General features: G+C 43.6%; 3 protein-coding genes across 3 annotated transcripts; all 3 read left to right on the top strand.

The window, feature by feature from the left end:
- Positions 1 to 40,042: 40,042 nt before the first annotated feature.
- LOC134397837 (prostatic acid phosphatase-like) lies at positions 40,043 to 67,189 on the top strand. Its single transcript, XM_063124819.1, has 9 exons — positions 40,043 to 40,159; positions 41,538 to 41,633; positions 42,979 to 43,065; positions 43,532 to 43,684; positions 48,405 to 48,503; positions 63,494 to 63,576; positions 64,617 to 64,724; positions 65,682 to 65,847; positions 66,967 to 67,189. Exons 1-6 carry the CDS (start codon positions 40,043 to 40,045, stop codon positions 63,503 to 63,505), a joined length of 564 nt encoding a protein of 187 aa, XP_062980889.1. The 3' UTR covers positions 63,506 to 63,576; positions 64,617 to 64,724; positions 65,682 to 65,847; positions 66,967 to 67,189.
- A 12,968-nt stretch (positions 67,190 to 80,157) lies between these two features.
- LOC134397773 (prostatic acid phosphatase-like) lies at positions 80,158 to 111,516 on the top strand. Its single transcript, XM_063124729.1, has 11 exons — positions 80,158 to 80,347; positions 84,222 to 84,317; positions 86,322 to 86,408; positions 86,852 to 87,004; positions 97,197 to 97,295; positions 99,369 to 99,473; positions 102,585 to 102,717; positions 103,951 to 104,033; positions 108,085 to 108,195; positions 109,107 to 109,272; positions 110,953 to 111,516. Exons 1-11 carry the CDS (start codon positions 80,231 to 80,233, stop codon positions 111,216 to 111,218), a joined length of 1,416 nt encoding a protein of 471 aa, XP_062980799.1. The 5' UTR covers positions 80,158 to 80,230; the 3' UTR covers positions 111,219 to 111,516.
- Positions 111,517 to 120,060: 8,544 nt separating this feature from the next.
- On the top strand, positions 120,061 to 143,090 carry LOC134413420 (prostatic acid phosphatase-like). Its single transcript, XM_063147596.1, has 11 exons — positions 120,061 to 120,183; positions 125,915 to 126,010; positions 127,525 to 127,611; positions 128,914 to 129,066; positions 131,032 to 131,130; positions 134,204 to 134,308; positions 135,346 to 135,478; positions 137,555 to 137,637; positions 139,498 to 139,604; positions 141,548 to 141,727; positions 143,024 to 143,090. Exons 1-10 carry the CDS (start codon positions 120,061 to 120,063, stop codon positions 141,720 to 141,722), a joined length of 1,161 nt encoding a protein of 386 aa, XP_063003666.1. The 3' UTR covers positions 141,723 to 141,727; positions 143,024 to 143,090.
- The last annotated feature ends 1,089 nt before the right edge of the window (positions 143,091 to 144,179 follow it).

Here is a 144,179-nt window from a genome sequence, read left to right as displayed (position 1 = left end):
AGTTGGTAATGATCCTGCTGAAATAAAAATAGAAATGCAAATGAAAATCCTCACTTTCCTCTCCTGTTGTTGCATTTAACAGTTCAGGAGAGGCAAATGGTTATTGCTGGTGCTGGAATGTCGATGTTTGACATTCAAAGATTTGAATTGATTCCCAAGCACTAGCGATGAAGGACAAATGCAATGAAAAACCTCCAAACAAGAAAAGCTAGTTTTAACTACAGCATTGCTCATATCATTCTCAACCTCTCCAGCATTTGACTCTTTTATTTTGCACTGAATTTCTGAGACCTACAATGGTTTCCTACGCCTTTTGTTTTCGATGAGCAAATGTTCAGTAGTTATTTGATCTTCTTTATATCGCCATGGAAATCTAAACTGTCCTTGATCTTCCTACCTCTTAGAGGCAAACTGTTGCAATCAAGCTGTGTTTGGGGGATGTGAGCATACAGTCCTGTTCTAACTGAATTTTATAAGATATGAGCTACTGATATTTCCCAGGGACAGCGGTACAGAAATCTTGGTTGCACATGGACTTCCACAGAACTGGGTCTATCATAAATCAAGAAGGAATTTCAAGCAGGGATTCTCAAGTGTCTCCTTCACACCTTCTTAGATAGCGACTTAAACTTTTTTAAAAAAACACACCAAAGGTATGTAGGATTGTGATTTATTATGGAAGATTTTTAAATGAATAATAGAAGTCAATATCTGAGGAGGAGGTTCCCTTTCCGATATAATCTGACATGTATAGACACCACACACACACACACACACACACACACACACACACACACACACACACACACACACACACAGAGAGAGAGAGAGAGAGAGAGAGAGAGAGAGAGAGAGAGAGAGAGAGAGAGAGAGAGAGAGAGAGAGAGAGAGAGAGAGAGAGAGAGAGAGAGAGAGAAATTCATGAGGGGGTCAAGAAACGCCATGGGCTAGGCCAGGTCTCTATTGCTGCTGAGAATTCTGTGCCTCTCCCAGCATAAAGAAAGGCAAAATGAGTGGGGTAATGATGTCAGTAGGTGTCACCATGCCCAATGACATCATCTAGCCTTCAGAAGACATGATGGAGGTAATTGAGCCCTTCGCCCCAATTAGGTTCTGTACCCCTCCTCTAGTGAAGTGACCCTATTGGATAAACCCCAATGATCTTAGCAATCCTTTGCATTAGATCTTCACATGTTATAAAATCAAAACAAAACATGATTCTCCTAATTTTGTATTGTTCTTAAGTACTCAGTTCCATTACTTCTTGTCTTTGATGTTCACCTTCGGGGGGTTTGATCACCCTGCTGCAACGTAAGCCCTATAGCAGCCTCTTATGATGTCAGAGGTAAATTATTATGTGGAGTTAAGATTCAGCAGTAGGAATTCTTGAGGGAAAGTAGTATATTTATGTCAAATAAATATAGTCACAGGAAAAAGGCACTGAAATACTTTTTAGGAATATGTTCATCACTAAAGGAGCCATTCTCTTACCACTTGCTCTTCTTAGGAGGCTCAGGAGAATTTGCTGAGTCCCTCACATTCACCATTCATTTTTCAAGTTTTATGTTTATCCACCATCTAGGCTGTGTTAACGTCTCTTCTCTCTCCCCACTTCGTACCCTCCAAACTGAAACCCAACTTCACTCTGAGGAGGCAGATGCTCCTGGCTTAGCGGCCATTGCACAGAGGCCTAGATTAGAGAAAGAGAGAAATGCCATGGTATTTGTGATGCTCTTGAGAACGCCAACAACAGATTGTTGTGAAATATCTTGCAACGACGAATGAAGCCAAACGCATTTGTGGAAAACTCTGAATTCTGTAAGATTGAACTGCAATTTTGAGCATAATGACAGAACCCAGCCTTGGCATGTTTTCCAGCATGGATAGGGTGACCATATGAAAAGGAGGACAGGGCTCCTGCATCTTTAACAGTTGCATAGAAAAGGGAATTTCAGCAGGTGTCATTTGCATATATGGAGAACCTGGTGAAATTTCCTCTTCATCACAACAGTTAAAGCTGCAGGTGCCTTGCCCTCTTTTAAATCTGGTCACTCTAGTATAGCTCCTGCACTTTAACTGTTGTGATGAAGAGGGAATTTCACCAGGTTCTCCATATATACAAATGACACCTGCAGAAATTCCCTTTTCTATGCAACTGTTAAAGATACAGGAGCCCTGTCCTCCTTTCCATATGGTCACCCTAGTTTAAATATTCAGCAAACTTTAGGAATATTCAGAATGCTTTCTGTCTCATATTTGCACGCAATTATTTTAAACATGCATTACCTGCCTTTCAAATAGGCATGGGGAAGAGAAAGGACTGTCACAGTGTGTAGCTAAGACATCTTTTCTCTGCAAACCCTCAAAAATGCAAAATTCATTCTGGCATACAATTCAAGAATCCCTGTGAGGAACAGGGCCAGCCCTCCCTTTAGAGAGAGGACTTTTCTACACAAGGCATTTGTTGTATGCCCATCATTCCCTACTCATGGTTGTTTATAGGTCCTTTAGATGATGTCATGACCCTCCAGTTTTGCTTCTGTGTCTAAAGAGCAGTTTCGACGAGTTTTTCTTAGAGCAGGTAAAGTGCAGTATTTGATTGTAAAACTGAAAGAAAACACTTTTTATTTATGTATTTGCACTATTCCTCTATATCACAGTGCCACCTACAGGTTATGTAGCAGAAAATCAGGCAAGGAAATTCTCATGTAGTACTTGGATCTCAATTCTGTGATGAAAGCACAAATAGATACAGTGAATTAACAGCAGATTAACAGCCTTCTGTAGAAAAAATGAGATGGCCAATTCAGATGGTGAGGAGTGAGGAAAAGGCAGTGCTGTGTGTGCCACCTGTCCTTTCCTGCACTTCCTAATCCAGCCTGCTGTCCTCAGGTGATATATGGGACATTGTCCTGTCATTAACATTGAAATAAGATTTAGCTTTTAAATGTGGACTGCAGATGAGGGACCATCTTGTCCTTCACCTCAGGCAACAGAATATCTTGCGCCTTAGAATCATAGACTCACAAAGCTGGAAGTGATCTTGAAAGCCATCAACTCCAACCCCCTGTCTTGCAACAACAACAAAGATGGCTGCCTACTCTCTACTTAAATACCTCCAGTGAAGGAGAACCCACCACCTGTGTTTGACCCAGACTGCCTTAAAAACAGCCAGCCTATTCTCCACACAGATCCATTACTTACAAGGTATCGCCCTTTGCAGATATTTCCTTAGTGGTTATGAAGGTCTCCTACTGAGGGCCATCATCAGCCTAATTCTAACAGAGGAGACTGGCCAGGGTAGGCCTGGGCTATTCAGGGAATCTCCACTTTTAGTTCTCTTTTACAAGCACAGAGGAAAAGACCTTCTGGGAACTCCAGCTCACCCTTCCAGATCATAACAATGTAATTCTTGAGATTAGGAATGTAGGAAGCTGCCTTATACTGAGTCAGAACATTTGTCCACCTAGGCTAGGATTGTCGACACTGACTTGCAGCAGCTTTCCAGGGTTCCAGGCAAGAGTTTTTCCTGCCCTACTTGGAGATACCAGGGATTTAACCTGAGACCTTCTGCATGCAAAAATCTACCAATGAGCTATCATTCCTCCCTTGCTGAAGTATTTTGTATACTTGGTGGCAAGTATTCTATAATATTCATAATATTCAATATTATTCAATATATTCAATATTTAATAGTCTAACCTTTGAAATGCTCCAAATAGAAGGATGTTAAAACTTCAACATTTTGAAGCAGGCTTTAAAACAAAGAACCTCAAAATATTATATCTTGAATCCAGAGAGATACATGCAGAAGAATCAACCCTGCTCACACAATTCTGTAAACATCCTTAGAATATGAGTAGTGGGAAGCAGATTAATTGCATGTGAATGAGATTCTCTTGATTTCCATCACGTAAGCAAATTGTGTGAGAAGAACTCTCTCTGTGGATGCAGCCACTGATTAATGGAAGCCTTCCATGCTCCTGAAAAGGACCAAGAACCCTGGGGGTGGGCAATGCCATTTTGCAAGAGCTTCCAGTGAGTTCAGAGGCAGGAGATGGCAGTAACTGAGCACTTCCCTTTGATGTCATCCATTTTCATTTGTGATGTTTTCCAGCTGCTCACATACAAGAGGATAAGCTATGCTTTAGAAGCCCAGGAGGGCTAGCTTAAAAGAGATGAACTACATAACTAAGTGAGATGGAAATATATGTGTGACTGCAGCAATGCAATCTGGGATCAATTTTTTTTAAAAAAAACCCCACTCCCTTCACTAACAGAGCAATCCTATGTCTACTTAGATAAAGCTATCAATGGATACTCAGGATGGCTGTATATTACTTACTATGTCTCTGTATACCAGTTGTTGGGGAACATGAGTGGGAGGGTGCTAATGTACTCATGTCCTGCTGTGGGTTTCCCATCTGGTTGGCTTCAGTGTGAACAGAACACTGGACTAGATAGGCCTTTGGTTTGATCCAGCAGGACACTTCTTTTGGTTTTATGTAAGTCTCATTGAGTTCACTGGACTTATTCTCAGATAAGTGGATATAGGGTTACAGCCTAAGCTGCTGCAGAAAGAACACTATTTATCTTAACTTCAGTTCTCCAATTGCTATATGGGGATGATGATAGTGTTCTACCTTGCATGGTTATTGGAAGGACTACTGAAACAATGTGAATGAGGTAGGGCTGTAGACCGCTTCTGTTCTGGATCCAAATTCTTAACCGAAGTAGGGTGATTTGGACCAAATCAGTCTAGTTCTGAATCAGATCTGGATCTGAAGCACTCCAAAGCAGCACTCCAAAGTATTGCAGCCAAAGATAGATTTAACTTTTTTCTTCCCTTTCTGAGAAGAGCCTCAGGTCATTCAGTGAAGCTGAATAGTGGGAGATTCAGGACAAGCAAAGGGAAAGTACTAGGTGAGAGAGGTTATCTTGCATGCATCCTACACTATATAATAGGGATAGTGACCTCCTAATTGTCATCTTAAACATCTTCTGATTAGGATCTCTAATCCCCTATGTGGCTTGATTGAGGTTTTTTTTACCTTTTGTTATAGGTTTTGAGAAAAGTAAACTTTATGTATGGCTAGCACAAAAAACACTGCACCTGTCTGTCTGACATTTGGCAGGTTCAGTCACTTCCACAGGTATGGCCACATCCCCAAATTGCTTCCCCGTTATGTGGAAGCACATATCTTTGACAGATTTTATTTTAATAAGGAAATTTTACTCATGGCTAGCACAAAAGCCACTGGACCTAACTTTCTGAAATTTGGCAGGTCCAATCACCTCCATAGTGTCTGCCAGGTCTCCAAATTTCACATATTTATCATAAAAATTTTAAAAGGCATGGCCATTTCTGTTTTCCAATGCAAGTCAGTGGAAAAAATGTAAAATCTGAATAATTTGGATTTCCAAATTTTGCTTCAGTTCTGTTGTCCAATGCCATTATGATCAGATCTAAATCAATCTAAAATCTAGGGCCATAGCTAGATGGGGCTTTATCCCTGGGTGATCCCCAGGATCGTCCCTGTGCATCCACATGACACACAGGGGATCCCAGGATCAGGGGGGATGAACCTTCCCTTGCCCCAGGATATCACCCTCCTCTTTGGCTCCAGTTTTTCTATGGTCCTGGGCTGAGCCCGAGACCACGGAATGTGTCGCCGGGTGCCACGGGTTGACCCAGCTCTGCACGATTTCTCGCGAGGAGCTGGAAGCGCTGCACCAATTGGGAGTAGGGTGAGGGGAGCAGGGAAAGTAATTTAAATTTTTAAAAGTACTTACCTTTTGCACATGAGTGTTAGTGCACTGCTGGCCCTTTAATCCCCCCCAAAATAGCGGGCACAACACTTCTCCTTCTGAGGTCATCACGTGTTGCATGTAAACAGAGGAGGGATCTCGCGTTAAACACAATGCGAGATCTTCCCTCCTCCATTATGGGATAACAGGTAGGTCTAGCTAAGGCCTAGCAGGGCTGAATCCAAAGCTCTGAAGCGAGTTGGAGGAGGGTCCATGCACAGCCCTAGAATGAAGCACTTTGAACAGTTTATTACTATAGCATTTTGAGTTCAAAAGTCCTTGGAATTGCTTTTTAAAAATGTGTGTCAGGCCCTAAAACATGAGTTCACTATATTATGCATGAATTATGACAATTTCCCATCCAAGACAATATTTGTGCCATTCCTTAAAGACCCTTCAGGTAACAAGGATCCAATCACGCATTCATAGATACACACAGAGAGATTTTCTTCCCTTCACCTATTTTATAACCCTATAACAGGGGTGCACAACCTTTTCAGCATGCGATGCTGACTTGGGAGTTGGAGGCTGCCCATGTGAGCATGAGCATGAGCATGAGCATGTGCACACACACACACACACACACACACACACACACACACACACACACATCCAGATCTCAGGGCCTATAATACCACAGAAGGTTATAAATGGCATTGCTGTAATGTACACCTCACTACAGTGGCAAAGTTAGATCTATACTTTTTTCCCATGCCTTAATAAAAGTTCAGAAACAGATCAAACAAAGCTAAGCCTCCCAGCACATCATGAAATATTGCTTGCAGGAAATTAAAATTTCTATGCGATCGTCTGTACCTCCTTATGTGGAGATACTGCATTCTTCTCCAGGTGATAAGAAAAAGAAAAGGTCTGGAAACTAATTACTTTAGTGCACTATTTGGGGGAAGGATGAAGGGAATACAATGAAACCTGTCTACAGCAACCATTCAAGAGACAGACAGGCATTGGTTGCTTTAAAAAGATTAGTCAAAGGGCCAAGCTATATAGCCCATTGTCAGAAGATGATTGCGGGGGAGGTGGGGGGGTTGGTACAAAAGGCCATCAGAAAAATATCCGTTATTATTCCTATACATTCCCGCCCCCCCAGAACTCCTAAATGAGGCAGGTTCAGCTAGCTGAGATATATTTCAACTTTGAATATATATATATATATATATATATATATATATATATATATATATATATATATATATGTATGTATATATATACACACACACACACACACACACATTTTGAACCTATAATTGAATTAAAAATTCCATTAACCATTTTGTGGTTAAGCAGCATGGTTTAGCGTGTTGTCTGAATGGGGCCATTGTAAGTTTGTGCAAGCAACATAAGTGGTTGGCTTGCTGGAGTTGCTCCTGTGGACCAGGGTGTAGACTTCTTTTTAAAAATACATCCTCACTGGGTTGGAATGAGGGGGAGGGGTGCCTTTAATTAAAAACAAAACAAAAACCCTAAAGGGAAAGAAAGCTGTAACCCCTTTCGTAGGGTGACCATATGAAAAGGAGGACAGGGCTCCTATATCTTTAACAGTTGTACTGAAAAAGGGAATTTCAGCAGGTGTCATTTATATTTATGGAGAACCTGGTGAAATTCCCTCTTCATCACAACAGTTAAGGCTGCAGGAGCCGTGCCCTCTTTTGTAGCTGGTCTTTCTAGTATAGCTCCTGCAGCTTTAACTGTTGTGATGAAGAGGGAATTTCACCAGGTGCTGCATGCAGACAAGTGACAACAGCTGAAATTCCCTTTTCTATGCAACTGTTAAAGATACAGGAGCCCTGTCCTCCTTTTCATATGGTCACCCTACCTTTCGGTCATTCAACAGCATGTTCCATGAACACGGGGGTGGGTTGGAGGACAGATTCTCCTCATGAGCTTCCAGAATTCCTTACAACAAGTTCGACACACATCAAAATATTGCAGTATGGAGTACTTCTGTTTCAACGTTCCCCAATCTCTGCCAGTTCTCCATTCCCTTGACTCCCACCCCAACACTCAGACAGCATTTTGTCACTATTGGACATGCTGAGTCTTCACTGGGCTGTCTTATGAACCCACTTAGGGTTTTCCCCCCAATATTTTTCTATACTTTTGAAAACTGTGGGATTCTTCCAAACCTGCTTACATCTCCTTCATGTGTATGTGAGTGGGGTGGGGGGTGGCATTCGCACATGTGATCAGGAACTCTGCAAAGCCTGCTCCCACACTGAAGGCACTTTTGGATGACTAGATATTGTGGAAATGTTTGTACTCGATCTCTAGATGCTATTATATTGTTGCTAAGAACTTTATAGTTGCCATTGTGATGAAAGGCAAAAAGTAACTCAGAGAGTCAACCGAGAAACATTCCAGGAAATTTGTGTCATTCCCTCTGGTAAGGAGGGGGAAACATTCTTCAGATCTTTGCGGTGGCTGGGGATTATGCCTTTTTTTCCCTTTTTTTTTACACAAAGAAGCAACCACGGGGAGCAACTAGAGCCGACAGACAATCATTTATTTCAAAATAAAACTGTGCTGGAGACATTTTTCAAATCTATTTATAAACAAAGGACTTTCCATAAATTATTCCTAAGTTGGAAACAGTGCACCCCAATTCTCCAAGCTGGGCGCTCCAAAGATGCCTGTGTTACTTAAGAATTTCCTTGGATTGGGGTCACACAGCAGGCCCACGGTGTGCATTTTCACATATGGTGTATTTACATGTATATAGAGGTTGGACATAACCACATTAATACTCCAAGAAATACTTTCCCCCTGTTAGGGTCCTAGGGGAGCTCCTGCTTCCTAAAGATCCCTTCACAGCTCTTGCTGAGCTCTCTGAGTCCCAGCCTAGGGATGTATGGATTTTGTAAAATCCCTTCTGTCTGCATTTTGCAAATTGTCAGGCACCTTTCATAGAATCATAGAATAGTAGAGTTGGAAGGGGCCTAAAAGGCCATCGAGTCCAACCCCCTGTCAATGCAGGAATCCACCCTAAACCATCATCCACTCATTGGCAGCATCAGATTGTTTTCAATTTGCTGAATTTGTGCAAATTTGCACTTGCACCAATGAGCAAATTCCCCAAATGTGCAAATTCCTCCAAATGCATTTTCATGCTATAGCCAGGGTGTGTGTGCACATTTTCAGCCACTGTCTTTTTTATTTTACATATTTTTCTACAACTAAGGTTGCATAAAATTCCAGAAAGAAAGAAAGCCATCAAAATCCAAACTCATTTGATTCCGCTGCAGATTTCTCCAGCATTCCTATCCCAGCCTGATTTTGTCTGAGGGTATGTCTAGGCCTACCGGCTTTCCAGGACTCAGAGGAGAGGATCCCAGGCTTTCCGGCTTCCAGGATCCTCTCCCAGCGTCCAAATGGCAGTGCAAAATCCCAGAAGTAAGGAGGGATGTTGTGGGAGCCATTTTTTTGTTTGTGGAACAGAGATGGGAGTGCAGTTGTGCTCCACCACAAAGTAAGTTAAAAAAACACACCTTGCAACTGCTCCCCACCCCCACCCCAATGGGCACAGACTGCCCCTGCACAGCTCCATGCCCGTTTCCAGAGCCCCACTACTCACAGGGAAGAAGGGATGTTCCCGGGAGTGGTGGCCACACTGCCTTCATGCCTCAGGATGGTCCTGGGACCATGGAAATATTGGGAAATCCATGGTCCCAGATATCCCGGGGAAAGATCCTGGTCATCCCGGGTTGCCCCCCAGGATCTCCCATACATCATATGAACACAGGGATGACCTAGAGATGTCCCTGAGATATCTGGCAGGTGTAGACATGCCCTGAGTCTCTCCCAGTTGCAACTCCCCAAAACTGCTTGCATTTTCTCAGACTTTCACTTAGCACAGTCGTTAGGAGACAGTAGGGATGTTACAGGAATCCAAGAGGTGGGGGTGCAGTCCGATTGGCATTTGCCATTTAAATTCTCCCATGATGCCCCTGTAACCTGATTTACCATCACACAGGAGCATTTTTGAATTGACTCTCATTTTTATAAGATATTGTCTGGCTAATAATAATAATAATAATAATAATAATAATAATAATAATAAATATTTCTTACCCACCTCCCCATTCTGATTGAGGTGGAGAACAACAGTAAATATAAAATACATAAAACTGAATTAAAACATAATGTACATTGTTAAAAATATCCTAAAAACATTCTAAAACATCTTATAATTCCACTGGATAGGCCTGTCAGAAGAGGCCAGTCTTTATAGCTTTCTTGAATGCTAAGACTGTCAAGTTGATGAGACTCCTCCGGCAGGCCATTCCGCAGTTTGGGAGCAGCAGAAGAGAAAGTCCTCTGGGTAATACTTGTCAGCCTAACTTTGACTGACTGAAGTAGATTCTTCCCAGAGGACCTGAGTGTGCAGGGCAGATTGTACGGGAGAAGGCGATCCCACAGGTAGCCTGGACCCAAACCATGTAGGGCTTTAAAGGTGATAACCAACTCTTCGCCCGGAAACTAATTGGCAGCCAGTGAAGAGATTTTAAAACTGGTGTAATGTGGTCACTCTTAAGTGTACCAGTGACCAACCTGGCTGCCATATTTTGAACTAGTTGAAGTTTCTGGACTAGGTACAAAGGTAGCCCTATTAGAGGCAAACAGCTCAATAAAGTTTCTCTGAAGCTCACTAGTGTTATGCTTCTAATAGCTAAAACTAGGGGGTAAGCCCCATGGAACAGAGTGGGACTTACTTTTAAGGACAATCATGCATAGAATTGCACTGTAAGTGGCTGGGGGGTTTTAATCTGAGGAAGGGAGTATTAAGGCACAATGCTATGAATTGTTAGACAGACGAGCTATCTGGGGAATGCTGAGAGTTGTAGGGGTTTCGTCTGTCTAACCATGGATAGCATTGTGCCCTAAATTATTTAGCATTCCTTGCAGTGCAGTGCAATTCAATCTTAATTCCTTAAAACAAGTATCATCCTACAACCTGAAACACACACACATACATATATGCAGTCCCATCTTGAAAATTACATCATAAAGACTCCTGAAGTTTATTTGCCCATATCACACACGTCACACTTCCCTGCAATTCAACATGTTGTCCTTGATGCAAATGTTTCTTTTTCAGCTCATACTCCATGTTTTTCCACATCTGAAAAACAGAAAGTTGCAGGCACTGATTATTTCCCTTGATATAACAGCTGCCTTCTAGCAAAGGCAAGATCAGACAATAAGACATTTTTATGCCCCTGTGAACAAAACTGCCGGTAGGGCAGAGGTCAGATATATGAAGGCAAGAGAGAAACAGAGAATAAAGAAAAAACAAGTAAAGTGGGAGAGAAAATAAGCCTGATCTTGCCAACACTCATTCTGAACTGAGGGAACACAGTTTGATTTTTCAGAGATTGGTGAAGAATGAATTCAGAAATCTCTCCAACATCAATAAGAAATGAATAATGAATATTGCTATCATATCCTCCTGCTTAACGCAACAAGCTCTTTTAACTAGTAACATGTACTCACTATTCCACCTGAACACAGCCTGCTTAACAAATGCTGAAGTCAAGATCAATTCCCATTTCATGGTTCCTTTACTGCATAGCTAGAATTCTTTTTTTTCCAAATTGGCTTTCTTTTCCCTGCTTCAGTGTACTGTATAGTATTGATGAACAGCTCAATTCAGAATGGATTTGATATTTTTACCACCTTTCTTTGCAAACATTGGGGAGAAAAAACTCATCTGCTTTCGAAGTGTTCTGTCCCAGCTTGAAGTATCAGTGCATGCCTACTGATGACAGTGCACACAAGTACATTCTCAAAATGTCTCCTGGGAACTCTACTTTGGTTTCATTTGTCCTACATCCACCCCTGGCAGAGAGCCATTTCGAAATTCAACCACCCATCCTCCTTCCAAACCAAAACTAACCATGAACCAGAGAGGTTTTAAATCTGGATGAGAGACAATAACATACTTTTTTTTTTTTTTGCAATAAACAATTAAGAGAATTGATTCAAAGAGAAAATATACCCACCAAACAAAAGACTGCTTCTTTGAATAGTCTTCATATACTTCACCAAAAATAAGAGGTAAACATTAAAAAAAAAATCTCTTCTGCACATGCACTTACAAAGTGGGGCCCTTTCTACACCTAAGGATTATCCCAGGAAAATGGAGGGATCATCCCTGCCTGCTTCCGGGATCCTGTGTGTGTCATTTGCATACACAGGGATGATCTCGGGACGATCCCTGGAAAAAAGGCAGGTGTAGAAACGGCCAAAGGAACTGACCCTGGCTGGGTACATGGTCTGCTGAATACTTACCACACATGCACAGAATGTGTTTTAACATTCTAAGCTGGTAAAGAACTTCTCTGGGAAATGGTGCCCCCACTACAGATTGAGTCAAGTTGCTGGACAGATTTGCCCACTGGGCTAGTGTCATCAGTAATCTCCAGTCAAAGTCCCAGATATAAAGTGGCTGCAGCAGGTGAAGTCTTTGGGCCAATGCCTAAGAATATAGTTGCCACTGACTCTACCTTTATTGTAGACAGAGGATTTGGGCTCAGCAGGCAGACATTTGTTGATCCGTTGCCTCAAACAGGACTTCCAGCTGGTTTTCAATAAAGCATATGCCAGAAAATGCAGCATTAACGTTACATAGAGCCTTTCCTCTGATTTTGTTTTGAGTTCCATACTTTACTATGCATTAAAATATTTCTATACATTTGAACTAGAACATTTTTTTTAAAAAAAATAACATCAGAATAGCTTTTCCGAACAATTTCATAAATTCCCAAAATTCTTCTAATTTGTATTTATTTACTGTATTTCTATACTGCCTAATAGCCACAGGTCTCTGCGCAGTTCAGATAAGCCACTGCTGTCATTTTTCGGAGAATTTTCACTTGCGCTTATCCTTCATAAGGCTGTAGCAGGGGAAAGAAAACCAATTTGGGGGAGGAAAGACCCACAGTCAGATCTCCTCCATCTTTGTAGCTTTGTCTACAGACATGGAGGAGGTGATCCACACCTCCCTAAGGTGCCCCAGACACTGTCCAGGGCCCATAGGGTTGCTCTCCCCGAGGCCCTTTCCCCCCTCTTCTCCTCTTCCCTCCCCATCCCTTTTTCTTTGTCTGCCATGTCTTTATAAGCCTGCAGGCAGGGACTATCACCTTTTACAAATTACATGTAAGATGCTCCAGGAGCCTTTTTGGCTGAGGAACAGGATTAAAATACTTGAAATAAAGGAATACATTGATTAGTGGAGATGCACAAGTTATTCATGTCTCTGCACAGCATTGCTAAACAAAATGTAATCTCTGTAGCAATGACACATGGGTGTGACTCATTGTCAAATCCATGTCCTAAACATCCTTTCTGGGTGTGAGATCAGGTGTCATCATTTTACAGACTGTACTTTTTCCAGATAATGTATCTGTTGGATGGTATGCTGACGACAACAATGGTGCCCTTCATTTGAAGAAATGCAGAAATGATCACAGAAGTAGAATAACCATCCTACACTTATGGATTGGTCTGCTTTTTCAATAAAATAAAATAAAATAAGAAATTCACAGGCTGTTTTATTTTAATCTTGTTGTTCATTATTTTAGATTGTATTTTAAATCTGCTACAAGCCACCTTGATGAGACCCATTGATTGGCCAGTACCATGTAAATATTAAAAATAAATATTAAAATGGGCTATCTCTAAGAAGAAACTGGGAGAAGAAACTTTTGCTCTATAGCTAGAGAGGTAAATCTTTTAATCTAAGAAGAATTAACATCTGATATTAATTTTAATTAAGTTATAGTTTTATGAACACTTCCCTGGCTACAGCATAGAGCTGTGATTTTATCAAAAAGTTCTGTTTAAAATAGGTCCTTACTGAGCGAGTTGAATTCCTTGCAAAATAATGATAAACCCTGTTAAGAACATAAGAAGAACGCTGTTGCATCAGACCAAAGGCCTATGTAGTCCAACATTCCATTTCTTCAGTGGCCAATCAGATGACTCGGGAAGTCCACAGGCAGGACAGGAGAGCAGTGCCACCCTCCCATGTGTGTTCCCTAGCAACTGGTATTCAGAGGCATACCGGAGGCAATGTATAACCATCATGCCTAAAAGTGTGTGTGTTGGATTTGGCCGCATCCCGAACTGAATCAAGCTGATTCGGACAGATTAAGAAGATGACCAAACCAAAGTGAGGCTGTTTCGAAGCTGACCAAATCCACACCTGAACACTCTTGAAGTTTCGGAATTCAGAGGGATAGAGAGGCCATAGCTAGACAGGGCAATATCCCGGGGCAATCCCCAGGATCGTCCTTGTGCGTCCACATAATGCACAGAGGATCCCAGGAGCAGGGAGGGATGATCCCTCCCTTTCCCTGGGATCTCGCCCTACCCTTTGAGCCCACTTTTTCCATGGTCTTGGGCTGATCTCGAGACTGCGGAACGTGTGGGTGGACATTGCAGTTTGTCCCAGCTCCTCGTGGTTACTCATGAGGAGCCGGGACCCACGCATGGGGCACAGAGCTCCTCAGGAGCTCTGCGCCCATCAGGGTGGGGTGGGGGAGCAGGGAAAATTGTTTAAAAATAAAAACACCTTACCTTTTTGCACACGAGTGCTCGTGCACTCATCTCCTTTAAGGAAAAAGAAAACCAAATGGCGGGCACAATGTCCTCTCTCTCTGAGATTGTCACACGTCGCGTGTAAACAGAGGGGGAGATCTCATGATAAAAAATATTGCAGGACCCTCACCCCTCCATGGCACTAGACCCGGTAGGTCTAGCTGAGGCCAGAGACATTTCTCCCCAAGTTCTCCATATAAGGAAAACACCGGGGTAGAGAGAGACGCCCATCTACAGCAGACTGAACAGGCACACAGGTTGCCTGGTCACTTTCCAGTATGGTGAGATTAGTGCCAGGCCGAAAATTTCTCCCACAATATTTTCGACCATTCCCATTCAACATGATAGAAAAGAAATTGCTTTTGAAATGGAAATTAAAGAAGAAGAAATTTCAGAGAAATCCTCATGGTAGTTTCAGGGTTCTTGTGCATCCTTTACTTAGGAGGTAACGGAGTGAGTATAAGTGCCCTGCCTTTCATTGTACCATCATCTCTTTGCACCTGCATTAGAAAAGAGATCTATCCGGACAATCACCCCTCAGAAATTTAACATTTGGAAAGTCCTGGGGAAAGTGCTGAACCCTAAAGAATGACAACTAGAGCCAAGCCAAAATTTCTCAAATGACATTTTTTCTCAGAAAAGTCCTGAGATTTTTCTTTTTCTTAACCCCCTAGAAAAAAAGGTCACTTTGCAGAATTTCCCTAAATTTTCTTCCCCATATTTGGCAGGTTTTGACTTCCCTCTCATCTACCACCCTCCAAGCCCCGGAACAATGCTAGGTAAAGGGCATTGTGGGAAATACAAGATGGGCTCAGGCTGCCAACACACTTGCTGCTGTTGTCACTTTCAGTGGCAGTGCAAGAAGCAAAAAACCTTAGGGGAAAAAGACAGAAGCTGTGCTATCACCCTTGCCAGTGGTGAATCCTACCTGTGAGAAATGGTTGGAGAATTTCTTCTCCCGCTGGAGAAATTCGGTGAAATTTTCCTCCCAATTTCTCTGTCCAGAAATAGGGTGGGGAATTTTGAGAGGTCATATACAACTCTAGGTGAGATGTGCTCACATTGCATGAAGGGTCTGTGCTTGCATTCAAATAATCAGCAAGCCTGTTTTACCAGGGTTCCCATTTGCAGAAGGTTCTATTTATGTTCTAAGTGAATACAAGTAGTAGCCTCCTCCAGACTTGCTGCTCAACACAGCAAGGTCAGGAACAGGGAGAGTGAAGCCAACACAAAGTGGGGGCTTTGGGGATAGGCCTTGGCCCTTGACTCCACCACCATTTTAGCCCTCATGTGTTTAACCTGAACAGTTGGAAAAGGTTCCACTGGGGACCCTAAATCTGTGAAGTTCACTGCCTGTAACCTGCCAGATCTATATGGCAAGTTGCCTTGTTACTGGGAAGCAGAAAAGCCCAGCTTTGACATGCAGTCTACACAGACGTCTGTGTGACTCTACTTTATTGCATTTCAGATTGTTATGAATACCCAGTAGGCTTTCATTCAGAACTGTGTTGTCTTCCTACACAGGGCTGGTGTCAATCACTGTCTAGAAAAGCTGTGCGCCTGCTTCATGAACATATGGCTGTGTTTCAGGGTGAAATGACTCAAAACGCTAGATTAGGATATCAAGAGACAAGTACAAAGCAGCTGTGTAATATACTCGGGCCAAGTTTCACTTCAACTCTCCAAGGCTTTATTTAAAAGTCTTTGACAAATTATTTGGAATTGAAGGAAGGAAGGAAGGAAGGAAGGAAGGAAGGAAGGAAGAAAGAGAAACAGAAACATTAAGGACATTTTTGCTCTCACTCTGTTCTTCACAATTGTAATAGGGAATGGGTGATCTGAAGTCTAAGGCCCTTTCTACACCTAAGGATTATCCCAGGAAAATGGAAGGGTTGTCCCTGAGTGCTCCTGGGATCCCCTGTGTGTCATCTGGATGCACAGGGATGATCCCAGGATGATCCCGGGGAAAAGGGCAGGTGCAGAAATGGCCTAAGAGCGGCCCAAGCTCAGTGGAAGAACTGAGTAAGGACTTGCAGATTTATTAGACCTGCAAGGACTTAATGGCCCTCATATTCTTAAAGCAGAATTAGAAATTAAGAGGCGAGTACAAGTACCTAGTGTGGGTATTTGCAAAGGAGTATTGGTGGGCAGGTGTGTGTGTGTTGGACCATTCCAGTCCCAAACCAGACTGATTCAGTCCAAATCACCCCACTTTGGTTCGGGATATGGATTCAGACCTGGTGCACAGCCCAAGTTAAAAGCCTCATGTAGAAAAGCACTTCCTGACAGCCCTTCTCCCTACCCCCCCCCTCTCTGAATCTCTCTTCCCTTCCTACCAGGCTGCCTGAAATAATGATTACTTCCAGAGAACTTTGCAATTAGGCCTAGAGAAACACACACACCCCTCCACATGGGCCAACAGTTGCCCAGACCTGTTCAATGACTAAAGAAATCCTGCCTGCTTCTGCCTTCAGTGCTGTCTTTCCTTACTGAGCCAATTCCATTTTGGAACGCAAGACGACTGCCATGCCAGATCCATCACTACACTCTGCAAAATAGCTATAAAAGATGCTCAAACAACTTATCACATAAAACATGTTTACTTCTTACATTTATCAGACATTTCTTGTTTAACTGTCATGATTTTCAAACTGTCTGGCAGCTGTTGTCATAACTACTACAAAACGGATCTCATTTGCTAGGAAAATTTCAGATCAGCAAGAACGGGTAATAACTGTTCCACAGCAAGTATTTTTGTGTGTTTTCCCTTGTCAACAACATCCCTCGTTGCCAGAGAGTTTTAAAACAGGTTGGACTTGTTGGGGATTATATAGGCATAATAAAAATTCTGTCTTTAGGCTGAGAGATGGAATACATAGCCTTCTGAAAATGACTGCAGATATACATTTCTAGTATCTTGTAAAGATTACACCAAATCTGCCTTGTTAAAATAATAATAATAATAGCCTGCAAAAATATTTACTAGCCTGCTGGGAGCTGGCAGAGGAGGGATGGAGAGCTTCATAACAACAACAACAACAATATTTCTTACCCGCCTCTCCATTTTGATCAAGGCGGGGAACAACAGTAAATATAAAATACATAAAACTGAATTAAAACATAATATACATTGATAAAACATCCTAAAAACATTCTAAAAACATTTTAAAATTCCACTGGATAGGCCTGCTGGAAGAGATCAGTCTTTATAGCTTTCTTGAATGCTAATAGACTATTAAGTTGGCGAATCTCTCCTGGCAGGCCATTCCACAGTCTGGGAGCGGCAGATGAGAAGGTCCTCTGGGTAATACTTGTCAGCCTAACTTTGACTGACTGAAGTAGATTCTTCCCAAAGGACCTGAGTGTGTGGGGCGGATTGTACGGGAGAAGGCGATCCCGCAGGTAGCCTGGGCCTAAACCATGTAGGGCTTTAAAGGTGATAACCAACACTTTATACTTTGCCCAGAAACTAATTGGCAGCCAGTGAAGAGATTTTAAAACTGGTGTAATATGGTTACCCCTAGGTGTACCAGTGACCAGCCTGGCTGCCATATTTTGAACTAGTTGAAGTTTCCGGACTAGGCACAAAGGTAGCTCTATGTAGAGCACATTGCAAAAGTTGAGCCTTGAAGTTACCAGTGCGTCTTTAGGTCTTCCGACTCTAGGAAGGGGTGCAGCTGGCGTATAGGCTGATAGTAGGCACTTCTGGCCATCATATCTAACTGGGCTGTCATTTGGAGCGACGGTTTCAGAAGCACCCCCAAGCTGCGAACACAGTCTTTCATGGGGAGTGTAATCCCATCCAGAACTGGTTGACACACCTCCAAACCCAGGTTATGGCCTTTGACAGCAAGCACCTCTATCTTGTCTGGATTCAGCTTCAGTTTGTTTTTCCTCAACCAGCCCATTACCGCCTCTAAGCATTCATTCAGAGGAGACACACTATTCTTAGCTGACGTTGTTGTCGAAGGCATAGAGAAATACATTTGGGTGTCATCAGCATACTGATAGCACCCCACTCCATGCCTCCAGATGATCTCTCCCAGTGGTTTCATGTAAATGTTAAATAGCATTGGGGAAAGGATGGCACCTTGTGGTACACCACACAGCAGCTCCTTCTTTGAGGAGCAGCTATCCCCAAGCATCACTATCTGGAACCTGCCTGAGAGGTAGGACCGGAACCACTGAAGCACAGTGTCCCTGATTCCCAGAACCCTCAGGCAATCCAGTAGGATACCATGGTCGATGGTATCGAAAGCCGCTGAGAGGTCCAAAAGTACCAGCATGGACACACTCCCCCTGTCAATACTCAGGCAAAGATTATCTGCTAACATGACCATAGCGATCTCAACTCCGTATCCTGTTCTGAAGCCAGATTGAAAGCATTCAAAGAAGGACAGGGATCAAGAGGGCAAGTTGTCCTCTTCACGTCCTCGATACTCACCAACTGAAACTGATCCAGTGTAATCCTACTCGCGGAGTTGCTGGACACTCCATTGTCAACTTCTGCTATAACTTCTGCTAAGTCAGCTGTTATCTGAGAGATTTTATCTGTGAAATGATCATTAAAGGCATCATAGCGAACTGCCGTAAGCTCTAAAGTCAGGTTCAGGAAGGAAGGTGTCTGCGTAAGACCCCTCACCACCTTGAACAGTTCTGCTGGACATGAATTCGCAGATGCAATGCATGCAGAGAAGAAAGCTTTCATACCTTTTGCAGCTGCCCACTGCATTTCTATGCTGACCGTTGAGAAGGGGTGTTCCCTCTTGTAGCAGCCCCCTTAATTTCTCTGCCACATGCAGAGGAGGGATGACACACTCTATCCCTCCTTTACCAGCCTTCTCACTTGCTTGCATGCCACTCCATGCACTTGCCTGTATGCACTTGCCTGGCTACCAGCCCAGTAATTAAATACAAGGCTGCATTAAATTAAAGGGTGATTTGAAGACCTATGATGCAGTTATACCGCTCAAGCCAAACAGGGGCCAGATCTACACCAAGCAGGATATAACACCATGAAAGCTGTTTGAAAAGGGTATGTGGAATGTGTTATGGGCCCCAACAGTTGTCAGTGCACTTCAATACCATTATAACCTTTGTAAACCGCCTTGACCTTTGTAAACTGCCCAGAGAGCTTCAGCTATGGGGCAGTATATAAATGTAATAAATAAATAATAAAGCAGTAGTGTAGATCCTGCCAGGGTTGGTCCTGTGACCTGTTTGGATAGCAGACTGCCTGGGAACCATTGATTGGACTCAGAGCAGAATAATCTTACTTAGGTAGGGTGACCATATGAAAAGGAGGAAAGGGCTCCTGTGTCTTTAACAGTTAAAGCTGCAGGAGTCCTGCTCTTTTTAAATCTGGTCACTCTAGTATAGCTCCTGCACCTTTAACTGTTGTGATGAAGAGGGAATTTCACCAGGTTCTCCATATATACAAATGACCCCTGCTGAAACTCCCTTTTCTATGCAACTGTTAAAGATACAGGAGCCCTGTCCTCCTTTTCATATGGTCACCCTAACTTAGGTCCCACTGAAATCAACTATGCCAAGTTATGTATCATGTAATTTTTGTGAGTTGCCCAGAGAGCTTTAGCTATTGGGCATTATAGGAATGAATGAATGAATGAATGAATGAATGAAGAGCAGGGATGGCCAACTTCTGAATTTTTGGAGGCCACTTAAGACATCAGTTTAAACTCTAAACTTCAGAAATGTTAGGGCACAATCCTATTCATGGCTGGCTGGAGAATGCTAGAATTTGCAGGACCTTTTCCTGTCTAAACATGCATAAGATTGTGTCATAACTATGTTTCAAAGAACTGACCTCTTCACAATGATTGCACCATTTAATAGAAACGGCTTTGCAATATTGTAACAATATCATGAGGCATCACATACAACTTTCAAAAGAGAGTCCTGGCGTTAAAACCCCTGGCCTACCATCTAAAGTAGTTCACACAATAGCGAGCCCAGGTTCCCAGCTTTCAAATTAAAGAGAGAGAGGACACCTATTTTTGCGGTGCTGTTCTACATAAATTAGCTTCCTTTGACAGTGTGTACATGTGTGTATGCGTGTGTGAATGCACAAATGTCATGTGTGAATTCGCTGTTGAGAGCCCACTACAGCCTGGTAACCCCAGGGCCCATAATGGAATTAATTTGGCCCTGTATACAAATGAATGAACAAATTAACAAATGCTTTCGGCTTTTGACTTCCTTGGGCCTGCCTGGACCTTCCTGTTCTTAGTGGTCTTTTTCCCCCTTCCAAAAATGCTTTTTTATATATAAAGACTAAATGTAATTCCGAAAAACTTCTCAACTGGCTTTGTTGCCAAGGTTTTTTTCCCTATTTTTATATAGATCATATGCTGTCTCGCATAAAAAAAGGGAATTCCTTCCTAAAGGGCTAAAGTTTCTACTTTTGTTCAATGTAAACTGCAAGGTGTCTGCGTCGAACAAAAAGGGCAGAGTTCCCACCCAGTATAGAATTTAAAAGCGCAATTTAAAAATTGTGGTCAGAGAATTTATTTATTGGCGGATGGACCATTTTACCTACTGTCTTCCTGGGGACGAGAAGTTCTCCCATAGTTTCTCAGGGACAGAGCTTACCATCATCAGTGGCAATAGCATAGCTTCTTTCCTTTCTTTTCCTTTGTGTGTGTTGTCACTGCAAATGACAGCAGCAGCAACTGTAATAGCATTTCAGCCACCGTTTTTCATCCTCTACAATGCCCTGGACATAGCATCATTCTTGGGCATGGAGCCGGGGGGCAGGCGGAAAGAAAGAGGAATGGCCGCTGTCACTAAAAAATGGTGGAGAATATATGGAAAAAAAGAATCTGCAAAGCAGCCTTCATTTCCTAGGGCAGTGAGGGGGGGGGGGGAAACAACTCTGAAATGTTCTCAGAAACATGTCTTCTGAGAAATTCTGGATTAGCTCTACCCTGATCTGTGAAGCATGTTATCCCATATTCGTCAAGGAACCATCATCACTTTAAGTGTTAAAGTTGAACACATCACAAAATTGGCTCAGAGGTCACCAGCACCGGAATGAGATGTATTCTGACTGTTCCCATTTGCCAGGGACAGTTCCTACTTGTTGATATGACCCTGATGAAAAATCACTGCTTATTTTAATTTTTTTTTTGTCTCTTGATCACAAATATAGAAAATAAAGTTATATTTTCCCAACAGAATTTGGACACTTGATGCAGGCACTCAGCACAACAAAAATCCATGTGCAAATGCAGAATAAGAAGCAAGCCAGTGTACATGATTCCTTAGAGACCATTAAAAAAACGCTTCCATAATTATCTTTCAGGGTAAATTACAATGCATGCAATTCAACCAAAATTAAATATTTTAAAACCCCATGGAAATCACTGGGAATGCTACAGCACTACCCCTATAGGCTCGTCTGCTCTGAAGTAAGTCCCACGGGGTTCAGTGGGATTGTTCTGATAAAGTCTTGGGCACAATGGCATCCTAAATGTTTCCAGTGTCAGTCAGATCACACTCTGCATGTTGATGGTATTACAATCCAGCAGTGAAATTCCAGCTAACTAGAAAAAAATGGTCTGGTCTGCTCCTCTGCTTTTATATATATTTATTTTTATTTTGTTCATTTGATTCATATCTCACTCTTCCTCCAAAGCACTCAAAGCAGCATGCACAATCTCTCCCCCCTGCTGCATGTTATCCTTACAACAACCCTATGAGACAGACTAGGCTTAAAGATACCGACTGGTCCATAGTCAACTAGTGAGCTTCATAGTTGAGGGGGGATTTGAACCTGCGTCTCCCCAGTCCTAGTCCAATATTCTAACCACTGCATCATGAGCTGCAGAAACCATCAGGTAAAATACATGGAGATAATATTTATTAGGGGTATGCAAAGTGGGTGTTCTCTGCCTCGAAATTCAAGCCAGAGTTCTGTTGAGGCGATTCTCTATCCTGATTTCAGAGTGACTCCCTTCATTCTGCCCTGTCGGATTACCCATTGGGAGAACCTCCCATACTCCTCTAGTCAATGGAAATTAATCAAATGCTTACAGCTCCCTCATTTTTAAAGATAAAGAGATGAAACTTGGCAAGGTGATAGCTGCTTTTAAGGAGGGCTTTAGCCATGCCAAGTTTGGAACAGATATGTTCATGCTTTGATTTTTAGGAATTTTTAAAAAGCATATTAACAAAAATACTTACATCTGTGTAATTTTTAAAGATAAAGAGATGAAACTTGGTAAAGTGATAGCTCTTAAGGAGGGCTTTAGGCATGCCAAGTTTGTAACAGTTCCATTCATGCCTTGACTTTTTAGGATTTTTAAAATGTTTTCCCCTCAAACCATTAACCCCCTTAAACACACACACACTTCCACCCTTGCACATTTATGGAGGGAGCTTTTATTCTTTACTTTGCTGATGCAGAACACCATTGCTGCTGGTGGAAGTTTCTACTCCAGCCTTCTCCAACCTGGTTCCCTCCATATCTATTGGATGGAGCCCTCCACCCCTGCACTGAAAGCCAAGCCAGCCAACAGGAGTAATAGTTTAACTGAAATAAGAGCCTGTGAAAATGTGGATGATTGACTTCTATGAGTCTGAGCAGAAACACGTTCCCTCTCCCCCACACACACACACATACACAGCCAGACCAGCAGCCAGTTAGTATTTCCCACTCACCCGACATTGTGATTGGACGAGAACACAGACAGTGCTGTGGCAATTTCTAATTGGTTAGCCACAGATGTCAATATCAAAGCTACCCCTCACCCAACTCAGCATCTTCCAAATATGGAGATACTCAATTGACACACACACATACAGCATTGATGACTGAAAAACAGTTGGATAATTTCAGAGACGTTAGAAACTCCAATTGGGCACATCTCTGCTCTAATATTAATTGATGGGTTTGGAAGTGGCCAATCTCCACTCTGGAAGATCGAATGTTCCGCAGATGTTCATGGTTACCAGATAATTCCGGGGCAGAGAGCACACCCCTAATATTTATCATAGCTAATAACAGCTGGTGCAGCCTTGATGGCACAACTACAAAGATTGGCAACCAAACCTTGGCAACAGGGCAGACTGATTGGCCTGGTTTGCACATAACACTAAGGCATGGTGTGATTTGTTGAAATCTGGCTTGTAGTTGTATCTGTCTGAACCCATCCCTGTAAACAAACCATGGTTTGTTATTGGTGTGCAACATCTGACTTTTTAAACCATGCCTTGCAATGATGTCCAAACTCAGAACCATGGCTTATCCCTAACCTGTATGTGCAGCTGTTTGGAAAGAGCAGCCAAACCACTCTGAAGACTGTTAAAATGGATGGGAGGGAAAGCAAGCCACGGTTTGTTTGCTTGTCTCCAGTATCATGGACAATGCAACAAACCATGATTAACATCAACCTGGGTCCTCCAACTTGGTCCCCATGGTCACCTGATTTGGTGCCCACCAAACTTCCTGACTCTTACTTTAATTCTTAATTATTATTATTATTTAAGTGGGAGGCTGCCATGCTGCAAAGCTCTGCCCTCTAGCACAATCTTTATTTTGGTTTAAAAGAGTGTTTTAGTGTTTTGGAATTCCAACCCAACCTCTGGGATAAGCTACTTTTCTTTTAGTCTCATTGGTTTGCTTCTAGGAGATGGATGTTTTGTGATTGACCATGCCCACTATGGCAGCTAGTTTATGAATGGGCAACTCCCCTCCATGGCAGCTATTTTGTAATAGCAACCATGACATTCTCTCAAAATTCCAAAGTGCCCACATATCCAAAAAAGTTGAGGACCTCTCACATAAGCCATGGCTCAGCATTACGTGTGAATGTAGCTACTGTGAAATGATCCATTACTTGCCCGCCCTCCTCCCCCAATGCTGACTATAGCCAACGTGGCTGAGAAGAGAGAATGTAAAAGCATACCTTTGAGGTACAGTATATGGATGTGTTCACTTTGCCTTGCCCTGCGAGAATATTTACTGCTTTGAAAGGAGATGATCAAAGGACGTGCCAGAGTGAGAGCCATTTACATCTATTGCACAAGTAAACAATACACAAAACGAAGCCTCAGCAAAGAAACACAAGATAAATGTTCCTTTCTCTCCCTCTCAGGACCTCAACACATTCTGGGGATGTGCCAGGCTTTCACCTGATAATTTCCACCTTTGTGCTGAATTGCAGTTCCGAGACCATTAGTCCCTTCAGCTGCGTCAGTAAAAATTTTAACCCATTTCGTCAAACCCTCCCTTCTTGCTTCCCCTGTTGGAGCCGGCTTTTCCATCAAACAGCAACCCAATTGCACCCAGTCAGATATGATAGATGAAGTCAAATTTCTTAGCTTTTGCATTGGTGCATATTAGTAGAGATTCATGGAACCACCTTTTCATCCATCATTTTTTTAAAAAAATATCTACCATACACAGAGATTTACATGACTCGCTAGTTACCAACTTGATCACAAGGAGCATTCCCAAGTATAAAGACGACAAAGGGCATGTCTACACCAGCCCTATATCCCTGTGCATCCACATGACACGTATGAGAATGCACATAATTTTTTGTGCAGTCTTCAACAAAATTGCAAACTGATACAAAAATGAACTCAAAAGTTGAAAAAGTGAAAAACTGCAAAAGTGAAATTGACAGCGTTATCCATTTCTATTCCTATTTAAACGTAAAAGCCAAGTCAATAGAAAGTCATTCAAAAAAGTTTGATACATGTGAAGGGGGCCATGGAGAAACTCAGGTGGGATGTCACATGTGTTCTTTCCTTCTCAAGTATCAATAGCAACACTGTTCCCTTGGGCCAATAGTTGAATGCCTTGCTCTCTCTTGAATCCTCTTTTTGCATGTGACTACTCATTTGACTATGGGTCAGATTTGATGTTCTGTAGCAAATCTGTATCTGAGAACAAAAATTCATCAATTGGTCTGACATATAACTATCCTAGTATTAGCAATAATATAATCAATTCAGTTCATCAGTTAAAGATTTAGGGTGTAATCCTATGCATGTTTAGACAGAAAAAAAGTCCTACAACTCTAGGACTTGGGAGTTGTAAGACTTTTTTTCTGTCTAAAATATGCATAGGATTACTGCCTTAAAAATTATATTGTGTTAAATTATGTTTTATTATGTAATTGCATTTTATGGGTTTATATTTTGTTTTGTTAGCCACCCAGAGAGTGGGAGGTATAGAAATGTAATAAATACATACATGAATAAAATTATCTCACTGAAATCCTCTGCTTTTAATGGTGCTTTCATGTGCACTTAGTATGATCCAAGCTGTGTTTCAAGAGTAGAACCATCTGATACAAGAGACCTGTCTATAGTATTTGAATTGGGATGAGTCCTGCACATATTGCAAGCATGTTACTGTATTGAGGGATGGTTATGCATGTGTGGATTGTCCTTAGCATCCATCCCACATGGTTGTTAAAGTATGTTTTAGATTGATGACACCTTGCTAATTCCTTTTTCCTGTGACTATTTCCTCCTCTCTAGCTGAGGGTGAGTGAAGAATACAGCTGTGCAGAAACAGCCTCTCAAAATTCTCCACCCTATTTGTGGGCAGAGAAATTTCAGCGGATTTCTCCAGGGAAAGGAGGGATTCTAAACAGTTTTTCACGGGTAGGGCATCTCTATTGGCTAGCACAGCTTCTGCCTGCCTGCCTGCCTGCCTCTGTGTGTGTGTGTGTGTGTGTGTGTGTTGCCACTGCAAATAGCAACAGTGGCAACTGTGTGTTGGCATGCTGGTTCCACATTTACGTCTAATCAGTGTTGCGTCTAATTCCAGAGAAGATGGGGAGCTGCTGCCGTGTCTAAATCTCTCTTCCCGTTCCCTGAAAGTTTGCTTCCCTCATGAAAAAGGCTTCCGTTGTTCTGCTTCACTCTCAGGGCATTTTATCATTTATTTTTGTGATGTGTTTGAGCTTACTTAATCACTGAAGGCAGCTGTGTGTGTTTTCTTTCTATCCCACATCTCTCCATTGCTCTGCAACCTCCCAGGTTGCCTTCACTTCCTGATCTGAATTACCTCACGATGCCTTCCCCTGGGCTTTAATTGAAGTGTGGAAGTCGAGGAGATTACAGGCCGCATGAGAGATGCCACCTCCTAAATAAGGAACTCTGCCTGAATCCAACCCATGTGAATTTCTCCAAAATTTTCTTCAAGATTTGAAGAAAGCAATTTCTTTTCTATCAAACTGAATAAAAGTGGGGGTGGGAGAAATTTTCGGCACAGCACTAGGGAAGACAAAAGCTGTCTATCCTTCTTCTGTCTTAGGATTTGAACAATGATTTTCTTGGCATAGGGAAGCTCATCAGTAGGAAGTTTGAGAAGCTGTGCTTTAAAGTTCCTTGAAAGGGAATAACATTAAGATGCCCAAATGCACTGCCTGTTGATTCAAACCAATATCGTCACCCCCACACAGAATGGAATACAACAGTAATATGAGCTTAGACAGTATCTACAGGAGAGATATGCAAACTTCCTGAGCTTCAATTGGGTGGCACAGCATCTAATTGTGTCCATGCAGCAGATGAAAGGAAACGACCAGAGGCATCAACTTAAATGGGTTATTAAATTGGCTGCAACTTTACTGATTTTAAATAGGATTGGTGGAGGCAGAGACTCTGAGTTGGGACCCAGGAATCCGAACTGTCCTATGCCCCACCCCACCCTCAAACTATTCTAGGAGCCCTAGGATTGCTCTCTTTAATGCCCCTCCAAAGAAAAGGTAGTGATTGAAGAAGGCTTGTTTTATATATATTATATATTATTATTATTATTATTATTATTATTATTATTAATTTATTTATATAGCACCATCAATGTACATGGTGCTGTACAGAGTAAAACAGTAAATAGCAAGACCCTGCCGCATAGGCTTACATTCTAATTAAATCATGGTAAAACAATAAGGAGGGGAAGAAAATGCAAACAGGCACAGGGTAGGGTAAAATTAACAGTATAAAGTCCAAACAACATCAAGTTTTACTATGTGCTGTTCCATAAAAACCCTGTATTTCAGCCTGAACTACCAAGGGCACTATCCTCTGCATGTTTAGACAGAAAGAAAATCCTAAAACTCCCAGCATTCCCTAGCCAGCATGCATAGGCCCGTGCCCTAAGAAACACGTTTAAAAACAAAAGCATACAAAATTTCAATTTCTTTGTTTTTAATAAGAGCATCTTGCAAAACAAAACAAAATCAAAGAAACAAACTAAAAACACCCCAAAGGCATTTTATTCAAAATTAGGCCAAAGGATTTAAATAGCACCCCATTCCATTTTGGGGAAGGATGGAATCAGAGTTCTTCAGAAAGAAGCCTCATTGAGTCCAGCAGGACTTATTCCCCATAAAACATGCTGAAGAATCAGCTAAATGGTTTAGATAGGGTGACCATATGGAAAGGAGGACCGGGCTCCTGTATCTTTAACAGTTGCATAGAAAAGGGAATTTAAGCAGGTGACATTTGTGTGTATGGAGAACCTGGTGAAATTCCCTCTTCATCCCAATAGTTAAAGCTGCAGGAGCTATACTAGAGTGACCAGATTTAAAAGAGGGCAGGGCACCTGCAGCTTTAACTGTGGTGATGAAGAGGAAATTTCACCAGGTTCTCTATATATACAAATGACACCTGCTGAAATTCCCTTTTTCAGAACAACTGTTAAAGATACAGGAACCCCGTCCTCTTTTTCATATGGCCACCCTAGTTTAGAGAAAAAAGTGGGGGAGGGGCCATTTCACAAAAGTGTTTCTTCTTCTTGAATTACTGGGTCAATTTCATGAATTTTGGAGTTAATATCACCTGTTTCTCCCTAGTTCAAATCTCTTGTTAGAGCTTCAGGCCTCTTCACAACCCTGCAACCTTTCTACATGACTAATTTTCCTTGTTCCACTAGCCTTCTATTGATCATCTAGCTTCACCATCCATACTAACAGGTTAGCTTTGATTTTCAGGTCAATGTTGAGTTTGGAAATTTAGGCTGGGTGCTGCAGGTAGAAGCCGCTCATAATAACCAAACTGATTTCCACAGGTGGTATAGGAATCAGTCTGCCAACTTTTCTCTGGCAAAGGTTTAATACCAGTACAGCAGTTTTCAAAAAATACCCAAGTGACAAAAAATTCATCATTGTATTCCCCTGCCTCAAAACAGGATAAAAATTGGGGACTTTTTTTTTTAAAAAAAATACAATAAATTATATACCTTTATAGCAAGGGTGTTCTAGTGGTGGGTGGAGCCAACAGCAAAGAGGTGGGGCCTCCAGCAAAAGGGGCAGGACCAAAATTAGGATGGCCATATGGAAAGGAGGACAGGGCTCCTGTATCTTTAACAGTTGCATAGAAAAGGGGATTTTAGCAGGTGTCATTTCTATGCATGCAGCACCTGGTGAAATACCCTCTTCATCACAACAGATAAAGCTGCAGGAGTCCTGCCTTCTTGAGCAGATACAAAAGAGATCAGAGCTCCTGCAGCTTTAGCTGTTGTGACTAGGGCAAGTGGGTGTGCCCATCTGGGGAACTCCAGAGGACAGGGTTGGGACCCCAAGTGGGCTAGATTTGGACCATGGGCCTGAGGTTCAACACATTTGTTTTATAGGCTCAATATGGGGGCAAGGAACTGGCAGGTCATCAAGGTATTAGAATCCAGCTCCTGTATCGCACTTGAATCATCTGCTGAGTCATCATGCACTTTGCGTTCACATACACCTGGGTCATCGTGTACTTTGTGTTTAAGCCTTCTGCCTGAGCTCTGAAACAGGCTTAGTTCTCAAATTATGCATATTTATAGCTACGAACCAAATTTAAATCCCATGGGATATCTCCCTGGTAACAACCAGATCTTGTTACTGGAAAATTCTGGTCTGTTGGCCAACAAGTAATTGTGTTGCTCACTGCTCTTCCACATATATGGAGGAAGAGAAAGAGCATGGAAAACAAATCTATATTTTGAAACTTGTGCGTGGTTAACTTGTACTTACTATTCTCATGCAGCTTGACATGACATAAATAAGGTGCAAGTTACTTTTTAAATAAGCATTGTGTTATGGACCATTGACTAAACTAGTGAAGTGCCTGATATTTAAGAAGTAATAGAAAGTGCACCCTACTAAGTGCTAAAGGAACTCTATTTTGCTGTAAATCAACATACTAATGGTGACATCAACCAGTTACTATGCATTTTGTTATTTTAATGAAATATCTGAAGTGCAAATAGGATTCTTGATTTAAACCAATGATTTAAAGTAGTCTTTTCCCCCCAGGTGATTCAACTCTTGATATAAACATTGCTTTAGATGGCTTTGAGTTAAATCAATCCACCCTGCCACATAAAGATTCAGCCATCAAAAGAAAAAAGAGTCAGAAATATTGCATAGATACTGCTGTGATGTTTCCAAAACCTTGACATACCTGAATGTTCCTCAGAAGAAGATCATATCATAACCTTTTGAGACAAAAGAAAGATACGCTGATGTTGTATCTCATTCTTCCTCTTACCTAATGTATCCTTAATAGCAGCCTTATAGGCCTTAACAGATACAAGTGCTTCACAGGTAGCAGATATTTTAAAGGTAAATATATTTTACACTCATAATTTTGTTCTACACACTATCCTGCCTGGTAGGTTTGTTCTCAGTCAGTCAAAGAGAGGAATTTACCTCAGAAACTGCAATGAACTTACAGAACAGACCTCTTATCAGAAGGTTGTTGTATAGAGGAAGCCAATGTTATGAGGTAGAGTTTAATTACCCAATTAGATAAAGGGAGGCCAGGGAAATTTCAAAACTATACACCTGTGATACAAGATGGATAAGCAACAATTCAGAAATTATTTCTAAATATTTATTTATTTCATTTCATTTCTATACCACCCAAAAGCCAAAGCTCTCTGGGCTGTCCAGATAGGGTGTAGCTTTAGAATGGTTTTGACAACTGTTCGGGCCCAAGACACATTCCATATACCATTTTCAATGCATTTTTAAGGTGTTATGCATGGTGTACATCTGGCCTTAGGGCCACCTATAGCCTGATTGTCATTTTGAGAGGAATGGTCCACATGAAACTTCGGGGGGTAAGCATGCCCTTTCTTTGGATACCCTCAAATTAAATAAAATATCCCTGGTCCTGTTCATTGGTATCATGACAGGCATGCTCCCCTCCAATGAGGCAGCTATCCCTGCAAATTTCATCCAATTCTATGAAGAAATTTAAAAGTTATCAGAAGTTCTCTTTCAGAATATCAAAACCTTCCCCCCTTGAAATTTGGCATGCAAATCTAATCCTCTTCTGACAAATAGGAAAAGAAATGTAGACAGTTTTTGATTTCTCAGGATAGTCCATGGGAGGCACAAAGCCTCAAATTTCCTAATCTCAGCTCAATTTTTTTATCTGAGTTGAAATGGATGGCCTCCAAATTGGTCCAGGCAGAACTGGTCCATCTTCCTAAGCCCTAAATCAGGTTCTGAGTCAAATTTTGAAGTTGGTGCACACCTCTCTATATAAATATACAACATAACTTTTTTAAACTATCCCCCCTTCCTTCTTATCCCCACTATGTCTTTTACTTAATGCCTTTCTTCTATGATCACTTCACTCAAGAGAAGGCAACATCTATACATTGAGAATACCTTCATCCCACTCAACACTTAAAGTTGTAACATGCCATACATACTACAAGTGTACTCTGCACCATGTCTCACAGAGATAATATTAGGGACCTTGGGCAGCCCAAATGTTATAAATAAAAACCCTGACCAGTAACTATTTTCCAGTATGTGGCAAAATCTTTAAAGTTGTATCTCCATCATTGCCTCAACAATAAATAAAAGCAGAAGGAAGACATTTTAAGCTAATTGGTAAATTACTCCCATAGGAGTCTTGCATGTAAATCAAAAGCAGAAAAGACTCTTGAGCTCAGTTGGGAGGAGATAAGGAATATAATATCCATGAAAGCTATGTTTCATAGAAAAAATAGCCACTAGAGGTCATTCTCCTCCTTCATATGATCCATAGCAATTATTAATGTGAGAAACGATATACGATTCTTTGTAATGGACAAAGCAATGGAAAAACAACCTTGTTTCTCTGACAAGATCAAACGCTACAAGCATGGGTTTAGAGACTTCAGTGGACCTGTTCAGACAACATTCTAAGCCATGATGGTTACACATTTTGAACTAAACATTATAGCTTAGTGTGTCATGTGAACCATGACTTAGTATGTTGTGTGAACCATTGTGGCTACATAACCACTGTTTAAACACACTCACTAGCTACTTGCTGCCATGGCATAGCTTGTTTTCTGAACAGGCCCTATAAGGGTTACGATAATAAGTATGAACTGAATGTGTCTGTAGACTACTAGTGAAAGGAGATTGGACAGCACAAGGTTTAATTCAGTATGTCTTAAACTCTTCATGATTACTAGCCTTAAAGAAGCAGATGTTGCCCTTGTGCCTGTTTACAATCAAGACTTCACCACTGAACTACATGATAATAACCTGCATTCATGTCTATCATCACTTCATTTTCCATAGCTTGGTTTTTCATGGCTTGATACATAACTGACTCAACTGAAAAGCATGAAATTTGGTGTGAGATGAGGTGAATGAGATGCTACAAACGTTCTGTCTATGCTGAACAATCTGTGATAGTTCCATGCACTCCTGAGCTCTGTACACATCTCTTGCCAGAAATTAAAGACTGCAAGAAATTATAACGGAAGGATGACAGAAACAGGATGCTATCTATTTGCATAAGCAAGAAATTATAACGGAAGGACGACAGAAACAGGATGCTATCTATTTGCAAAAGCCAGTAATTCCATTGAATGGATATTGAATGGATATAAAAAGCAACTCCATATGTATGTATCTATGATAAGATTATAGGGCAGGATCTACACTACTGCTTTAAAGTGCTTTAAGGCGCTTTATAACAGTTTTGACAACAGTTGGGACCCAGGACACACTCCATATACTGTTTTCAAAACTGTTATAAAGCGCTTTAAAGCAGTAGTGTAGATTCTGGTGGGGAAAAGTTAATCTTATTTTTCATGGTGGAAAAAAAAGGAAGTAGGCTTCATAGTGGTGGGGGGGAGGAAGTGATGGGGGGGAAAAGGAAGTGAGATGGGGAAGAAAAGAAGTGGGCCCCATAGTGGGAAAAAGGGATGTGGGAAGATTTAATTTTGAATTAGGCCAGACTCAGGCATAATACACACATGCAGCACTATGGTGAGATGTACTGTATTTCTATAAGTTATCATAATTATGTCTAAATTATAAATATAAATTAACTTATGCAATTTTATGCATAATAAGTATCACTTTTGTCTTCTTGCATGGTGATTCATATCAGGTTGCATGTGTGGTGGAATAACTTTTGTAAATGTGTATACAAACACACACGTAATATGTAAAGACTGCGCAGGGAGGAAGCGAAACTATCACCATTTCCCCTAATATAACCATTCTTATGGCGATAGAAGTAGAAGAATATTCAACAGTGGTACCGCCAAGCTGAAGTCAGAAGTGGTACCGTCTATTCTGCCATTTCTACCACCTCATTCTATCACGTGCTATAGGTCACTATTATGCTCACAAAAAAGAAGTTGGGTTTTTTAAAAAAACCTGGCTGTAAAATAACTGGGATCCTGCCTCACTTCAGGAGGAAATAGATGTTGCATCCTCCTTCTTGAAGATTATATGCTAAAAAGCACCCATTTGGTCAAGGATTACCCCACAAACATATCAGAACCTCTGACAATGTTGGCAATTCAAGAGTATGGCAGCTATCTGAGGATACACAACTTTGAGAGCTCTGCTGTTGTAATTTACTATGGGCATGTCTAGATGATGCCTTATCCCAGGGATCACCCCAGGATCATCCTTGTGCATCCACATGTCACACAGGGGATCCTGGGGCAGGGAGGAATGATCCCTCCATTTTCCCAGGATTACCGGGACAGCTTTTAGCCCAATTTTTCCCGTGGTCTCGGGATTGTCCCAAGACCATGGGAGGTGTGGGCAGCAATCCCAGTTTCATCCCAGCTCCTCGCGAGTAAATGTGAGGAGCCGGGAACTGGGCACGGGGCACAGACCTCTTCAGGAGCTCCGTGCCCATCAGGGGTGGGGTGGGGTGAGCAGGATCTTTCTTTAAAAAACAACAACCCTAACCTTATCGTTGGAGCACTCATGTGCTCATCTTCAATAAAAAAAAGGCAGGTGCAACATCCTCCTTCCTCCCTGGATGTCGCGTGCCACGTGTGGACTGAGGGGGAGGATCTCGCAATCTCCCTTCCCCTGGTGTAGGCATGCCCTTTGTTTCCTTGATCTCAAATGCATTTGAAGCCTCTAACGGCAATTTGAGATGGACCAGCTCGTCTTTGATCCCCTCTAGGGATCTCCTGAAGAAAAGGAACATGGCAGCAAAAGGAAGGAGTTCATCAGCAGAAAGCTGCCAGTTGTCAACATATTAAAGAAAGATCCAAGCAACTTGTTAATCTAAATGAACTCTCCAGAGGCACATTAGAAGTTCAACAGCTGTCCTCTTCCAAAGCAGTCTTTGAAGAGTTGATGCTGCTTTTTATTAAAAACCTTGGCTCATTTATCTTAGATGTAAAATGGAGTTTCAGGAACTGAAAATCACCAAGGATTTTGGGGGATATTGGAAACATTTAAAAGAGTAACAGGCATGCTAAAAGAGATGGGTTAAGTTGCAATGCTGTGCACATTTACCTGGAAGTAAGTTTTACTGAACTCACGGGGAAATACTTCTGTATAGACATGTATGAGATTGCACTGTTAATTTCAGTTATGTTTTTAAAGTGTAAAGGAATGAATGCAAATCTCCTTGCAGTTAGTGCTTTCTCTCTGTCACATACGCAGGCACTAGCTGTATATGGGAAGGGTGTGGATCCCAACTCAGCTTGGCACTGTAAAGGAATTCATAGGGAGCAACATGGTATGTTCCGGCAACTGTCAATTATAAGGCAAAAAGGCCCTGAGGTGAGCCAGGAACACTCCGCATCTAGCTGGAGACGTAGCAGAGAATCCAATATTAAATTTGGAGCCACGACTGCATGTATTTTGGCCCAAGAATATAGTCCTGTCTGCTGATTTTCAAATGACTGAGTTCAAAAAGCTGGATTTCTCTTTTCTGGCAACGAGATTTTCAGATTGTCAGAGGTGGATACTGTGGTTTCTTCTCCTCCAGGAATTTATCCAACCCCCTTTTAATCCATCCAAATTGGTGGCCATCACTACATCTTGTGGTAGTGAATTCCATAGTTTAACTATGTGCTGTGTGAACAAGTACTTTCTTTTATCTGTCCTCCTGAATCTCCCACTAATCAACTTCATGGGTTGACCCCGGGTTCTAGTATTACGGGAGAGGGAGAAAAATGTCTCCCTACCCACATTCTCCATACCTTGCATAATGGTGTACACCTCTGTCATGTCTCCCCTCAGCCTCCTTTCCTCCAAGCTAATCCCAGCTGTTGTAACTTTCCCTTGATCATTTTAGTTGCCTTTTACTGCACTTTTTCCACCTCTACAATATCTTTTTCAGTAGGATACTGGCAGTTTTATACTCAATTCCTTTTCTAATAATGCCTAACGTGGCGTTTGCCTCCTTTACAGCAGCCAAACACTGGGTTGACGTTTTCATTGAGCTGTCCACCACAACCCCTAAACAACTTGTGACCAAAATACCTGAGACAGACTCTTCCTCATCAACTTCCTGGCCACTGAGGTCATAAGATGGGATGTTCCTGGTGGTTCCGCATGAACCTAAGGCCAGGTTGGTGTCCATCCAGAGTAGAGGCTTCAGTGTGGTGGCTCCCTTTCTGTGGGACAACCTGCCTCTGCTCTGGAGGTCAAGCAGCCACCAGCATTGTGATGCTTTTGGTGCTTATTGAAGCCATCTTTATGTCAAGAAGCCTTCCTTGATTGACCAGCCATGGTTTTTATCGGTATTCCATAATTTTGAAAAACATTATGTTTTTTTATTCTTGTTATCTTTTACTTTTATTGTTCACAGGGCTAGAATCTGTTTAGATGTGGAGAGGTATGTAAATCTTTTAAATGAAAAAATAATCCGACATTTATAATTTGCTGTAATATTTAGGGTGGCCAACTGTCAGGATTTCCCCGGATTTGTCCTGGATTTTGTTCTTTCCATGGTGTCAGGGGGGATTTTCTATAATTTTCAATAATGTCCTGGAATGACACACCTTCCTCTTTAAGGCTGCCATTAGCATGGCAGGAGGGAATGACATGCTTTCTTGAGGCACATCATTCCCCCACCCCGAGCTCCAATTGAGGTCTTAAAGGGGAAAGTGGGTCATTCGTGGACATTATAGAAAAGGCCCCAATTGGAGTGGATGGTGGTGGTGCAGAATGAAATCCTTTCCCCTCCTCCGCTCCAATCGGGTTCTTTAAGGTGGCGGGGGAATAACATACTTTCTGCAGGACTCAGAAAGCTGCTTCCCCCCACACACACTAGGTGTCCTCTTTTTTGGTTTCCCAAATATGGTCACCCTATAATATTTCCTTGCAAACTCTGCCTAATAGTAGAACAAGGCCTGCAACTCTCTCTCTCTCTGACTGAAGCTGAATGTATCTAAAGAAGCCCTCCAGATGTTTTTGACTTCAACTCCCATCAGCAAGTGCATTGATCATGAATTCTGGGAGTTAGCATCCAAGACATCTGGATGGGCCCCATGTTGGAGAAGACTGCTTTAGATACACTCAAGACCTTACTGGGCTAACAACTAGGGGTGTGATCCGCTCCGATTAGGAGCGTAGAAGCAGTAGCGGATTGGCCTGCTCTGCCTTACCCAGAGGCGGAGTAGGAGCGGACCGCGGACCCCCTAGAAGCAAGGCGAAGAGAAGCGCCCATTTTTCGGAGCTCCTAGTTCAGGCGGAGCGCTCCGGTCGCCATCTTGAAAACATTTCGCCATAGGATTGCATTGCGGCAAATAATCGCGCATAACTAGGTTGTTTTTGAAGCTATCGTTCTAGAAATTCTTGTGCTCAGAGAGTCGTGGATGGGGGTCATTTTGAGACCACTCTCACCTCTCTGCGTTGTCTGGGTCGCGTGCTATATTTTTTTTAAAATCGGGTCAACCGCGCGGCTCAAACGGCGTTTTCGGCTTTTCGCCCATAGGATTGCATTGAGGGAAAGAATCGGGGATAACTGGGGGAGGGTTTAAGCTATCATTCTGAAAATTCTTGTGCACAGAGAGTCGTGGATGGGGGTCATTTTGAGACTACTCTCAACTTTCTGCATCGTACGGGTCGCGCGCTAGAAGTTTTTAAAAAATAGGCGGGAAAAATACCTTTTTCAAAGGGCTGAGGGGCAGAGTCAGCTCCCGGTCATGATGATCCCAAAGTTGGAGGAGGGCATAGGCAAAACAGGTAACTTGGGATTCTGGGAAACTTCTCTTTCTTCATCTGAACGGGCTTTTCCCCGTGTTTTTTAACGCAGTAGCCCCACCAAATGCACAAACTCAACCTGAAATCATATACTAAGCCAAGAATAAGAGATAGAAACACAGCACTGCTCCCCACCCTAACCTTGGTGAACAACTGAATCGATGTGGTGCAAGGGGATGAGCTCCCCTAGGGCATCTCGTCGTGGACGTGCCCCCACTCTCTCCTGCACTGGAAGGCCATTAGAGCCTTCCAAAGAGAGTAAAACGGTGGAGCAATGCCTATCATGAGTTGAAGTGAATGGTCACTTTTCAGTGGTGGAGCAATGCCTGTTATGAGTTGAAGTGAGCGTTTTACTTCTTCTCAGAGCTGTTGGTGGCTGTCTTGAACTGGCAGCTACTTCCCCCTCCCCCGGGCACGTCCCCCTATTGCTGGTAAAAGACAGATATAGCCTTTTTAAAAAAATTCTTCTTGCTGTTTATTGAGCAACACTGCTGCTTTTAATTCCACCCCTCCTTTGTTTATTTATTGATTTATTCCATTTTATATGCATTACTGGCTTATCCTTGGCTCACTTCCTTATGCCCCCAGAAATGCCAGCTGCCTGCCTGCCTGCCTTCCCTCCCTCCTCCCCTGCCCACCTCGCAGGGATGTTGTGTGTGGGGTGCCCGATTTTCAAAAATTCGCCAAAAATCAGGGGATGATGGGATTGCTTTGAAACTTGGCGTGCGTGTGTATATCCCCATGAGGTGTCATGGTGCCAAACATGAGGTTTCTAACTTGAACAGAAAAAAAGTTGTATAATTTTTTAGCTTTCAATGCAAGCCTATGGGGGGGGGAAACGGAGCTCCGGATCCGGATCCGGAGCTCCGAGCGGAGCGGAGCGGAAGTGGGCGGAGCGGGGGCGGAGCGGCCCGATCCGGAAAATGGCGGATCTGCAAGTGAAGCGGAGCGGGGGGTCCGTGCACACCCCTACTAACAACAGTGCTGCCTTGGCAAGAGAGAAACTGTTGCTATTATGAATTGGAGTGAGAAATAATATGCTAGATAAAAAATGGAAATGAAGCAATCTGGCTCAGCGATCTGTCACTGAAAATGGTGACCTGGAGGGGATCTACACTAGTACATGAAACATTGTTTTTACAGTCATTGAACGTTTTGTTTTTGAACAATTTAAAACGTAGCAGTTTTTAAAATGTTTACTTACTTTTCTCTTTCCATGGGAATGCATTCGTTTTGGCCACACTAAGAAAAGAAATCTATTTGTTCTCCTCCCCCCCCCCCCGCCCTGGCCAATTTCCCCTCCCACTTCCTCGTCTCTCCGAGAATCCTCCACCGGCAAACAAACCAGCAAGCAGCCTCCCAAAAGTGAAACTAAAAAATGTCTGCAAAAAAGAGGCTTGAAAGAAAAAAACGGCTCCAACTTTGGGCATGGAAATTACATAAACATGCCCCCAGGAATGCGATTGGCTCATTAAGAACTACAGGAAACCCATTTAATACAATGACATCATACTAAATAGAACGACTTATTTCAAAGAAGTTCAAAATAAAAACCGGAGAACAGACAATAATGTTTTACTCTGTACAGCACCATGTACATTGATGGCGCTATATAAATAAATAAATAATAATAATAATAATAATAACAAACTGAATGTCATGTGGCGAAATACTACCAAACACACACTTAAAAACGGTAAGACACGTTCTAACTTGACTAGTGTAGATCCCCTCCAGATGAAGATAGGCCAAAATTAACTTGAATATTCAGCACAATAGTGTGTTACCATGCAGAACATGGAAGAAAGAGAATGTATAGTATGTATGAGGAGAGAGGGTGAAACAGGGGTCTGTTAGTCCCAGATGGCTTGGAACATCATGTCATTAAAATTGCAACAATCATATTTGTTCCATGCTATCAGGAGGCTTCAAGTTTTTATGCATTGTATGATGCCTCTAGGCCTTTAGCCTGTAGAGATAAAGTTACATTATCAAGCTGTTTGGATATTGTTCATTTTCACTAGTTGACTTATCCCAATTGATTTATTGCTTTTCGGTGTACATTGTTGTAGGTAGCCAAGAGCCATCATTGTCTAGGACTTATTCCCTCTTGTGGGCTACACTGTTGTGGTTGATAGCCCCTGAGAAAAACAATGAACCTGTTATGACTGCATTGTAGAATAAATGTAGCATCATTCCCCTTATGAGGTCTTGATTTCTGTTTCCCTATGCTTTCACCCAGAAAGGCTGGAAAAGTGCTGAAACATAAGGGAAAGGTAGAGATGGCTAACAGGTAATATTATGAAGATAGCCATTGCAAATTTCACCCATGTTCATGGCACCCCCAGGAAGGGGCAAAGAGGGGCAATTAATTGATATTGGTGCTGTTCAATTCCTATGATCAGCTACTACTCTGCGTAGGTTTCTATGGCTGTTTCTACACCTGCCCCTTTCCCCGGGATCATCCCGGAATCATCCCTGTGCATCCAAATGACACACAGGGGATCCCAGGAGCAGACAGGGATGATCCCTCCATTTTCCTTGGGATAATACTTAGGTGTAGAAAGGGCCTAAATGTCATGGAATGTGATGCTAAGCAACAAGGAGCACAGACAAGGAAATTGCAAAGGGATGTTGTACTGGTGCACACAATCACATGATTACAATCACAAACTGCTGTGGGGCTTTGCCACCACCACCAAAACCCTTAGAAAAAAACCAGTATATGCCCATGATTCCACCATTCCCCAAATGCTGGGTTTTCCCTACTCCAACCCCACCACCACCACTCCCCTCTCCTGTGACAATGCTTGGAAAGAATGGGAGAGGCCCTGAAGGATTATGACATCATCTGAAGCATCCACAAACCACCATGCAGGTCACACATGCACGCACAACCTACTGTAAGTGAGGAATGGGAAGTAAACAATAAAAGCCTCATCTAGAAATGGTCATAATCTTGAACCAAATTGTTCTAGAAAAAAAGTCACCGTATTTCGCATTTTCTGTGCCCCACACCACAACTGTATTGTGAGATGCTGGATTAAGAAATAGATCTGTTGACACCTAACTGCCACTTCCTATATGAAGGATAGTACCCGCCCCTTGAGTTCTTTATAAAGCACAGGCACCCATGACAAAGTGTGTGTATCTCTGCAGCCAGGATGGGAGAAACAAGTCTCACAAGAAGCTCCAAGGCGCTGTACTTCTCCCTGCTTAGCCTCCTCTTCTTTCTCCTCCTCCAATCTGCCTCAGGACGGGAGCTGAAGTTTGTGATTCTAGTAAGTAAAGGGAAGGGAAGGGTTTCAAGTTAATGTGTTTGGAGGGTTAGTCGGGTCTTCAAGATGAAGACCTTTACGTAGAGCTCTCCAAAGGTTTCAGATATAATCTAGTCATACAAGTTGAGAGTTTGCAACAGTTTTCCTTCTTCCTGGAAGGTTAAAGAAGCTCTTCAGTTTGTCCAGTCTTGTATTTTCACTGTGAGGCTTTGTACTCTGCTTTATAAATTAGGAAGTAGATACCATCAAAATCCAGGTGCCCTTTGAACTACTGTGTTTTTACAAGATCTAGAGTTATAATTGAGCTTGCTTAGGCAACCATCTTTCCTTGTGGGAATCTACACTAATGTTATTCTAACATTATGAATGGGTTACTGTGATGCACAGCGTCACATGACCCCGCGTATCTAGCGTTATTCATGAGTTGTACTTACCGGTTTTATTTCGTTGTCCCCTTTCGTTGTTGCTCAGTAGTAGCGCTTGTATTGATTGCATGTTCCCTGTTCTATCAACAGGGGCTACACTCCCCCTGAAAGACTGTGTTCGCAGTTTGGGGGTGCTCCTGGATCCGTCGCTCCAAATGACAGCCCAGATAAACGCGACAGCCAGGAGTGCTTCAGCTGATACGTCAGCTGTGCCCCTTCTTAGAGTCAGAAGACCTAAAGATGGTTGTGCACATGCTGGTAACCTCAAGGCTTGACTTCTGCAATGCGCTGTTTATAGGGCTACCATTGTACCTAGTTCAGAAACTTCAACTAGTTCAAAATATGGCAGCCAGGTTGGTTACCAGTACATCTAGGGGTGAGCATATTACCCCAACATTAAAATCACTCCACTGGCTGCCAATTAGTTTCCGGGCAAAGTACAAAATGTTGGTCATTACCTTTAAAGCCCTAAATGGTTTGGGTCCAGGTTACCTGCAGGATTGCATTCTCCCATACAGTCCTCCACACACACTCAGGTCCTCTGGGGAGAATTTACTTCAGTCAGCCAAAACTAGGCTGACATCAGTTTCCCAGAGGACCTTTTCTTCTGTCATCCCTGGATTATGGAACATTTTGCCGAAGGAGATTCGTAATATTAAATCTCTCTATGATTTTAAGGCAGCTTTGAATACTAGTCTTTTCCGGCAGGCCTACCCAGTTTAATGTAAAATCAAGAATTTTTAAAATGTGTTGATTCCTGTACTAATGTTGTTCCCCACCTTGATCCAAAGGGAGAGGCGGGTAAGAAAGAAATATATTATTATTATTATTATTATTATTATTATTATTATTATTATTATTATTATTTGAAAGGGACACTTCTCAGGTATACTGTACTATACATTGGATCTGGATTTAGTTATACATGGAATAATACAGTCTTCACATTTTACTAGATTAGTCGACATGGCGACCGAAGTCCTATGGGAAACTATCCCACCAGCCTAAACACTGAAAGCACCTGGCCACAAGGATTCGGACAACTCACTAAGGTTTGTTGGCTTTCATAGAAGTGAAATTATTAGCCAAATAAAAGTAGTAAAGGCGTTAGCCATAACTAACATGTAAATATTGGTAACTAACAATGGGATGTTCATTTCTACACTGAATCTTTATAGCTTGCTACTTGGTATATGAAAATCACCTGTAAATGTCAGAACTTGGATGAAGCTGACATGCAGTCATTTACTCTTCAACTGCCTGGATACCCAAGTCACATATAGTTCATCTGCACACATTTGGTTAGATCCAGGAGCCGTCTTCTGCACAAGGAAGGAACCTTGTGTGAGATGAAAGGCTCTGTTTGCAGATGGTCCCTCTACCAGATACACCACAGCTCAAACCATTCATCAGGGTCTCCTATAGTATTTTCTGAGACCTGAAGGAGATGCTGTGCGAAGGGGGCAAGGAAGTCCCCTTCCATCAGAGTAATTGATCCAGCATAAATCTGTATCCCATCCTTTATTTCAGGTGTATGGGTGGATTACTTCTTTATTTATATAGTTTCCTTGATATTTTGTTTAGAGCGAATGGGGTAGGATTCTGAATGAATTGCTCATTTGTTTTCGAAATGAAAATTACTCACCCAATTTATTTATTTTTTCCAACATTTCCCATGTATACATGTTGGGGGATTTAAAGGGAGGAAGTGTAAAGTGTGAATGTATACAGTTGATAGTTAAAAAATTCTCAGAATTTATCAATCCCCAAGACTTACTGTTTTTATGTTTCTCCAAGTTACATTCCAAAAGTTCAATATAATTCCCCACCCCCAAATTAAAACATTTGATTTCTGAAATGTTCAATTTGTGCAATAATAATAATAATAATAATAATAATAATAATAATAAAAAAATCCAGTTTAATTTTGTAGGACTTTTGTCGCAAATTATTGGAGAAGTTTTCAGAGATTTTAGAACATCGGCTAACAAGAGGTGTGTGCAGAGGCACCACAAGTAAGGTATAGGGCTTCTGCTGAGTGAAAAACAACACCTTCAGACTGATAGAATCCCTTTGGTTTGGTATTATAGGTTTAAAACTGAAGCTTAAAATCTGAATAGACAAATATGCTGCTGGACATATAAGGGATAAGAAAGACATCTTAATCCTGAACATTTGGTTTCTATTCAAAATGGAAACAGAGGACTACTTCCCAACTAGTGCTTAAGAATATCTGACATGGTGGACCCAGCTCCAAGGAAAGTTGATCATCATTGGGCTCCGTCCATATTGATCACAGTTCTTTGCTATTGTACTGTGGCTCTCCACAAGGGCCAGAAAACCTACATGACAGGATTTCTGTTTCTAGGCTAAATCATTCTCATGTTGCTCCCACAGATTGGAATGCGGCAGCAGTATGAGCTTGGACAGTACATCAAGAAGAGATACTCAAATTTCCTGAGTGCTGCATACAAACGAGAGGAGGTGGATACTGGAACTTAAGAGAAAGAGATTCTTCCAATAATTAATAGAGATATGGATCATAACATCCAATTCTGAGAATTCCCATACCTGAGAATGCTTGGACATGATTGAACAAACATTCCAGTGTCTAATCATATGCCACCTCAAGTAGCTGTTGCCATTTATGGGATTCGCATATTGGAAAATATGGGGTGTCAGGAACTTGGGCAACCTCTGGCAATGAGCTATGGATTTCTGAGAATATCGGAAGGGAAATATTCCTGGGGGTTAGGGATGGATAAAGCATAGTTCCTGGGGATTCTTCTTCCTCATCATTGTTAGAGAACTCTGCACACAATTCCTCAAAGACTTCCAGGAGTGAGTCTTGGGGTCCTCATGGTTCCAAGCACTCTCCGGCTTCTCATGAAGGTTTCCATTCTAAGTCCAGAGCCTGGGTCATGACACACTCACCGTTTATTCCTTTCAGATTTTCATCCAGAGCACAGAAACCGATCGAACCATTATGAGTGCCCAAGCAAATCTTGCTGGCATGTACCCCCCGGCTGGTGATCAAATCTGGAATCCTGAACTCCTTTGGCAGCCTATCCCAGTACATGTCGTACAAAAGGCATCCAATCCGGTGAGTACCAGGAATATGAACAACGCTGTTTGGCTTCTGCTGCTCTTCAGAAACTTAATATTCTTCTGACAACAAAGAGCTCCATCAGACGTACTTTTTTTTCCTGGTATGCACCCGTGATTTTGACCCCTGTTTCTTTAGCATGACAAGTGCTGGCCCCTTTCACGATTGTAGCTATACCAAGGGACTCTGTTTTCACTTGTTTGCTCTCCCATTATTGCGCCCATCCCACCCTGCCCCTTCTCCTTCCCCCTCCACTTCATTGGTTCTTGTCAAGTGATGGGCATGGGAACTGCTCCCCCCTCACTCTTTTTACCAATTCAACGTTTAATCGGCTGGGCACTGTTTCTGCAGGCAACAAGGCAAGGAGGGTGGGGTTGGAATAGCAAAAGCCCATTTGACTGGCTGAGTTCATTCGACATGGTGTGCTGGAGGAGGAGAACTGCTCCACCCTCCTCTTTCGTCAGCAAGCACATGTTCAAAGCACACACACCCAACAAAAGAAAAAAAACACAAGGACGGCAATACATGGGAGTGGAAGGGCGCTTAATCCCACACAGAGGAAATAAACCAGTCTTTACCCACTCTAAAATAAGACAGAAAAGGGAGGGGAAGAGGTGAGATGAGAGCAGGACAGTGATGACATCATGTGGGTTCCACATTGCAAAACCACAAACCAGGCATGACGAGACTGAAATAAAACGCCGGTGTGATGGAGCTCCAAGTGTGCACGCATTTCTGTTGGGGGGAAAAAAGTGTTTCATAGAATCATAGAATAGCAGAGTTGGAAGGGGCCTACAAGGCCATCGAGTCCAACCCCCTGCTCAATGCAGGAATCCACCCTAAAGCATCCCTGACAGATGGTTGTCCAGCTGCCTCTTGAAGGCCTCTAGTGTGGGAGAGCCCACAACCTCCCTAGGTAACTGATTCCACCGTCGCACTGCTCTAACAGTTAGGAAGTTTTTCCTGATGTCCAGCCGGAATCTGGCTTCCTTTAACTTGAGCCTGTTATTCCATGTCCTGCACTCTGGGAGGATCGAGAAGAGATCCTGGCCCTCCTCTGTGTGACAACCTTTTAAGTATTCGAAGAGTGCTATCATGTCTCCCCTCAATCTTCTCTTCTCCAGGCTAAACGTGCCCAGTTCTTTCAGTCTCTCTTCATAGGGCTTTGTTTCTAGACCTCTGATCATCCTGGTTGCCCTCTTCTGAACACACTCCAGCTTGTCTGTGTCCTTCTTGAATTGTGGAGCCCAGAACTGGACACAATACTCTAATGAGGCCTAACCAGGACTGAATAGAGAGGAACCAGTACCTCACGTGATTTGGAAGCTATACTTCTATTAATGCAGCCCACAATAGCATTGGCCTTTCTTGCAGCCATATCACACTGTTGGCTCATATTCAGCTTGTGATCTACAACAATTCCAAGATCTTTCTCGTTTGTAGTATTGCTGAATACTAAGCAAATGTTTTTTTAAAATCAGCAGACACTTTCCACAGTAGATAAGAGCAAACATTCAGTTCTAGCTCTTTTATTAATAGCCTTTTCTTCCCATCTGCTGTGCAACAACATTAGAACATAGGTTGGGAGCCAGGCTCCTTGTGCCGACAGAAGGGGATGAATTGACCTTGTTCCAGCACAGTGAACTGTCTCTGTTCCCTCTGCTGAGACAGCAAGTAGCCAGCTGTTGATCTTGTTGGCGCCTTTTTTGCAGCTGCATGAGGGCCAGCCCTACCCTTAGGCAAGGTGTGATTGCTTGCCTTATGCAGCAGGGGAACCATTAAAGGGCTGCAAATTGTGACATTTTTACATCTAGTATAACCTGCAACACTGCACAAGTGAATATAGGGGCATGGTGAATGTATCCCATCTATTCTCATATCAAAGGCCACTGAAGGAGCTGTATTGCTGACGACTTTATTTGATCTGTAGGGACAGGTAGATCGGTCTCTTCCTGGTACATGTCAATTTCGCGTATTTTCATTCATGAGTCCTTTTCCACATTAGTATGCGATTTTATTTAAAAAAAAATAACAACATAAAAATGTATTATTTAAATATGTATTTAGATACAGCTTTTGAATATCTTTCCACTCAAAATATTCATTTGGACATTTCTTGAAGTATTTTATCCTAAAAATGTGTGTGTCATAATGCATTTTGGTATTTATATATTTATTGGACTAAGAACTTTACCACAAAATTCAGAAAAGTACAAAATCCAAAGGTTGATCCATACATTAGTCTGGGAGGTGTGAACCAGGGCAGTGTGCATCAGAGTTTGCAAAGATCAAATTCCTCAAGCATTCTTCAAGTTTGTGTTTTTATTTACCATGCCATAGCCTCCACGAATTGAAATGCTAAGGCTGTGTTTGTTTATTTGGTTAAAAACATATTAGAAAACCCAAATTATCACGGTTCAAACTATCCCAGGATCTGCAGTGTATGAAATTGTGGACTATGCAGCACATGAGGCATTAGTGCCTGTGTACATGCATTTATATGCATGTGCACTAGAAGCAAAGAGTATGCACCACCACCCTCCACATACAAGTTTTAACTTCTAGAGATCCTAGAAAAATCACTAGGAACACTAATGTTCCAGGAATTCTGCCCTGCAAAGTTTGCTTCAAGCAGCTCAAAAGTTGCAGGATAGAAACAGTAAGCATAACTTTATGGGATCAGTGAGGCCCAAGCCACTCCCCCTTAAGGAGCAGGTTCGTAGCTTGGGAGTTCTCCTAGAACCAGCTCTGTCACTTGAGGCCCAGGTGGCCTCGATGGCACAGAGTGCCTTTTACCAGCTTCAGTTGATGGCCCAGCTACACCCCAATCTGGATAGGGATAACCTGGCTTCAGTTGTCTATGCTGTGGTAACCTCCAAATTAGATTACTACAATACACTCTACGTGGGGCTGCCTTTGAAGACGCTTCAGAAGCTGCAGCTTGTGCAAAATGCAGCGGCCAGATTGATAACAGGGACCAGAAAGTTCGAGCATATAAGACCCACTCTGGCCCACCTGCATTGGCAGCCTGTATGTTTCCAAGCCCAATTCAAAGTGCTGGTTTTAACCTATAAAGCCTTACATGGCTTGGGACTGCAATACCTAATGGAACATCTTTCCTGACATGAACCTACCCAAACACTACGTTCAACATCTAAGGTCCTCCTCTGGGTGCCTACTCCCAGGGAAGCTTGGAGGGTGGCAACGAGAGGGCCTTCTCTGTGGTGGCCCCCCAACTGTGGAACAATCTCCCTGATGAGGCCCACCTGGTGCTGACATTGTCATCTTTTCAACGCCAGGTCAAGACTTTTCTTTTCTTCCAGGCATTTAGCAATATGTAATGACCCTGGGTCTGTTCTTCGGCTCATCATTTGTAAAGTTGTTATAGTGGTTTTAAATGTATGTGAAATATGAAACATGAAATGCATGTTTTGCGGTTTTTAATTTTTGTATATTGTTTTTAAGTGTTTTTATCTTATGTGAACCATCCAGAGAGCTTCGGCTATGGGGCGGCATACAAATGCAATAAATAAATAAATAAATGTAACACCAATGTTGGAACAAGTCTTTCCATCAACTAGGAAAATAGCTCAATTTACTTAGTACATGATTTGGGACATGCTGGGGAGTTGAATGACTTTTTTCTGTCTAAACACGCATAGTATTTAGACAGCACCCTAATAGTACTACCTTACGCATGTCTGTTTGGAAGCCAACAGAGACAGGTGAATCTGTTCAATTTTGTCTTGTTCCGATTCTCTGTTTTACATTGGTAGGCTCTTCTCTTTTCTTTCTTTCCTTTTTTTGTTTTTTTGTTTTTTGTTTTGTAAAATGTATTGCAAACTTAGAAATGCACAGAACACATTTCCAACTGCAAACTGCATTCGGGTTTTCATTCCGCTCAGGGTATAGGGTTGCAGCTTTATAACCTGCCTTTCATCCACCGCAAGGTGACACAGGCCTTAGCTAGACCTACCTGTTAGTCCGCGACGGAGGGATGAAAATCTCGCGATGGTTTTATCGTGAGATATCCCCCCTCCGTTTACACATGGCATGTGACATCCTAAGAGGGAGAGGTGTCGCGCCCACCATTTTTATTTTTAAAGGGACAGCAGCGCATGAATGCTCATGCGCAAAAGGTAGCTGTTTTTTTAAAAAAGATTTACTTTCCCTGCTCCCCCCACCCTGCCGTGAGGAGCTGGGACAAACCGCGGCGCCCAGCTACATGTTCCGCGGTCTCAGGCTCAGCCCAAGACTGCAGAAAAGCTGGGCCTAAAGGGGAGGGTGAGATCCCGGGGCAAGGGAGGGATCATCCCTTCCTGATATTTATTTATTTATTTATTTAATTACATTTATATACCGCCCCACAGCCGAAGCTCTCTGGGCGGTTCACAAAACGCACAGGGATGATCCCGGGGATTGCCCTGGGATTTCGCCCCATCTAGCTATGGCCACACATTGGGTTCCCTAGAGGTCTCCTCTCTTAGCATTAACGGGACCTGAGCCTACTTAAGATCAGCAAGGTCACTGAATCTTGTGACTCTAAACCAATGCACTGGCCCCTACAGATTAAAGCAGATCTGGTATTAAAGCAGATGCAGCATCATTGTGAACAATATCAACCCTACCTCCAGATAATTGCTACATAAAACTGGAACTGTGAAACGTGAAGCGAGACAGCACCCTCTTACAATCACTCTTACTATTTTTGTTTCAGAGATTACATTTTCCGATTTTGGACTGTCCACGCTTTAGGGAACTTTTGACTGAAACACTTACAACAAGTGAATACAAGGCTAAAATGCAACCATACCAGGTAATAAAAAATAAGCAAGGGTGTTGGTGAGACAGAAATCTTAAAATATTTACTTTCAAGATGAATGTCACAGTGCGGGATAGTCTATCAGGACTGGCCCTCCCATTAGGCAGAGTGAGGCAGCGGCCTAATGCAGCAGCTTTTGGTATTATAAAAGGACAGGAAATTGTTAGCTATTGAGAGAGTGATCCTATGGCCCCTAGACAGTCTCAGGGGCTATAGGTAGTTTGGGTTCCTGAATCTGAGGTCGGGCACGGGTCTCCCACCTCGGAACCAGGATGATGTGCTCCCCACCCCAGCTGCCTCTCTCTAAGGGCCCAAAAGCAACCTCGGAGGGAAGCTAAAGAGGGTGTTGGTGAGCAGGGACGGGAATTGATGCAGAGGCTTGCATATGAGGAATCCACTGAGCTCCATCCCTCCCCATCCCTGACACCTCAGCCAGACAGGCGAGAAAGTCCATCTACCTAAACTGCATAGTGGGCAGGTCATATAGGCCAGACCACGTAGGATCACACCCTTAATTTATCATTGTTGTATTTCTACTTCCAGGGATGGAGGGAGGTACTTGTGGGATTTTCTGCCTCAGGTGCAGAGGTGGGTGCATATTGGGGGGTGGGGAATGGGGCAGCAACCCCCTGCCTGTCTCCCATCCACTTGCAGCACAGAAAACACCTTCCCCCCCCCCCACCAGGTACACCTGCTCCAAAGCACAATGTGCAGTTGCTGAGTGCCCCGCATGAACTTCTTCTGAAGTTCATGCATGAGCTCCACCAGCAATCTCAGTAAAATATTGAGCAGGAGCCCTGCCCTGCCCACCCACCCCCACCAGCCACCACTGCTCAGGTGTTAAAATACCTTGACTGGCTGAACTTGACTGGACCTTGACTTGATTTGGGTGGCCACCATTTGCTGGTGCCCACCCACTCTGCCTAAGGCAACACAGTGTCTTTGGCTAGCCAGGTGGTCTATCTATTGTTCCTCATTATTCAATTTGCTTTTATTTAGGCTTCTCACATTTGTTCCATCCTGTAGACTGGTTCCGCATTCTCAAAGCTCCTAGGCTCAAAGCTCCTAGGCGGAGGTCTCTGGGCTTGAGCTTTTACTGCTAGTGAAGTTCATTGCACTGAACAAGGCATCCATTTGCCAGGTTTGGATGGAGCATCACTTTAGCCATGGTGGCAACCCAAGCCTCTGTTTGTGCCACTAGAGCAGCTGCATAGGATTGGGCTGCATGAAACATGTTTTTCAGATGGAGACCAAGACCAGGGGGGCTGTGTACATGTGGGGAAAGCTCTGTGGTGGCTGTGGATCTGTGCCCCTTCAGTTAGACAATGCAGGCACAGCTTCACAGCCACCGCGGGGCTTCCCTCGTGATGCTCTGATTTGAAAAAGTCAGGGATTTATACCGACTTTTTCAAAGGGAGTGATGTCAACATGGCACTTTCACCATGTAATATCGCTCCACAGTCAATCCAGAGCCAACCCAGGGGTGGAGCCTGGTGCAACCAGCAATTGGTCGCCATCCACCAGGAAGAGGGCGGGGGCAGCTCGGGGACCTGGATGGCTGTGCAGAAATCCCATGCTCCCTCCTCAGAGTTGGGATTACCCAACTCCCCCTCAGGAGAGGGAAAGCCTCGGTTGTGGAGGGAGGCAGTGCCAACCCAGCTCCATGAAGACAGCCCCTGGTCAACACTATAAGAATATGGTATTATGCAGCAACATTATTTCTGTACTACGAACAGATATATAGCATAATTGAATGGAATTGCTTTAAAAAATAGTGGCATTGCATGTCAGAAAAATACTAGCATTGCAGAATAATTAAAACACACACCCCATACAATGGATTTGCAGTAGAGACAGAAAACAACAAGTAATGTAACTATAAAAGGAATGATGTGCATAGAACAATCTATTTTATTTTATTGTGCAATGCAAGGCCAGTTTTCGCAGTTTGGTTAATTTGATCAAAAGATTGAAAGGGCAAAACCTCAAAAATACCATTTTAAGTTCCTTCTTATAAAAATGCCTCGTAGCAAATAGAAATCTACTTATGTATGCATCATTCTGAGTTTGTGTCCTATCATACCATCATGCTGGAAAATTGGATTTCTGAATGTCCTGCCTTTGATACATTTCACCTCTAACTCAGCTAAAGCACAATCCCATTTATCTAACACCAGACATTTGGATAACCAAAGTACAATGAGATCATGGAATGATTTTCACCAATAGTTGTAAACAAGGCCTGCAAAGCTTGTGAATGTGGCACTACACTAGGCAACTAAATATGGACCTCCTGGACCCAGAGGTATGTGAGAACTACTACCCCATTGCTAATATCCCCATTTTTGGGGCAAGGTGCTTGAGCGTGTGGTGGCTGGGCTACTTCAGACGTTCTTGGAAGAAACTGATTATCTAGACCAATTTCAGTCTGGTTTCAGGCCAGGGCGCAACACTGAAACAGCCTTGCTTGCTCTGACCGATGACCTACTCCGGGTGAAAGATGGTGGGGAGTGCTACCCTGTTGATCTTCCTGGCTCTCTCAGCGGCTTTTGATACCATTGATCATGCTACCTTGCTGGATTGGCACTGTGAGTTGGGAGTAGGAGGCCCTGTGTTGCAGTGGTTCTACTCCTGCTTGCAGGGTCGATTCCAGAGAGTGGTATAGGGGGATTCCTGTTCCACCCCATGGCTATTAAGTTGTGGGGTGCCACAGGGCTCTATTCTATTCCCCCATGCTGTTCAACATCTATATGAAGCTGCTGGATGATGTCATTAGGGGTTTGGGGGTTGGGTGCCATCAGTATGCTGATGATACTCAGCTCTACTTCTCCTTGTTGTCAGAGTCAGCTGGGGTGGTGAAGGTGCTGGGTCAGTGCCTGGAGGCTGTAATGGGCTGGATGAGGGCCAATAAACTGAAGCTGTATCCTGATAAAGACAGAAGCTCTGTGGATTGGTGGTTCCTGAGTCCGGGAACTGGGTAAGCGACCTGTTCTGGATGGGGTTGCACTCCTTCTGAAGGACCAGGTGCATAGCTTGGACAGTTGCATACATGGACAGAAGGGCTACCGTATTTCTTCAATTCTAAGACGCACTTTTTTCCCTAAATAAAGAGCTCTAAAAATGGACTGCGTCTTCGAATCGATGGCAACTTAGAATCGAAGCAATACGGTAAGAGGAAAAGAGGAAGCTCCTGCAGCAGCCTCGAGCCATGCGAGTGAGGAGCTGGTTGGGTAAGCGCCTGGTTTTTTGTTAGGCAAATTTATTCGTAAGTCCCATCGATTTCCATGGGACTTACTCGTGTGTCATCATCCCCTGGTGCACAGACAAGTAAAGAGCGGGACTGGAGAGTTAAGTTTACTCTTTGTTTCAACGCCCCCCCTTCTTCCCGCGCAAACGGCAGTTTCTTCTCTCACAGAGGGAAAAAAGAAAAGGACACAACCATTAGAAGAAAGCGCGGGGGGGGGAGGAGGTTGGCTGGGCGGTGAGGGAAGTATTTCTTTGATTCTAAGATGACCTTTTTTCTCAAATAAACATCTCTAAAAATGGGGTGCGTCTTAGAATCGATGGCATCTTAGAATCGAAGAAATACGGTAATTTATATCTTGGCAAATGAACATATGGCTATCTGAACCAGGCCACGCTGGGCTTTAATGTGATCTGAATAACCTACCTGTACTGCAGCCTATGAAAACTAACTGGCAATTGATTACATTTCTTTGAACTATCCATACTTAACCATGTGCAGGATCACAACCCGTATGAGCATGTATCTTGGTGTACTGACTTGCATTTGGAGGGGAAAAACATTTCTTTTTTTCTTTCAGGATTTTTTTAAAAAGCTATTTATTTATTTATTTATTTATTTATTACATTTTTATACCGCCCAATAGCCGAAGCTCTCTGGGCGGTTCACAAAAATTAAAATCATCATAAAACAACCAACAAGTTAAAAATACAAATACAAAATACAATATAAAAAGCACAACCAGGATAAAACCATGCAGCAAAATTGATATAAGGTTAAAATACAGAGTTAAAACAGTATAATTTAAATTTAAGTTAAAATTAAGTGTTAAAATACTGAGTGAATAAAAAGGTCTTCAGCTGGCGACGAAAGGAGTACAGTGTAGGCGCCAGGCGGACCTCTCTGGGGAGCTCATTCCACAACCGGGGTGCCACAGCGGAGAAAGCCCTCCTCCTAGTAGCCACCTGCCTCACTTCCTTTGGCAGGGGCTCACGGAGAAGGGCCCCTGTAGATGATCTTAAGGTCCGGGTAGGTACATATGGGAGGAGGCGTTCCTTCAAATAACCTGGCCCCAAACCGTTTAGGGCTTTAAATGTCAATACCAGCACTTTGAATCGGGCCCGGACCTGGACTGGCAGCCAATGAAGTTGTAAAAGGACTGGCGTAATGTGATCTCGCCAGCCAGTCCCTGTTAGTAAACGGGCTGCCCTGTTTTGTACCAGCTGAAGCTTCCGGACCGTTTTCAAAGGCAGCCCCACGTATAACGCATTGCAGTAATCCAAACGAGAGGTTATCAGAGCATGGATAACTGTAGCTAGGCTATCACTGTCCAGATAAGGGCGCAGTTGGTATATCAGCCTAAGCTGATAAAAGGTGCTCTTTGCCACTGAGTTCACCTGTGCCTCAAGTGACAGTTCTGGATCGAAGAGCACCCCCAAACTACGGACCCGATCCTTTAGGGAGAGTGCAACCCCGTCCAGGACAGGGCAAACATCACCTCGCCGGACAAATGAACCACCCGCTAACAGTACCTCCGTCTTGTCTGGATTGAGTCTCAGTTTGTTAGCCCTCATCCAGTCCATTACCGTGCCCAGGCACTGGTTCAGAACAGTCACTGCCTCACCTGGGTTTGATGAAAAGGAAAGGTAGAGCTGGGTGTCATCCGCATATTGATGACACCTCAGTCCACATCTCCGGATAACCTCCCCCAGCGGCTTCATGTATATGTTAAACAGCATAGGGGATAAAATAGAGCCCTGCGGAACCCCATGGCTTAGGAGCCACGGCACAGAGCAATAATCCCCCAGCACCACCTTCTGGAATCGGCCATCCAAGTAGGAGCGGAACCACTGCAACGCAGTACCTCCAACTCCCAGTTCAGACAACCTATCCAGAAGGATACCATGGTCGATGGTATCGAAGGCCGCTGAGAGGTCCAGGAGAACCAACAGGGTCGCACTCCCCCTGTCTCTCTCCCGACAGAGGTCATCCCACAGGGCGACCAAGGCAGTTTCTGTTCCAAAACCAGGCCTGAAACCCGATTGAAATGGATCTAGATAATCCGTTTCATTCAAGAGTGCCTGGAGTTGTCCTGCAACCACCCGCTCAAGCACCTTGCCCAGGAAAGGGATATTAGCCACCGGCCTGTAGTTGTTTACATCTTCCGGGTCCAGATTAGGCTTCTTCAGGAGTGGTCTAATTACTGCCTCTTTTAAAGAGGCCGGCACCACTCCCTCTCTCAAGGAGGCATTTACAACCTCCTGGACCCAGCCGGCGATCCCCTCCTTATTTGATGTAATGAGCCACGAGGGGCAAGGGTCAAGCACACAGGTGGTCGACCGGACTTGGCCAAGCACCTTGTCCACATCCTCGGGCCTCAATAACTGAAACTCATCCAATAAAACTGAGCCGGACGGCGCTCTGAACGCCTCTACTAGTGGTGCTGCATTAAGTGTGGTGTCCAATTCATGACGAATCTGAGCGACTTTATCTTCAAAGTGCCGTGCAAACTCGTCACAGCGTGCTACCGAGGGTTCAACTATCTCACGCCCTGGCCCAGAGTGTAACAGGCCACGAACCACTCGGAAAAGCTCCGCCGGACGACACCGAGAAGACGCAATGCTGGTGGAAAAGAACTGCCTCTTTGCCACCCTCACCGCCACAGAGTAGGCTCGATAGTGAGCTCTAGCCCGTGTTCGATCAGACCCAGCACGAGTTTTCCTCCACCTGCGTTCTAGCCGTCTCCCCTCTTGCTTCATCGCCCTCAGCTCAGATGTATACCAAGGAGCTGACCGGGCTCTGCTCAGAGGGAGAGGACGCTTGGGCGCGATCGTGTCAACCGCCCGAGTCATCTCTGCATTCCACAGAGCGACCTGGGCTTCGACAGGAGCACCGGCCATATCAGCAGGAAAATCCCCCAGAGCCCTCTGGAATCCATCGGAGTCCATTAGCCTCCGGGGGCGGACCATTTTAATAGGCCCCCCACCCTTGCAGAGGGGAAAGGCCGCCGAGAGTCTAAACCTCAGTAGGAAGTGATCCGACCATGACAAGGGGGTAGATGTTAGTTCCCCCACTTCCAGATCACCATCCTCCTGTCCAGTCGAGAAAACCAGATCAAGTGTGTGTCCCTTTGCATGTGTTGGGCCGATGACATGTTGAGACAGCCCCATGGTTGTCATGGCAGCCATGAAGTCCTGAGCCGCTCCGGATACAGCAGCCTCGGCATGGAAGTTGAGATCCCCCAGAACCACCATCCTGGGGGTCCTCAACACCAGGTCCGAGACAACCTCCGTCAGCTCAGGCAGGGAGACTGTTGGGCAGCGGGGTGGACGGTACACCAGCAGAATCCCTAATCTGTCTCGAGTACCCAACACACAGTACAAACACTCCAGACCAGCACTCGACTGAACAGGAAGCCTAGAGAGGGAGATTGTATTCCTATAGACCACGGCAACCCCCCCTCCCTGGCCCTCGAGTCTGTGCTGGTGCTGCACCGAGTACCCAGGAGGGCAGAGCTGGGTGAGAGCAACCCCACCCAGTTCACCCACCCAGGTCTCAGTGATGCATACCAGGTCAGCCCCCTCATCCACAATCAAATCATGGATGAGGGAGATTTTATTCTGGACTGACCTGGCGTTCAGCAGCAGCACCACCAGACCCGAGAGCAAGCTGATATGGCCACCAGGAACTATCCGGTTGGGGTAGGAACCAGAAGAGGGAATAGCTGTAAGGAATCTATCCCCTCTTCTCCTCATCTGGCCTGTTCCTCCCCTAGCACCATACCTCCCCCTACCCGTGACCACAGTTATGTGGGCATCCCCGTATCCCCCAGAGCTCCCCAGGCACATATTAAAAAGTAATTAAAATGTATTTGACAATTTGCTGCTGGTTGGCTGGTTGGAGATCTTGCAGGTACAGTAGTATGGTCTCTCCTATGTGCGCCGCAAAGTGCGGCACCAAGTGCGCACTCGGCGCCGCACTCTGCGCGTCGCCGAGGCGCAGCCTCTGGCAGGCTTCAGATGTACCTGTTAGGGAGAGGTGGAGCACTCAGTCAGCTGACGCCCAGCAGGTGAGGGGAGAGACTGCAGAGGGAAGCCCCAGCAGTCCCTGTTCTTCTTTCCCCCCCACCAGCCAAACACACCCCACCTTCCCAGCCTCTGGCAGGCTGCAGATGTACCTCAGAAGGGGCAGTTGGAGATCCGACCCTCTTCTCTTGCCTCTTCACAGGCAGTTCAGAAAGAACCATACTGGCTGCCCTCTGGGGTTGTGGACTCTCCTTTCCCTGAAGTCATGCCCAAGGTAGTGTTGCAGCAGGAGAGGGAACGTGCAGCTGAGGAGGATGCAGGCCCCTCAGGAGAGCTCCGTGAAGCCATCCTCTTCCACCTTCTCTAGCCTCCGATAGTACAGATTCTCCCTCTCTGCTAGCTTTTTATACACAGTATGACGTTGACGCTCTGAAGTATTTTCAAGTCTGGCGTATACAGGATACTTTACTCTGTGAGGTATTTGTCTTTGAGTTTTTAGATCATTAATATTGTAAAGATTTACTTGAGTTGTCCCCATCGAAAGAACAATGATTTAATGGTAGCTAAAATGTAAATTTGGGGGAGTTTCCCTTTCAAGCAAAGTGCTGAAGAAAAAAATATGGACATTTTTTACTACATATAAGATCATGAATTTGACTTGGCTTAGAGAAAAAATGGTAAAGGGAATATTATGGCAATTATTTGACTTATTTGCCAGAGCTGGTAACCAGGATGCCGGCTGGTGGTTAAAGAGGGCTTCCAGACAGGAGACGGTTCCAATGTAGCACCTATGGTTTAGCATTATGTGACACGTCTTGGTTCAAACACGCCTAGTCTCCTCTCGTGCCTTGATTCGTAACTTGACTGCCTCGGTTTATGGCAAATCTTGGTTTGAAATCTTGGTTTGTAGGAAAGCACAAACCATCATTTGCTTGTTCAGATGAAATGGCAAAGCGTGTCTTGCTATTAAACCAGTTTGTGAAGTTACTAATCACAGCATCCAAGGAGAGGGAGAACAGGGAGGGGAAGGGCAAAATGCACGATGACCCTGAGGATCCTGAGAGCTCATTCCCGTAACTAACCATGCCTTCACATTACAAGTCAGCAGCCCCAGTCTGTAGAAGCTGGCTCTGAACTGAACGGCAAGCTGCTCAGACTGAGAAGCTAGGCCAGGAGCAGCAGTTATATACAGCCAGAGAGAGCCTTATTGGCACCTCAGATCACTGGATTCTGCTGGGCTTGGAAGCTTCTGTATCCCCTTTGGCCTTCTGCTGTAGGAGCATTATGCTTGCCGATCCCTCTGCCTGCCAGCTTTCAGGCCTCACTGCGAACGTCGACAGAGGCTTACTAGTAAGGCTGTGCACCACCTTGGGGCTAAACCCCAAATCCAAACTGAAGCGGGCTGGAGCAAAGAGCCATTTGCAACAGTAGATCTAGTAAAAGTACAGAGCCCCCACCGTTGTTTAACACGGCGGCTCTAATCAAGGATGTGCGGCTAAGTCCCATGCATGGTGGGGGTAGCGGTTCTGGGTTGAAAGGGGAGGGGAGGCCAATGGACTCCTGGTCGGCCTGATGCCCAGGAACTCACAACAGCTGACCAGCTTCAGGGTAATCTGAACCTCGCTTTGGAAGCAAATCTGAAGCAGGTCAACCCAGCCCTGAAGCGCTCTGAGCTGAATCGGGGTCAATTCAGAGCTCCCAAATCAGCCTCAGAAGAACTACTTGCTAGTTTTATTCTAAGAACGGGAAATATATCAACAATGTCACTTGGGTCGGCTTTTGCCTATTTTGTGACATGATTATTTGTGTAAGGAAACAATCTGTACTAGGATGTTCTACTCAGGGGGGTTGTTGAGATTCTGCCAGAGCCAGAAAGCAAATCCACAGGATTGGAGGGAAGTCCTTGAAATAGGGTGACCACTTATGAATTACCCAGAATAGCAAATGCATCACCCAAAAAAGGGTGACGCTGGTTTGCATAAAATTTGCAAATGCTAATGTATGTGTACATATTGAAATTTAGAAATTATAATACAGAAATACATATCATATAGAAACACAGTCCGTCTCACTAGAGTGTGGAAGAATGTGACCAGGGGGGAATCCGCACGTCGTACCGAGATCACCTCTAAGCGACCCCAGTGCAGCGTGAAAGCGATAGCGTAACTTGCCTTTGGAAGAGCCGACGAAGAGACGTCCTTCCCGCCGCCCCCCGCCGCCACCCACAGACCTCCTCGCCGGCTGGGATGGAGAGCTCGGGGAAGAAGGCGGGGTGGAGAGCTTCTTCCGCTCTCAACCCCGCCTTCTTCAGCTGAGCTCTCCTCGCCAGTCGGCGAGGAGGTCTGTGGGTGGCGGCGGCGGCGTTGGCGGCAAAGACATCTCTTCGTCGGCTCTTCCAAAGGCAAGTTACATGATCGCTTTCACGCCGCACTGGGGTCGCTTAGAAGCGGTCTCGGTACGACGTGCGGATTCCCCCCAGGTGACTGTTGTGCCTGTCCAGGTGTTAACTGTTGATTCAAGGCTCAGTTCTTCATTTTGAGATAGATATAGGTATAATATTAAATCTTTAAATTGGACTTGGACTGGACAGCCCTTCAAAACGAGGGCAGTCCTCTGGCAGTCTGTCAAATAAAGGACAGTGCTCTGTAAAAGAGGACACGTGGCCACCCTAAGGTAAAGGTGGTAGACCAGAGATAAAGACATACATAGGCTATGGGTGATCAAGTAGCAGGGGAGGATAGCAAGCAAGAACTAGATGTAGGTTTAGCAACCAAGGAGGAAATGGGTCAGATGAAAAAGCACCACAGGACATTTAGGGTAAAAAAGAAAAAAAGCACCACAGGACATTTAGGGTGAAAAAGCACTATGGGACATTTATGATTAAAAAAAGTAACCAGGTCCTCTAAATCTGTTGTCCAGACAAAAGAGAGGCTCAGGTTCAAGACAGAACTATCACGAGGTGCAGATAAAGACTGCCCATCTTCAGACCTCCATGGTGTGTAATGGGGCTCCCTTCTGGGTTTACAACCAACAAAGTTGGACACACTGGCATGCCTTGAATAGTTGCTGAAGATTGCAGGGATGTTTTTGTTTGCACCCCACCCACTCACCTGCCGCCAAAAGACAACAGCAACAAAATAATCAAACGTGGCAAGAGAAAGTGGAGCTGAAACGATCTCAAGATAATAAAGATGTGTTTCTTTTTATTGCAGTCTGTTCACAATTTCAGCCTCCCTGAATGGGCTACTGAGGATGTAAGGGCCAAGCTGTCAGAGCTGAGTGTGTTATCTTTATCATCCCTATTTGGCATTTACAAAAGAGAAAAGAAGGCAAGACTACAAGGAGGTACATTATGCCAGTAAGGGGAATTATGATCGCCTTCCCCAACTTAATGCCATCCAGATGTTTCAGATTACATCTCCCATTGGCCCCAGCCAGCACAGCCAATGGACAGGGATGATGGGAGTCACAGTCTAAGCCATTTCAAGGGCATCAGTTTGGGGAAGGCTGAATCACATTGACTGGCATCTTTCTCTCTCTCTCTCTCTCTCTCTCTCTCTCTCTCTCTCTCTCTCTCTCTCTCTCTCATAATTTACTCTAGCTGAAATGACACCAGAAAATATTAGGCTGGATTTTCTAACAGGTTTAATTAATACATTAATTAACAAAAGCTTTTGCTGATTAATTAGTGCAGGCCAATTTTAATCAGTGTCTTGTGAATCCTGATCCTTTGTGCACACATGCCCTGGCAATCTGACACGGGACTCCCAAATCCGTGAGACTTCGCTATTGTAGGAAAACCCTCGGGCAAAGCGAAAACTCTGCAGAAATCATATGGCTGATAGTCATTAGCTATAGGCTCTATGTAAATCCAGAAGAATTGCTATAACTGTTTTCCCTGTAGCCATCTCCACAGCTCTGAACACAGGAGGAGGGAATCTGGATTCCTTGCGTAACTCTTCTCGGGCAATGCAGGACAAGAGTTTCAGGTCAAGAGATGCAGGATTCCTTACATAATCTAACCCAGTCAATCCATACATAGGGTTCCAAACCCTGGACAAGAAACGCGAATGATTGTGGGATCATCAAAGGAATGGATTGTATTCAAGACCTAAAGAGAACCACAACCACAGAGTTTGTCCAACTTTGACTCTTTCGTTGAAAAGCATGGGTAGAAGACACCTTTTCCAGAACCTTTGACAGACAAGGGCTTTGGGCCTTTTTGTGAGACTCCTGTCCAAACAGGGCATCATTACTCAGCCCTCCAACACTGACGCTTGGAGAAAAAGCGAGTAAGGGGAGACATGATTTACAAAATTATACATGGTGTGGAGAAAGTGGATAGGGAGACATTTTTCTCCCTTTTTCATAATACTGGAACCTGGGGTCATCCCATGAAACAGATTGGTGGGAGATTCGGGAGAGATAACAGGAGGTAGTGCTTCACACAGCGCATAGTTAAAACTATGGAATTCATTACCACAAGATGTAGTGATGGCCACAAATTTGGATGACTTTGAAAGGGGGTTAGACGAATTCCTGGAGGAAAACATTATCAATGGCTACTAGAAAATTATCAATGGCTACTAGAAAATTATCAATGGCTACCTCCAGGATCAGAGGCAGTATGGTTATGTACATCAGCTGCTGGGGAACATGGGCTGTTGCACTCATGTCCTGTTTGTAGGTTTCCCATTAACCGTTGATTGGCCATTGTGTGAACAGAATGCTAGAGTAGATGAACCCTTGGTCTCATCCAGCACAGCTCTTCCCATGTTCTTGTGGCCAAGTGGGGACATGAACCAAGGTCTTTCTTCCCAGTCCAACACTATAACCACTACACCTTATTGGATCTTGTTTCAAATAGTACCAGGACTTAAAAGTGGTGTATCACACAGTATTTGCTTGTTGTTTTCTATCAATGATAGGTGATTGGATTTGGTCTTCTACGATCTTTACAGATCATCACTTCAGTGCAGGGATGGGAGAATCAGTTACTTTCAAGCACTTCTAAATTCTCTGAAAACTACTTCAAAACTCATTTCAACTCGCTCCCATTTCAGTTTTTACCTTTTTTTGGAATCATTTAAATGGGGACAGTGCACATTTTGAATAGAAAAAACTGCACATTTCTGTCTGCATTGTCTAAAGCATGAAAATGCATATTTTAAAACAACAACAAAAAAACCCCCAAAAAATGCATTTTAAAAAAATGCATTTTCTGAATGTGATCAGAGATTTGGGAATTTGCAAATTCTCTTGGAAACACCGCCCCTCCTGCTCCTATCCAGGATTGTGAGAGGGACACCTTTACATTATTTGCAAACAGAAACTAAATTCTCATACATCCCCACTTAAGTGATCTATGTTCAGACATACACAGGGGGGTGGGCAAAGGGGGTATCTATTTATTTATTTATTTATTTATTTATTACATTTTTATACCGCCCAATAGCCGAAGCTCTCTGGGCGGTTCACAAAAATTAAAATCATCATAAAACAACCAACAAGTTAAAAATACAAATACAAAATACAATATAAAAAGCACAACCAGGATAAAACCACGCAGCAAAATTGATATAAGGTTAAAATACAGAGTTAAAACAGTATAATTTAAATTTAAGTTAAAATTAAGTGTTAAAATACTGAGTGAATAAAAAGGTCTTCAGCTGGCGACGAAAGGAGTACAGTGTAGGCGCCAGGCGGACCTCTCTGGGGAGCTCATTCCACAACCGGGGTGCCACAGCGGAGAAAGCCCTCCTCCTAGTAGCCACCTGCCTCACTTCCTTTGGCAGGGGCTCACGGAGAAGGGCCCCTGTAGATGATCTTAAGGTCCGGGTAGGTACATATGGGAGGAGGCGTTCCTTCAAATAACCTGGCCCCAAACCGTTTAGGGCTTTAAATGTCAATACCAGCACTTTGAATCGGGCCCGGACCTGGACTGGCAGCCAATGAAGTTGTAAAAGGACTGGCGTAATGTGATCTCGCCAGCCAGTCCCTGTTAGTAAACGGGCTGCCCTGTTTTGTACCAGCTGAAGCTTCCGGACCGTTTTCAAAGGCAGCCCCACGTATAACGCATTGCAGTAATCCAAACGAGAGGTTATCAGAGCATGGATAACTGTAGCTAGGCTATCACTGTCCAGATAAGGGCGCAGTTGGTATATCAGCCTAAGCTGATAAAAGGTGCTCTTTGCCACTGAGTTCACCTGTGCCTCAAGTGACAGTTCTGGATCGAAGAGCACCCCCAAACTACGGACCCGATCCTTTAGGGAGAGTGCAACCCCGTCCAGGACAGGGCAAACATCACCTCGCCGGACAAATGAACCACCCGCTAACAGTACCTCCGTCTTGTCTGGATTGAGTCTCAGTTTGTTAGCCCTCATCCAGTCCATTACCGTGCCCAGGCACTGGTTCAGAACAGTCACTGCCTCACCTGGGTTTGATGAAAAGGAAAGGTAGAGCTGGGTGTCATCCGCATATTGATGACACCTCAGTCCACATCTCCGGATAACCTCCCCCAGCGGCTTCATGTATATGTTAAACAGCATAGGGGATAAAATAGAGCCCTGCGGAACCCCATGGCTTAGGAGCCACGGCACAGAGCAATAATCCCCCAGCACCACCTTCTGGAATCGGCCATCCAAGTAGGAGCGGAACCACTGCAACGCAGTACCTCCAACTCCCAGTTCAGACAACCTATCCAGAAGGATACCATGGTCGATGGTATCGAAGGCCGCTGAGAGGTCCAGGAGAACCAACAGGGTCGCACTCCCCCTGTCTCTCTCCCGACAGAGGTCATCCCACAGGGCGACCAAGGCAGTTTCCGTTCCAAAACCAGGCCTGAAACCCGATTGAAATGGATCTAGATAATCCGTTTCATTCAAGAGTGCCTGGAGTTGTCCTGCAACCACCCGCTCAAGCACCTTGCCCAGGAAAGGGATATTAGCCACCGGCCTGTAGTTGTTAACATCTTCCGGGTCCAGATTAGGCTTCTTCAGGAGTGGTCTAATTACCGCCTCTTTTAAAGAGGCCGGCACCACTCCCTCTCTCAAGGAGGCATTTACAACCTCCTGGACCCAGCCGGCGATCCCCTCCTTATTTGATGTAATGAGCCACGAGGGGCAAGGGTCAAGCACACAGGTGGTCGACCGGACTTGACCGGAACTTGGTATCTGCCCCAGTTCCCCACACAGTGCCCCCCACAAGCAGTGTGTGCGTGTATGAGAGAGAGAGAGAGAGAGAGAGAGAGAGAGAGAGAGAGAGAGAGAGAGAGAGAGAGAGAGAGAACAGCCACCCCACCCCACCCGGAGTCCTCTTGTTGGCTTTGTCTGTGTGTTTCTTTCCTTTGCTCTGAGGCAGGGTATAGTTGCCATTCTCACAGGGACGGGGTTAGATGGTTCGAAGTCAGTCTAATGAAACTATTCTAGCAATTTGAAAACCCCATTTATTTCAATAAGAGAATTAAGCAGCTGCTTAACCTTGGCTTTCATTATTATCTTGAACTGATTATTTTCTCCTCATTTCTATGCTAACCCAACATTTGATGTATTACTGCCTAAGCTTTATCAGTACTTACAGTGCAATCCTATGCAGAATGAAGTCTCATTGAGCTAAATGGGGCTTACTCCCAGGTAAGTGGTTATAGGATTGCAGCCGTATTCACCCTGAAATATTCTTGTTCACCAATATTGACACAGGTTTCCATTTCCATTAAGGTCTCCTTGTGAAAGCTATTCTAGAAAATCTCTCAAAGGCAGCTAAATTTCAAGAAAAAAGGAAAATGCTAATCTATTCTGCAGTGAGTATCTTTTTCTTCAAAGCTTTGGCTGCAGACATGTGTATAGTCAGGCTGCTCATGCTAATAGGATTTACGCCGCTTAAATCTGTTCAGGATTCCAGCCCTCATCCAAGTGACTCTGAAGTTTATAACCATCTATAGGGTGACCATATGGAAAGGAGGACAGGGCTCCTCCTGTATCTTTAACAGCTGTATAGAAAAGGGGATTTCAGCAGGTGTCATTTACGCATGCAGCACCTGGTGAAATTTCCTCCTCATCACAACAGTTAAAGGTGCAGGAGCCCTGCCCTCTTTTGTATCTTGTCACTCTGGTATACCTCCTGCAGCTTTATCTGTTGTGATGAGGAGGGAATTTCACCAGATGCTGCATGCATACAAATGACACCTGATGAAATTCCCTTTTCTACACAACTCTTAAAGATACAGGAACCCTGTCCTCCTTTTCATAGGGCCACCCTATATTAGTTCCACATCAATCCGGTAAAGTAGGTCACTTAAAATACACAGTGTGTGTGTGTGTGTGTGTGTGTGTGTGTGTGTGTGTTGTACATGAACTTTTCTTTGGGTCCCAGGTTTCATTTGTCTATTTTAAGTCTCTGCCATACAAAGAAATGACAAAATGACCAATCTTTTCCTTTCTCTTGAAGATCCCCAAAACGAACCCCCAAATCAGTAGCACAGCTGTAAAGACATTTGACTTGGCAAGACAAGGGCCATATATGCCATAACGTTCCAGGCCCAGAGTGTCACTGGGGGCAGGCTTCAAACAATCCTTCCTTCTGCACACTTGTCTCTAAGTTTAGGCTCCAGTCCTCTGACAAAGCACAAAGGATGATTCCAGATGAGATTTTTATACGGCATTTATATAAACATTTGTTTTCTGCACTGGAAGATGGGTGAAGAAAGAAGAGGTTACACTACATTTGCTTTGATTTACTTAACAAGAGTAAAAGAGTTAGAACTAATAACATGACGTATAGCTACTTTTAGAAGATTTTCCCTCCACCAATAGTATTTACATATTGTTTGGCCTTTTGCAGCATGACACTACACTTGGTGCCCTGCAGATGGCGCTCAATGTTTACAATGAAAAACTTTTTCCGTATGCATCCTGCCAGATTTTTGAATTGTATCAAGAAAATGGGCAAGTATTTTATTGTGTCATCAGCAATCAACGTTCCCTTCTTACCAAATGCCAGTGTCTATTATCTATTTTACACCTTCCATTTTTTTTCAAGGTGAAAAGCATCATTTGCAATATATCATATCATCATCATCATCATCATCATCATCATCTCACAATATAGCAGGGATGGTGGAGAAATACACAGAATAAAATCAGTTCAGTTTTCTATGAATTTGATCTGCAGATTCCTCAGTGAACCAGATTTCCCCATTCACACTGATTCTGCGGAACTGCAGGCCATTTTATTTGTTCTTTACTTTCCAGAATTCTACTCAAATTTAGTCTTAGAAAAACGTATAAAATAGAAAAATGTGAATTTGTGCAAATTCAGGAAATGGGGGGGACCCAATTGTGCCAATGAGTGGACAATGAATAAAAAGCACCTGACGATCCGCTAAATGCAGACAAAATGGATTAGAAAATCCATACATCCCTATAATATAGCAGTATGGTAAAGCCAATAATATCCAGTTTCAGAGTTTCAAGCTGCCAGCTTTTATTATTTTGTCCATACAAATATGTTGGATATAATTTTGTTATGGATTAAAGAGCTGTTTACTTTCTCATTCAATGAAATCTACATTTGCAAGGCAGTAGATATCATTTAAAACATCTTTCCTTTTTTTAAACCCCCCAATGGGTGTGTGTGTGGAATTTGGGGGACATTTAACACCCACCTTTCCCAGGTTGTCATGGTCCAAAATCCAAATTGAGGCCACATGTGTTTACACCAGCGCAAGGAAACCTAAACTATGCATGATTTTCAAAATATTTAATTTGGCCCTGGGTTCTAGATTAACTGTTGCAGTCAATACTGTAGATTTCAGTACTGCGTTTCTGAAGAAGACTTCAAAAATATGATAGTCTAACTTTTTCTCCTTCTCATCTCTTCTTTTCCTGGGTTCTGCAAACCAGAGAGCACACCATTGAAATGTATTTTCGGAATGACACTTCGAAAGACCCATATCCCCTCACCCTGCCAGGCTGCTCATCTGCGTGTCCACTATCAAAGTTTGAGGAACTGGTTTCTCCCATCCTAGTGGAAGACTTGGCCAAAGAATGTGAGATGTCCGGAAAACAGAAAGGTAATATATTATGTGATCAAAATGGGAGTGGCAGAAAAATATAATAAGAGCTTGAGTTTGATTAGGAAATCAGATGTAAGTAATTTCCAGAGTGTCTCTGAGGGATCCTACAGCCAAGGAAGAGGTTATATTGAGTGTCAGTTTCACATCACATAGAATGTAAGATTCATCATTGAGAATGATTTCTATCACACAAGTCATTGCTGCTGATGTCAGGTGAAATATTTTCGTTTTATGGATTTTCTTAAGAAAAATATCTGGTATAGCAAACCTAGCTCTGTTTTTTGTTAATTAACAAGTATATGAGCTTCATAGAATACAACTTGCACATTGAAACACAGAGATTAGTCCAGCAGTAATTTCAGTGCACACTTCCCCTTGGCTGGGACATCAGGTTCCAGCTCACAAACGGTTGTCAGAGAATAAACATTCTCAAAGTGATCAGGATATGACTCTTTTGACTGAGAGAAAACACAGCTGTGGGAGAACCAGACCTGGGTCTGAATCTGAATGGCACTCTTGAACACGGAACTTTTATACATGCTTTGAATAGGAAGCAGAGGTAGCTGACATTCAGAGAGTGCATGTTACAAGCTGTTTGTTACATAGCTCACAGTCATGAGTTAATCTTTAGGTTTCCTGACACTTTGTTTTCTATAGACAGAGCCTTTCTTTGGTAAGCGTGGACACATGAAAGAGAAGAGACCCTTTCCTGGATTTTCAGAGCTTTGCTAATCTACAACAGCCTCTTGCGAAGTATATGTGGCAAAAAATACATTATACACAATTCAAAGGTTTTGACAGTTGCAGGCGGGAATAACTTCACTCCTTCCAACCCCTCCTATCTTGAGTCTTATATGCCCAGGAATAAGAAATGAATTAATCTTTGGGCTAGTGAAGCTGAGGTTTAAAATTTTGTTTCCATACTCTGGAGCTCTCCCAATGTTCTTTAATATACCATATTCTGGATTTTAAAAGGTTGGGGAACACTGCCTAAATCATGCATATTGCTCAATATCACGTTGTAATGGAATCCACAAACCTAAGATGTAAAAGAGGAATAAGTTGAGGTAATGCAAAAATATCTTTAATATAATTGGCCTTAATTCTTTCCCGCAGGAAAATATTCTCAAACTGGCATGACCCCAGAACCCAGCAGAAACCCAGACATGGATACAGAGAATGAGGGACCAGTAGTGTTAATGGAAAAGCGCAAATCTGCTGAGATCCCTGAAACTGAGAAACCTGAGTCAGAGGCACCTGGTCCCACATCGGCGGCTGCAGTCCCTGGCCCTACCTCCAACAAGGGTTTTGCATTCTCACAACCCACAAAGCTGTTGCGCCAACGCAGGAGTCACGTGTCGAGGAAATCAAGAAAATGAGAATGTGGGCTGCTTCATCTGTGCCCACCTTGTTTATTTAATGCAATTGCTTTGAGCCTGTTTTCTTTTAATTAAAGTATCAGCAGTTTAATCAAAGCTTCTGCAGTAACTAAAATATATTAAGTATATATACTTCACCCACTTCTGTCACCCAACTGGAAGTGTTGCAATATTAGGCACCAGAGTGTGCGGCCACAAACTGGGACAGTTGAAGGGTGTGGTGGCCTAGGCCAGCTAACCACAAATGAACAGATGGTGATGTTTCTCAATAATCAGAGAGGGGTTGTTTTTCTGTCCTTGAAACTATTGCACTCTGCGCATGCTTAAAATCCTTGCCTGTTATTGGTTGAGAGGCTTACCTGTTACTGTTTATGATTGGTGTATTGTATGGTGAAGTTCTGCCTTTGTCTCTAAGGGGAACTGACCCTATAAGTATGTTAGCCTTTCATGAAAATAGTGGACAGTTCCTTGGATTCTCTGCCACCTTGCAGCTCTGGAGGCTGCTCATAATAAACTTTTCTAAAGTGAGAGAAATTGTGTCTTGGAGTCTTTGACCGCCACTCAGTGATCCCTATTTAGAGGTGGCCCACATTTCCAGGGTTCCTCAACACACGCCTCGGCTGAGCTCTTGGAAAGACAAAGGAGCGCTAGGCTGCAGGTCCGAGGCCTGCCCCGTTAAGGCTTTCTACTTATGTAGGAAGGGGCGGAGCCTGAGGGGCAGGTTTTGGGTGTCAAGGCATAAACGTCTTCAGTCCGGTCCCGTAGCTTGTTGGAGCCAGTTGCTCGCTCGCAGCATGGCTTGCCCTGCAGACTCCTCCTCCGGACCACAACAGGACGCAAGCAGGCTGACAGCATCTTTTTGTTTCCTCACCCAGTAAAGAAGTTGTGGGCAACGAAAGAAAGCACAAAAATGCCTAACTGGAAAGAAAAAAATCTGGCCAATAAAGTGAGCTTATGAAATACTTTGGTATATGATATTGTATTTAAGCTATCCTAAATTTAATGGGATCTGTGTATAAGTATCTTTAAAGTGAGTATTGGAATTGGATGAATAATAAACCTAAGCATTCTGTGGCAAGTTTATTTTTAATTAAGCTTTTTTTTATTGTGAATTTAACAAAACAAGACACACACACAAACAAATTGTTAAAAGAAAAAAGAAAAAAAAGAACATGACATTACCTGCACAGAAATATCAATATTCCATCAATTACAACATTCTTTTAAAATAGAAAGAAAAAAGAAAAGGGAGATTTGTTCTTGTAAGCTTCAAGAAATCAGGCAAAATGTTATATTTATAAATGTGCGAGTGACGCCTATATACCAGCCATTCAAATGTTGATAGCGTTGTTAGATCCTCAACCCATTGCATTATAGGAGGTGAACATTTATCCTTGTAATGTCAGTGTTTTGGCTATCATTAGGTAAATAGTTTAGGAGGACATGCACATCATTCAATATTAACAAGTGTTCCAATACAAAGTTTATCTGTAAACAATATTTAAAGTTTATTTGTTTATCCAATACAAAGTTTATCCCAAAAGGAGGCAACAATTGGGCATTGCTAAAACATATGAATAAGAGAAGTATTAGATGTGTTACATCTCCAACAATTATGTGGATTAGACAAACCCTTATTAAAAAGAAATGTTGTGGCATCCAATAAACCTGAAACAAAAATTTTTGCTGAATAAGGCAAAGCCCAAGATCCACTGGACATTCAAGAATATTGCCAGTATCTGAGGATTCAGAGCCTTGAGAGCTGTGCTGTTGTAATTTACTTTGTTTCCTTGATTTCAAATGTATTTGACACCTCTAGTAAGAATCCCAGAGGGGCCAGCTCATCTTTGATCCCTACTAGAATCTCCTGAAGAAAAGGTACAAGTAGATGGGATTGCAGCAAAAGGATGTCCTGCTTGTCTGTTGCCCATGGACAGCTGGTTTGCCACTGCGTGAACAGAATGCTGGACTAGATGGACCCTTGATCTGATCCAGCATGACTCTTATGTTCTTAAGAAGTTAATCAGCAAAAAGCTTCCAGTTCCTCAATATATTAAAGAAAGATTCAAGCAAATTGTTAATCTAGCTGAACTCTCCAGAGGCACATTAGAGGTTCAACAGCTGTCCTCTTATATTCATTATATTATATTATATTATATTATATTTATTACATTTATATCCCCCCCTTTTTCCTCCAAGGAACCCAAGGTAGTGTACATAATCCTCCTCTTCTCCATCTTATCCTCACAACAACCTTGCGAGGTAGGTTGGGCTGAGAGTTTGTGACTGGCCCAAAGTCACCCAGTGGGTTTCCATAGCCGAGTGGGGTCTAGAACACAGATCTCCCAACTTCCAGTCCAACGTCTTAGCCACTACACCACACTGGCTCCACTTTGAAGAGTTACTGCTGCTACTTTTTATTAAAACTTTGGCTCATCTTAGATGTAAAATGGAGTTTCAGGAGTTTCATGAACTGAAAATCAAGAAGGATTTTGGGGATATTGGAAACATTTAACAGGGTAACAGGCGTGATAAAAGAGATGGGTTAGGTTACAATGCTGTGCACATTTACTTGGGGGTAAATCTTGCTGAACTCAATGGGATTTACTTATGAATAGACATGTATAAAATTGCACTGTTAATTTCAGTGACGCTTTTAAAGTGTAAAGGAAATTAGAGCTTCGGCTATTGGGCGGTATAGAAATGCAATAAATAAATAAATGCAAATCTCCTTGTATTTCCCACACCTGCCTTCTCTCTGTCACATACGCAGGCACTAGCTGTATATGGGAAGGGTGTGGATCCCAACTCAGCTCGGCACTGTAAAGGAATTCATAGGGAGCAACATGGTATGTTCCAGCAACTGTCAATTATAAGGCAAAAAGGCCCTGAGGTGAGCCAGGAACACTCTGCATCTAGATGGAGACGTAGCAGAGAATCCAATGTTAAATATGGAGCCACGACTGCATGTATTTTGGCCCAAGAATACGATCCTGTCTGCAGCAGAGGGAGAGACAGGAAATATAATAATAATAATAATAATAATAATAATAATAATAATAATAATAATAATAATAATAATTTGTTACCTGCCTCTCCCTCTGCAACACAAATAAAAACAATCTACAATAACAACCTGAGTAAACACACTGGTAACAAGAATACAGTTTTCAATTCATCCTCTTCTTTTATTTCAACTACATGTTCCTGCATGTCTGATTCTTACTTATTCCATTCCCAGAAGTTTGAGAATTACTGGCAAATTAATGGTGGAGCAACTACAGGTATCTTATTATCTAGACCCATTCTAGTTTTGGTTTCAACCTTGTTATAGGTCTGAATTAGCCTTGGTGGCCCTGATGGGTGACCTTTATCCAGAAGCAGACAAGGGGAGTGTGGCCCCATTATTCTCCTCAATCTCTCATCGGATTCTGATAACATTGGCCAAGGTATCTCATGGTATCTTATGGTTATTATCCTGGATGGGGTTGCACTCTCCCTAAAGGATCGGGCCGTAGTTTGGGGGTGCTCTTGGATCCAGAACTGTCACTTGAGGCACAGGTGAACTCAGTGGCAAAGAGCACCTTTTATCAGCTTAGGCTGATATACCAACTGCGCCCTTATCTGGACAGAGATAGCCTAGCTACAGTTATCCATGCTCTGATAACCTCTCGTTTGGATTACTGCAATGCATTATACGTGGGGCTGCCTTTGAAAACGGTCCGGAAGCTTCAGCTGGTACAAAACAGGGCAGCCCGTTTACTAACAGGGACTGGCTGGCGAGATCACATTACGCCAGTCCTTTTACAACTTCATTGGCTGCCAGTCCAGGTCCGGGCCCGATTCAAAGTGCTGGTATTGACATTTAAAGCCCTAAATGGTTTGGGGCCAGGTTATTTGAAGGAACGCCTCCTCCCATATGTACCTACACGGACCATAAGATCATCTACAGGGGCCCTTCTCCGTGAGCCCCTGCCAAAGGAAGTGAGGCAAGTGGCTACTAGGAGGAGGGCTTTCTCCGCTGTGGCACCCCAGTTGTGGAATGAGCTCCCCAGAGAGGTCCGCCTGGCGCCTACACTGTACTCCAGCTGAAGACCTTTTTATTCACTCAGTATTTTAACACTTAATTTTAATTTTAATTTAAATTATACTGTTTTAACTCTGTATTTTAACCTTATATCAATTTCGCTGCGTGGTTTTATCCTGGTTGTGCTTTTTATATTGTATTTTGTATTTGTGTTTTTAACTTGTTGGTTGTTTTATGATGGTTTTAATTTTTGTGAACCGCCCAGAGAGCTTCGGCTATTGGGCGGTATAAAAATGTAATAAATAAATAATTAAATAAATAAATATCTTCCTGGATATACTCTGTGGCCTGGGCATTGGAGGCACTGTGTTAAAGTGGTTTCAGTCTTATCTGTGGGGCTGATTTCAAGGAACAACATTGGGTGACTATTCCCTGGCCCCTCAACAATTGAGGTTCTGCAGAGTACAATCATTTCCCCAAGGTTATTTAAAATGTATATGAAACTGCCGGGAGCTGTCATTAGGAGGAACTGAGGCCTTACTAGACCTAAGGTTTATCCCAGGATCGTCTCGGGGTCGTCCCTGCCTGCTCCCAGGATCTCCTGTGTGTCATTTAGATGCACAGGGATGACCCCGGGATGATCCCGGGATAAACCTTAGGTCTAGCTAAGGCCTGAGTTAAATGCCCAAAGTATGCTGATCACACACGGTTCTACCTCCCTTTGACCTCTGAATCAGGTGGGGCTGTGCAAGTCCTAGATCAGTGCCTAGACTCACTGATGGACTGAATGAGGGCCAATAAATTGAAACTAAATCCTAGCTATATGGAAATCCACCACTCCCAAGTCCATCATTTCCAAATGCACCACTCCGAAATCTATTTGGATGTGCATATAAATGTTGTAAATAAATAAATAATCATCCTAAAGTTTATCATTTGCTGTAATATTTCCTTGCTCACTCTGCCTAATGGTAGGGCCAGCTCTGCAACTCTCTCTCTCTCTCTCTCTCTCTCTCTCTGCCTGAGGCTGAGTATGTTTAAGGCATGCCCTCAAGATGGACCCATGTCCAATGGTCAGGAATTCTGAGAGTTATAGTCCAAAACATCTGGAGGGCACCAGGTTGGGCAAGGCTGGCCTAAGGCCACCTAGTTCTGGGGTAAGCTGAGATTTGAATGGTGGATTTCTGGGCTCAGCTGCCCATGCTTTAAACTCCTGGGTTACACTACATCTCTGTGCATTGCATTGGTTCCCCCTTTCTTATCTCAACGAGTCTCAATATTACTTCCTTTTTCATCTGAAGCCAAGGGCTGGATCTACATACATATATAAAATGTCGGTTTTTGAGTCATTAAACGTATTGTTTCATTACGATTTTATATGTCCCCAGGCATTTATTAAAACGTTTCTTTCCGTTGTCTTGTCTGTAGATATGCGCTGATCTGGGCCACACAATATATTTTAATAGTTTTTTCCTCAAATCCCCCACCGTTTGTTCCTCCCACTTCCTGTTTTCTTCCATTGCCCCTCCTCCGAGAGGAAGGGAGGGACAAAGGGAGCCTCCAGCAGGGTTAGGGGATTTACTGTAAAGCAAATCCCATTGATTTCAACTGTTTACATCACATGCAGATCATGGAAAGGGGAAGGGAAGTTGTGGCTACGAAGAGGAACACAAGGCAAGAAAGAGTTAAAACGTGGGAAACACAGGAAACACCCCCGAGGAAGGTGATTGGCTAAGGGACAGCATTTGAAAATAATGGAATGTTTCTTACTGACACAATCGGCCACATTACAGAAAATACAGCTACTTATATGGGTAAGATCAGAAAATATAACAACAGGATCAGTAAGTGATAAAACAATAAAAACCAAGCGTCATGTGGCGGGATAAGACAGAAAACGCAATTAAAAACGTTTATAAGACGTTTATTCACTTATGTGTAGATCCACTCAAGGAATCTAATTCAGAGCTAAAATCAATCAAACAAACAAACAAACAAACAAACAAACTGTATTTTAAAATATGAGGCAATTAAGTTGTTTCCAAAGCAGGAAGAGTTTTGCAAGGACTTAGATAAGAATCAGGCTGGGTATTTAGTCAAATCAAATCTCAGTGCATTCTGAGTCACAGTCTTGAAAAGCAGCTGCAATGCCTTGTGGAAGGAAAATGTTTCCTTTACTTGACTTCCTCGTTCCCAGGTGAGTTATATGGTGAGGCCGGACTGTGCCCCAAATTTTCTGCTTGTTAAGTTAGCCATTACTTGTTTGTGCTATGCTAGAAATTAGGAAGGCTCCATGAACAGACCAGGAAGAACAGCACCAGAGTTGGTCTATGGAGAATTGTCATTTCAGAGCAGCATGTTCTCTGGAGAATTGTCATTTCAGAGCAGCATGCAAAGATTTCTATATAACTTTAGGGTGACCATATGGAAAGGAGGACAGGGCTCCTGTATCTTTAAGAGTTGTATAGGAAAGGGAATTTCAGCAGGTGTCATTCGTAGGCATGCAGCACCTGGTGAAATTCCCTCTTCATCCCAACAGCTAAAGCTGAGTGACCAGATACAAAAGAGGGCAGGGCTCCTGCAGCTTTAGCCGTTGGGATGAAGAGGGAATTTCACCAGGTGCTGCATGCCTATGAATGACACCTGGGCCGGATCTACACTACTGCTTTAAAGCGCTTTATAACAGTTATAAAGCGCTTTAACTGCTTTAAAGCGCTATAAAACTGTTATAAAGCGCTTTAAAGCAATAATGTAGATCCAGCCCTGCTGAAATTCCCTTTCCTATGCAACTGTGAAAAATACAGGAGCCCTGTCCTCCTTTCCATATGATCACCCTAATACAACACCATCAAGCCTATCTTCGAAGTTCAGATCATTCCAAAAATTCAAAGATTTTTGGACAGGGCAGAGGACTTGGCATAAGAGCCATGAATGAAGGGGGACATGCCACCCTGGAAAAATTAAATTTCACATTTAAGGGTGCAATTTTATGCATGTTTAGATAGAAAAATGTCCCAGAATTCCTAGCATTCCCTGTCAGCCATAGCTGGCTGGGGAATGCTGGGAGTTGCAGGCCTTTTGGGGAATACTGCCTAAATATGCATAGGATTGCACACTAAGGCTGTTGCTAGATGAGGCGTTAGCACGGTGTGAGGCCCAGTCTCCCTCCTGTGCATCCAGATGACGCACAGGGGATTCCGGGGTCAGGCCGGGCTAACGCCTCCCTTAAGCCGGGATAAGCGGATTCGCTTATGGCCCGGCTTTTCCGCAGCCCCGGCCTCAGGCCGGGGCTGCAGAAAGTCTAGCAGGGTCTGTGGCTTTTCCTGGCTGCTCGCTCACAAGTAGCTGGGAAAAGCCACGGACTGGGCAAAGGGCTCATAGGAGCGCTGTGCCCATCGGGCTGGGGGGGGAATCACGGGGGGGGGGAGATAGGGGCCGGGGGAAAGGCCGGACCTGGCAGGAGAGAGGGTGGGAAGAAGGACGGGGGACAGGGCACGGACATGGCAGACGGGGGATGGGGGAAGAAGGATGGGGAACAGGGCACGGACATGGCAGACGGGGGATGGGGGAAGAAGGACAGGGGACAGGGCATCAGGGAGGGGGGAAGAAGGACGAGGGACAGGGAATTGAGGAGGGGGAAGAAGGACGGGGGACAGGGCATCGGGGAGGGGACGACGACAGCCGAGCGAGCAGCCAGGGGGGCCATCAGGCATTGTGGGGGGCATCAGGGGCAGGGGGAGCGGGGGAGCCTTTATTTTTTTAAAAAAAAAAACACTTACCTTTTCCGGCGGTGCACTCCTGCACACATGGCCCTTTAAATGCAGAAAAGCCGGAGCACGCGACGGGGCTTTCCCTTGCCCCGTCACGTGTTGACGTCTAGAAAAGGGTGACGGCGCGCGCTAGTTGCAGCGCGCCGTCGCCCCAACTCCCCACCAGATTTTCAGGTAGGTCTAGCAAGGCCCTTAGTTGCTTAAAAAATTAGGAGAGCCAAGCAGCTCTTCAAGTAATCTGGCCCCAAACCAGCTAAAGCCTCAAAGGGCTTTGCAGCTCAATCCTATACATGTCGCTTTAGTTAAATTAGTTGAGTTCAACAGGTCTTAGTCCCAGCTAAGTGGGTATGAGATTGCAGCCTTAAAGGTTAAAACCAGCATTTTGAATTAGATTCAAAATCAAATAGCTAACTAGTATAGCCAAAGCAAAATTGGTATTGTATTAGGGTGACCATATGGAAATGAGGACAGGGCTCCTGTATCTTTAACCGTTGTATTGAAAAGGGAATTTCAGCAGGTGTCATTTGTATGCATGCAGCACCTGGTAAAAATTCCTCTTCATAACAACAGTTAAAGCTGCAGGAGCCCTACCCTTTTTTGTATCTCGTCAAGAGGGCAGGGCTCCTGCAGCTTTAACTGTTGTGATGAAGAGGGAATTTCGCCAGGTGCTGCATGCATACAAATGACACCAGCTGAAATTTCCTTTTCTATGCAGCTGTTAAAGATACAGGAGCCCTGTCCTCATTTCCATATGGTCACCCTAATTGTATGCTCTAGCTGCCTGGCCCTGCAAGTTCCTGAACTACCTTCAAAGGCAACCCTATGTAGAGAGCATTACAGTTGTCTAGTCAGGGAATGACTAGTGTGTGTCATCACCAAAGTAAGAAGAACTTTGAGTTCCAGATAGGGTCACAGCTAGCCAAAGCAAGTGAAAGGCACTTTTATATATTGCTGCTACCTACACCCCTATAGACAATGCTGGATCCACAAGAACCCCCAAGCTGCAAATCTGGTTCTTCAGGAGGAGTAAAACCCCATTTAGAATTACAATGAATATACAATGTCAGTCTAGTTGTTGTTATAGTTAAAGAGTTTACAAAGATTAAAATTCAGTTGAATAGTAATAAAGCTAAAAAGACAAGATTACACTGACCTATGTATCTGTACAAGAAAAATATCAGAGTGATTGAATTGTATGCTGTGCTGTATGCTGAAATGGAAAAATCAATAAAAATCATTCTAAAAAACCACCCCCCTCTATCTAAATTGGTGGTCTTCCCAACTAAACACTACCTCCATTTTGCCTGGATTAGTTCCACTTTTTGGTCAAGATCCAACCCAAAACAGCTTCCAGACATTTGTTAAGGGTTTTCAGTGCCTCCCTGGGATCACCAGAAAGAACTGAGAGGTAAAGCTGTGTGTCCTACATATACTGTTGACAAACCAGCCCAAATCTCTGCAAGGGACACAGGATAAGTTGTACGAGATGTAACGGAACTGGTGAGACTCAACATTTTTCAGCAACAGCCCAGGTTTCTTGTAATATTTGTTCTGTGCTTAAGCATTCGGCCATAGGCAGCAATTTAGCAAGAGCCAGGAGTCATGACCCAAGAAGCCAATCACAGGGTGTCATCACATGGGGGGAAATCACATTTCCTTACCGTCGCTTCTCCGCCTGCGCTTTTGCCTCTCATTACTTCATCTTTTGAAAGAGGAAGTAAGCAATGTACATGTGGCCCATTCAGTGGGCCATTTTGATTGTGCTTCTTCTCCTGCACACAGCAGAAGAAAGCGGCAAGTTCCATCTCAAAAATAATTTGGATTTACCGGGATCTTTTTTTGTCATGCAAAAAAGGCTAGAAGGGGCAGGAGGCACATGGGACCAGAATACGATGTGAATAGGACCCGCGAAAATCCGTGAGTGCCCAGGGTGCAATAAAACTCTCGTCTGATGATGCCCACAGGGTGTCATGTCTAACCCTGCTGCCCCTGTTTTGGGAGAAGATGTTTCAGGTAATCAGTCAATCGGATTCAGAACTAAAAGATGCAGTGCTAGACACCAGCCAGCCTGTACCAGTGGGGGAGGAAGCTCTCACGGGCGATTCTCCAGCTGAGAGTCAGCCCTCTCCAGAGCTTATCTCCTCAAAGCCAAATCCTACACACTCAGTGGGAAGTGAGCTTTCTTCCAGAGGTGAACGTCCCGACAAGCTAGCTGATGATAGGGTCTGCCAGAAGCTCAAACGCAGGGGGCGGAAGGAAGGCGTGAGAAAGTCGTTTTGATTACACCAGAACCTGCCTCCGCACCAAGCTCTCTGAAGTTACGGGCGTTTGGGAGGTGGCTTCCTATTCATCTTGAGCAGACAATTGCCTTGCTTAGTTTGCATAGTTTTGCCTAGGGGGACGTTTCCAAGAGGTTGGGCTCTCTTCAGGTAGAAGAGGTTGCTTAATAAAAACTTTGTGGATTACTTAGAAAGCCTCGTCATTTGCCTCCCATCGAAAGCAAGAGTTTTCTGAGAAACACGACACAGTGGAGCCTCACTAACAAAGTGCCATGCCCATCCTGAAGGACCCCTCTTTAAAGGAGGATTGGAAGCTTCCTAAGCCAGGCATCACAGAGGAGCTGCCTGTGTATGGCGACCTGGGTGCAGATCAGAGGAATCCTTGGCCCTCAGTGGAAGACAACCGTGAACCTGAACCTTCATGGTTAGCCCCCTCCCAGACTCAAAGAGAGGCACCAAGTGGCCTCTTTGCCCCAGGTGGGCAATAGTACTTTGACTTGGGGATATTCACATGGGGCAGTTCGACACCAATTTGTGGGGTTCTGGTTCCAGGACTGATAGCTGTGTGACAGTACTAAAATATCCCAAGGCATCTTCTTTTCAAAACCATGTACAAAAGCGTCCCAGAGTGTTGCTGAATGTACACAGACATGAGACTGAAGATGGCTTGGGACTTCAGTAAACAAGTCATGAAAACTGGGACAATGACCTTTGTTCCAGGCTATAGGGAGGCGTCTGCTTTTCAAACTGATCCTGGCAAGGGCATTTATACAGCTTGTCATGAACCATGTCACAAACATAGTATTTTAACCACAAAAATATGCCCACAAAATAACCACAAACTAAAAATTAGTATGGTGTCATTAAGCAACGTCACTAGGAAATGACCTATAGGTTCCTGAAAGGGAAGCTTCCTGGGTGATCTTCTTCATATTTAGGTTAACCCTTTGGCATATGGCTAACTAGTCCTAACAGCTATTTGCTATCTCCAGTGTCCTTCACCTCTCCATTTTTATCTTCACAACAACAACCCTGTGAGGTTGGGCTGAGTGAACTTCCATGGCTGAGTGGGGACTAGAACCCGGATCTCCCAAATCCCAGTCCAACACTACACTATACTGGCTCTCTTTCGGTACTGAATGACATGATTGTACACTTCGAATATGCTTCCTTGCATGGTATGATGCCTGTATGTGTTTAGCCTGTAGAGATAAAGTTAAAGTTTACTTATCTCAATTGATTTATTGCATTTTGGTGTACTTTAGGTTACCAAGACCCAACTTTGTCTGGGCATTGTCCCCTCTTGTGAGCTGTATTGTCATGGCTGATAGTCTTTTGAGCAAAACAATTGGACTAAAATGGACTTGTTATGACTGCGTTGTAGAATAAAATTGTGAGTAGTATCATTTCCCTGATGAACTCTGGATTATAGTTTCGGATTACATTATCTGGTTTGCTCTAAAACTGACTTGAGTCCATGTTTATATGCCAGTATGAATATTTACATGTTTGGGACCATGTAGGTAGATGCTGTCTCCTGCAATGTCATTCCTACATTTAGAAAACCCCGCCTTAATAATCAGAAAGAGTTCCAAGTACCCTTCCGGGTTCCTCCCATCCCACACATCAAATGCTGTGCCAGGAGAGGCCCTCCCAGGCCTAGATTTGGGTGAGTGACTGTCTCAAAGGAATTCTAATCCATATTCCCCCTGAGCCCAGAAATCTCAAGAAGCAGGAAGCCTCTTCGATTCTTCACCTGATATCTCTGGATGCTCACCAACATTCCTTGTCTCTCTTTCCTCCTTTACCTGCACCAAACCTGCCACCTGTGATCTATTTATGACTGAGTAAATTATGCCAAGCACCCCTCCCCCAAGGAGGGGCACGTCCCAGCTGTGTAATGCAGAACAGACAGGGGGGGGGGGACTGTTTGCTCAGCCAGTTTGGGTACAAAGGAAGAGAGCAGTTTAACTCACATTGCCACAGACGGGAATGGATGGTGGATGCCAAACAATTGGGAACTGAGTTGGGAAGCAGGACATCCATCCTTCAATAGCTGCCAAGTTCCCACCTCAAGATGGCTGCCCCTGCACAAGGCAGTTGTAGCAAGCCTGGTAACACCCCACCTTTGATCTTCTCCAAGTGTTGCAAATCTCCTGCAGCTTTACGGGGGCTTGGACTTCCGGAGTCTTTGCGGGTTTGTGGATTGGCACAACATACATGCTTCCCCTCTCCCTGTTTTTGCCAGTTCCTTCCCATATGTTTCAGTTTTACCAGCCAGCAGACAGTGCAGCTTTAAAGCACATTTTCTATTTATTACTGCATTTGGGGATTTTAAAAATGGTGGATTTCTGCTTGAAAATGATGGGAGAGGCATCGGATGTTGACAGCATCATGAAAAGGACCCAAAAACCTTTGTAAGTGACCAATCACAAGTGTGCAATAAATCCCTCATGTGCAGAAACTCTTTATCTCCCTCTTTGCATAGATGGCCACTTATGAATCACTAAGAAAAGAACAGTGACTTGCATAGAATTTGCATAAAATGCATCACACAATAGTGTGGAAGACTGTGAACAGGTGACCTGTGTGCCTGCCTGTTCAGTCTGCTGTCCAGGTGCTAACTGGTGTTGGGCAACACTTCTGATGGTTCTTTGTCTTTAAACTGCAGTTGGACAGGACACTCCTCCCAATAAAGAACTGGCAGCCCTTCAAAGAGAGAACTAGAAAAAGGTCTCCCCACAACTACGTTGTATCTCTCATTTTCTGTGCTCCACACCACAAGTGCATTAAGAGATGCTGGATTAAGAAATAGATCTGTTGACACCTAATTGCCACTTCCTATATGAAAGGTAGTACCCGCCCCTTGAGTTCTTTAAAAAGCACAGGCACGCGTGACAAAGTGTTTGCATCTCTGCAGCCAGGATGGGAGAAACAAGTCTCACAAGAAGCTCCAAGGCGTTGTACTTCTCCCTGCTTAGCCTCCTCTTCTTTCTCCTCCTCCAGTCTGCCTCAGGACGGGAGCTGAAGTTTGTGATTCTAGTAAGTAAAGGGAAGGGAAGGGTTTCAAGTTAATGTGTTTGGAGGGTTAGTCGGGTCTTCAAGATGAAGACCTTTATGTACAGCTCTCCAAAGGTTTCAGATATAATCTAGTCATACAAGTTGAGAGTTTGCAACAGGTCTCCTTCTTCCTGGAAGGTTAAAGAAGCTCTTCAGTTTGTCCAGTCTTGTATTTTCACTGTGAGGCTTTGTACTCTGCTTTATAAATTAGAAAGTAGATACCATCAAAATCCAGGTGACTTTTGAACTACTGTGTTTTTACAAGATCTAGAGTTATAATTGAGCTTGCTTAGGCAACCATCTTTCTTTCATGAATGAAGAACATTCTGTTGGCTTAGAAGAGGTATGGGGAATGTGAGGACTGCATCTTCCATAAGAACATAAGAAGTGCCGTGCTGGATCAGACCGAGGGTCCATCTAGTCCAGCACTCTGTTCACACAGTGGCCAACCAGCCATCAGCCAGGGATGAACGAGCGGGACATGGTGGAACAACACCCTCCCACCCATGTTCCCCAGCAACTGGTGCACACAGGCTTATTGCCTCGGATACTGGAGATAGCACCCAACCATCAGGGCTAGTATCATCTGTCACCATTGGTTATGCTGGCTAGGCCTGGAGAGCCTTCCTGCAGACATTCATCCTGGCCTAGAACTACGGGAAGACCTCGTAGTTCAGTGCTAGAACATATGTATGAAGTCCCTTGTTGGAGTTCCACTTTTAAATTAGAAACAGAGCCCATAGCTAGACGGGGCTTTATCCTGGAATGAACAGGGGATCCTGGGATCAGGGAGGGATCATCCCTCCCTTGCCCCGGGATATAGCCCTTGGCTTTGGCCCCGGTTTTTCCATGGTCCTGGGCTGAGCCCAAGACCAGGGAACATGTGGGTGGGTGCCGCCGGTTGACCCGGCTCCGCGCGATTCTTCACCGGGAGCCGCACACAGGGTGGGGGGAGCAGGGAAAATAATTTAAATTAAAAAAAGACTTACCTTTAGCGTACGAGCGTTCATGCGCTGCTATCGCTTTAAAAGTAAAAAATGAAGAAGAGATTGAAGAAATAGTGGGAATGAAGATAGAACGAACACCAAAAGTTGCATTACTGTCACTATTTGAAGATTTAAAATGTAAAAAAGAAATTAAGGAATTGATATCGAATTTGCTGACTGCGGCACGATTGATTGTAGCTAGGAACTGGAAGATTCAAGGGGATTATTATATTGAAGAATGGTATAAAGAAGTTTGGGATATAGCTATTAATGACAAATTGACTTGTAATATTAAATTGAGAAGAGGTATAGCTAAAACAAATGATTTTGAAGGAATTTGGAAACAGTTCCTAATATTTGTGTTTTCTAAGGGAAGTGGGAAACCGCCAGCAGAAGAAAGTATGAGATTTTGGAATCAGGAATGAGATCCCAAGGTGGGGGGTGCACGTATATGTTAAGTTTGATTATGTTATGTAGATATGATATTATGTATTCAACATTTATTCAACATTTATGTAGTATGTTGTTTTCTTTAATTGTAATGCTGTATGTTTAAGTATTGTACGAAAAAAATAAAAAAAATATTTTTTTAAAAAAAAGTAAAAAAATGGCGGGCACGAAGCCTCTTCTTCTGAGGTCGTCGTGTCTCACGAGTCAACTGAGTTGGGATCTCGCGTTAAACACAATGTAAGAACTTCCCTCCTCTGTCACAGGATAAGAGGGAGGTCTAGCTAAGGCCTAATTCTTCATAATGGCTCATTACATCAAATAAGGAGGGGATCGCCGGCTGGGTCCAGGAGGTTGTAAATGCCTCCTTGAGAGAGGGAGTGGTGCTGGCCTCTTTAAAAGAGGCGGCAATTAGACCACTCCTGAAGAAGCCTAATCTGGACCCGGAAGATGTTAACAACTACAGGCCGGTGGCTAATATCCCTTTCCTGGGCAAGGTGCTTGAGCGGGTGGTTGCAGGACAACTCCAGGCACTCTTGAATGAAACGGATTATCTAGATCCATTTCAATCGGGCTTCAGGCCTGGTTTTGGAACGGAAACTGCCTTGGTCGCCCTGTGGGATGACCTCTGTCGGGAGAGAGACAGGGGGAGTGCGACCCTGTTGGTTCTCCTGGACCTCTCAGCGGCCTTCGATACCATCGACCATGGTATCCTTCTGGATAGGTTGTCTGAGCTGGGAGTTGGAGGTACTGCGTTGCAGTGGTTCCGCTCCTACTTGGATGGCCGATTCCAGAAGGTGGTGCTGGGGGATTATTGCTCTGTGCCGTGGCACCTAAGCCATGGGGTTCCACAGGGCTCTATCTTATCCCCTATGCTGTTTAACATATACATGAAGCCGCTGGGGGAGGTTATCCGGAGATGTGGACTGAGGTGTCATCAATATGCAGATGATACCCAGCTCTACCTTTCCTTTTCATCAAACCCAGGTGAGGCAGTGGCTGTTCTGAACCAGTGCCTGGGCACGGTAATGGACTGGATGAGGGCTAATAAACTGAAACTCAATCCAGACAAGACGGAGGTACTGTTAGCGGGTGGTTCTTCTGTCCGGCGAGGTGATGTTTGCCCTGTCCTGGACGGGGTTGCACTCCCCCTAAAGGATCGGGTCCGTAGTTTGGGGGTGCTCTTCGATCCAGAACTGTCACTTGAGGAACAGGTGAACTCAGTGGCAAAGAGCACCTTTTATCAGCTCAGGCTGATATACCAGCTGCGCCCTTATCTGGACAGAGATAGCTTAGCTACAGTTATCCATGCTCTGATAACCTCTCGTTTGGATTACTGCAATGCGTTATACGTGGGGCTGCCTTTGAAAACGGTCCGGAAACTTCAACTGGTGCAAAACAGGGCAGCAAGGTTATTAACAGGGACTGGCCGGCGAGATCACATTACGCCAGTCCTTTTACAACTTCATTGGCTGCCAGTCCAGGTCCGGGCCCAATTCAAAGTGCTGGTATTAACATTTAAAGCCCTAAACGGTTTGGGGCCAGGTTATCTGAAGGAACGCCTCCTCCCATATGTACCTACCCGGACCTTAAGATCATCTACAGGGGGCCTTCTCCGTGAGCCCCTGCCAAAGGAAGTGAGGCAGGTGGCTATTAGGAGGAGGGCTTTCTCCGCTGTGGCACCCCGGTTGTGGAACGAGCTCCCCAGAGAGGTCCGCTTGGCGCCTACACTGTACTGCTTTCGTCGCCAGCTGAAGACCTTTTTATTCACTCAGTATTTTAACACTTAATTTTAACTTAAATTTAAATTTTACTGTTTTAACTCTGTATTTTAATCCTATATCAACTTTGCTGTGTGGTTTTATCCTGGTTGCGCTTTTTATACTGTATTTCGTAATTGTGTTTTAAACTGTTGGGTGTTTTACTGTGGTTTTAATTTTTGTGAACCGCCCAGAGAGCTTCGGCTATTGGGCGGTATAAAAATGTAATAAATAAATAAATAAATAAATGCATGTTAAGAAGAACAAGTAATGACTGTTAGTAATTAAGAGTGCAATCCTAGCAATCCTACTCAGAAATCTTAGTCCCAGGTAAGTGTGTAATGATGGTAGCCTGTATCCTATGTACCTATTTGATTGCTTGACTGATTGATTGAGAAAAATGCATATGCTCCCTTTCTAGGGTCCATGTATCATTCAGAGTGGCTCACAACAGTTTAAAGCTACTGTACACTATAAAAACATAACCTATGACTGATGTTTAGCAAAATTGAGAAATTATATTTGCATGTTGAGATAATTTTGACTTTTCTATAATATTTAATGTTTTACTCAAAAGTAAGGATCTTAAATGCTGCATTGAACGGTTTGTAATACATAGAAAAAGAACAATGTGGAATAACACAGTCTACTCCCGTTTACTAGATTTATCGACATGGCGACCGAACTCCTATTGAAAATTATCCCAACAGCCTATACAACGAAAGCACCTGGCCACAGGGATTCGGACAACTCACAAAGGTTTGTTGGCTTTTCATAGAAGTGCAAGTAAAAACAGTAAAGGTATTACCTATTCTAACTAATATCTAATTGTTCTCTAACAATTGTATTTTCATTTTTACACTTAAGCTGTATAGTTTGCTTCTCAGTATAGGAAATTCAACTGTAAATTTCAGAACTTGGATGAAGCTGACATGCAGTCACTTTCAACTGAACTGCTTGAATGGCCAAGACACCTCGGGCCTGTCTTGATGAGGGGTTTGCTCCGTGGTGGATCCGCAGTGGTGGCAAGTCATTTATACGATGCAGCCACCATCGCAGAGCCCTCCCGAGGCATTCCTCCGAAGCTCAGATTTTCAAAAGTTGGGGTCTTCCCCCAACTTTTTTCACTTGGAGCAAGGCGATGATGGCATCTGCTCTGGAGCTGCTTCAGAGGCAGAACCCTGATTGGTCGCCATCTGCCCAGACAGGGGTGGGAGGGGTGGGCCAGCGAGATGAATGGCCATTGGCATGTGTCCTTACTTCTCTGGCTTGGAGAGAAGCTAAAAATGTTTTTTTAAAAAAGGGGAAGCAAGGAGGTGCGGGCGCTCCATGCACAGGCACCAGCACCTCCTCCAAAGGAAAGGGGGAAAAGGGGATGTGAGAAGGCCCGGGCGCCCCAATGCACAGGCGCTCCTCCTTGCATGCAGCCCCCTGCACTCGCTCCTTTGCGTGGGGATAACGTGAAGGAGCATAAATGCAGGGGTTTGGGGGCTCACAGCGCCAATGTGCCAGCATCAAGATCAGCCCCTAGAGTTCAGCTTTAAAAACTCCCAAATTGTGCAATGGGGAAACCAAAATGGTGCAATGGGAACCAAATGTCGACATCTTAATAAGCTGTTTCATCTGCACACACTGGGTTGGATCTCGGATCTGCTTTCTGCAAGAGGAAGGGATCTGGTATGGGATGAAGGGCTCTATTTGTAGAAAGCCTCTGCACTCAATATCTGGGGATCCCCCTTTCCCCATATATATCACAGCTCAACCCATTTAGCAGGGTCTCCTGACTCTCTGTGTACTATTTTTTGGGGGGTTGGAAGAGATGCCATTGAAAGTGGGCAGGGAAGTTCACTTCTGTCAGATTAATTGATCCAGCATAAATATGGATCCAGTTCTTTATTTCAGCTGTATTAGGAGTGGGAAAATTACACACACACACGCCACACACACACACACACACACAATTTCATGAATATTTTGTTAAGAGTGAAAATAAACTGAGATAGGATTCTGGATGAATCGCTAATGTTTTCTGAAATGCAAATTAATCTCCTAATTTGATTTGATTGGGTTTTTTTACATTTACCATGTATTTAAAGGGAATGGAGGATCTAAAGGGTTGAGGAAATGCAGAGGGTGAATGTAGCTACTTGATCCTTAAATTATTATCTTAAAATAAGTCCCATGTTTTACCATTTTATTGTTTTTAAGTTCCTCCGAGTTACGTTCCAAACATTCAATATAAATTTTTGCAAAATTAAAACATTTGTTTTCTGAAATGCTGAATTTGTGCCAAAAAAAAAAATCTAGTTCTAATTTTGTGGGACTTTTGTCCCAAAATAATGGGAAAGTTTTGAACATTTTAGAACATCAGGCAGCAATAAGTGTGTACCATGAGTAAGGTATAGGGCTTCTGCTGAGTGAAAAATAACACAATTCGTTTGGTTTAACATTATGAATTTAAAACTAAAGTTTGAAATCTGAATAGACAAATATGCCACTGAACATACAAGAGATAAAGAAAGACATCTTAATCCTGCACATTTGGTTTCTATTCAAAATGGAAACAGAGGACTACTTCCCAACTAGTGCTTAAGAATATCTGCCATGGTGGACCCAGCTCCAAGGAAAGTTGATCATCATTGGGCTCCGTCCATGTTGATCACAGTTCTTTGCTATTGTACTGTGGCTCTCCACAAGGGCCAGAAAATCTACATGACAGGATTTCTGTTTCTAGGCTAAATCATTCTCATGTTGCTCCCACAGATTGGAATGCGGCAGCAGTATGAACTTGGACAGTACATCAAGAAGAGATACTCAAATTTCCTGAGTGCTGCGTATGAACGAGAGGAGGTGGGTACTGGAACTTAAGAGAAAGAGATTCTTCCAACAATTAATAGAGATATGGATCATAACATCCAATTCTGAGAATTCCCATACCTGAGAATGCTTGTACATGATTGAACAAACATCCCAGTGTCTAATCATATGCCACCTCAAGTAGCTGTTGCCACTTACGGGATTCACATATTGGCAAATATGGGGTGTCAGGAACTTGGGCAACCTCTGGCAAGTAGTCTGAGAATATTGGAAGGGAAATCCCAGTGATGAGGAAGAAGCACAGTTCCTGGGGATTCGTCTTCCTCATCATTAAGATCTCTACACACAATTCCTCAAAAATTTCCAGGAAGCGAGTCTCGGGGTCCTCATGGTCCCAAGCACTCTCTGCCTTCTCATGAAGAGGTTTCCCAGTCCAGAGCCTGGGTCATGACACACTCACCCTTTATTCCTTTCAGATTTTGATCAAGAGTTCAGAAACCGATCGAACCATTATGAGTGCCCAAGCAAATCTTGCTGGCATGTACCCCCCGGCTGGTGATCAAATCTGGAATCCTGAACTCCTTTGGCAGCCTATCCCAGTACATGTCGTACCAAAGGCATCCAATCCGGTGAGTACCAGGAATATGAACAATGCTGTTTGGCTTCTGCGCCTCTTCAGAAACATAATGTTCTGATAACCAAGTATTGTGCACATTTACATTGAAAAGAAAGGAACTCTTCCTTAACCTATTTTTAAAAAATTCCAAGAGACTTTCCACAGTAGACTGAAGCAAACATTCAGTTCTAGCTCTTTTATTTATAGCCTTGGTAGGATCGACACTACAGCTTTATAACAGTTTATAACAGTTTTGACAACTGTTCGGGCCAGGACACATTCCACATACTGTTTTCAAAACGTTTTCAAATGTTATATCCCGCTTGGTGTAGATCTGGCCCTTGTCTTCTCATCTGCTCTGCAACAACATTAGAACATAGGTTATGGGAGCCAGGCCCCTGTGCCAACAGAAGAGGATGAGTTGACTTCTTGTTCCAGCACAGTGAACTATCCCTGCTCCCTCTGCTGAGATAGCAAGTAGAGAGCTGTTGATCTTGTTGAGGCCTTTTTTCAGCTGCACGAGTGCGCCAGCCCTACCTTTAGGCAAGGTGTGATCACTTCCCTCATGCAGCAGGCTTGGGGAATCATTAAAGCATTGCAAAATGTCAGGTTTTTTCAGCTACTGTACCCTGAAACATTTCAGAGGTGAATATATGGACATGGTGGATGTATCCCATCTGTTATCATTACAAAGACCACTGAAGGAGCTATATTGCTGAAGACTCTATACTATTTTTGTATGTAGGGAAGGACAGATCAGTCTATTTCTAGCCTGTGTCAATTTAACATATGTTGTATTAATGTATTTTCTCCTTAAAATGCATTTCAAAATGCATTTTGTTATTTTTTATTTTATTGTTGTTGTTGTTGTTGTTATTTTGAATGGAGAACTGCACCACAAAATTTGGGAAAGTGCAAAATCCAAAGGTTGATCCACACATTATTCTGGGAGATGCAAATCAGGGCAGTGTGCATCAAAATTTGCAAAGATAATATTTCTCAAACATCTCTAGCGCTGTGTTTTTATTTATTATGTAGAAGCCTGCCATCCACTAATTGGAAAGCCAAGGCGGTGTTTATTTATTTGGTTAAAAGTGTACTAGAAGAGCCAAATTGCCAGACGATACTCTATCATGGCTCAAACTCTCTCAAGATCTGCGGTATGTCAAATGGTGGACTATGAAGCACATGAAGCGTGTTCGTGCATATGCATCGATCCATAGTCACACTAGAGGCAAGAAGCATGCACCAGCACCACCCACTTACAAGCTTAACTTCTACAGATCCTAGAAGAATCACTAGGAATTGTGATATACCATGAATATACGTGTGTGTGTGTGTCATACACACACACACACACACACATACATACACACACATACGGAGAGGCGGCAAGAGGTAGCTTGAGGCAGAAGGAATGTATGCTTTGGCTATTGCATGGTATAAAAATGCAGTAAATAAATAAATAAACAAGCTATTGCTATTATATATTTTAGTACAATGTGGGCACCGACTGGATTTTCTTGCCTGAGGCAGCAAAATGTTTTGAGATGTCTCTGATCTCTCAGGGCCTTTTTCTGTACAGGGCAGAAGGAACGGGGTGAAGACAGTGGTAGAGCTCCCAGCAGCACCTTATGTCAAAATGGCCTGGTTCAGACAACACGCTAAACCACGTTGCTTAACCACAAAATGGTTAATGGAATGCATTAAGGTCAATGCATTCCCTTAAGCATTTTGTGGTTAAGCAGCACAGTTTAGCGTGTTGTCTGAATGGGGCCTAAGTGCTGTCAGAGTAGGCAGCCCTTTCTACTGATGCCACAACTTTGCATTTGTCAGTCCACATAATAATAGTTCATGGCTTTGTCTGGGTGACCTTGCAATGGGACACCACTTCAACAAGCCAGGAAAGAATTCAGCTGCTTGGTAGTCAACACCTATTTTCCCAAGAATGTCGAATCTGTGTGTCTCTGACATGTCTCTGGAGATGACATTCTGAGGACTTCCCTTTGAAAAGTCTGTGGAAGCAGGTTCCTTCATTGCAAGCTTCAAATTATTTGCTCACACTTCTCGCCTAAATTTTGACAATACCATCCTGATAGACTGGTTATTTCCCAGCATGAACTAAGAATGTTTCATCAGTCATCATCTATAATTGCCTCGCGAATAACATGACTACGCTGACTGGCTTGGGCAAAGTTGCACCATCCGTGGGAGGAATGGGCTTTTTCCCAGCACTCATGTTGAGATAAGATCCTGTTGGAGACCTGTCACTTTCTCCACTTCTTTCCTTTCTTCCTGTACAGTAAAGGGGGCTCACTTGATGCAGCCCCCAAACAGCCCAAGCGGCATTCATTGTAATGGGTTCAAAAATAAAATAAAATTGAGGGGACCATGGAGATTTATTCCAAGCTTCCCACCGCACTACACTCTCTCATGCTATTCATTGGCTCTCCTTCTCTCTCCTTTTCTGTCTATTATTGATCTGTAGCCTCATTTTCACTACCAGCAACACTGATGGTAGTGAAAGCGGGTCTATGACCCCCGTGGAAAAAGTGAAGCAGAAGTTGAGGGGGCAGGATTGCAGTTTGAGATTGATAAACTAATGGTCAAAGAACTGTTGGGTTATTGCCAGAACTTTTCTCCTTCTGGAACTCTGTTTGTGCTCAGAAAACAAACACACATCACGCAGGTCTTACACAGCAGAGCTGGTTTATTTCCTTCAGGCTTCTGTGCAGTCCAATTCAGATCAGTTCAGATCAGCACACTGAGGCATACATAGAGAGCAGTGATCAGAGAGCAGTGATCGGTTCCATTTTACAAAGTGAGGAACTATATACACATCTTACACAATTCTTATCTACATTGCATACAGCTGTGATGAGGCTAACTTAGAATCTTGGCAAGGTTCCCAGAACAGCCTCTATCTCAAGGTAATTGCCCACAGATAGTCTTTCTCTGTTTAACCCTGAGATAGCCATACACACACAATTTTAATGACTAAGCAAGTATTTCTTTTCATATACTTAACAGTCCTCCTCTTGCGCATGTTGTTTAAATTGTGTTACAATCTGAGACCCAGCTTTAAAAGCATCTCTTTGTGTTTTACCATTGATACTGGTTTTGTGAATAAATCAGCCAACATCATTTCAGATGGACAATATTCAAGCTTAATCCAGCCCTTCTGAATTATATCTTTCACATGAGAATAACGAACATCCACATGTTTAGTTCTTGGTTTACACTTTTCAGATGTAGCCATACTAATACATGCCTGATTATCCTCAAATATGGTTACTGGTGTCTCAATTTCCAACCTTAGATCAGCAAATAATTGTTTATACCATCCAATCTCATTACAAGCCAGAGATAAGCTGATATATTCTGCTTCTGCACTAGAGGTTGCTACACAATTTTGTTTTCTTGTAACGTTCCACCTGTCCTTTCTCATTTTGTTTTACTTTGAATACCCATTTACAGGTAATGGCTTTACGACCTTCAGGTAAAGGTACTAGCTCCCACGTTTCATTTTTTTCCATTGCTCTGATTTCCTCTGACATTGCTTCATGCCAGCCCTGAGCTTCTGTAGGTTCCATCTCCTGAATTTCCTCAAATGAAGTAGGTTCATAGGCTATTAGTAAAGCTCTATGAGAAACCTGTTTGCTTTGGTATTCATCTGAATAACGAATTGGAGCTTTGCGTTCCCTTTCTGGTCGCTTTGGCATAGTTACAGGCATAGTTTCCTCCTTTACAGTTTCTTCCCCCTCCCTCTCTTGCTGAGATTGTTCAGGAATTTCTTCTGTTTCTACAGCTTTCTGTTCTACAGGCAAACTTACATACTGTTTTGTTTCCTGCATTTGTTCATGAAAAACTACATCTCTGCTCACAATTACACTTTTGTGATATGGAGACCACAAACGATAGCCTTTTGTTTGTGTATCATATCCCAACAGTTTACATTCCAAACCTCTTTGAGCTAGCTTTCCTGGTCTGTTTTCTTTCTGAACATGAGCAAAACATTTACTTCCAAAAACCCTTATATGTGACACTCTAGGTTTTCTTTTGTAAAACATTTCATATGGAGTTTTTTCATGTACAGAGTGGTAAAGTCTGTTTAACAAATAATTTGAGGTGGACAAAGCTTCTGCCCAGAACAGATTAGACAATCCTGACTCTTTCAATAGAGCTCTTAACATGTTCTGCAAGGTTCTGTTTTTCCTTTCTGCAACTCCATTTTGAAATGGTGAATATGGAGCAGTAAGGTCATGTTGTATACCCTCATCACTGAGGAATTTTTTAAATTGGTTGCTAAGAAATTCACCTCCCCGGTCCGTTCTTAGATTAGCTATAGGTTCTTTAAATCTATTTTTACTCCACTTAACAAAGGCTTTGAACTTTCCAAAAGTTTAACTCTTCTGTTTTAACACATACACAAATCCAAATCTACTGTAATCATCAACAATAGACAAGAAAAATCTGTTTCCTCCTTGACTTGTCTCAAAAGGACCTGCAAGATCTGCATGAATTAATTCAAAAATTCTTTTTGTTGTTCTCTCACTATGTTTTGGAATGTTTGACTTATGACACTTGGTTTCACTGCATACATTACATTCTACATAGTTAGAACATGGTTTGATTTTCACCCCTTCACACAATTCTGGAATCTTAGAAATTATTTTATAGTTAGCGTGACCAGACCTTTTATGAGTTAAATGGATACACTCTTGGTGTGGTTTGCAATTGGCTATTGTTTTTGTTGTGACTTTGCTGGCTACAACTTCATTTTCTGTACAAGTATTAATTATATACAAAGATTCTTTCATTATTCCCTGCACACACACCTTGTTTCCCTGTTTTATAGTACAATTTTCTTCAGTAAAACAAACCTCATACCCCATTTCTGTTAACTGAAACACACTTAGAAGGTTTGTTTCCAATTCTGGTACATATAAAACACTTTGTAGTTCAACTCCCAGACAATCAAAATATACATTACCCACACCACAAATCTGGATTTTTGTTCCATTTGCAAGGGTAACACACTTTTGCTCTGAAGTAGAAGTTTCCAAGGTTACAAATGAAAGTTTGTCTTTTGCCATACTTATTGAAGCCCCAGAGTCCAAAAACCAAGGATTCATTGTCTCTTTGACTCTTGCTAGAAGACACTTCTTTGTTGATTCAGCTTCATTCATGTTGTTTTCTTCTCTCCACTTTGCTGTCGACTGCTTTTTCTTCTTGTTGTTGCAATCCCGCCTTAAGTGTCCTGTGGAACCACAGTTAAAGCATTTCCTTGCCTTTAATGCAGCCACCACGTCAGAAGATTTATGGCTTTGTTGAAATTCAGCCACAGGATGTTTAAGGCTCTGTTGTTTTGAAGCTTGTCTTCTTTCATAGGTTTCCAGTAGTTTTCCAGCTACATACTCGAGGGTTAAATTTTTCTCCTCTTGACTTTCCATCATGGTGACAACCGCGTCGTACGATGAATCAAGACTTGACAAAATCACATAGACTTGGTGTATAGTTGTAAACTCCATCCCTCGTGCCCTGAGTTGATTGAAGATTTCTCTCATGCTTTTCAAATGGTTTGACATAGACTCCCCTGGTTTCAGCTTCATTCCATACAGTTTCCGGGTTAGAATTACTTTACTGCCCGCTGTTTCTCTTTGATATACAGCTTGTAGCGCATTCCAGCACTCTTTTGATGTATTCAAAAACTGAATGAAGGAAATTTGAGAGTCTTCCACAGCTAATGCAATAACTGCCATTGCTTTTGCATCGTCGTTAAACCATTTAGCATTCTGTGGATCTGCTCTATCTGGTGGATCCTCTGTGACTACATACCATAGTTCAGCCTGAATCAAATACATTTGCATTTTGTAAGACCATAATGCATAGTTAGAGTCATTCAGCTTTTCCAACAATTGATGCAAACCAGACATATTAGCTCCTGCCATTTCCTCTGCTTTAGGAATTTGTATCTCACTGTCCTTCTGCTCAGAGTCCTCCTCAGAGTCAGCCGACTGAGATTTTGCAGCACTGGCTTTAGCTTGATGTCTTCCTTCATCAACAGTTTTCTGTTTTAGCAGACTCCTGGTTCTGGTTCTGATACTGCACCATTCCCATCAAGTTCTGGTTCTTCTAGTTATGCTGACGTAGCTTGCCTGGGCCCATAACCTTTGTTGGGTTATTGCCAGAACTTTTCTCCTTCTGGAACTCTGTTTGTGCTCAGAAAACAAACACACATCACGCAGGTCTTACACAGCAGAGCTGGTTTATTTCCTTCAGGCTTCTGTGCAGTCCAATTCAGATCAGTTCAGATCAGCACACTGAGGCATACACAGAGAGCAGTGATCAGAGAGCAGTGATCGGTTCCATTTTACAAAGTGAGAAACTATATACACATCTTACACAATTCTTATCTACATTACATACAGCTGTGATGAGGCTAACTTAGAATCTTGGCAAGGTTCCCAGAACAGCCTCTATCTCAAGGTAATTGCCCACAGATAGTCTTTCTCTGTTTAACCCTGAGATAGCCATACACACACAATTTTAATGACTAAGCAAGTATTTCTTTTCATATACTTAACAAGAACACCTAATTTCCTTGAATGAGTTCAAATCTCCAGGGCCTGATGAACTGCATCCAAGAGTAATGAAGGAGCTAGCAGAAGAACTCTCAGAACCTTTGTCTATTATCTTTGCAAAATCATGGAAGACGGGTGAGGTGCCGGATGACTGGAGGAGGGCTAACGTTGTCCCTATCTTCAAAAAGGGCAAAAAGGAGGAACCTGGGAACTACAGACCAGTCAGTCTGACATCCATCCCTGGGAAAATTCTGGAGCAGATTATAAAGAAGTCAATCCGTAAACACCTTGAAATCAATGCAGTGATTACTAGAAGCCAACATGGATTTGTCAGGAACAAATCCTCTCAGACTAATTTGATCTCATTTTTGATAGCATAACCTCCCTTGTGGACTGTGGGAATGCTGTGGATGTCATATATCTTGACTTCAGCAAAGCTTTTGACAAAGTACCACATGACATTCTGATTAACAAACTAGCTAAAAGTGGGCTAGATGGAACAACTATTAGGTGGATTCACAGTTGGCTACAGAATCGGACTCAAAGAGTACTTATCAATGGAACTTTCTCAAACTGGGGAGAGGCAACGAGTAGGGTACCGCAGTGCTCAGTCCTGGGCCCAGTGCTCTTCAACATTTTTATTAATGATTTGGACGAGGAGGTGCAGGGAACGCTGATCAAATTTGCAGATGACACAAAATTGGGTGGGATAGCTAATACCCTGGAAGACAGAAACAAACTTCAAAGTGATCTTGATAGGCTGGAGTGCTGGGCTGAAAACAACAGAATGAAATTTAATAGGGATAAATGCCAAGTTCTACATCTAGGAAATAGAAACCAAATGCAAGTTACAAGATGGGGGATACTTGGCTCAGCAATACTACAAACGAGAAGGATCTTGGAATTGTTGTAGATCACAAGTTGAATATGAGCCAACAGTGTGATATGGCTGCAAGAAAGGCCAATGCTATTTTGGGCTGCATTAATAGAAGTATAGCTTCCAAATCACGTGAGGTACCGGTTTCTCTCTATTCGGCCCTGGTAAGGCCTCATCTAGAGTATTGCGTCTAGTTCTGGGCTCCACAATTCAAGGATGCAGACAAGCTGGAGCATGTTCAGAAGAGGGCAACCAGGATGATCAGGGGTCTGGAAACAAAGCCCTATGAAGAGAGACTGAAAGAACTGGGCATGTTTAGCCTGGAGAAGAGATTGAGGGGAGACATGATAGCACTCTTCAAATCCTTGAAAAGTTGTCACACAGAGGAGGGCCAGGATCTCTTCTTGATCCTCCCAGAGTGTAGGACACGGAATAATGGGCTCAAGTTAAAGGAAGCCAGATTCCATCTGGACATCAGGAAAAACTTCCTGACAGTTAGAGCAGTACGACAATGGAATCAGTTACCTAGGGAGGTTGTGGCTTCTCCCAACACTAGAGGCCTTCAAGAGGCAGCTGGACAACCATCTGTCAGGGATGCTTTAGGGTGGATTCCTGCATTGAGCAGGGGGTTGGACTCGATGGCCTTGTAGGTCCCTTCCAACTCTGCTGTTCTATGATTCTATGATTCTATGTGGAGCAAAACTATGGAACTTATTCTCAAACTAGGTGAGGGGGAATAATGCCAGGGACCTTAAATAGCATGTGGTGTTGATTCCAGCACTAGGTTTGTTTATTTTATTTTTTTAAGCTAACTGGATAGCTAACAGAATGGAACTATAGGAAATTTAATTTTAAAAAATAAATATACACTGGATTTATTTAACGTTGAAGGAGTGGAGGAGGAGAAGCAAAAAAGAAAAACTGATGAAAACATGCCATTTAAGCGCGGTTCTAAATTCAACGAACATAGGAAGAGATGCCATTTCCTATAGCTGTGTGATTAATCTCTCAGGCCACACAGTCCTGTGCTGGGATGCAGTTGTAGGCCTCAGTCTCTAGCTGTGAAGCTGCTCCTAGGGGTATATAGCGAGAGGGCAAGTAGCTGCTGTTCTCTGCTCCATTGTCTTCTTTAGAGGGTCCCTGGCAGGATCACTACTGCTTTAAAATGGTTTATAACAGTAGTGACAACTGTTGGAGCTCAGGACACACTCCATATACAGTTTTCAAAACGTTTTGGAAGTGTCCTATCTTGCTTGGTGTAGATCTGGCCCTTATTACTCATTCTCTGTGGTCTCCCTAGTCTCCATTTCTTCTCTTAAGTCTCCATTCATATCACATCCTTTTGGTCATTGAACAGCCAGTGAGTTCAGGCCTGTGCAGAGAGTTGCAGTGAGAATTCTCAGTCTTGACAACTACTGTAATCAAAGATCAACTGGAATTGCACACTGTTATTGCAAAGGAATAATGGCACATTTTGATTCACTTGAGAATAAGTAGTAGAATATGACCTGTCCGTTCTGAATTCTGGCCAACAATGTTTGCTTCGTGCAGCTCAAAAGTTGCAGGATAGAAACGGTAACCATGCCATCTTGAGATCAGAGGGGTCCAGCCAGTTCTCAAAGTAACACTAATTATTATTATTATTATTATTATTATTATTATTATTATTATTATTAATTTATTTATTTTATTTTATTTCTTACCTGTCTTTCCATTTTGATTGAGGCGGGGAACAGTAAGTATAAAATACATAAAATACTGATTAAAGACATAGTATACATTTTAAAGCATCCTAAAAAACATCCTAAAAGCATCCTAAAATTCCACTGGATAGGCCTGGCAGAAGAGACCAGTCTTTATAACTTTCTTAAATGCTAAAAGACTGTTGACTAATCTCCTCCAGCAGGCCGTTTAATAATCATGCTAGATCAAGTTTTTCCAGCAACTGGGAAATAGCTCAATTATCATCTTCATTAGTACATTAAGGGCTCAATCCTATGCCTGTTTAGAGAGAAAAAGGTCCTACAACTTCCAGCATTCTCCAGTGTTGTAGGACATTTTTATGTCTAAACAGGCATAAGATTGTGCCTTAACAGTATAATCTTATGTATGTCTACTCAGAAGCCAGTAGAAATAGGGGAAGCTGTCAAGCTTCATTTTGTTCAGGTGCTAGGCTCATTCTGTCCTGGTTCTTTATGAGTGTTTTTTGTTTTTCTGCACAGAAATTCATTTGTACTTTTGTGTGCGTGCGTTTTTCAAATATACAGAGTTTTGTACTCATGCACCCATTGACTAAAGTATGGTTGCGTGCATTTTAGAAATGTACACATTTTTCCTTCCACGTTTTTTAAATGTGCACATGCTGTTGAATGCTCTACTTTTGACAAAATTATTGCAAACTTGGAAATGTACAGAACAGATTTCCAACTGCAAATTGCATTTGGATTTGCACTCCGCTCAGGAGATAGGATTTCAATTTTACATCCTGTCTTTCATCCACTAAAAGGTGATTTACGTTGGGTTCCTAGCACTGACCAGACCCAAAACTACTTAAGATCAACAAGGTCACTTGAATCATGTGACTCCAAACCAATGCAGTTTAGTATAGTAATATAAAGCCGAAACAGCATCAAAGTGAACAATATCAACCCTACCTTGAGACAACTGCTACATAAAAAATGTGACTGCGAAGCATGAGGTGAGACAGCAGCCTGTTATAATCAGTCTTACCATTTTTGTTTCAGAGATTACGCTTTCCGATTTTTGAGTGTCCACGCTATAAGGAACTTTTGCATGAAACAATGACATCAACTGAATACCAGGTCAAAATTCAACCATACAAGGTAATACAAAATGGGCAAGTGTAACAGTGTGACAAAACAACAACTTATAGTTTCTGAAATACCTGCGTCTGCCTTAAGATATATCATGCTGAAATATTTACATTCAAAAATAATGCCATACTGCAGGATAGTCTATCAGGACGGCCCTTTCATTAGGCAAATTGAGGAGCCTGCCTTATGCAGCAAATTGGGCTGTGTGAAATGTGTTTTTCAGATGGAGAGCAAGACAATGGCCACAGCTAGACCTAAGGTTTATCCTGGGATCATCCAGGGTTCGCCCCTGCCTGAGCACTGGATCCCCTGTGTGTCACCTAGATGAACAGGTTTGACCCCTGGACGATCCAGGGATAAGCCTTAGGTCTAGCTATGGCCCAGGCCAACACTATAAGAATATGATATTATGTGGGGTCAGTATTTCTGCTCTACAAACAGTTACGTAGCACAATTAGATGGGAAAATAACTCAAAGCACTCCAAAAATACCATTTTAAGTTTCTTCTTATAAAAATGCCTCATAGCAAACAAATCTACTTATGTAAGCTAAAAATACACCATTATGAATTTGTGCCCTATCATACCTTCATGCCAGAAAACTGGATATTTAAAAAAGGTAAGATATCCTGGCTCTGCTATACTTCACTTCTATTTCTGCTAAAGCACAATTCCATTTATCCAACTCCAGATATTTGGATAACCAAAGAAGGCTGAGATCATGGGATGATTTTCACCAATAGTTGTAAACAAGACCAGCAAAGCTTTTGAATGTGGTGCTTCAATGGGCCACTACAGATGACTGATAGCTGGGCAGATTATAGGTTGTAAATGAGCGTAAATTGTTTTAGGATTACCCTGAGGGCAGCAAACAAATTTGATTGATAGAGCATATTTAAACCTTTCTAACCTTCGTTGTTGTTGTTGCTGCTGTTGTTGTTGTTACCTTGGCTGGGATTGTGTGTATGTGTGCTTGGGTATGTGTTGTGGAGCATCAGTTTTCCCATATTCAACTGCTGTGTGTAATTACTGCATTCCTGTTAGCTTATCCATCAAGGTTTCAAAACCTAAGCATCTAAAATATGTGGAGCATTTTTATCATTCAGCAGTTTTTACCATTTTTATCATTCGCCCATCGAATGATAAACACAGGCTTGAATCAAAAAATCATATCTCAGCTTAAAAAGAGATATACCCAAGATATACTCTTGAGATATACCCAAGGCATTTGCCTGCACACGCCTTCCTTGTGCCACCCCTTTTTCATCTCCCTTCTCAGCACACTGTGATTAGCCAGGAAGTTTTCACTTAACCATATTTTCCTGTCATGTCCAAACCAGGAAACACTCATCATTACCAGATTTGGAACAAGCCAGGAACATAAACCCTGCTTTGAAGTTGGTTTAAATCGTGGCTTGTTCTAGACTTTGTAACCATTGTTTCCTGGTTTATTATTTATTTATTTCCTTTGTATCCACCTTTTGTACCTAAAATGGCCCTCAAGGTGGCTTACATTCACTAATAATATTTGATAAAAATAGTAAGTAAATACATTAAAGAACAATTGAATACACAACAACAGAGTAAAAATGATGTCTAGCTAAACAGATCCACCTAACACACCGAAGGCCTATTTGAATAAAGTCTTGGCCTGCCAGCTTCTGACATAGTGGGAAACAATTATTAATTAAACAATGATTAAGTGTAGATCCTGACTTTCCAAGGCAGGATCTACACTACTGCTTCAAAATGGTTTATAGCAGTAATGACAACTGTTGGGGCCCAAGACACACTCCAGATACAGTTCTGAAAACGTTTTCAAAGTGTTATATCCTGCTTGTGTAATTGCAGCATGGGCTACGTCTATGGACACAAAGGCTAATTTCTATCTCAGTTCATCAAGCCAAGATATGGCTATCTGAACCAGGCCACAGTGGTAGATTAAAGATGTGATTAGACTGTTTTAAGCCCCTTGGATTTTAATGCGATCAGAATAGCCTGCAGCCTATGAAAACTAAATGGCAACTGATTATATTCCCTTGACATATTGCATTTGTAGAATTTTGGTTCTTTTTTCTTTCAGAAATTTCTGGGGAAAATGGCTTTTTATTCAGGGTATGATTCTCGCACTCTCAGATATATGGACAACTTCAAAATCTGGCATGTGCAGGACACTTTATTCTGTGAGGTATTTCTCTTTTGAGTTTTTAAATCATTAATATTGTAAAGTTTACTTGAGTTGCCCCCTCAATAAAAACAATGATTTAATGGCAGCTAAAATGTAAATTTGGGGGGAGTTTTCCCTTTCAAGCAAAAGTGTGAAAGAAAAAACTATGGAATTTTTTTATTACATATAGGAGTTTGATTTGGCTTAGAGTAAAGATGGTAAAGGAGATATTGATTGAGTTCAGAAAACACGATAACCAATGGTGGTTTAAATAGTTGACAGGTGGTTAACTGTGGGTTATCATGTTGGAGGGAGTTTTTTAACCAATTCTTGTTTATTTGGCTGAAATAACCAATGCAAATTTACTAACACTGTGCAGAGTTGGCTATTTAACCCGAAGTTAGTTTTCGTGTTGTGTGGAGAGCACTGTTGGTTATTTCCGCAGCTGCCGTTGGTTATTTTGTCAGCCACAGAGTAACAAGGTAAGAGTTGTCAAAGCAGCAGCTGCCAGTCCAGCCGGCAGGATAGATTTTCGGCAGCAATGGCTGATGGGGTACTAGCAGGAAGACAGAAGAGGGAGAGGACAGAGGCTGAGTGAGTCAACTCAGTGTGGACTAATAGTCAACTCAACACTGATCCTAATCCAAACCATTGTTGATAATTATCATGTTGTGTGGGGAATACCTGCTATTGTTGAGTTGGTTATTACCCCACCATTGACTATCATGTTGTCTGAACACAGCCATTGTGGCAACTCTTTAGCTTATTTGCTAGAGTTGCTAGCCATGATACAGGCCTTAGCTAGACCTACCTGTTATCCCGCAACGGAGGAGGGAAGATCTCGTGTTGTGTTTAATGCGAGATCCCTCCTCTGTTTACACGCAATGACCTCAGAAGGAGAGGCGTCGGCCCAACATTTTGGGGGGGAAGATTAAAGGGCCCGCAGTGCACAAAAGCTTGTGTGCAAAAGGTAAGTACTTCTTAAAATTTAAATTACTTTCCCTGCTCCCCTCACCCTACCCCTGATGGGCACAGTGCTCCTGAGGAGCGCTGTGCCCTGTGCGCAGCTCCTGGCTCCTCACGAGGAATTGCGTGGAGCTGGGTCAACTGGCTCAGCCCGGGACCGTGGAAAAACCAGGGCCAAAGGGGAGGGCGATATCCCGGGGCAAGGGAGGGATCATCCCTCCCTGATCCCGGGATCCCCTGTGCGTCATGTGGATGCACAGGGACGGTCCCGGGCATCACCCCAGGATAAAGCCCCTTCTATCTATGGCCCCAGACTGGTGGTTAAGCAGGGCTTCCAAACAAAGTCACCAGACAGTGGGGCTGCTCCAACGTAACACCAAACTATGATTTAGCATTATGAGACATTCCTATGTCTCCTCTTGTGCTGTGATTTGTAACTTGACTGCCTGGGTTTATGGCAAACCCTGGTTTGAAATACTGGTTTTCAGGAAAACACAAACCATAGTTTGCCAGTCCAGATGGAATGGCAAAGCATGGCTTGCTATTAAACCAGTTTCATTCCCCCCCCTTTTTTTATTGTGAATTTAACAAAACAGAACAGAAAATAAATCGTGGAAAACACGAAAATAAAAATAAACATTACATACATAGGAATGTCATCATTCCCCCCTAAGATACACCATTTATAAATAGTGATGGGGGAATATGCATAGGTTTCAAGAAAAGAAATTCAAGAAATTTTAAAATTATTTGTATTTTAAATGTTTTTAATGTTTTGATGTTGTAGTATGTTTAATTCTATTTTAATTTTTTAAAATATTCCTATCTGTTTTAGCTATATGTGTTTTAATTTGTGAGACTGCCTTGGGTCCCAGTATTGGGGGGAAAGTAGATAATAATAATAATAATAATAATAATAATAATAATAATAATAATAATAATAATAATCCAGTTTTGAGGTTACTAATCACAGCATCCAAGGGAAGGAATAGGAGAAAATGCATGATAAACCTGATGATTCTGAGGGCTCATTCCCATAACTAACTGTGCCTTCACATTATATGTCAGTAGCCCCAGTCTGAAGTAGCTAAATGACACACTGCTCAGTAGCTCAATCTGAATTGAATGTCACAATGCCAATAAGGCCCTATCTGGCCTTACATAACTACTGCTCCGGGCTTAGCTGGGTGGTATAGAAATGTAATAAATAAATAAATAAATGTTGCATAAGGTCAGATAGGGCCCTGCTAGGTTTGGAAGCTTCAGTACTCCCTCTGGTCATTGGGAGCATTACGCCTGCAGAGCAGTGGACTGTTGGGATGCTTTTGTGTTTGTTCAGTGCAACTACCCACCACCACCACCACCACCACCAAGGGGCTTGCTAGACGACGGGTTAGCCCGGTGCAAGGCCCAGGCTCCCCACTGTGCATCCAGATGACGCACAGGGGATCCCGGGCCCAGGCAGGGCTCAAACCGCCCTGACCCCGGGCTAACCAGCACCACTTGTGGCCCGGTTTTTCCCACGGTTTTTCCCACGGTTTTTCCCACGGGCATGTAGCCCATTCTGCCACTTTTCCCGGTTACCGCAATTACTCATGAGTAGCCGGGACAAGCGGCAGACAGTGCGGAGCACTCCCTAGGAGCGCTGCAGCCATCAGGGCTAGGGGGGGAGATCGGGGGGGAACGGAGCCCAGGGGAGAGAAACAGAGCTCAGGGGAGATGGGGGGAAATGGAGATTGCAGCAGCGGGGGGACATGGAGATTGCGGGGAGCGGGAATCGGCAAGTGAAGGGGGGTGATCGGAGCCAGGGGCAAGATTGGGCAGGGGGAAGCTCAGAGCTGGAGGGGGGAGATGGGGCAGGGGGGAACGGGGAAACGCTTATTTTTAAAAAACAACATGCTTACCTGATCGCATGAGCTTCCGTGCGCATCCTTCCCCTTTAAAACTACAACTAAAATGGCGGATGCGACGGGGCTTTCCTTTCTCCGTCACCTCTGACGTGTGGAAAGGAGCGACGGCCAGCGCTACTTGTAGAGTGGCGTCGCCCCTCCTCCTGCACGGATTCCAAGGTAGGTCTAGCAAAGCCCCTGATAACCAAATGCGGGAAGAGAAAGTGGAGTTGAAAAGTTCTCAAGATAATAAAATCCGTGTTTCTTTTTATTTTAGTCTATTCACAATTATACCCTCCCTCCCTGGGCTACCAAAGAAGTAAGGAGCAAGCTGTCAGAGCTAACTGAGTTATCTTTATCAAGCCTATTTGGCGTTTACAAAAGAGAAGAGAAAGCACGTCTGCAAGGAGGTAACTAAGATGTTTCCAGAAAGGCATTATGACCACCTTCCCCAAGCTGGTGCCCTCCAGATGTTTTGGGTTACATCTCCCATCAGCCCCGGCCAGCATGGCCAATGGCCAGGGATGAGGAGAGTTACAGTTTAACCCATTTAGAGGGCACCAGGTTGGGGAATGCTGCATTAAATTGACTGGCAATTCTTTTTGTACAATATACTCTAGCTGAAATAGCACCAGAAAATATTAGGCTTGATCTTGTAATTGGTTTAATTGATTCATTGATTAACTTTGCTTTAGCTGGTTAATCAGGGCAGCCCAATTTTAATCAGTGCAGGAGAATTTTAATTAGCAGTGCTGTGAGTTAATGGAACACATCTTTATATTTTGAATCTATTTTTGGTGGTGCTGTTTTATTGTAGTCAATGTCAGGTTTATAGATCATCAAGCTCAAATGATGCAGAAGATATGATTTGGTACCTTGGATAGTTCCTTTTGAGTTCTGGCTGCTTCTTACTACAACCCAGAATGGAATCACTACCCCACTGAAACTGGAGCCACCAGCATCCATTGGGGAAAATTGCACATTTCTGTGTAAATTTTTTAAATGTGTGCACTTTTACCCATTGAACAAAACATGAAAATGCTTAACTTTTTTTTAAGTGCATTTTAAACTACACATTTTTATTTAAAATGCATTTTTCGAACGATCGCAAATTTGTGAATTTGCAAAAATTCTTTGAACCTCCCCCACTCCTGCACCTGTTCAGGACTGCAAACGGGACATCTTTACATAATAGGCAAACAGAAATTAAATTCTCATACATCCTTACATGAGTGGTCTGTGTGTTTCTTTCCTATGTCCTGAGGAAGGATAAAGTTGCCATTCTCACAGGGTGAGTTAAATGGTTCGATGTCAGTCAGAAAACTGCTCTAGCAGTTTGTAAACCCCATTTATTTCAATGTGACAGTTAAGCATATGCTTAACCTTGCCTTTCATTATTATCTTGAACTGATTATTTTTTCCTCATTTCAATGCTATCCTGTATGAAAAACCCAACATTTGATGTATTACTGCCTAAGCTTTAACACTATTTATGGGGCAATCGTGTATATGGGTACACAGAACGAAGTCCCATTGAGCTCAATGGGGCTTACTCTCAAGTAAGTAGGTATAGGATTGCAGTCTTATTCACCCTGTAATATTCTTGTTCACCAATATTGACACAGTTTTCCACCTCCATTAAGGTCTCCTTGTGAAATCTATTCTAAGCAGTCTCTCAAAAGCTGCTCACTTTCCAAAGAAGAGGAAAATGCTAATCTATTCTGCAGTGAGTATCTTTTTCTTCAAAGCTTTGACTGCAGACATGTGTATAGTCAGGTTGCTCATGCTAATGGGATTTAAGCAGCTTAAATCTGTTTGGGATTCTGAAGTTTAAAACCCTGGGATGCTAAAACGCTGTAGCGTGGATTAGAATGGGCAATATCTCTTGCTGTCGTTCTGCAAGCTCAAAAAGTACTTGTGGAGCTCCGCGAAAACTTTCTGTTGCGCAAGCAGTTGCCTGTTACATGCAGCCATAGGCGTAACGCATAACTGCATTTACTCAAACATCACTTTAGCTGGACTCTCTTCTTGTGCATAGTTCAGAACCTAGTTTCCACTACAGCAATATTATCTGCGCTAATGGAATAACAGTGTTGGATACTGCCCAATGTTGACAGCAAATACTGTCAGTGTTGGATACTGCCCAATGTTGACAGCAAAATGTTGTTGTTGTTTGTTTGTTTGTTTGTTTTCTGTTGCAGGCTTATAGTGCTCTAACACAAAAATACAATAAAACTACTTCTAAAAATAATAATTAAATAACCTTCCATCACGACCATTTTGTCAGAGACTAGTGAGCGCTTTTTTATTCTTTTCCCCCCTTCTTTTTTTACTTTAACATCACTACGTTATGATATTATAGTGTCATATCCAGCCAGAAAAGTGTTTTAATAATAATGAAAAGTGATTTAAAGAACAAAAAAACAAAACCCTGGATGATAAAATGGTGCTCACTGCAAAGGCTACAGTGAAAGTGTGCTAAGCTACAAACAGCTTCAGCCCTGGCAGCCCTGGCATTCCCACTGGTGTGGACAGATTTCAGTGCTGGTGTCAAGGCTAGGCATGGTTGCTCTCCTGCCAAGGGCCCATGCCCAGGAGGGCCCCGCTGACAGATATTCCTTGGACTTGCTCCTATTCTTCACCACTGCAACCTCCTCGTTCATCTACTTCTCATTTTGACCCAGACAAAAGTGAGGGTAAGAAGAAAGAGCTGTAGACACCACTGCATTCTTGCTAGATGGGACTCTGGGCCTTGCTAGACGAGGCCTTAGCGCGCCTTCCGACCCGGTTTCCCTGCTGTGCGTCCAGATGACGCACAGGGGAATCCAGAGGCAGGCCGCACTGAGGCCTCCTCCAATGCGCCATAAGCGAATTCGCTTATGGCGCGCCTTTTCCCCAGCTCCGGCCTCAGGCCAGGGCTGGGGAATGGCTAGGGACTTCCATGGCTTTTTGCGGCTACTCGCTTACTCACAGGCGCTGTGCCCATCGGCCCGGGGGGGGGGGGGAAGAGAGGGGAGGGCGAAGGATGGCAGGGTGGGTGGCACGGGGGCAGGGCGGGTGCGATTGCGCCGCGCGCCGCCCGAGCAAGCAGGCGAGCGGCGCTTGCCCAGGCAATGCCGCCCCATGCCAGGCATTGCCCAGGCAAGCGCCGCTCGCCTGCTTGCTCGGGCGGCACGTGGCGCGATCGCACCCGCCCTGCCCCCATGCCACCCACCCTGCCATCCTCCCCCCCCCGTAAAAATAACCCCCAAAAAACGGACTTACCAGTCCGCCGTCTTCGGGCCGCACCCAGCCCCTTTAACAACAACAACAAAAATGGCAGACGCCACAGGGACTCGACGTCCCTGCGCGTCATGTGGGTGGAAGCCTGGGGGAGGCGCGCTAACGTTAGCGCACCTCGGCCCCGCCTCCCTGCCGGCGTAAGCCGGCAGGTCTAGCAAGGCCCTCTGTCTGCCAAGTAAGCAGGTGGGAGCAATGGTAAAGAGGAGGAGCAACAGGAGATGGGGGCAATAGCAGTGAGAAGGCAGAATCACTGAGGGATGGGTGCAGGGATGGTGTGTTGCCCCCCACCCCCAAATTGGAGCCAGCCGTGGGACGCACCATAGCAAGATGCACACATAAAAGTCAAATGATTTTGATAGAGTGGAAAGCCAATTGCAGTTCCAGAGCCTTCTGCTTCATTGGGAGATTCCAAGGGGAATGCATGTTATTCCGAATTCACTCTGGCACTCCTCATAGGGCTGTATTTTGTTCTTCCTTCACAGAGGGCACAGCATAGCATATTAGCTCCACATGAACTCCATGAGAGAGATCACTTAAAATACACACACACAATGTCTGTGTGTGTGTGTGTCTGTGTGTGTGTGTTGTACAAGATAATTTCTTTGGGTCTCAGGTTTCATTTGTCCACTTTAAGGGCTCATCTACACAAAGCAAGATATTCCACTATGAAAGCAGTATGAAAGTGGTATATAAAAGGCAGGAGCCACACTCCTGCTTTATAGTAGGGCTGTGCATGGACCCCCCAAACCACTCCATGGCCCTATCTGGAAAATCTGCTTCGGGCTGATCCGCCTGTCCTCCGATCCGCTCCATGAGATGGAACGAGATCTGGCTTTGCCGCCGCCGCCGCCACATGGACAGCAACACCAGTGATGGCGCCAGGAAAGCTACCCACCCCCGTACCTGTGTTTGTCGTCACGGGCTTCAACTGCGGCCTCGGCTTGAAGCCAGAAGAGACCTCGGCCTTCACTTCCGGCTTCAACCGGGACCTCAATTGACGCCCGCGATGGATGCAGATAAGCCTCTCTCCTTCCTGCACCCTTACCTGGCTCTGCCACTGCCGCTGCCGCATGGACGGCGGCACCACATAGACCAACACCCCCCCACCCGCTTACCTGCATCTGTCGTGGGCCCCGGCTTGAAGCCAGAAGAGTCCTCGGTCTTCACTTCCAGCTTCAACCGGGGCCTCAATTGAAGCCCGTGACAGACGCAGGTAAGCCTCCCTCCTCCCTGCTTCCTTACCTGGCTCTGCCGCCGCCGCATGGATGGCAGCGATGGTGGTGCCAGGTAGACCAACCCCCCCGCCCCCTTACCAGCATCCATTGCGGGCTTCAATAGAGGCCCCAGCTTGAAGCCGGAAGAGGCCTCGGCCTTCACTTCCGGCTTCAACTGGGGCCTCAATTGAAGCACACAAGAGACACAGGTAAGCCTCCCTCCTCCCTGCCCCCTTACCTGGCTCCATCGCTGTCACTGCAGGGACTGCGGCGGCACCGGTGGCACCAGATGAGTCCCCCTCCCCCCCCCCACTTACCTGCGTCCGGAGCTCCAGATTGAGGCGATCCTCTTCGCCTCGATCCGCAGCCCCCCGACTCTCTTCGCCTCCGCCTTTTTCGGAGGCCAATCAGGCCGCCTCTCTACTGCTTCTCCGAACCGAAGAGAAGCGGAGCACAGCCCTACTTTATAGCATTATTTAAGTGCACTACAGGATCTACACTACTGCTTTATAGTGATACTGAAGTGCACTGACAACTGTTGGGGCCCAGGACACATCTATACCAAGCAGGATATTGCACTATGAAAGTGGTATGAAAGCGGTATATGGTATGCGTCAATGGGCCCCAACAGTTGTCTGTGTACTTCAATACTGTTATAAAGCAGTAGTGTGGCTCCTGCTTTTTATATACCACTTTCATATGGCTTTCATAGTGGAATATCCTGCTTTGTGTAGATGAGCCCTAAGTCTCTGCCATACATAGAAAAGACTTGAAATGTTTGCAGTACAGCCATTACCTTCTCTCTCACATTCCTGCTTTTTTCCCATCCAGGGCAGGGAGAAGGAAGAAAAGAACTGGATAGCAATCTGATCTCCCGTTACCCCATGGAGATCCCAGAAAGGAACTCCAAAATTAATAGCACAGCAATAAAGAAATTTCACTGGAGCAGATAGGGATTATACACCATAAAGTTCCAAGGCCAGAGTGTCACTGAGGGCATCCTTCAAACAATCCTTCCTTCTACACACAAGACTCTGTGTTTAGGCTGCAGACCTCTGATATAGGGTGCTTCCAGATAAGATTTTTACAGTGCATTTATAGAAGCATTTCTTTCCTACAGAGGAAAATGGGTAAAGAAAGAAGAGGATACACTACATATTCTCAGATTTACACAACAATGTTCTACAGTGAAAAGAGTTGGAACTAATAATATGATGAATGCCTACTTTTAGCAGATTTTCCTTCCACAATAGTAAATTAATATTGTTGGGCCTTTTGCAGCATGACACTACGCTTGGTGCCCTGCAGATGGCGCTCAATACTTACAATGGAAGACTGCCTCCGTATGCATCTTGCCAGATGTTTGAATTGTATCAAGACAACAATGGGCAAGTATTTTATTGTGTCATCAGCAATCAATGTTCCCTTCTTCCCAAATGCCAGTTTTCATCTATCGATTTTACATCTTACATTTTTTTCAGAGTGAAAAGCATCATTATATATATATATATATATATATTAGAGATAGCAGCAGGGGAAACCACAACATAATCAAATCAATTCATATTTCTATCAATCTGACCCACAGATTCTTCAGCGAACCAGATTTCCCCATTCACGCTGATTCTGCAACCCTGTGGACCGTTTTTTGTCTGTTTGTTTTTACTTTCTGGAATTCTACACAAATTTAGACTTAGAAAAATGTGTAAAATAGAAAAATGTGAATTTGTGCAAATTTGGGGAATTGGAAAAAAAATCCCATTCTGCCAATGTGTAGACGAGGAATGAAAGGCACCTGACAATCCACGAAATGCAGACGAAATGGATTTTAGAAAATCCGTGTGGCCATATAGTATAGGAGTATGGTAAAGTCCATAAGCACCAATTACGGAGTTTCAAATTACCAGCTTTATTATTTTGTCAATACAAATATGCTGGATATAATTTAGCTGTTGGTTAAAGAGCTGTTCACTTTCTTATTCAATAGAATCTACATTTGAAAGGCAGGAGATATCATTTGAAACTTTTTTTCCGTTTTGAGGGGAGGACGTAGGGAAAGTTTAACACACACCCCTTCCCAGATTGTCATGTCCCAATCCAAATTGAGTCCACATGTGTTTACACCAGTGCAAGGAAACCTATCACACATAGCTAAACTATGCATAATGACCAAAACATTTAGTTTGGCTTTGGATTCTACAATAACTGTTGCTGTCAAGGCCTGTCGATTTCAGTATTGCATTTCTGAAGATGATTTTTCTCCTTCTCATCCCTTCTTTTCCTGGGTTCTGCAAATCAGAGAGCACACCATTGAAATGTATTTTCGGAATGACACTTCGAAAGAACCGTATCCCCAGACTTTGCCTGGCTGCTCATCTGTGTGTCCACTATCAAATTTTGAGCAACTGGTTTTGCCCATCCTCATAGACGATTGGGCCAATGAATGTGAGCGGACAGAAAAAAAGAAAGGTAATACAATATCCTTAGCTAGCTACACAAAGTGGTCAAAACGGGAATGGAAGAAAAGTATAGCTGGATATGAACCTTGGCCTCCAGTAGCAAGTGATTTTCAGAGTGTCACTGCAGTCAAAGAAGATGATATATTGGGTGGTAGGTCAGAACTACACCAAGCAGGATAGGACACTTTGAAAGCAGTTTGAAAACTGTTTCTGGAGTGTGTCCTGGGCCCCAACAGTTGTCACGTCTGTTATAAACCATTTTAAAGCAGTAGTGTAGATCCTGCCTCAGTTTCACATCCCATAAAATGTAAAAAAAAAAAGAAAGAAAGAAAGAATTATTTTAGAATGAACTCTATCATACACATCACTACTACTGTTGTCAGGTGAAATATTTTTGTTTTATGGATTTTGTTTAGGAAAAATTATTTATTTATTTATTTATTTATTTGTTACATTTATATACCGCCCCATAGCCGAAGCTCTCTGGGCGGTTTCTATTTCTGGTATAGTAAAATTAGCTCTACTTTTTGTTATTTCACAAGCATTTGAGGTTTGTATCATACAACTTGTATAGTGCAACATAGAGACTAGTCTAGGAGTAATTTCTGTGCACATCTCCCCTTAGCTGAGACATCAGGTTGCAGCTCATCAACTATATAGTTCTCCCAGTGTCCTTTACTATGCCATTCTGGATCAAATAGGTTGGGGAGCATTGCCTAAATCATGCACATTGCTCAGTGTTACATTGTACTGGGATCCACATAGGAAAAGGAAAGGAACCTCTCGTGCAAGCACTGAATCATTACTGACTCTTGGAGGGACGCCAGCTTTCGCTGACGTTTTCTTGGCAGGCCTTATAGCGGGGTGGTTTGCTGTTGCCTTCCCCGGCCGTTATTACCTTTCCCCCAGCTAACTGGGTACTCATTTCACCGACCTCGGGAGGATGGAAGGCTGAGTCAACCCGAGCCGGCTGCCTGAAACCAGCTTCCGCTGGGATTGAACTCAGGCCGTGGAGAGAGTTTCAGCTGCAGAAACTGCTGCTTTACCGCTCTGCGCCACACAATGAAAAAGATGGACAGGATGAGGCTGCCCTTAATGCTGCTCCAGAAGCTGGAGCCAGTGCAGAATGCAGCTGTTCAGTTGTTATCAGGAGCTGCCCCTTTTCAGCATGTAACTCCTTTGCTGAGGGAACTGCACTGGCTGCCTATTGGCTATCAGGCCAGGTTTAAGGTTTGGGCACTAATGTACAAAGCCCTAAACAACTTTGGACCAGGATACCCGAGAAAGCGCCTTCTCCTTTTCCATTCTGCCCAGTCACTGAGGTCATGGGAGGGCATGTTCCTTTTGGTTCCACATGGACCTATGGCCTGACTAGAGTCCAGTAGGAGAAGAGCCTTTAGTGTGGCGGCCCCTTCACTTTGGAACTCCCTGCCCCTCTTGGTTAGGCAGGCAGCAGCACTGTGCTGCTTTCAGCACCTCCCCAAAACAGCTCTTTTCCAGGAAGCATTCCTCAAATGACCAGCCACCGTTTTTATGGGTACTCTATTTTAAATTGAACCATTTGAATATGCTGTTTTAGTCTTTTCACTGTTTTATTCCTGTGTCCACTGTTCTAGAATCTATTTTAGATATGGAGCAATATATAAATATTGTAAATAAATGAATAATCAGCTTTAATTCTTTCCCACAGGAACATATTCTCAAAGTGACATGATCCTGGAAACCAGCGAAAACCCAGACATGGACACAGAGGATGAGGGACCAGTAGCGTCAACGGAAGTGCCCAAATCTACCGAGATCCCTGAAACTGAGAAACCTGAGTCAGAGACCCCTGGTCCCACAACAACGACTGCTGTCCCTGAGTCTACGTCCGACATGGAGATAGCATACTCACCTGCAAGGGCCTCACAACCCACAACCCACAAACCCACAACGCAGGACTCATACCTGGGCTGAGCTCTTGGAGAGACAAAGGAGTGCTAGGCTGCAGGTCTGAGGCCTGCCCTGCCCTCTTAAAGTCTTCTACTTATGTAGGAAGGGCCGGAGCCAGAGGGGCAGGTTTTGGGTATCAAGGCATAAAAGGCTTCAGTCCAGTCCAAGAGCTGGTTGGAGCCAGTTGCTCGCTAGCAGCATGGCTTGCCCTGCAGTCTCCTCCTCCGGACCACAACAGGACACAAGCAGGCTGACAGCATATTTCGCAAAGAAAGAAAACACAGCAATGCTTAACTGCAAAGAAAAAAACCTGGCCCAAAAATGAGATTCCCGAGCACTTTGATGATATTATATTTAAACTATCCTAAATTTAATGTGATCTCTGGCCATGTATCTCTAAAATGACAATTGCATGAATAATAAACCTAAGTATTCTGCGGCAAGTTAACACATGTTGAGTATAAACATTGCTTTAAATAAAAATACGTGTAATGCAGTTATCGGACCGAGAGACTTGGATTCTGTGCAGCAGATGAACTCAAGATTTGAAAGTACTGGCTACATCATTTATTCTCCAACATGACTTATTTTTAGGGCTGTGTGAGGATTTCATTTATGTTCGTACGTCATCCAAAAATCTTGTGTTCGCAATCCTGAATGTGAGTGTGAGGAGTAGAATTCTTTTCCAGAACGGTTCGCAAGTTAACTAGGGGCCTTGCTAGACGAGGCCTTGAGAGCTGGTTTCCCTGCTGTGCTTCCACATGATGCACAGGGGAATCCAGCCCTAGGCCGCACTGAAGCCTCCTCTAACGCGCCATAAGCAAAGTCGCTTATGGCGCGCCTTTTCTGCAGCTCCGGCCTGAGGCCGGGGCTGCAGAACGTCTGGAGACTTCCGTGGCTTTTTGCGGCTACTCGCTTACTCGCGAGTAGCCGCAAAAAGCCGCGGACTGGCCACAGCGCTGAGCGCTGTGCCCATTGGCCGGGGGAGATCCCGGGAGGGGGAAGGAGGAGAGACGACACACGGGACACACACACACGGAGGGAAGACGACACAGGACACACACACACACACACGGAGGGAGGGAGGGAGAAGGAGGAGAGATGACACACGGGGGACACACACACAGAGGGAAGACGACACAGGACAACACACACGGAGGGAGAAGGAGGAGAGACGACACACGGGGGACACACACACAGAGGGAAAACAACACAGGACACACACACAGACACGGAGGGAGAAGGAAGAGAGACGACACACACACACACGGAGGGAGAAGGAGGAGAGATGACACATGGGACACACACACACGGAGGGAAGACGACATAGGACACACACACACACATGGAGGGAGAAGGAGGAGAGACGACACACGGGACACGGAGGGAGAGAAAGTTCAGGAAGTGATCAGGAGCGGTTAACTAAAAAAAAACCCTTACCTTCTCCGCAGTCTTCGGCCCGCACGTGGCCCCTTTAAACTTTAAAAAAAATGGCCAACGCTGCAGGGCTTCCGTCGTCCCTGCGCGTCCTGCGTCTGGAAGCCCGGGCGGCGCGCACTAACGTCAGCGCGCTGTCGCCCCGCCTCCCTGCTGGTTTATCCCAGCAGGTCTAGCAAAGCCCTAAAACTGTGATGGTGTTTTATTGAGAAGGCTAATTTCTTACGCTTTAGTCAATGGGGGGAAATTTGCACTTTTGAAAAATTCACACAGAAATGCACATTTTTCCTGTGTGAAATGTGCACTTTTCCAGGTTTGTTTTTTAGCATGCAGTTGGACACAAAATGTGCAGTTGGGGGGTGGGGGAAATGTTCAGTTGAAAATCTGATAATGTGCAGTTGAAAAACATGGTGAAAAATGTGTATGTGTTTATTAAGAACGTAACAATAGACAAAGGCCGTTGCTAGACAAGGGTTTAGCCCAGGCTGATAACCGGGCTCACCCCTGTGCATCCAGATGACTCACAGGGGATCCCGGGGTCAGCCTGGGCTAAGCCCTCCCTTGGCCCGGGATAACCGGCACCAGTTGTGGCCCGGTATTTCCGCAGCACTGGGCTGAGCCCGGTGTGGTAGAAGGTCTAGCCCGTTCCACGGCTTTTCCTGGCTACGCGGCTTACTCGTGAGTAGCTCGGAGAAGCCACACACTCGGCACAGCTCTCCATAGGAGCGCTGTGCCCATCGGGCTGGGGGGGAAATCGTGGGGGGAGAGATGGGGGCCTGGGGGAAGAGCTGACCTGGAGGGAGAGATGGGGGGAAGAACAGAGCCAGGGTGGGGAGATCGCAGCTGGGGGGGATTGGAGATTGTGGCCGGGGGGGCGGAGGGGGCATTGGACATGGCGGGCAGGCGGGCGATCGGTCATGGCGGGGGGCGGGCAGGGGGCGATCGGACATGGTGATCGGTCGGGCGATTGGGTGAGCATGGCAGGCAGGGGGGCGATTGGGCAAGGGGGCATCGGACATGGCAGGCGGGCGGGTGGGTGAGGGAAGGAGAACAGGACCGGGGGGGAGATCGTGGACAAGGGGGAAGGAGAACGGGGCTGGGGGGGAGATCGCAGATGGGGGGAAAGGAGAAGGGATTTTTTTTTTTAAAAAAAAAACCTACTTACCATTCCTGGCTCCTGTGCTGCTGCTGCCGCTTTAAAAGTAAAAAAAAAGAAAGAAATGGTTGCCGCAATGGCTCTCCTCCCGAGCTCATCGTGGTTCACGTGTGAATAAGGGCGAGATCTCGTGTTATTCATAACACGAGGTCTCCCCTCCTCTCCCCCGGATTTTCCACCAGGTCTAGCAAAGGCCAAAGTCAGGGATGTAACACAAATTATATAAGGATGCAGGTGAAAGAGCCCTTGATGGTGAGACTGATGTTGTTGGGTCCTGTGGCAGTGTTGCCTGAATAGATGTGGGGAAAGACTTGGCACTTGGGTCTATTGCATGGTCTGGTCCCTCTGTCTGTCTCTGTCTCCTAGCTGCTTTGGATTAAATGGTTATAAACCACATAAACACCTGCTGATCTTCTCTGTGATTTCTGAGTTCAATGTTCTACAAAGAGCTTCATGTAATCAGGGGTGTGCTGCCTGTGGCTGTTGTTGCAGTAGCATGCACCTAATCCATATAATGTTCACTTTCCAATATACTCATTCATTTGAGATAATGGTACCGTGTTGCACTTTTGACTGGCCATAGTGGGGATTGTTAATTTTTTGTAATTACTCTGGGCTGTTCGTTTCAGCTCTGTTAATTACAAACCACCACCACCCAAACTAGTAGCTCCTCCAAACAATGCCAAAGTTTTGTGCCGCACGTCCTAGGTTTTGTGCAACCCCACAAGTGTGTCCTGATGCATCAAATGTGGATTCCTATTTAATTCAAAAAAGCCAACGTTCTTATATAACCTCTGAATGCATGACGTTTTGTGCGAGTTTTGTGCCACAAATCCACAAGGTATGTGCCACCACCCAAAGTAGGGCTGTGCTCAGCTCCCTACCCAATACGCCACGGAGGCTGTTTCACAGCTTCCAAAATGGCCCCGATTCAACTCAGAAATGGCCTTTTCTGGCCACCATAATTTACAATGTAAATCTACAGCAGTTCAGAGCCACTCTCTTGGGGGCAGGTGGCTTGCTGGTGCACACTGAGGTTTTCAGGCAAGTCCCGTGGATGGGTGGATGGGCAGGCGGTTGGCCATCAGGCCAAATCAGACTGAAGCACTTCAGCTGCTGCAGGGTATGTGGCCCAATCTGGTCCCAAAGTGAGACACACCCCTAACCAAGAGTATGAAAATGACACACCCCTAGTTTGGGCCTGCTGAATGCTTAAAAATCCAGATTTTATATCAACTCCAAACCTATGCCAACACTCTGTGCTGGTTTTGTGCTGTTTTGTGCAACAAATCCTGAGTTTTCTGCTGCTACCCACAACTGTGTACTAAAACATCAGATATTTATTTGCTTACAGGCTGGTTGGCTTAATGTCTTTTCTGGGTAAATTGGTTGTAAGCATTATTAAAAATAAAATTATTAAGCATAAACTTAAGGACAAGCCCTGATGAAAAAGAATCAGGATAGCTTCAGCAAAGTTCTTTAGAGTTCTTTGAGAGTGTCAATAAATACTCCCAAGGGGTGAACTAGTAGACATTGTTAACTTGAAGTTCCATAAGGCTTTTGACAAAGTCCCTCTCCAAAGACTCCTTGTGACACTGAACTTAGTAGTCATGGAATAAGAGAAGAAGTCCTCAAATGGATCAATGACTGGTTAAAGAACAGAAAGCAGGGAGTAGGAATAAATAGTAACTTCTCCCATTGAAGGGATGTAAATAGTGGAATCCCACAGAGGGATCCCACTGACATTGGGGCCAGTGCTTTCCAACTTGTTCATAAAAGATCTGGAATTAGGAATTAACAATGAGGTGGCCAAGTTCGGTGGTGACACCAAATTATTTCGGGTGGTTAAAACAAAAAGTGATTGTGTGAAGAGCTCCAAAAGGAAGACTAGGCCAGTGGCAAATGCGGTTCAATGTAAACAAGTGTAAAGTGATGCACATTGAGGCGGGGGTGGGGGGGGAGACAACTTCATATATATGATGATGGGATCTGAGCTAGTGGGAACTGACCAAGAAAGAGATCTTGGGATTGTGGCATACAGCTCCATGAAAATGTCAACCCAATGTGTTGAAAAAGGCAAATTCCATGTGACACACAATTAAAAATGGGATCAAAAATAAAACTGCCACTATCATACTGCCCTTTTACAAATTAATGCTGCAACCACAGTTTAGCGTGGAAAAAAGGAGGCTAAGGGGAGCCATGATAGAGGTGTACAAAATTATGCATGGTATGGAGAATGTGGATAGGGCGACATTTTTCTCCCTCTCTCAAAATGAAGCTGATTGGTGGGAGATCCAGGACAAATAAAAGTAAGTTCTTCTTCACACAGCGTGTAGTTAAATTATGGAACTCACTACCACAAGATGTAGTGATGGCCACCAATTTGGATGGCTTTAAAAGGGGGTTGGATCAATTCCTGGAGGCGAAGGCTATCAATGGCTACTAGCCCTGATGGTTGTGTGCTATCTCCAGTATTCGAGGCAGTAAGCCTGTGTGCACCAGTTGCTGGGGAACATGGGTTGGGGGGTGTAGTTGCACCATGTCCTCATTGTTCATCCCTGGCCGATGGCTGTTTGGCCACTGTGTGAACAGAGTGCTGGACTAGATGGACCCTTGGTCTGATCCAGCAGGGTGCTTCTTATGTTCACAGTTGGAATTTTGTGTACCATTCTGGTTGCAATGCCTAAAAAAGGTTATTGTACAGTTGGAAAAGTACAGAAAAGGGCAACTAAAATTATCAAGGGGCTGGAGCTACTCCCCTATAAAGAGAGGTTACAATATCTGGGACTGTTTAGTTCAGAAATTTGATGTAGGAATACACATTTGTATGTAGCAGCACATAACCAAAAAGTATGTCATTTTCACATTTTGGTTGCAGCACAAACTCAGGATTCAAAACACAAACAGCATAAAACTAGCACAGGTTAGGAACATAAGAGCCATGCTGGATCAGACCAAAGGCCAGTCTATTCCAGCATTCTGTTTGTACAGTGACCAACCAGATGCCTATGGTTCAATCAATGTGACTTACACTGGCCATGACTGATTGGTCCCATTGGTTTGAATGGATCCACACTGAGTATGCGTAAGTGTGGATCCAAGCCAACATCTGTAGCCGATGCTACATCTGTGTTTAATGTTCTGCTTACATTCTAAAATGTCCATGTTTAATGTTCTGCTAAGGGCTAGTATAACTGATTGTGCACTGATTGTGTCTCCTCTTATAATATCATGTACTCATGACATTTAATGCTCGTCGCTTCGTAGTTTTTAATCTTCTCCTTCTTTATGAACTCAGGACATGCAATCTATTGATCTAACGAGATTGGGCTGTACTGATGTCTTGCCTGATGGTCTGTGCTGTGGCTACATGGCCAGACAAATATTTCAGATGTCCAAGAGAAACTGTGTCTATGTGAAATAACTTACAACTAAAGTTCAGCATGTTTGCCTTGTTTTTAGCGCCAGCACAGTGGCCTACATGCCACTACTTCTGTCCCTGGATGTGCTATTACCCTTATCAGGAACAGAGAGGCTTCACTTTTTCTTAAGTGGCACAGAAAGGCAAGTGGGGTGGGGAAATCCCACAGATCAGAAGCTTCTTCTTGCAAACTTCTTGCCTTACATTTAGGGTGCAAGCCTATACTCGTGAGATGCAGCAAAAATGGTTGAATAATGGGGTGGGGACAAAATGTGATATAAGATAAAGGGGGAAATTTAATTATTTACACACATATAATAGTCAAATCCATCATACACACACATATCAGATACATATCAGATGCAGTGCCATCAATGTGTCTGTTGCTTTACAAAGTTTAAGGGAACAGACAACATTGTTCGATTTCTCAGATCCAAGGTTGGAATCAGGGCTCTGACTTCAGAGCCCAGAAATTACACTCCCCAATCTCCCTCTACCTCAAAGTTGATGTGGTTCTGTCTGTGCCAGCTAAATGTCCATGCTCAGAAATGGAGTGTGGAAAGGGCAGTCCCAAGGAGGGCAAGAGACTGAGGAAGCTGTTACACAGCACCCTATGTATGCCCCCAGCCTCCTTCCCTCCCGCTCATAAGCACCATGGCTAGATGGGTAAAATCTAGTGAAAATGCAGGGCTAAATGGGCAAAATCTACCCAAAATGCAGTGCAACTGGAGCACAGAGGCAAGGATTACCTCCATGTTCTGGCTGCCTTGCACTGGATACTTGGCAGCCTCCAGCTTTGGAGGCTGCTGACTATCTTCATATGATTGCTCCGTAAGAGGATAATCTCTACCCCAAGAAACCTCTAATCTATAATTCAACAAAGGGGAAACAAAAATGATGAACTTCTGTTAGATCAGGTTGTTAGATGTTCTTCTTCTTCTTCCTTAGGCCAAATCCCAAATGTAAGCACAGTGCTTTTCCAATAATACAGAAATTGAAAAGATAGTATATTCAAGCAGCTCAGTGTTCCCCAAGTTTTATTTATTTATTTATTAAAAGATTTGTATCCCGTCCCATATCATTAAGACCTCAGGGCAGCGTACAGATAAAATCAACTCTACAATATAAAACAATTAATAATATACACAGCTAAAAAACGTATTAAACCATATGATATTTCCATGAAAGTAAAGCCTAGTGCAGGGGCTTTGAAGTTGCCCATCTACACTCAGCACCTGGTCAGCGGACTGAACAGGCACAGCGCTCCAATGTCCAAAGAATGTTCCACAATTCATGGTGAGATGACTTGGTTCTACTTAAATCACAGCAATTATTTCTAAATGTGCATCTATGCAAGCAAATTAGCACATGCAAATTTTATGCCCCCTTCCCACACACACCCCCTTTTGTTCTGTTTTTTGGCAATGCATTTTTTCTGTTTGGGCCATGTCCATACTTCTGCTCCACCATACCTGCCCAACTGCAGAGGGAGCATGCTAGACAGTAGGCCACAGAAAGGAAAATAAGCACACACACCCCTTCAGTTTGGCCCTTAGGAGGGGTGGACTGGTTCTAGGGGGAATCAGATGGCCTCTGTCCATCTTCATCCTTTATTGGAGCACGTTACTCCAAGGTGATACAACCACTAGCCCAGCTTTGCCTTGCCATGTGGTCATCTGGTGTAGATGAATCCGAGCATAAGCACAGGACCAGAACCATAGGCTAATTAACAACATCTGTTCCTTATTCCCTAGAACAGCCTTTCCAGATGTTGTGGTTTTCAACTTCCATCAGTCCCACCCAGCATGTCCAATGATTAGGAATCTTAGAAGTTGTCATCCAAAACATCTGGACTGTACTAGGCCAAGGAAGGTTGATCTAGAACCAGCACAGCACCACTACTGCCATTGCGGTCGTCCCACTCTTGGGGTGACCTCCCACTCACTTGTGACTCAGAAAGATGCAGGAAGATTTAGAGGCAACAGATCTTTGGGTATAATCACTTGTGGAGGACTGAAGCAGAGGCATAGAGTCCTCAGGCCAGAATGTCCTCAAATAGGAATCTCTGGTGGTCAAGAGAAGACTCAGGACTAATCTACACCAAGCAGGATATTACACTATGAAAGCGGTATATGGTATGTGTCAATGGGCCTTAAAAGTTGTCAGTGCACTTCCATAATGCTATAAAGCAGTAGTGTGGCTCCTGCCTTTTATATACCAATTTCATACCGGTTTCATAATGCAATATCCTGCTTGGTGTAGGTTAGGCCTCAGTATGTGGTCAGGCAGGTGGTGATGATCTGTGATTGTGGTATGGTAACAGACTGTTCCGAAGTATGGGCTTCCCATAGGCATTTGGTTGGAAACAGCGAGAAACAGGACGATGCACTAAGTGGTACATGGATCTGATCCAGCAGAGCTGTTCTTAAGTTCTTACAATAACCCTGAAAATTAGGCCAACAGGACGTTAGCCTAAGAGAGAGGCAAGGCCACTGAGTGTAGATTTGAACAAGAGAGTGCCACCTCATTGCTTATGCTGTAAGCCTTGCCCTTCACCACAATGTTCCACCAGTGCCTGATCTTAGTTGACAGTTTTGGAGGAGGGAGAGGGGGAAAGAGAGAGGAAAAAAACGACACAGCCTCCAGGCATCTGCTATGTGTGGTGACTGGAGTCATCCACCACTTTTCTGAAGGCAACTAAATGAGAAAGAAATAGCCATGACGATCAAATAAAACTTCAAGATGAAATATACAACTGGAGTCTCCACCCCTTTGTTTGCTCTTTATAAAGAGCAGCTTTTTCCTCATGGGCAATTGTCATTAAAAAGCTTTTTCCTCCTCCAGTCAGGATGAACGTGTCAGCAAAGTCTCCGGTGCTCAGCTTCAGTCGTTTGGGCTTCTACTTCCTTAGCCTCCTCTTTGGTCTTCTTCTCCAAAGTGCCACAGGGAGGGAACTGCAGTTTGTGATTTCAGTAAGTATAAGGTTTCTCTTCGCTCCTGACGTGACCTTTGGCGTTGAAATCGGCAACGCTGCCTGCAGCCCCGCTCCGGTGAATCATCTCACCTGGTAACATTTCTGTGTGGCTGAACAGATTTGTTTTTATTTCCTGCTCCATGTTCTAGCAAGACAACGGAAAATAATTCCCAAAACAAAGAAACAATATTCAGGTTTAATGATTTTTATTGTTTCAAACATCACAGATATACATGCCACAAAATAATTACATAAAATACAAACAGAAATACAAACATAAAATACACACGGAAATACAATAAAAAAACACCATCTAAGGCTTTCTTCATATCAGGAATGCGAACTATCTTCTCTCGTTCCTTAATTACATTTAACACAATAATCAAATAAAGAAACAATATTCAAAAGACATTTAGATTGAGGGACTGCAGGATCAGAGCAGCAGCTTCTTCTTCTTCTTCTTCTTCTTCTTCTTCACCCCCTATAATTTTTGGCCCTGGTGTACCTTTGTAATTTACTTTCTCTATCCAAAGAGTTCAGCACACATTATTTATCATTGGCCTGTTAGCTTGCTTTATTTGTGTGGATGACACCGATTTCAATGACTGTGCCATAGATTTTGTTTGCTCTTTTATGTATAGACTTTAATTATTTTATTTTTGTTACTGTCCACATCATTTATGCTATGTTAGATATGTTGTGGCATGTGTGTTTTAAACATTTAATTTGGGTGGGAATTGTTTAAACTATCTTTACAAATAAGCATAAAAAACCAGTAGCCTGACATACAAAACTCTGAAGGTGAAAACTTTGTGGCGGGGAGAGAGAAAGTGATGGGGAAATCTTCCATCTTTTCATTTCTGTATGACTACAGTTAAAGACTCAAGAGTGATTCTAGGAGTGGGGGAGAGTTGGCAACCCTGTGCAGAATTTGTTTTAAAAAAAAAAATCAATGCATCAGATTTGTGATTCTCACCATTTGAATAAGGATCCTGGTTGTGTCTCTCACTAGAAAAAAAAAATCTGTGTGCCATTTTTCTATATTCTACTCCTGTTTAGTGCTACCAAATTTGTTCAGCATCAATTTGCTTAATGCTCTAGCAAATGTTTGCATTATCTTTGTGTTAAGTACTCCAGCCATTAGGAGCCATCTTCACATTCTGATTCATTTGAGTTAATCACTTTGAGCTCTGTCAGACAAGCATTTTATTGCATGCTTGTTATTGGGCACTGACGGGTTTTTGCAGCTCCCTCTCACAACGTCATCTGCCTCTCGCACGCCTTCAGCCCCTTCTAGCCTCCTTTGCACCAAAAAAAAATACCCCAGTGGCTCCATTCAGACAACACGCTAAACCACGCCGCTTAACCACAAAATGGTTAATGGAATGCATGCATTCCGTTAACCATTTTGTGGTTAGGCGGCGTGGTTTAGCGTGTTGTTTGAACGGGGCCATTAAGTCTGATGTGTGCTTTGTATTAAATGTGCAGAGCACTTCCTGAACCTGATGAAGTTGGTTGTTGCTGCATATGAAGCCATTCATTCATAAGCCAGTAGATTTATCTGTCGTTGTCACAGAACGTTTTGGCCGTCGTCCAGGGATAGCTGTGCACAGCAATGCATGGGTCTGTCCTTGGAGATGGGCTAAGATGGGAAAGTGCAATGTGGATGAAAATCACAACCCTGCCCTCACCACATAGTGTGAATCAAAGCACCCTCAAAGAGGTCACATCTGATGCACATTGTAGCGCAGGGGTTGGATCCAGATTTACACTGGGGCAACTGCATTGGTGCAAGTTGACTTCTCCATCCTCTCCTTCCCATAGCAGGCCCTCCAGCCCTCTGAAGGTGCTACTGGTTCACAAATAACACCAGCCCCCATGGTTTGTTCTTGGCTTCTGAACTCTAGGTTGCTTAAACTGTGTGTTGCCATTACATTCAAAACCCAAACTGTGGGTTACTTCGCCAGGCTACAGAGGCAGTGGGCAAGAGCAGTAAAAACAAACAAAAAGCAGCTCTAGAAAGCTCTGGCGTGGGCTGGTCCATGAAGTCACGAAGAGTCGGAAACGACTGAACAAGTAAACAACAACCATATGCCAGTACTACAGTGTTGCAAAGGCATTTAGGATACAGGGACAGAGCACGCAAAGAAGGAGGGCAACAAAAAAATCCAGGGATTGAGCAAACAAACCACACTCTGTTTGATTATCTGATAGTGTTTTCATCCTTTGAATATGGAATCTTGTTTTTTTTATATAAAATGAAAGTACTCAGTTATTCTGGTTAAAATATTTTGATAACCTTAAAAAACAAAGAACAAAAAATCCTGTACTTAATATGGGTGTTGTTTTATTGTTCTATCATTGTACATATTTTATCTTTTATAGCTCCTGAAGGATTGTATATCCAAAACGTTGAGCTTTTTAGATACACGCTTTTCATAGCACCAGAGAATGTCTCTCCCCCTTTCTTTGCCACAATTATCTGCCAGCCAAACCCTGGGTAGGGCAATTAACCATGGGTTAAATAATCTATGGTGTAGTGTTATGTGTGAAGAAACCCTGCTGAATGGGATGAGCTGTGGTGTGTGGGAGAGAGGAATCCCTAAAACTTACGGTATGTGGGGGGACCTTCTGCGAGTGGAGTCCTTTCTCTTGAGGAAGGCAGATTCTGGATCCAACCACAGATGTCCATCCAATTTGCATGGATACTTCTGATCCAGCAAGCAAATACTCCTGTAGATGCAGCTTCCACATGCTGGATCGGAGTATTTTAAAGAAAGGGATCAGAAGCACCATCGGGAGATTTGGATCCTGAGCAGCTGCTGAATGAGACCCATTGTTTTTCATAGTTTTGAGTTGTAACAGATGGACACAACACACAGCAATTCCACACTAAAAAGTGTGGGACTTCCGAGTCCACATGATAACCCTTGGGCTACAAAGTATTTTAGCCTTTTTGATTTCAATACAACATGTTTGCTTAACTTACTCTAGGTTGCTCTCCACCCATATTTAATTTACACCCCAATGGTAAACATTTGTTCTGGCTGGCACAACTATCCCCAAGCTACAGTAAAATTCCTGTAATGTTTGTGGAACAGCATGCTTAATGGCATTGTAGTTGTATCGCAAGAAATCCCACTTATCTGATAGAGGTTTAGCAAGCTTAAAAACGGAGCTATTAGTTGCCTTTTATAGCATGGGTTACTGATCCTTCCTGCATAGTTATTAAATACACAGGGCTATATGATGGCATAGATAAACACTGTAAACAGAAACCATATATATATACACACACACAATTGTGACAATCTGTATCAAAGCTGCATCACATTTTCTGATGTTTATACAGGCAGGTAATTTTTCTAATAGGATATATATCTCGGTTTATTGTTAGTATCTTTTCATCTCCAGGTAGAAATAACGGCATGTCAAAATGAGTCTCAGATACACTGGCCGTTGTGGGTTGTTGTTTCTCCCCCTCGAGTTCTGATGTCGCTTTCCCAGATCCTGATATTTCTGTCTGATTGAGTTCAAATGAAAATGTGCTGAATCATGGAACTCCCTAAGTTGGTCCAACATTCCGATGTCAAATGCTGCACAGTATGAAGATCTGTGTAGAGACCTTTATATTTGCCCAGTCCTTTTAGACCTCTCAAGCTTGTGTGCATTGCTTTAATCTCGCTTTTGTTGTCCCCCACCCCCCAGTTTATCTGCATTAAGCTTCCTTTATATGATTATTGTTCCTTGGTCATTACGAATCATCAAAAAAGAGGAAATGCATTATTAAAAACAAGGACAAATGAGGACACAAATTTGCATCTCATTATTATTATTATTATTATTATTGAAATAGGAATACAGCAAATCTTACCATAATGTGGCAGGCTGTGACCAGGTAGCCTGTGAACCTGCCTATTCTAGGGTGACCATATGGAAAGGAGGACAGGGCTTCTATATCTTTAACAGTTGTATTGAAAAGGGAATTTCAACAGGTGTCATTTGTATATATGGGGAACCTGGTGAAATTTCCTCTTCATCACAACAATTAAAGCTGCAGGTGCCCTGCCCGCTTTTAAATCTGGTCACTCTAGTATAGCTCCTGCAGCTTTAGCTGTTGTGATGAAGAGGGAATTTCACCAGGTTCTCCATATACACAAATGACACTTGCTGAAATTCCTTTTTCTATGCAACTGTTAAAGATACAGGAGCCTTGTCCTCCTTTTCATATGGTCACCCTAGCCTATTCAGGCTACAGTCCAGGTGATAACTGTTGATGGGCCAACGTCCTTATGGTTCTCTACCTTTAAACTGGACTTGGCCTGGACAGCCCTTCAAAGACAGGATGCCTGCAATTAGAGGACCGTCCTCTGTCAACCCTTCAAAGAGAGGGCTGTCCTCAGTAAAGGGAGACATATAGCCAGCCTAGGGCATTTATTCATGCATTTGTTAAAAAAAATCAATTAAAAAAATCCAGGGTGCTTTAAAAAGGAAAAAAAATACATACTCATATAAACACAATAAACAAACAATGACCCTGTTCAGATGTCATGCTGAGCCACAGTGGTTAAGCTAAACATTATGGCTTAGAGTGTCATGTGAACCATTCCTAACCATGGTGGGATATATAACCACGGTTTAAACATGCTCACTGACCATTTGTTGCAATAGCCTAACCATGACTTAGCATATTGCCTGAACAGGCCCAATAAATAAAAACAATTAAAATGGCAACGTTGAATTCCGTAAGTGCACAACTTGGAAAATTGTGGCCCTCTGCTATCATAGCTGGTGGGGGCAGGGGGAGGTCATAGGAGATGTATTATTATTATTATTATTATTATTATTATTATTATTATTATTATTATTATTTATTTATTTATATTGCACCATCGCTGTACATGGTGCTGTACAGAGTAAAACAGTAAATAGCAAGGCCCTGCCGCATAGGCTTACATTCTAATAAATAATGTAGAGGGAGAAGGAGAGGAAGCAGCTGCTGAACTTTGCAACTAAGAATCTAGTGCCTGAATTTGCTTCTTTTTTTCCTCCTCCCTCCCAATCCCCTTTCCTTTTCTGTCATGTTTTTGAGATTGTAAGCCTCTGGGCAGGGACTGTCTTAAGAAATATTTTTGTAAGCCGCCTTGAGAGCCTTTTTTGGCTAAAGGGTGAGATAAAAGTGCTACGATAAATGAAAAGACCAAAAGATCTGGAGGGCCACAAATTGTCCACCCCAGCATAAGTGGGACACCACAGCTGGGATGGTCCTCTTTTCAGTTGCCACATTCAGACAGCAGGGCAGCTGTGGAGGGCCTCCAGAAATAAACTCAGTGCATGGACAAGTTGATGTGGGTGTATATGTCCTTCCTTTACTCATACCCTGCCTTTAAAGGAAAGCCACAATATTTTGAATTGTCCAATCTAGTCTACCACTCTGTTCACACAGTGGCCAACCAGCTGTCCACGGGAAACAGCACCCTCCCATCTGCAGGGTCACAAGTTGCCCACCCCTGTGATAGACTGAGGCTGCAATCCTATACACACTTACCTTGAAGTAATCCTCATTGAACTCAGTGGGACTTACTTCTGAGTAGACATACATAGGATTGTATTATCAGAGGACTGCACACTCCAGCTTTAGAGGTACTGCAGATTCATTCAGATAAATTACTTTACATCAAATTCTAATTACTCTGAAAGCTAATGCTGTCTTCAAACCATTTTATTAGGTTTTTCGACATGGTGACAGAACCCCTGTTTCAACTTTCCCCACCAATACAGTCAAGGAAAATGTTTGGCCGCAGGGATATGGACAACTCACCAAGGTTTGATAACTACTTTTACTAATTAATCAAAATATATTATAAAATTATTGTTATTTCAGGCTTCATTAATAAGCATAGCAAATTTGGTACAATGGAGTCAAGATACAATTCAAGCCCCAAAATGCATTCATAAGATTTCAATTTCTACATTCCTACTTGTTTTAAAGAATTGTTTTAATTTGTTTTTAAATGTTGTCTTCAGTATATTTTTGCTAGATGCTACTGCATACTGGGCTGCGAGAGTTAGTGGCTGGGTTTAGACAAAACAATAACCTACACTCAAGCATTCAGAATGGGTTGTGTCAGGGCTGTTATTGAACTGTTGGTTGTTGTTGTAATGTGGGTTACCATGTTGTCTGAACCCATCCACAATAACAAACTATGGTTTATTGTTGGATTGTGAACTGTGGGTTGATTGTGGTTAACAAACCATGGTTTGTTATCAAAGTTGCGTTCAGACAACACAATAACCCACATTTCAACAACAACCCATGGTTCAACAACAGCTGGATTCAACCCATACTCAACCTGCACATGTGTGGCATTTAGTAGAGGATGGTGAACCTTGTCCGTTCAGATGTTACTGGACTACAACTCCCATCACAACTACCAATTGGCCATGCTGGCTGGAGTTGATGGGAGCTGGAATCCAACCACATCTGGAAGAACAAGGTTCTTCACCTCTGACATATAGTATGGTTGATACTTTTTGACTCAATGGCAAAGTACAAATGTTGTCATTCACATACTAGTCCTCGTTGATGAAAACGAGTGGGTGGGTGGGCAGACAAAGGGCCTGTGCAGTATGGGGTGAAAGGAAGATTCATCTGTGCGACATCCTAAACACTGTCGCCAGTGCAAAAAGAACAGGGTCTCGTGGCATCAGCAAATGACAACAAGAAATTTTAACAGCATGTTTGACCAGATATAAACAGGAACAGTATATGAACAAATTGTTCAGAGCAATTCTTCTCTGAAATCATGGTAGCTGAGGGTGGGTAAAGTATGGCCAAAATGGATGAATCTGGGGGAGATGTCCTAAATATTAAATGCTGGGTGTGGGGGCAGGATGGCTTTTCCTTTCTTCTGTTTTGCTGCCACAGCACTCCTGGGTGTCATCTTTCACCTTAACATTGACCCCCTAGAAGGTCACTGCATCGTGTTATGTCCCTGTTCCAGGGGCACTGTTCGAAGGAACAATAAGAGAGCCACTGCCACATGCAAGGGTGACAAAACCAACTTTCTTAACAAGAATGGTGGGGGGAAGAGGGGAAAAAACACCCCAGCCACTGCTTCTCATAAAGCCCCTGTCATCCAAAGTCAACACAAAGAGGTTGCCCTCCTGGGGTGGCAAAACCAACAGGGCAAAATTCTGAGCCTCAGCCCTTTCATGATCCCATGCTGCTTACAATCAACGTCGTTATCGCAGGATGCACAACGTATTCACCCTTTGTGCAGCGGAAGGTCCTAGAGGCAGCAAATACAAATCAAGATTTATATTGTCGTTCTCTCAGATTGGAATGCAGCAGCAATACGAGCTTGGGGTATTCACCAAAGAGAGATACAAGCACTTCTTAAGTAAGGCGTACAACCGAAAGGAGGCAAGTACCGGAACTAATAAGACACTTCTTTCCCCTGTTCATTGAGAAATAGCATGTAGAGGATTGGGGTTTTTTTTACCAACAGTTGGTTATTTGGCTGAAATAACCCATGCAAAGAACCAATGTTGGCTATTTGAACCACCGTTAGTTATTGTGTCGTGTGGTGGACACCATTGGTTATTTCATCAGCCACTATTAGTTATTTTCATTGGCCACTGAGTCACAAGCCAAGAATGGTCAAAGTGGCTGCAGTCAATCTAGTCCAATCGGCAGGATAGTTTTTCGGCAGCAATGGCTGATGGGATACTAGCAAGAGGGCTGAAGTGGGGGAGAGAGGGCAGGGGATGAGTCAGTAAACTCAGGGCCTTGCTAGACCTACCTTCAAATCCGGGCATGTAGAGGGGCCAACCCGCACTAGAAGTAGCGCAGGCTGTCGCTCCTATCCACATGTCGATGCGACGGGGTAAAGGAAAGCCCTGTCGCATCGGTCATTTTTATTTACATCTTAAAGGGGTCATGTGCGCAGGAGCGCGCCAATGATAAAGGTAGGCTTTTTTAAAAAAGGGTTCCCCACTCTCCCTAGCCCCCGATTCCCCCCGCAATCTCTGATCCCCTGCCCGCCTGCCCACGATCTCCGATCCCCCCATCCCCCGTGAACTCCGATTCCCCCCATCCCCCTGGCTCTGGTTTCCCCCCCATCCCCCCCCCCCGGCTCTGGTTTCCCACCCCCGATGTCCCCTGGCCTCCATTTCCCACCCACCCCCCAATTCCCCTGGCCTCCGATTCCCCCTCGATGTCCCCACCCTAGCCCTGATGGCCATAGCGCTCCTGTGGAGCACTGCGGCCCATCCGCTGCTTTTCCTGGCTATTTGGGAGTAACTACACACCCATGGTCTCGAGCTCAGCCCGAGACCGCGGGGAAAAACAGGCTAAAAGTGGTGCAGGTTACCCCGGGCCCAGGGAGGTTTGACCCCTGCCTGAGCCCGGGATCCCCTGTGTGTCATATGGATGCACAGGGATGAGCCCAGGCCTCGCACCAGGCTAACCTGCCATCTAGCAAGGCCCTCAATGTGGGCTAATATTCAACTCAACACTGATCCTAATTCACACCATGGTTGATTATTACCACGTCATGTGGGGAGTCCCCCCTAGAAAAACAGCTGTCAAGTTGATTATTACCCCACCATTGACTATCATGTTGTCTGAACACAGCCACAGTGTCTTCTGTGGTTGGCAAAGAAAACTGTAGGATCAGAATGGCAACAGTACCCTCTGCTACTCAATGTTCTTTCTCTTTTCTAGATTTATGTCCGAAGCACAGATTATGATCGAACCATTATGAGTGCTCAAGCCAATCTGGCCGGTCTCTTTCCTCCTACGTACAGCGAGATCTGGAACGAGAATATCCTTTGGCAACCTATTCCAGTTCATACTGTGCCTCGTTCGGATGAAAAGGCAAGAAAATAAATTATCTTTTTGATTTGTTTTTTTGAAGCCTTGGATTTGTGATGCAGGATAGAAGGGGTAGCAGAAATCCATCTCCTACCTGGAGAAAGGGAGGTTCACAATGGTTGCAGGAGCAATAACTTAAGCAAAAACAAGCGAGAAGATAAGGAATCAAGCACATTAATTACCTGTTAATATGTAATTCAGGAAAGAGTTGGAAGTTAATGTGGAAGTATTTATATGTAGTCAAGATTAAGAAGGCAGGAGAACAGTAGAAGGCTGCTAAGAGCTTATCTACACATTCAAAAATAGCATATTGTACAGTCCTGCAGGACTGTACCATTTCAGAATGCAGGTAGGAACTGAATCCTTGAACACTACTCTGTGTGGAAAGCATGTCAAGAAGAAAAGTTTTATCTTAGCCTGACCGTACCATGATCCTTTCAAGAACAGAGAATGTTTGATCCCCCACCTGCAATCTGAGGTGGTAGAGTCCCAGAAAGTACATGATATTTCTGATGGTAGCTAATCTTTCAGGAACTACATCATATAATGTTTAGTGAATAAGATGGAGATGGGGAGATCTAGGACCACTTCCTCTGATTTGTTCTCTTGAAGTCTCCATGAACAAGAATTCCACCTCAGGATAATCCTTGGCCCTTGGGCTTAAAGATGTTTGACACCCCTGGCTTAGATCATGAATGCAGCCACATCTCAGACATGCAATGGGCCATTAGGTAGAATAGTTGGGCCTTTTGGAAGCCTGGCAAGGTATTGTACCATTACAGAACTCCGTATCAACATCCCTTCACCACTAGATGAACGATCCCATGATATGGCATCCACGTGATTGCCTTCATTGCAGTTAGTGACGAGAAAAAGGTATCAGAAGTTCCACTCACAAGACTAATTAGATGCACTTGAGGGGAATAGGAAAAAAGGAGAGAGAGATTGTGAAGGAAGGCTTTGATAAAACTGAGAAGATGGAGAGACAGAGATGGAAAAGAAGACTTCTAAGGGAACTGGGGAAAAGCAGCACTCTGCCCCTCGCAGAAGATGCTTGATAACCAACCATTACAGTTACTACACAGGTAAAGGCAGGTTTTATTTTAAGAAAACCTTTAGAGAACATACCACTATTCAACTTTCTTACCTACATTTTATTTTATTGAGGCTCATTTTAAGGGTGCAACCCTACTGTTTCCACCCTTGATACATAGTGGGGTGGCACAGCAGAGGCGATCTTCGCCTCTCTGTCCTCCCGTTCTGCATTTTTGCTAAATGGGCATGTTTGCCCATCTACTTGGGGCATTTTGGAGGGGCAGGAAGAGGCCTTGGGATAGGATGTATCCTGACCTCTCCAGTCTTCTCCCCTACCCTACCCCACTGAAACACCTCCTTCTCCCTTTCTCCAAGGCCAAGTTCCCAACCTCAGAGAGCAGCCAGCACAGGTCTTTCTGTGCAAGCTGCAAGGGGGAGGGGGTGTCTACAGCCTCAAATTGGGAACCTGAAATATCCTATGGCCTTTCAGACACTGTCTAGGGTTGTAGGATTGCTTCCTAAATCATTTATTCATTCAGGTATTTGTTTTGCTGCCCACCTCCATTTTTCCTTCCTTGTTAAATAAATCTCAGTTCATGGTTTATAAGTTGCTCACTGGTTCCACCCCTTTCAGGAAACAGGATTCTCAATGGACTAGAAGCATGGCCTGCTACTTCAGGAGTCAGCATTTTTTTCTTCCTCGCACACCCCACTACTCTATTAACCCAAGTCCATGGTTTCCACCACCCCACAGGGGTGCTGGTAGGGAAAATGGAGTTACATTTAACACACACACCCAAAAAAAAGTGTGAAGAGGATACTAATAATGATAATAGTCTTAGTTAGGGTGGATTATGGTCAGAGACAGGTAGCAGACAGTATCAGGAGGTGTTTCTGATTAGTTAATATATTTTATTATTTTTATTATTTTAGCTGTTATCATATCCTATTGGGGGCTGTCCACGTTTTTATCAACTTCTAAAGGAAACGATGGCAGACAAAACATTCCAGGCCTTACTGAAGGGACAAATGGTAAGAAAAGGAAAGAATTAATTTTAAGTGTCTGATTTGACAGACATATGGTTTCTATTGCCTGAAGTGACATTTACATTGCCGGAGACTATAAGGCAGAATCTACACTGCTGCTTTATAACAGTTTATAATGGTATTGACAACTGTTGGGGCCCAGGACACATTCCATATGTGTCCTGGGCCCCAACACATTCCAAACTGCTTTCAAAGTGTTATATCCTGCTTGGTGTAGATCTGGCCTTAATCTTCACCATACTATTATAGTAGTAGTAGATGATGATCATGAAGATGATAACACCACCAATGTTATTATTCATTCTGCAAATAAAATTTTCTTCTACTGCCTAGATAAAATTAGAGGTTAATTGATTGACACAAAAGGGAAAATGAAGAGATTCAACAGATGTCACTTTGCACAGGATGAAGCCTGTTTCATTAAGTTGATTACCTCACTGAAACTGAGACAATGACCTCAAAACCCTAAAGCTAAACACATTATGTAAAAGTATCCACACAGTCAGCATTGACACCAAGTGACCTAGCATGACAGCCAAACTAGAATAGTTGTTTTGAATGGATATTGTTGTTTTTTATACTTTTGGTGGTTTCAAATTTTGTATATCTGTTTTTAATGTTCATTGTTTTTAACTTTTGTAAACTGCCCAGAGAGCTTCAGCTATGAGGTGGTATATAAATGTAATAATAAATAAATAAATAAATAAATAAATAAATAAATAAACTAGAGACAGATTTGAGATCCTGGATTTCTGAAAACAGCTGCAAATTAGTGGGGGACAAGTATGATTTGAAGGGGGCAGAGGGCAGAACTTAACCTTTACCCTGTCCACTGTTTTTCTCCTGCAACTTCCTGTCACCCATCTCTTTGCCCAATGGTATGAGAAACACATCTGGAACCTTAGATAGGTAGAAGCAGTTGAAAGAGTTAAGCAGTTGACTTAAGTCATGAGCAGGGAGAAGGATTAAGCAAATAAAAAGTACTATAATGAGGTTGGGTGATGACATCATGTCTTCTTTGTCGACCTTCCCCAACTGGCACCCTAAAGATGTGTAGGACTGCAACTCTAATCATCCCCATTGTGCTGGCTGGGGCTGATGGAACTCATTTGGGATACCATACACACTACAGCAGGGTCTCATGACTCTCTGACCTAGTTCATATAGAATGCTAACCCCTGATTTAAATAATACACGGGTTGTTGAATTCTGGATTGTTGTAAGCCAGCCATGCTGACAAATCATAGTTTGCTAACCAGGAACAATACAGAAAAAGAACCCATATTATGTGTGAACTTGAAAACCTAGTTTATTCATCGATTGTTTTGCTAGGCTACAGAGGTGGCAGGCAAGAGTGCTAAGGTGCCACAAAGGCATTTGGGAAACAGGGAACAGAGCAGGAAAAAGAGGAGGGCAACACACTGTCCAGGGATTGAGAAAACAATCCATGGTTTGTTCAATAGTCTGCCAGAGAAACCCTGAATAGGGCAACAAAACATGGGTTAAATAAATCATGATTTAGTGTTATGTGAGAACCAGATACAGATCTATACCTTGTGTCATATAGCTATGATCCCATCATGGTGACACTATATCCCTCTTGCACATTTATACCTCATACCATACACAATGGCATCTGTTGCAGTATGATGCAGTAAAAGTAGTATATGCCCCAACAGTTATCAGTGGACTTCTACACCAATAAAAAGCACCAGTGTAGATCTAGTCCAGGTCTCGATGTAGAATTTTCAGGGGGCTGGAAGGGCTGCCATGGGAATGGTGGGGTGTGTGTGAGTCTACCTCTGCCAGCATGGCTGATCCAGTGTAAATCTGGACCCAATCCAGCTTGGGGTTGTGTATCTTTTTAACTTGCCCTGCCAAAACAAACACAATTTTAATTTCAGTCCATCATTGACCTTAATTGTTGCAGGCTGGAGGTAGGTTGGTGTGGCGGGGACTGCGAAACTCTGCTAGAGGGAGAGAGGCTTACAGCAAACCTGTAACGTAATCCACTGTCAATGTGGCTGTTTAGAGATGGAGTTGAGATTGAGAGAGCCGGGGCCATGCAACAACCCTGCAATGTAGTCTACTGTCATTATTCCCATACTGTGGGGGAGGTAGGATAGCATATCACATCTTGTAATATGGTCCACTTTTATTATTCATTGTTAGGTCCTCAACGCCATCTAAGACACCATTGTCACCCTTTTGTACAACCATCAGGCTGCACATGGTGACAGGAGATCCATGATCAATTCCCAGTGATTTGGGGTGGGGGGGATAAGGGAAATTCAGGCTTGTGGTGGGGAGAGTCATTGCAAAGTTGATTGCAGCCGTGCTGGAGAAAGGGGTGATTTTGTGTTCAAATACTCCCAACTCCCTCTCAATTCACAAGGACCCTCCTATTTGACCCCCACCATGTTCAGAACGCCATGGGGTGGGGATTCTGTTTGCAAAAATGGCCAGCAGGGAAAGGATTAAGCAGTCCTTCCCTCAGCTCAGTGCCACAGCTGGAGCTCACTTGATAGCCCCCAGCCCTTCCCAATCTTGCACTTGCCTTACAAAAAAACAAAAACAAAAAACCACCAGGATTGTGGATCTGTAGCTGTAACAGAGGGGCTCGCTTAGATTAGGGCTTTTGCCTTCCATTACTGTACATTCGTAGTTCCGGCCCCACATTATAGAATCAGCTACTCTTACAATTTGATAAGCTTTGGGACTTTGGGCCTCTGAGATGGATGTGTTTATTCAGTCCTTTTTATTGGTTGCTATACTTGATAATCCATTTATTTATTTACTTATTTATGTTAGCTTTGTATTGTTTTGATATTGCTTTTTCACTTGGATCCTTTCCTTGAGAATCCAATATTGAAGAACAGGTTAAAAATCCACCAGAGAAACTACACATCAGCTAATGCAGGGAGAGGCCCTGCCTGCCTGTGAAGATGATGATGATGATGATGATGTATTGCATTTTTATACCGCCCAATAGCCGAAGCTCCCTGGGCAGTTGATTTGCATTTATGGACTCCTTGATCCTTCTGCTTTTATCTTTCAGAAATTTCTAGCTCGATTGGCTGCTAACGTGGGATATGACTTGAAGACTTTACTGGATTTTAACAATCACAAACTCTGGAATGTGTATGATGCTTTATTAGTTCAGGTACTTGAAAGAAGCTGTTATGACATCCAGCTACAGCAAAAAGCTATTTGGGATTATCAGTGCTGATTGTGCAATTGTCTTGCCTCATTCACAGAATTTTATGAGGTGTCCAGGCATGGTTGTTTACCATTTGCCACCCGTCTGTGTTTTCCCACTGTTTCTTCCATCTTTTTTTATTACCTCATAAAATTCATTAAGGAAGAATAGACAGAATAGCTTCCCAACGTCTTTGGATTCATAATGGTAGGAGCCGTCCATCTGGAAGAATCCTATGTCACTTGACCAAACATCTCCTAAAGCCGATGACAACAGCTCATGTGGCTGTGATTCCTCTCTTCCTTAGGTAGCTTGAATTAAATCAACCAATAGTCCTCAGGTAGGCTGAAGTGGTACACTCATTTAGCCAGCTTGTGGTCCATCCTTGGCTCTAATCTCCAGGGACACTACTCTAAACTTGGTGTAGAGAAGTCCTTATTCTTAGTAACTCACTGATTTTTGTAGAGTCTGCACTGCTTATTATCAGTTCATTTCTAGACAAATAAACCCCTAAGTGGGTCTGCAGAACCTGTTCCTTCCATACAAGCTGGCTTGCTCACTGTGTTCTTCAACCAAGACCTTGCTCCCACAGGCTCAGCTGGCTCTGATGCCTTCCTGGCTGCAACATCTAGGTTCTGGAACTCCCTTCCTCAGGATGTCTGATTGCCTTTTCAAGGTGCTGCGAGGACTTTTTAATGTTTCCACAATTTGGGTTGATCTGAATTTCCCTCTGTTACTACTGTTTCTTTTATTTGGCTCTGGTTTTAGTTCTCTTTCTAAAAAAAGTGAACCCTTGTGTCATATTCTTAATCTGTGCTCCTGAGCGACCTTGTGAGTCCTGTGCTGGCCCAAAAAGCAGGATAGAAAGCTATATCTGTAAAACAGTAGAAGAGATGGAATAAAAATGGAAAGGGCATGTCTCACAGAGTTCTCTCTCTCTCTCTCTCTCTCTCTCTCTCTCTCTCTCTCTCTCTTTTTTCCTTTTTTTTTTTTTACTGTAGAAAATCCATAAACAAGCTAGGCAACAATGGGCTGGTGCCCATGCCATGAAAACATTGGGAAAACTGATGGAGCATTCCTTAAGTGCCATATTTGGGGGATACAAACATGTAGAGAAATCACGACTACAAGGAGGTGAGCTACCCAAAACTAAATAGCATCTTTCACTATGAGATGTATGTTGGTTTCTCTAAAATTCGTGGCACATTATCATCATGGTTGCACCCTCCACACTTGACTTACGTGCATTTGAAAAGACCTTCTTTTTGTTATTGTTTTCAAACATGGGTCTGGTTACATCTTAGCTAGGGGAGCAGAGCAGGGTGCAGCAGGAATCAGTGTTTCACCACCCATCCTGAGCAATTAGCCTGTATTCTGCCTAACAAAAAGGAAGATATGGCCAGGAATGGCTGTTCACAACATTTTTGTTGTTTGCTTTTAGAAGTCTGCCATTTGCATGATACTATTTGGTTATGATGAGAACTGTAATTATTTGGGATGGGGGGGGGAATCATATTAGTGTGGCCACTTACGCATCATCCAAAAAAGAGGACACAAATTTGCATATGCAAATTTGTAGGTATAGATGCAAATTTAGAAATAATTGTTATCATTCAAACAGAACAACAATGCATCTGAGCATAGTGGGAGAGAGTGTGGCCAGTGTGCTTGCTACTCAGTTTGCTGTCCAGGTGCTCAGTGCAAATGGGCCACTTCAAGGCACTTGCTGCTCTCCTTTCATAGGGTTCTTTATCTTTAAACTGGACTTGGACTGCACAGCGCTTCAAAGAGAAGGCTCCTTCAACTAGAGGACTGTGTTCCTCTGTAAATAAGAGACATGGCCACCCTAACTCATACTCTATGCTCTGACACCATGAAGAAAGACTTGCAGTACAGGCTGGTGGGTCCAAAGTTGATGGACTCTGGGTTTCAATCAGAAACTGACAGGACTCTAAAGGAGCTATCCAAGGTGCTGAAACCTTAGGTTCCACACCTTGGATAGCTCTTTTAGGCTTCTGACATGTTCTGACTGAAACCCAGAGCGCATTCAACGCCCCATCGACATAGGAGCCACCAGCCTGTACTGCAAGCCTTTCTTCGCAGTGTCAAAGCATAGAATTTATTTATTTCTTCAAGGGGAAATTCTCAGGCTGCAGAATTTTGTGCCTAACACAAAATGCCACACTTGTGAGGTGTCATTACAATAGACACACAACCTGCCTTAGTCTATCCTCATATCTGCTTCTGTGGCTAACTATATATAAAGTACATTTTCGAATGTCTGTCTTTGCTAAATCTAAAAAGGAGATTTAGGCCTTTATCTTCCGGCCTGTAAACCGCCCGGAGAGCTTTGGCTATGGGGCAGTATATAAATTTAATAAATAAATAAATATAATAAATACCTTCCACAGGGTGTAGAAAATTGGTCTTATCAGGACCCTTGCCCCATACATCATACTGATATTGCTGTGGCCAATGTCCGTGTTAAGTGTGTTTAGGATTACAGCCTTATACATACATGACTGAAACCTGAGGGAAAAGCTGACAGAAACCAGGCATTGCAACAAGACATCAGTTTGAAAATCTGTCAGAGAAGGTCATCAGAATCAGGAACACCAGTTGCTGCTATTGCAAGATTTTACTTGTATAAAAAGACAGAAAGATTGGGAACACTATAAAAGGAACACCAATACCAATACTCAAAAGCCCTACATCTATCAGGGCCGGCCCTACCACTAGGCAAAGTGAGGTGGCTGCCTCAGGCAGCAGGTACAGGGGAGCAGCAGTGAGATGGAGAGTAGCAGTGTGGTATTAGAGGACATAGCTGTGCAGGCCACATGGTGGATTAGGCTGGCCCTGTTGCCATCAGGTGAAGGGTGTGGAAATAAGCTTCATTTGCCAGTCCAGTCAGCTTCTGTGGGGTGAATGGTGGGCAGGCACCATCTTGCCTTTGTCTCAGGTAGCAAAATACCTTGGGCCAGCCCCGACATGTGTTGATAGTATTATTCTTATTGACACATTGATTATGATTGGGAGGCATTGTTAGAATTCAGCATTATTTTGAAAAAGAAGAAAAGAAATAAGTTAGAACTTCTCAGCCCTGGGTGAAAAATAAATCCTCCATGTTTACAATGGTTGTTAAGTGTAAATGGCAACAGTACATTTTGGAATGATTCTCAAGTATTTGTATTCTTTTTCTTGCCCATTAAGGTGTCTTTGTGAAAGCTATTCTGGAGAAACTCAAAAAAATTGCTCAGACGCCTAGTGGAGAAAAAATGATACTGTATTCAGCGGTAAGTACTAACATTTTAAATTGAACAAACCTGAATAAATATAGGCCATGCCTGTACAATCCATCCACCCTTTTTATGACAGATGAATTATGCGGGTGTATATTTTGTGTACAATGGAATGTACATATACAGCCCTCAGTTCATAGGTGGAAGCTTGAATGGTAACGACTGTTTCTTTGGGAGTAATGTACAGTAACTATGCTTATGAATAGAACCTTCACAAACTGGGGAGAGGCAATGAGTGGGGTACCGCAGGGCTCAGTCCTGGGCCCAGTGCTCTTCAACATTTTTATTAATGATTTGGACGAGGAGGTGCAGGGAACGCTGATCAAATTTGCAGATGACACAAAATTGGGTGGGATAGCTAATACCCTGGAAGACAGAAACAAACTTCAAAGTGATCTTGATAGGCTGAAGTGCTGGGATGAAAACAACAGAATGAAATTTAATAGGGATAAATGCCAAGTTCTACATCTAGGAAATAGAAACCAAATGCATAGTTACAAGATGGGGGATACTTGGCTCAGCAATACTACAAATGAGAAGGATCTTGGAATTGTTGTAGATCACAAGCTGAATATGAGCCAACAGTGTGATATGGCTGCAAGAAAGGCAAATGCTATTTTGGGCTGCATTAATAGAAGTATAGCTTCCAAATCATGTGAGGTACTGGTTTCTCTCTATTCAGCCCTGGTAAGGCCTCATCTAGAGTATTGCATCCAGTTCTGGGCTCCACAATTCAAGTAGGATGCAGACAAGCTGGAGCATGTTCAGAGGAGGATAACCAGGATGATCAGGGGTCTGGAAACAAAGCCCTATGAAGAGAGACTGAAAGAACTGGGCATGTTTAGCCTGGAGAAGAGAAGATTGAGGGGAGACATGATAGCACTCTTCAAATACTTTAAAGGTTGTCACACAGAGGAGGGCCAGGATCTCTTTTCAATCATCCCAGAGTGCAGGACACGGAATAACGGGCTGTAGTTACAGGAAACAAGATTCCAGCTTGACATCAGGAAAAACTTCCTGACAGTTAGAGCAGTATGACAATGGAACCAGTTACCTAGGGAGGTTGTGGGCTCTCCTACACTAGAGGCATTCAAGAGGCAGCTGGACAACCATCTGTTAGGTATGCTTTAGGGTGGATTCCTGCATTGAGCAGGGGGTTGGACCCGATAGCCTTGTAGGCCCCTTCCAACTCTGCTATTCTATGATTCTGTGATTTGCTGCATAAAAAGGCTGTAATGAGTCAAGCTATACGCATGTAGTTTTATTTGTCTTTCTCTTTCAGCTCCTTCCTCAGAAAATCTCGCAAGAGTGATTTCTTTATTAAGAGAGCAATCCTATGGCTTGGGGGGGGGGTGTCGAGGGTCACCGCATTGAGCGGATTTTCCTCTCTGAAGATGGAGACAGAGCCCCAACCTTGGAAAGGAACATCCAGGCATGGGTCTTCCCTCCTAGCCACCAAGGACACCTCCATGGTGGCTTCCTCTGCAAAGTTAGAACTTCAACCTTAGGGAAGGGTTGGGAAAGGGTCATGTTGGGGTGTACCTGGGGGGTGGGGAGAGAGAGATGGGGCATCCTCAGCCTTCCCAACACAGGGAAATGTTTAGACCAGGTCTGAAACTGGTCTAAATGAATTTGTGCAATGGGAAGGATCCCCCCTTCTCTCCACATTTCTGATATCAGAAACTCCAATCTGAGAGCATAAGGTTGCTTTCTAAGGATGCAACCCTGTATTCACATACCTGGGAATAAGTCTCAATTAACTCAGTGTCACTTAGTTCTGCATAGACACGTACAGTATTGCACACTTTCTGTCATGGGAGTTTTATACTCTTTTTCTTTCTATCTTTTTTAAAGCATGACATCACAATAGCTGCCCTCCAGTCATCACTCGGTGTTTTCAATGGAAAACTGCCTCCCTATGCTGCTTGTCACTATTTTGAACTATATAAAGAAGGCAATGGGCAAGTATTAACTCATACATGCAATACGATCAAGAATAATATCAACAGTGTTTCGCAGAGGTGGGCAACTGCCAGGCCTTGGAATGCCACATTAGGGTGGCAGAGGGGGCAACCACTTCCCCCGCCCTCCATACTGGAAGCGGCTGGGGGGGGAGGAACAAGATGTACAGGGAGCATGTGCCTTGTTTCACAGCAGAACCAGGCTCCTGGCAGCCCACCAAACAACTGTTTGACGGGTTGTCAAGAGCCCCATCCTGCAGAGAAGGGCCGGCCCTGTCATTAAGCAGAGGGAGGCGGTCGCCTCAGGTGGCAGATTCAGGCAAGTGGCAGCAAGGCGTTCAAGGAGAGAGCTGTGTGCCCCCTAAACTGGCCTGCTACCTTCAGTTGTAGTGGAGGATGCTTACCCATTGCCCGTATTGAAGAAACTGACTGTCATTCCAGTCAGCTTTTGTATATGAAATACCTCAAGCAGCAACATTTCTTGGGCTGGTCCTGCTGCAGAGGGACAGAGCATGTGAGGGGAGCCATCCCCACACAACCTGATTCTCTTCAGAAACAGCAATTCTGTTTGGAAACAGATTGCATGGGGAGCATACGTCCTGGGCTTTTCTACATGGCGCTTTTAACCCGTACATTTACCGAGGTTTCTGCTTCTGGGTTCTTTGAAGGATTAAGATCCCCATCTTTACACATGTTCCCCCCCCCCCCCCCGGCAGGGTTTTTTTCTCTGCCTTTCTGTATGTTCCATTACACAACCACTAGATGGGGCTGTGGTATAGCAGAATTATGCAAATACACTAGGGTTTCATGCCACCATTCAGAGATAATATTTAAAAAGCCAGCATATTTATTTATTTATTTATTTATTTATTTAATTACATTTATATACCGCCCCACAGCCGAAGCTCTCTGGGCGGTTTACAACATATTTAGGCTCAAAGCTCTTACTTATAGTAAGTATTAGGAGAGGCATGTCCTAAATGGTGAAGCGTTGCGGGGAATGGGGAAGCATTTCAAATGGGGAAGCGTTGCGGAGGGTGGGGGGATTTGCAAAAGCTGGAAAACACCAAATTATCAGCAGACAGGGGAAAGGAAGTGTGGCCAGGGGAAGCGGCCATGGACATCTGGGGACCTAGGAAGGCCAGATTTGGCTCGCAGTCCTGAAGTTTCTCATCCCTGTTGTATAGGATTGTAAGACTTCAGTCCTAAACATGCTTACTAGGCAGTAAGCCTCAATGAATACAGCAAGACTTACTTCCAAACAAATATACATAGGATTGCACTGTTAGGCTACAATCCTGTGCAGAATTTAAAAAGCCTGTATCCCTTGATTTCAATGGGTTTAAACTCATCCAATTCTGCATAGGGTTGGTCTGCAAGGATGGAATCCTTTGCACGCTTACTTCCGTGTATGCTCCATGGAAATCAGTGGGAGTTGCTTCCAAATAGACAAGTATAAGTTAAGTCTACACAGCCTTGCAGTATGTTGACAAACTCCACAGTATCGCTGCTGCGGGGTGGGGTGGGGAGCAATCTCGACAGACGGAGGCAGTGCGGGATTTCTGGAGGTCATTAGGCTCTCCAAGCCCACCCCCTCCCGACTTCGGGCGACCTATCCAAGGTCACCTTCCACCCGGGAATGTGAGGACAGACATCAGGAGAGCTGTGTTGACCTCCATCCCGCAGGAAACATCCAGGTAAGTCTCGGATGTTTTTCCTGCACATCTTTGCCCCATGGTGGCTCCAAATCGGTGGCTGCGTCATATATCTGATGCAGCACTGATTTGGACCCACCGTAGGTTAAGACGCTGTTTAAACAGAATCCCCCCACCCTGATTTAAGTAAATATGTGTTCAGTCAAGAACGTCGGAAAGTCACCTTGGTTAGCAACTTAGCACTCCACACATCTTACTTTCTGCTTCTTTTGGGTGCTGTGGAATCAGAGTCTTCACCGTGCAAATGTACTATCGGAACAGCACTTCCGCTCCACCCCATCTGCTCACTATGCCAGGCTGCTCAGGAGCTTGCTCACTGGAGAAGTTTGAAGAACTGGTTTCTCCTATCATAACAGACAACTGGAACCAAGAATGTAATAGTCAAATGAGCACACCCCTTTAGTTAAGGTGAGTCACAGGTAGGGGGGAGGATTAAGGTTCTGGCCTAGGAAGCCTCAAAAATCTGTTGCTTATAAAATATCACCTGTTGGCATCCACAATCTACAAGAGGAGGCCTACAAGGACGCAACATTTTCAAACTGACCTGGGGGCGGGGGATCTACACTACTGCTTTTAAAGCGCTTTAAAGCACTTTGAAAATGTTTTGAAACCTGTACATGCAGTGTGTCCTGGGCCCCAACAGTTGTCAAAACTGTTATAAAGCGCTTTAAAGCAGTAGTGTAAATCCCCCCCCCCATCAAAAAACTGCCACAGGTACAGCAAGTTAAAAAAATGCTGAAAATTGACACATTTAGCCTTTTTACTCCCATTTGCAGGATGTCATATCATATATTTCTTTCAAATGCTGGTGGAAACTACTGATGTGTTTTATTCAGGGTTGTCGAATGCCTTTCTTTGGTTTGGGGATGTTTTTCTGACCAGAGTTTCAACAGTTATTAAAGTTTTCCATCCCTATTAAAACCTACAAGAGTAATTGCTGGCAAAGCCATGTTGTGTATGCTCAGGTTCATCCTGAAGCTAAAATGCTGCCAGTACTCCAATATTTTCAACAGGTGTTTTATTTGCAGATAGAATGCAGTAAAAAAATAGAATACAAATTGTATACAGTGGATGTTGCAGAGGAAATCTACTGTATACTATTCGCAGTGCATATTTATTTTATTAAAAATGTGACCGTCACAAGGTCAGGCTACATTTATTTATTTAGTTAGTTAGTTTATTACTCGGCTTCGTCCATTTTCTTCTGCTGCCCCTTACGCCTGGAACGCTCTTCCAGAACATCTGAGATCCACAGGTTCAATCGCAGCTTTTAAAGCTCAGCTAAAAACTTTTCTTTTTCCTAAAGCTTTTAAAACCTGATGTTGTTTGGACTCTATACTGTTAGTTTTACCCTACCCTGTGCCTGTTTACCCTACCCAGTGCCTGTTTGCATTCTCTTCCCCTCCTTATTGCTTTACTATGATTTTATTAGAATGTAAGCCTATGCGGCACAGTCTTGCTATTTATTGTTTTACTCTGTACAGCACCATGTACATTGATGGTGCTATATAAATAAATAAATAAATAAATAAATAAATAAATAATAATAAAGTCAGCTTCCAAATAATGTAAAACTAATAAAACAATAATAAATAATGTTAACATTTTGAAAATAATAATAATAATAATAATCAGGGTATTACTGCATGTTGACAGTGCTGTTGGCCAACTGACATGTTGCTGCTGTGTTTCATCATCTATCAGAATGAAGACTGCAGTCAAAGGAAGGGCAAAGGAGGAAGTCAACACCAGGAGTGGAAGGCAACAGGATTTCAAATAAATCATGAAACACCAGGGACACTAGATGTCACTCGTGCAGTCCTCGCCATCAAGATTGTTTTCCTCCCAATCAAATAAAAATATTAAAATCAAGGGAAAAAATGCAATAGTTAATGTGTGCCTACACTACAATGCAAAGGCTTGGGTGCTCTCAAACTTATTTTGCAGTATTACCGATAAAGTATAAGGTTGAGGATTGTATTTTTATTTATTTATTTATTTATTAAAAAAATATCCTACATACTTCAAACCTTCGAGAGCAATCCTATGCATATTTAGACAGAAAAACAGCCTGTAACTCCCAGTATTCCCCAGTCAGTCATGGTGTCAGGGGAATATTGAGAGTTGTAGGACTTTGTTCTGTCTACACATGCATAGGACTGCACCCCTAAGCATATTTACCACAACCCTATTTATCCAAAATGGGTAGTAGATTCTTTACATTACCCCATTAACCCCCCATACTACTTTTAATTATCCAATAGGGATGTCTGAACTCAACGAGCATTCACCCCATGACCACTTGCCCCACTGCTGCTTCAGCCTGCCCCCACACAACAGGCCTTGCCAACCTCTACCATGCACTCACAAGTGCTCAGCACTGCCCGCACTGTCCCACTGTGTTAATGGCGACTGCCATTAGCGTGGCGGTAGAAATGCACACTTTCCTCTGGAAATAACACATTTACTTCCACTGCTGCAATGGGGTGGCTTAAAGGCCCTCTCAACACAAGTGTGCCTTGCATGAAGAGGACCTTTAAGTCCCCCACTGGAGGGAGGGGAGTGCGCTTTCTGAGGGTCCAGAAAGTGTGCATTGCTCCGTGTTAATCACTGCCCACAGTAACGCAGCGGGGGGGAGGGGAGAGGTGCAATCTCGGAAGCCAGGGCAGACCCATGACCAGGGGCTTGGGAGCGCTCAGGCCTAGGTCCGCACTCGCACCCAGATGCATCTGACTGGGTTTTCACAGCCATTAGATTACTGGGATGATTTTGATGCCCACAACCCTTCAGGACACAGTGAGAGACACTTAGGCAGTGAATGCTGACTACTGATGATAAATCCTTGTATCTGGGGATGGTT

Source organism: Elgaria multicarinata, chromosome 1 (assembly GCF_023053635.1).
Source record: "Elgaria multicarinata webbii isolate HBS135686 ecotype San Diego chromosome 1, rElgMul1.1.pri, whole genome shotgun sequence".
In the NCBI taxonomy this organism is placed as follows: Eukaryota; Metazoa; Chordata; class Lepidosauria; order Squamata; family Anguidae; genus Elgaria; species Elgaria multicarinata.
The sequence above is the reverse complement of the archived record's forward strand: the minus strand, read 5'-3'. Positions and strand labels throughout refer to the sequence as shown.

Coding starts and splice junctions, on each gene's coding strand:
- LOC134397837 (XM_063124819.1), top strand. CDS start 40,043: ATGGGAGAAACAAGTCTCACAAGAAGCTCCAAGGCGCTGTACTTCTCC. Junction 41,634..42,978: donor GATTCGGACAACTCACTAAG/GTTTGTTGGCTT, acceptor TTGCTCCCACAG/ATTGGAATGCGGCAGCAGTA. Junction 43,066..43,531: donor CTGCATACAAACGAGAGGAG/GTGGATACTGGA, acceptor TATTCCTTTCAG/ATTTTCATCCAGAGCACAGA.
- LOC134397773 (XM_063124729.1), top strand. CDS start 80,231: ATGGGAGAAACAAGTCTCACAAGAAGCTCCAAGGCGTTGTACTTCTCC. Junction 99,474..102,584: donor AGGACACTTTATTCTGTGAG/GTATTTCTCTTT, acceptor TTTTTATTTTAG/TCTATTCACAATTATACCCT. Junction 109,273..110,952: donor GCGGACAGAAAAAAAGAAAG/GTAATACAATAT, acceptor TCTTTCCCACAG/GAACATATTCTCAAAGTGAC.
- LOC134413420 (XM_063147596.1), top strand. CDS start 120,061: ATGAACGTGTCAGCAAAGTCTCCGGTGCTCAGCTTCAGTCGTTTGGGC. Junction 126,011..127,524: donor GATATGGACAACTCACCAAG/GTTTGATAACTA, acceptor TCGTTCTCTCAG/ATTGGAATGCAGCAGCAATA. Junction 139,605..141,547: donor CTATATAAAGAAGGCAATGG/GCAAGTATTAAC, acceptor CTGTGGAATCAG/AGTCTTCACCGTGCAAATGT.